At 43.8% G+C, this 144,179-nt stretch overlaps 1 long non-coding RNA gene across 1 annotated transcript; it reads right to left on the bottom strand.

The window, feature by feature from the left end:
* Positions 1–40,924: 40,924 nt before the first annotated feature.
* Positions 40,925–114,788, bottom strand: LOC120408726. The gene is made up of 3 exons (XR_005600915.1): positions 114,733–114,788; positions 110,576–110,637; positions 40,925–41,152 (listed from the first exon to the last, which is right to left on the bottom strand). It is a non-coding gene; the product is annotated as an uncharacterized LOC120408726 (long non-coding RNA).
* Positions 114,789–144,179: the final 29,391 nt, after the last annotated feature.

A 144,179-nucleotide genomic window follows, 5' to 3' on the forward strand; every position in this document is an offset into this window, starting at 1 on the left:
TATTAAAAAAAATACTTATTCTGGAATATTTAGTTTAAAAATCTTTTAGTAGAAACCATTAAGGGGTCTAAGGAAGTGACAGGAGTGAAGCTGGCAACAGCATACAGGGGCCCTCTCACAAGTCCAGCATATGGGGTATGGCAGGGGTAGGAGGGGTGGGTGCTGCGGATCACCTATAAATCATAGTGCTATAAGGATTCTGGGTGAAGCAACTGCTCATAGGCGGCCTGAGACAGCCACTGTACCTTAAAGCAGCCCCTTAAGTTAATACAGGAGCTGTGTCAGCCTCTAGAGCAGCCTAGACTCAGGAGGGAAAAAAGGGTGGTGTGCCATGACCTTGGAACTCACCCACCTACAGAGCCTGCCGTAGGAGAACGACATCATGTGCAGTTATTGATAATTTAGTTCCTGGGACCATGGAAAAGAGCCACAAGATATAGTATTAGCTGTGAGTGAAAACTAGCACCAAAATTAATCTTACCACCATAGCAGGTGTAGAGACACCTTAGCTCCCAGCTCCTGGGAGGAGAGCTCCAGGCTGGGCCCCTTACACTCATAACACAGAATCACACCCTTAGCCTTTTCATCAACAACACTATTACAAAGCATGTACCCAGACACAGACCTTGATAGGTCTGTCCTAGACTTAATGCTCCCTCACGAAGTATTAAAAAACCCCTCATTTTTAATGGTCTGTAACAGCTCTCCATGACACTTCTGATTCACTTCTAAGCTGCATTCAGTTTTGCATAAGACATAATTAAACCTGCATTAAAAATTTTGCCCCCTCATTCCCCCATCAATATGCAATCGAGGTTTAGGCACATATGGAAATAGAATAAGTGACATATTTAAACTTACACAGGCCCTTCCCAGCATCAAATAGTGTTATGGATTAGGCTCAATGTGAAAAATACAGTGACAAAATGCATTCTTTTAATCATCAAGTTTAAAAAGCCAAAAATCAAGCTGCACCCCAGCACCAAACATACACTGCCACACCCAGCCCCAGGGAAGGAGGGTTATTTTTTTACAAAAAAGGTTAACCAAACAACCAGAATGCAGTCTTAAGTCAGTACCTGACACCCAAGCTTCAGGGCCATCCCGCCGAGGGATCTCTGACACGCCAGCTCCTGCGAACTTCCTAGCCTCAGCCAGCTCTGCTCCTCCACGGGGTTGCTTCCCTGAGCACTTCCTGCTCAAAGGACTCACCACAGGAGTTAGCTCCCCTCCTGTGTAGCCTTTACTTCCCAGGGCTCAGCTTGTCTCAGTCCTTCCTCCCTCTCAGCTGCCTACGAGCAGTAGGTCACAGACCCAGGTGTAGCCCAGCCCTCTCTAATTACCTCAATTAGGCTCACCTGCTTTAGTCCAAGGGCACTGGGCTCAGTCTATCCACAGAGACCAGCTACCCTGTGACACCAAGTTACAAAAAAGAACTGTTCTGTCATATAAAGAAGAGACATAAGTTTATACTTCACCATAGTATCTGAGTACCTCAGGCAATCTTTAATGTATTTATTCTCACTGTACATGAAGTCTATGGTGGACCCAGGTCACCTGAGTCCCAGGCTAACACCCTGACCACTTGGCTACCCTTCCTTTCTAAATGTGCTTATGTTTAAGGTTTAGTAGGGGCTCTATATTCATGCCAGAGATGCTCCCCAGGCTCATATCCCATTGATGCTCTGGGTAGGCTGCTGCAGTCTCAGAGGCAAACCTCTGTCCCAAAGGCTATGTTCTCTTTCAGAAGCCCAAGCCACCCCATTTCCAAGGATGGAATCTTTGACTCCCCGCTCCAGTCAGGCTTCTTGTTGTGGCTTTTGGGGAAGGCAGGGGCAGTAACCGGCAGAGACACAGAACTCCTCTGGCCCCGAGGAGGGAGAGGAGAGCTCCTTTGGCCCCAGGGCTGCAGCAGGAGCTCACAGCAACTCTGGCCCTGGGGCAAAGGGGGTATCTGCCCCCCTGAGTTTCATACCAGTTGCAGTGCACTCCACCAACAAGGCAGATCTCTTTGCTGCAGCGCAGGGCAGCCATATCCCCTCCTCCTGGCATTCTCTGGAGCTCACCCACCCCGACCCCCTTCTCTGCCTTCACCAGTTAGCAGCTGAGATTATACAGTTAACCAGTAGTAGTGTGGCAGTCACCAGAGCCTGTGGAGGTCGGGGAGGCCAGGAAGGGATCGGCTGAGGGCGGAGGGAGCCAGGGCTGCCCAGAGGATTCAGTGGGCCTGGGGAAAAGCGGGGGTTTGTACTCACCCGGCGGCGGTCCGGGTCTTTGGCGGCATTTCGGTGGCAGGGGAGCCTTCGGCAGCACTGAAGGGCCCCCCACCGCCGAAATGCTGCCCAAGACCCGGACCGCCACCAGGCCAGGGCTCGCGGGGCATTTTGGCAGCAGGGGGCCCTTCGGTCGCTCCGCATCTTTGGCAGCACTGAAGGGCCCCCCGCCGCTGAAGACCCAGACTGCACCGGGCAAGGGCTCACAGGGCCTGGGGAAAATTGCCCCACTTGTCTCCCCCTCTGGGCAGCCCTGGAGGGAGCACAGGATACCCTGTGGCAGGGATGGGTAGAAGTGGGGAGCACAGTGTCCCCAGGGAGGCCATAGGGGGATAACGAGCTCCTCTGGCCCCGGAGCTGCAGGGGAAGCACAGAATGTGTCCCTCCAAAAGGGATCAATTTTTTATTCCTGTGCACTCCCCTAAGGGAAGGCATTGAACATGGCAATGGGGGGTTGTTCTTCAGCCTTTGGCCTGGAATAACTAGTGCAAGGAGTTCTAAGGCCTGGGCAATGAAGAGATTGTTTCCCTCCACCCTCCTAACTGAGCCACTCAGGTTGTATACAGGATTCAGAATTTGGGGCAAAATCCTAGCCCTATTGACTTCAAGGTAAGGAGGATTTCACACTTGGGGAACGTGATTGTGGTGAGGGGTAAACTTCTGGTTCCACTGAAGTCAAAGGAAGTTTTGCCATTGACCTAATGCAGCGGTTCTCAAACTGTAGGTGGGGACCCCAAAGTGGGTCGCAACCCTGTTTTAATGGGGTTGCCAGGGCTGGCTTGGACTTTCTGGGGCCTGGGGCCAAAACCTGAGCCCCAACACTGGGGCCAAAGCTGAAGCCTGAGGGCTCCAGCCCTGGATGGAGGGCTCAGGTTACAGGCCCCTGCCTGGGGCTGCACCCTTGGGCTTCAGCTTTGGCCCTCCCACCAGGGGTGGTGGAGATCGAGCTTTGGTTATGCCCCTGTCCCCACCCAGTCCCTCCTCCTGGGGTCATGAAATATATTTTGTTGTCAGAAAGGGGTTGTGGTGCAATGAAGTTTGAGAACCCCTGACCTAATGGAACCAAGATTTGACCAGTCACCTCTAATAGAGAAAAGGGTGACTGATCCAGTACAATATCCTTGGCAAACACTTCAAGTACCAATAACAGTGCTAGATGTGTTGTACAAAATGATGGCGTCCAATGCACATGGTAAAGAACCAAGTATTTCTTTTGGAGAAAGGTTTGAAAAATGTTCAGATCCTTAAATTAACCTAAAAATAAAGATGTTAACTCAATTATCAAAAAAATATATTGCAACAATTAAAAACCAGTTCTGCTTGCAATAATATTCTCCTTTAAAATGTACTTAGACCATCACTGTGAGAATGATTGAAATACATTTTGTTTTAATTATGTGGAGAATATTTTTCCCAAGGTTTAAACAAAATCTACAAAAAATTAAACCACTAAGTAATTTTTTTTCAAATTAAGATAATTAAAGGACATAATGGCTACGTTTATTATGTCTATGTTTCAAAGTTTTCATATTAATTTTCAGAGGGGTAGCCGTGTTAGTCTGGTTCTGTAGAAGCAGCAAAGAATCCTGTGGCACCTTATAGACTAACAGACGTTTTGCAGCATGAGCTTTCGTGGGTGAATACCCACTTCTTCGGATGCTTGTATTCACCCACGAAAGCTCATGCTGCAAAACGTCTGTTAGTCTATAAGGTGCCACAGGATTCTTTGCTACTTTCATATTAATTTTGTGCAAGATACTTAAAGATGAGGAATTAAGTCTCAAACACACAAATGATTTTAAAAGTCTTTAATGATGACCCCTTTATCACTGTTCTACTGTCCTTGTAGCAGTTGAGCAGTTTCATACACTGTATTCTTTTTTCATTTTAAAAGGGATAATCTATCCTCATTCTCACTAGTTTCTTCTGTTCACTGAAATTTAGAAAGTCTGGGCCTGATTCTCAGTTTCACTAATGCCCCCTTTAAACTACGCTGAGGGCAGATCCTAAGCTGGCGTCCATTGAAGTCAGTGGAGTCATGACAATTTACAGCAGTTGAGGATCTGCCCCTACCAATGTAAAGGTTTGACCATGCCATCCCTTTCTTTGCATCCCTGCATTGTCTCCCCTTTCTCTATCGAACGTAAACTATTTGTCTTTGTTTTCAAGACTTTCACAGACTATCCCCACCCATCATTAACTATCAAGATGATTTCCACCTCTGATTGGCCCATGCCAGCCACCATCACTCACTTGTTAAATTTTCAAACAAGCACCTTTGTGCTTTCACTCATGCTGCCCTGACATGTGGGCAGAGCTCCCTATTATCCACAGAACTAACTGATCCCCCTTCAAATCCCTCCTTACAAATCTACCTTGATGTGATGCCTACAAAAAAAACAAACCCAACTGATAATGTGTTAGGCCACTGGTGGGCTGAGAGCAAACACACACAGTCTACTAAGGACCATTGCACCAGCCAGAGTGACCATGGTTGATAGCACCGCACCAGGCATCATGTAGTGAAGTTCCCAGACCTGTATCAATCCTGCAAATCCATGAATCTCTGGAGCAGCCCTGAAGTGGCGCCAGGTAGGGTCAAGGCATGCACCCTTTCACTTGTCAATGGAGAGTTTGAAAGACCAGTATTCTGGGGTATTTTTGTCCATTGTAGTAACATGGTCATGAAGCACACAATGAGATGTTCAATTGCATAATGTAGGCAGCATCTTGGAGACATTGGAAGTTGAGGCTGAAATTCTCTGACTTCATTACTAGAAAGTCAGTGTTGTCAGTGTAGTCTTGGTCAGTGAATACTTCTTGAGCAAACTTGATTCCAACATGTGGAACAGCAAGTCCTAATATCCAGTTGATAGCTCAACAGGGCAAGACGACATTCCTACTGCACAACTGAAGTTGTACAGAAATGCGGTAAAAGCCATGAATCTACATGTACTCTTGTATTGATGTGAAGATTGTGCACCCGTGGATGACACTAAGCTGGGGGGAGGGGTAGACATGCTGGAAGGTAGAGATAGGGTCCAGAGTGACCTAGACAAATTGGAGGATTGGGCCAAAAGGAATCTGATGAGGTTCAACAAGGACAAGTGCAGAGGGGAGAGGAGCAAGGGTGCAGTGTGCTCGGGGGAGGGGGCAGAACTGGGCAGGAAAGAGGAGGGGTAGGGGCAGGGCCTTGGGGGAAGGGGTGCAGTGCGGGGGGGCTGGGCAAAGCTGGGGGGACCACCCCCCCAGCAGATAGAAGCTTGGCCCCTATGTAGGGTGACCAGACATCCCGATTTTATCGGGATTGTCCCGATATTTGCTTGTTTGTCCCGCGTCCCGACCAATGTTAGGTCGAGACACTGGACAAACAAGCAAAGGCTCCGGAGCCCAGAAGGGCTCGTGCTCTCCCCCGCCCCTGCTTCCCCCATTGGATCCCTCCCCAAATCCCCTCCCCCTCACTGCCCCATTGGCTCCCCCCCAAATCCCCGCCTCTTGCCAAGCACACCATGCCCAGGAGACACAGGGGAGCGCAGGGCCGGGGCGAGTGTGAGTCCGGCCTGGCCCCGAGCAGGCAGGACTCAGGCGCGGTACCTGGAGGGAGAGTAGGGGGCGGCCCGCGGGGCCAGGTGGCGGCTGTTCTCCTCCCCTGGGCAGCGGGACTCAGGAGCAGCTGCTGCTGCAGCTCCCCCTGCCGCGGGGGGAGGAAGCGGCCAAGCACTTGGCGCTCGGCGGCAGCGGCTTTGGCGCCCGGGCCCGAACCCCCCGAGCCCGGGCCTGCTGCGGGGACCCAGCAGCGCGCACTGCGCCCAGCCCCTGGCCAGTCACATCCGGGCTGGCTGCCCAGTTGGTGCAATGCCGCAGCGGAGACATCGGCAGCCCAGCCCCGTTCATTCCCCTGCGGGACCCGAGCGGGATGGGGGGGCTGGGGCCTGCTGCCCCCACTCCGGGGCCGCCTGCGGAATTGCACCAGCTGGGCAGCCAGCCCAGACGCGACTGGCCAGGGGCTGGGCACGCGCAGCATGCGCGCTGGATCCCCGCAGCAGGCCTGGGGGGGGTTGTGGGCGCCAGAGCCGCAGCCGCCGAGCTTGGCCAGCGGCCGCCTCATCCCCCCACAGCAGGGGGAGCTGCAGCAGCGGCTGCTCCCGAGTCCCGCTGCTCAGGTGAGGAGAACAGCTGCTGCCTGGCCCCGCAGGCCACCCCCTACTCTCCCTCCAGGTACCGCGACCGAGTCCTGCCTGCTCGGGGCCAGGCCGGACTCACACTCACCCCAGACCCGCTTTCCCCTGAGTCTCTCAGGCCTCCCTCCAGCGCTTGCGAAGGGAGGAGGAATCGGGGGTGGGGGATTATTTTTTTGCTCTGCCGCCATTTTTTTCCCCTCTGCCCCACATCCCCGTATTTGACCTGGGTGATCTGGTCACCCTACCCCTATGTCCCAGGCCCCTCACCTTCCTAGGAATGGCCCTGCTTATACCACTCCAGATCTCCATGTCATCCGAGAGGGTGCCAAGGTTACGTATGTGGTCCCTCGACAGCCCGTGTATATTTCATGGCTTCAGCAGGATCTTCATAAAGACATTGGACATTGTGCTGTTGGTGGATGTTTAGCTTGCAAAGAGTTGGAAGGTACAATCAGAGGTGATGGCCAACTAGTCTATGGTCTGAATCTGCTGTGTGACAACCTGTGACAACCCAATGAGATTCAACGATGGGGTCATTTCTGACAAGGAGATGGTCAATTTCCTTCAGGGAACCTCCGCTGCTTGGAATCCAGGTCCAGGGATGGTTGTTAAGGCACCTAAACCAGGATCCCATAAGAAACAAGCCCTCGGTGGCCCACAGTGATGGACGGAGACCACTGCTGATATTGTCTCACTGTTTCATTATATTACCCAAAGGCTCTGTCTTTATCCATGTGTTGTCATTTGTTTTATATTTAGATTGCAATATCTTTGAGGTAGGGACAGTCTCTCTGTTCTGTGTTTGTACAAGGCATAGCACAATGGGATCCTGGTCCATGATTGAGGCTCCTAGATGCTACCACAACACAAAGAAGAATAAAATAATACAGAGGCCTGAGGGTAAATGAGAATCAGACTCTGAATTTGGAGCAAAGAGGGAAATGCTTGTTTTTGAGCAATATTCTTTCCAGAATTTGCCTCCCTGTGTTGCCATAAGGACACAAACAACGTTAGCCTACTTTCTGTTTTTATACGCATGCCACTCATTGGTGTGGCTCTGTGAAATCATGGGAAAACTGGCCAAATCAACATAAAGCAAAGTACAGTTCTTCTGGTTCAGAAGTCAGTTTAACCAAACATGGCTTTGCCTTCTATGGGACAGCAATATACTCTGGATCAGACAGCAGCAGTCATGGTGTAACTCATGGAATGCCCTTTTCATATCCTGAAACCCTTTGGGATTGTCAGTGCTCTCCCAGGAGTTTCACAAAGTTAAGTTACCGTAATTTCTTTGCTTCTTCAGGTCCATCTACACTCCAATCAAAGACGCACGGCCTGGCCACCGCTGCACTGGGTCAGCGGGCTCAGGCTAGGGCCGTAAAATTGCAGTGCAGACGTTCGGGCTTAGGTAGGAGCCCAGGCTCTGAGACCCCACGAGCAGGAGGGTTTCAGAGCCTAGGCTCCAGCCCAAGCCCGAACATCTGCCCTGCACTTTTATAGCCCGACAGCCTGAGCCCCACAAGCCTGAGTCCGCTGAGCTGGGCTCTGGACCTCAGTTCTGTGGGGTTTTTAAATCACAGAGTAGACGTACCCTTACTGGCGTTTGAAGATACTGTTGATTCTGAGATATTTTTTACCCTGAACAGAAGAGCACATTACACATGATTGTAACCTCTGTGCGGCTGGAACTGTCTTTTTGTTCTGTGTTCGTACAACGTCTGGAACAATGGGTCCTGGTCCGTGTGAGTGGGATTCCCAGGCAGTATGGTAATACAAATAATATATTTAATAATAACTATTACACACACTAAAAGACGGGGGTGGCCGAGATACAACCAAGTCCAGTATTTAATTTTAAAAAGCTTTCTATAAAATTGGACAAAAACATTTTCCTGGGTAGAGTAGCATTAATGATGTTTATGTTTATATAAAATATTACATCAACAGATTCTCAACACTCTTACAAGCTGTGGGTGGAGCAGGGCATGGAGGAGGGTACAAAGCCCATTTAAGTTCTGCAAAAAGGTTGTGGAAGGAGGGAACAGATGAGTGCAGGGTACCATCTTCAACCTGCTATACAAATCTATATAGATATACCGGGGTGATCCAGGCTGGCTCCAAATAGGCTGGTGGGGAAAATGGATTGGGGAAGGTGAGCAAAGGGCCACAGATTTTAATGCCTACTAACTACAGAAAAGCCTGTTGCATTTCTGTGTGTAACGATGGGATGGCGAGAGGATTCTATTCCCCCATTTCCAGTTAATTCTGAGTGGGCAGTGTGGAGGACAGAAATGCAGCCACCTCCAGGCGGTAGAGTGACAACCATTGGATAGCAGCGTGCAGCAGAGTAGATGCAGGAATTACGTTTCCATATTTTATTTAGTTCAGTGTTTATGACTGCTGTCCATAGCACTTCCCTTTCACTCCTTTGAGGTTTGCAAGCTTTGTAAATCACACTGCAATCCCTATGAAAGCAATGCTCTGCTCATTTATGGACTTTAATAAAAGTGTCCCTTTGACTTTAGCACACATGCTTAAATGTGTGAATTTCATCTGTAATAGTCTGCCATTTTACTGCAGATAGCCAGAAGCAAATCACTAAAGACAGATACTTGTCTTTCTTCCAAGGAATCAATATCTTAAAGCCAAGAACCACCAGCTATAGGGATTATATATAAAATCAGTTTAAAACAGCTAAATTACCTTATTGATTTCTTGGTGGTGAACAGTGTTCACCATTGTCATTCTATTTAGCTTGTTTTAACCTTTTTTATTACTACTTTATGAGCTATTTTCTAACTTCTTTGGCTTGCAAGTTTACACTGTACATTAAGCTGCTTCTATGATACCTAGGTCCCCGCTGTCATTTTCACACACCTGATGTTGTCACTTAATTTGTACAATTGCCCATATATACATGTCACTTGTGTGTATGTCACTTCAAATTAATATTCCTGTGAGTAAATCTTGGTTACATGTATCTAGATCTCATCTTAGGTCAGTTTGTTTTAAGTAACATTGTAAGCAACATCTCTGTTGAAAGTCCAAGCACCCAACAAACTTGGTTCTGGTACCCTGCCACTATGCTGTAGGAGTCACATTGGAAATCATGAAAAAATCAGGTGCAAGGCAGAGCAGAGTCATTGCTGTAGTGCGGGAAGACTCGAGATTTATGGCTCATGACATTATCCTAAAAATCCATCTATAATGGTGAGGAAATGTCATGTTTGCATCACAAGCAGGAAAATTAGCCCTGAAAATTATGCTATGAGAAAAGTAAGTATGACAAGTTTATTCATCATTAGTATGTGAAAACAGATTGTCTGAAGGACAGAGAAAGAAAACAGAGTGAAGGATAAGATTGGGGAGGACACATGGAATTACAATACTAGAGTGGGAAATGCACTTTTAATCTTTCCCTAGGTCCAAATCTTTGAACCAGATTATGGTATAAATTGGTTTAGCTCAATTGGCTTCCACAGATAGTCTACTGGGCTGTTGTCAATTACATAACACTGGGCCATTAGTAGTAAAAAATAACGTTAGAAACGTGGCTGAAGAAAAATGGGCATACTGGAAGTGATCATGGAAAGACAAACCCATGTCCATGGGTCTAGATTAGACAGTATGGATTGAAAGAATGTAAATGTTAATTTCTTTCAAATTATACCCAGAATTGGAGATAGTCAAGCATTTCGGCCATTTCTAAATAAAATTCTGATTGTCATTTGTGTGACCTTTCTTTTTTGTTTTGTTTTGCCAACATTTGTGCCAGGAACATTTTGTTCGGGTGAATGTTCAGGGAAAGTCAGTTTCAGGACTGGAACCAACAGTCATTTCAACGTGAGATGAAGTTAATGTTGTGATTAAATAAAAGTTGGTTTAAGTGAGAGCAGAAGTAGCTTATAATGTTTAGGTTATCCAAACAAGCAACAGAAACAATGCCATGTGACTTAAGTAAACAATCACACAGCTTGAATATTGAAGACCCAGAAGAATATTCTCAGAGCAATTTCTGAGCAATCCATAGGCTGAAATGTGTTTTGTTTGAACATGAACACATTCATACAAGTATCTTTTTCATCACTCCTGATTAGTTGCATCTTCTTTAACCGTATTATATACCTTTGATTCAAATATACCACTTATTTTGTTGTTTTTCCTGCCAGTGCATTACTGGAATTTTTTAAATAGAAATTGCAATCTTTTTGCAGAGAATTTGCAAATAGAGAAAAAAGGGTTATTCTTTCAGAACAAATTTCCAGTGTGATTAAATCAATCAGATCTAGTTGTGGCTGGTTAATAAACACAGTATTTTGTATACTCTCCCTTTCCCCAACATGTTCTATAGTGTTGCTAGTCCAATGTCACGGCAACCTAGTGATAGATGATGTGGAAAAGCTGGAGTACTCAATGCTTTTTTTGCCTCAGTCTTCATAGACAAGGTCAGCTCCCACACTGCTGTCCTGGGCAACACAGAATGGGGAGCACTATTTAAGGACTATTTAGAAAAGCTGGACATGCACAAGCCCATGGGTCCAGATCTAATGCAGCCGAAGGGTGCTGAGTGAATTGGCTGATGTGATTGCAGAGCCATTGGCCATTATCTCTGAAAACTCGTGGTGATCAGGGGATGTCTCGGACGATTGGAAAAAGGCAAATATAGTGCCCATCTTTTAAAAAGGGATGAAGGAGAACCCGGGGAGCTACAGACTGGTCAGCCTCACCTCAGTCCCTGGAAAAATCCATGGAGCAGGTCCTCAAGGAAACCATTTTGAAGCACTTGGAGGAGAGGAAGGTAATCAGGAATAGTCAACATGGATTCACCAAGGGCAAGTCACACCTGACCAACCTAATTGCCTTCTATGATGAGATAACTGGCTCTGTGGATATGGGGAAAGTGGTGAATGTGATAAATCTTGACTTTAGCAAAGCTTTTTATATGGTCTCCCACAGTATTCTTGCCAGCAAGTTAAAAAAGTATAGATTGGATGAATGGACTATAAAGTGGATAGAAATCTGGTTAGATTGTTGGGCTCATTGGGTAGTGATCAATGGCTCATTGTCTAGTTGGCAGCTGGTATCAAGCGGAGTGTCCCAGGGGTCAGTCCTGGGGCTGGTTTTGTTCAACATCTTTATTAATGATCTGGATGATGGGATGGACTGCACCCTCAGCAAGCTCGCCAATGACAGTAAGCTTGGGGGAGAGGTAGATATGCTGGAGGGTAGGGATAGGGTCCAGAGTGACCTAGAGTAATTGGAGGATTGTGCCAAAAGAATCTGATGAGGTTCAACAAGAAGAAATGCAGAGTTCTGCACTTAGGACAGAAGAATCCCATGCACTGCTACAGGCTGGGGACCGACTAGCTAAGCAGCAGTTCTGCAGAAAAGGACCTGGGGATTACAGTGGATGAGAAGCTGGATATGAGTCAGCAGTGTGCCCTAGTTGCCAAGAAGGCAAACGGCATATTGGGTTGTATTAGTAGGAGCATTGCCAGCCAACAGAGGGAAGTGATTATTCGGCAGTGGTGAGGCCACATCTCAAGTACTGCGTCTAATTTTGGGGCCCCCACTACAGAAAAGATGTGGACAAATTGGAGAGAGTCCAGCAGAGGCTGGGGCACATGACTTATGAAGGGCCATAATCCATTTAATGTGTTCTGCTAAGAACTTTTCATATAGGCCTAGAGTCCACAGCTTGGTCTGGGGCTAGCTAACAAAGAACAATACATGGCTAATAGAAAGCTGGGGTAGAGAGACAACCTTGTGTGTTTCAAGTCGATGAGCGGAGTCAGCAGAACTCCAGATGGTGGGCCGTAATTGGGTGTCCTTATTGCGAGTTACAGACACACGAAGCGCTGAAAAGGACATCAAAGTTAACTCCCTGGTGCAGAAAGAAGATAGTGATACAATACCCCTCAGATGCCAGACAGAGTTCAGGGAGAGGCCTAAGATGATTGACATGAGTTATGACACCCTCCCCTCACAGATGTATGCCAATCCCAGTTCACAGAAATGCAAGGGTAAAACTATAAACAATTGTTCTTGTTAAATACTAATCATTGCTTTTTTGCTTTAAATCTCCAGGAATGTACCTGTTGGTCAATCGGGAGAGCTGCTACCTCATTCTCCTGGACCCCAAAATTAGGATTTAACCTATATACTTTAATAGGAATAGTTTGAGGGTACTTACCTGTGTATTAGCAATATGTTAATCTGAGCTATGGGCAGAGCCATCATGTAATCTTTTAAGCCATTGGCTTATTGTGCTTATCTTGTCTTGCTGCTAGAACCTATTCAGGGGCTTGGGATCTCCCACCCTGTCACTTCTCTCTGCCCAATGAGCACCCTATATAATCTATTGTAATCAATTGACTGCAGTGTCTCTGAGCCTAATAAGCAAAGCGACACTCCACCAGGGCTGTGCGTAATAAAACTTTGTGCTTGACTCTACATGGTGTCCATTTCTATTCCTTCAATTTATGAGGAGAGGCTGAGGGAACTGGGCTTGTTTAGTTTACAGAAGAGATGGATGAGGGTGGGATTTACTAGCAACCTTCAGCTACCTGAAGGGGGGTTCCAAAGAGGATGGAGCTCGGCTGTTCTCAGTGGTGGTAGATGACAGAACAAGGAACAATGGTCTCAAGTTGCAGAGGGGGACGTCTAGGTTGGATATTAGGAAACACTATTTCACTAGGGTTCCCTAGGGAGGTGGTGGAATCTCCATCCTTAGAGGTTTTTAAGGCCCGGCTTGACAAAGCCCTGGCTGGGATGATTTAGTTGGGTTTGGTCCTGCTTTGAGCAGGGGATTGGACTAGATACCTCCTGAGGTCTCTTCCAACCCTGATATTCTATGATTCTATGATCAGATACACAAGACAGAGAGGGGAAGCAGCTTGCTGAACATGCCACAGCAGATCAGTTGTAGATCCAGGATTAAAAAAAGAGGTCTCCCCATGCCCAGTACCCTATCCACTAGACCAGTGGTTCTCAAACTATGAGACAGGCCTCCCAAAGGAGGCACAGGAATGTGTCAAAGGAGGTGCAACTTTAATTTTTCCCCCTGAAAAAGGGATTGTGGGGGTAGAGCCTGGGCAGAAGGACTCTAGCTGTGAGCCCTGGGTGGCTGTGGCTTCTGCAGAAGGACCATGCACAACTGGGAGGTGGGGATAAAGAGGACAGCTGGATCCCAGCCACCATGGGGCTGACAGCCTGCTGCCTGGGATCTCCCCACACAATCCCTCACCTGGAGGTGCTGGAGCTCTGGTTGTCAGTCCCGGGATGGCAGCAGCAGCAGCGCAGAAGTAAGGGTGGCAATAGAGCTCCAAGTCTGCTGTGAAAAGTGATGACAAATAGCATTTTTCACATTGCCACCGTTACTTCTGTGCTGCTGCTGGCATGGAGTGGTCTTCAGAGCTGGACGCAGCATATGCATTTTTTTGGGGACATATGTAAACAACTACAGACACAAAGAAGGGGAGCACTAGACTGTGCTGCCTCTCCATGCAGATCCTGTTGCCTTGATATTGCAAATGGGTCCACCCACATGCATGTCATTGCAAGACAGGGCAGTATAATGGCCCACATACAAACTAATAGCCAAAACCAAACCCTACCCAAGGTTTTTTTTTAAGGAATACACCTGTGATCTATAAACACAGAGGAAGCAGCCTCCCACACTCTCCATGCCAACTGCTGGCCTGTTTCCATGTGAACTCTCTTCCCATTCCCCTTGTGCCAGCCTCCCACCAGAAAATGACCCACAAGTTGATCTTATAAGCAGCCCTAGTTACTCTCATCTACAGTGGATACTGTACAGCAGAGGATGTCAAGAGAGCCTTTCAATAAAACTCTTCACATGTGTCAGCACAAGATTCACACACAAGTTGTCCAACATTTTAAACAGCACTCAGAATAATGGACCTGATCTGAAGCCCACTGAAACCAATAGTAAGTCTCTCTTTCAATTCAGGGCTTCAGATCAGACACCATGTGCCAGTAAAGCTGGTGTACTCATCCACCCAGAATGTGTTAGCATAAGACATGCAAATCCAGAGCTATGCAACACAGACCTCCGTGCTGGGCGGCTGCCATTCAGAAGTTTACAGCAATTTCTTTTTCTATGAATAACCATAATTGCTTTTTAGAATATAGAGGCCCCAGATGACATTTTCTTAACCATTCCATTAAAAAAAGGGTGGAGGGCTTTTGTATAAACAAACAAAAGCCTTCCAAAAGGTTATGACAGGAAGCTCTGTTAATTATAGTTATTTCAAAGACACAAGATTGGCTAAAATCCCTTAAAAGGCTTTTAATGGCCATCTCATTTTAATGCCTGACATTTGCATACAATCTAAATGGCAAAAGGTCTAATTTTTCATTGCTCAAATGATGCCTTAAGAGGCAGTCTTCCCCTGCCTCAAATTATAGACAAGTTATTTTAAACCTCAAGTTACACAATGTTTTGAATGGTACATTAACAAATCACATTGCACCAGAATAAATGAAGTGTCTGTCTGCCCATTTCTGATCAAAGAATCTACCTTATATATTATCAGTAGCTAAAACGATAATCTCTCACATGCATACATAGCTATAAACATATTTCTATGTCTAAATAGACATACTCCACTGTAACAGGGTTGCCATTTACTGAGTGTCCTCTCCTGGCCAGGAATGCTTTGGCAGTGTCCTGCTAACAAATCTCCTCCCCTCTTCAGGGCTCTCCCCTTTAACACACACCAAATAAGTAGTCCCACAGTGTCTTCTCCTCAGGCTTAAATCTCCAGGCCCTTGTGGGTAGACTTTCATTCCTTTTTCAGTTTCCCAAAACAGCAAACCAAAACTGAAGAGCAACTTTCAATTACCCTGCTCGTCTTGAATTCTGTCCTCTAAGGTGTTTCTTCCACAGCACACTGCCAGGCCTCTTGCCGTTTCAGCAACACTCACAACCCCGCCTTGCATTACAACCTCTCTCTCTGTCTGTCTATCTGTCTGTCTGTCTGCAGCTTCATCCTCATTGCTGCTTCCTGCTGTTCTTACAGTTGATTGAACCACCTGATCCAATCCAGGTCTGCTTTCTCCAGCCCTTAAAGGCAAGCTACCCTGTTACACCTGTATATGGGAAGGAAGTATCTGTGATAATTTGCAGAGTCACAAGATCATTTGCAGAATCGTGATAATTATCACTTACCCTCTCCCACTTGACATGCTAGTTTTGACTGCTGGCCTCTTCTGGATAGCCGCCCATTGTATGAACTGAGGATAGATAGATATTCATTTCAATAGACATCCAGTAGCACATAATAGCAAATTTGTCTTGTTTAACAATCTCTTAAATTGCTAAGATTTGTGTCTTAATGACTTGATTCTGCACCACTGAAGTTAATGAACGAAGTTAATCAGATCCAATTCCCACTATTATCTAAGTCAATGACAAAACTCTCATTGGTTGCAAAGTGAGCAGAACTGGGCCATTCCTTAATCCTCGGGCAATTGCGTATATCTGCAATTTTATTTCATCTCAGGAATACCACTGGATTGTGACTTTCCTAGTTAAAAATAAGGGTGAAAAGGTACCAGCATAATCGATTAGCAGGAAGCTGTTTGGTTGTCAGGCACATCAATTGTAACGTGCTGTCGGAAGAGCAAGTAGTACCAGTAGCTCTAAAAGGATCAAAAATGTTGGCATTCATTCCCAGTTTTACTCAAATATCGAGCAATGAGAAGGTGAATTTTTGGCAATCTGAAAGTGCTTTTAAGAGGGAGAAAAAAATCATCATGCTTAGTCAATAATTCTAAAAATGAGTTTTAAAAGTGTCTTTTTTGGAAAGAGAAATAATTGACATTGGCAAATGGAAATGAGATATTGTGGAAGATTAAATTGTGGAATCTATGACTGATCTCTTCTGTCTCATTTGTAAGGCAGAACTGACAGAGAAATACTGCAAGTGCTTTTCTTTTGTGAAGGAATGGAAATTTTCTGCATTGACAGTGAGCAAGAGTATTAGTTTGCATTTATCAATTTGAAGGCAACTCTTTTTTTAAGTAACAAGAAAACATTTAAATGTGACAGGAAAGGAAAGGTTACTGCACAAACAATCTCCCATTGCGAAGGTAAAAGGATCATTTGTGTTTCAATTATTTCTTTTGGGTAGAGATACATGACTCTTTAGAGGGGGAAGGATAACTCAGTGGTTTGAGCATTGGCCTGCTAAACCCAGGGTTCTGAGTTCAGTCCTTGAGAGAGGGAACTGGGGTAAAAATCCATCTGGAGATTGGTCCTGCTTTGAGTAAGGGGTTGGACTAGATGACCTCCTGAGATCCCTTCTAACCCAATATTCTATGAGTGCTACAATGCCTTTTTCTTCTCCAATGTGACCAGAAACTAAGAGACAACTCAGACCTTGCTAACTGTATTCTGAAACATTGTGACTAGTGTATTACCCATCAAAGACTACATCAGGTCAAAGATGCTGGAGAGAATCAAGAAAGGGTAAAATGGTTTCCATAGATAAATAATAAATATGGTACTGTCTTTTTATAAGGCTCTTTGTTCCATAAGTACAAGGTGCATCAGCCCCTAAATTAATTTGATTTGATTAATGTAAGCATCTGGAAATCCCTCTTCTACATGCGAAACAGCTAGGAGACACTTGCAAGACTTGGATGCTGGAAATAAGAGAGGATTACTTACCCTGTACAGTAACTGAGGTTCTTCAAGATGGTTGTCCCTGTGGGTGCTCCACTGTAGGTTTCTTGGCACCCTGCGCTTCGAATCAGAGATTTGTAGTAGCAATGTCTGGTTGGCCAACTCTCCCCCAGCTCCTTCTCTACCCCAGAAGGCCAAATGAAAACTCTGAAGTAGAGGGGAAGAAGGAGGGTAGTGGAGCACCCACAGGGACACACATCTCAAAGACCCTCCGTTACTGTACAGGGTAAGTAACCCTCTCTTCTTCTTCAAGGAGTGTCCCTGTGGGTGCTCCACTTTAGCTGACTATGGAGCAGTGCCGCTTAGTGGACTGGAGGGGCTTCAGAGTTGGACTGGTAGCAGTGGGTAGCACCCAATAGCCTGAACTGAGCATCTGCTGCTGATTGCTGTTTGAGAGCATAGCATAGTAAAGGTATGGGCTGATGCCTAAGTAGCTGCTTTGCAAATGATAGAGATGATATTGAGAAAAGCCATGGATGTAGATAATGCTCTGGTGGAATGTGTGTGAACACCTGGTGGAGCTGGCAGCTGGCTGTTTTGGTAACACGTGTGAATGCAGTCAGATATCCATTTGGACAGTCTCTGTTTCGAGATAGTTTGGCACTTGGAGCGTTCAGTTGTAGAAACAAATAATCAGGATGATTTTCTATATGTTTTTGTTCTTTCTAGGTAGAAAGCTAGCACCCTGTGGACATCTAGCATGTGAAGGGAGACCTCCCTGTTGTTGGTATGCGGCTTCGGGAAAAATACAGGTAGGTAAATGGGTTCATTGAGGTGGAAAGGTGAGACAACCTTGGGTATAAACTTAGGGTGTGGCTGTAGGACTTCCTTGTCCTTAAAGATGGTGATATCAGGTGGGTGTGCCATCAGGGCACCCTTCTCACTGAAGTAATGGCAACAAGAAAGGTGACTTTCATCAACAAATGTAGCAAAGAGCATGTTGCGAGTGGTTTGAATGGTTTGCACATGAGGCTATGGAGAACAAAGTTGAGATCCCACATGGGGGTAGGCTCCCGTAATGTGGGACAGGTGTTCTGGATGCATTTTGACAGCAGGTGAGCGAAGAGGGTGACTCCGTCCACCTTGACGTGGAAGGAGGTGATGGCAGATAGATGCACCCAGAGAGCTGCTGGAGAGCCCCAGTTTCGTCAGTGAGAGCATGTAGTCGAGTACTCTAGGTAATGGGGCCAGTTGGGGGATGATCTCTTCGTCCTGGCACCACACACAAGAGCGTTTCCACTTGTGTGCGTATGTCTTTCGAGTACTCCGTCTGAGGCTGTGTAGTGGGGCAGTTACCCCGCTCCTAGGGGGAAAGGTTAAAGGCTGATTGGGGAGGCAGCCCCAGCTGTGGTCACACCAATCAGGCCACAGCTGGCCCTGATATAAGGACTAAGGAAAGAGCTGGGAGAGTCTCACTCCAGCCTTGGAGTGGGAAGGACCTAGCTGCCTGCAGGAGCACAAGGTACCTGAAGCAGAGCAGGGCTGGGGAAGGGCAGGCAGAGCTGAGGAGCTCTGGCCTGGTGAGTCCCCAGGCTGAGGCCTTGCTGAAGGCCAAAGGAGGTACTGGGGCTGCAGGGAGACAGCTAGGCCAAGAAAGGCAGCAGTGATGAGTGATGAGTGGCCATTAAAGACGGCAGTCTGCCCCAGAGAAAGGGGGATAGATGACGACTGGCTGTAGCCACTGAGGCAAGGTGGGCTTAGCGGGTTGGGGGGTCCCCTGGAAGGGGAGACCCAGAGTGTGGAGATGCTGCGGTGGGCAGAACCCCAAGAGAAAGGGACACAGGGCCTGAGGCAGGAGAGACACCGGCCAGCAGGAGTCACTCAGAGTGCTGGAATTGAGTTAATTCCCGGACAACCAGCAGGAGGCGCAGCACCCATGAGTGCTCGATCTGCTATAGGCTGTTTAATAGTATGTCCTTAACTTCCTGCAAACAGTCCTGTTCAGTTCCCAATAACCAGATCCTCAGATGGAGCACTACAATGCTGGGATGGCGAACACGCCCCGCATCCTGTGTGAACAGGTGAGGTACCAAGGGAAGGGTTCGAGCTGGTTCCACTGCCATCTGCCTGAGGTACGGGAACCGCGTCTCTCTGGGCCATGTGGGTGTGATGAGTATGACCCTGAATCTGTCCTGTTTGATCTTGTTGAGGACACATCCCAGTAGTGGAATGGGAGGAAATGCATACATTAGTAGAGCTTCCCATCTCACAAGGAGGGCATCGCCGAGGGAGCAGTGCCCTCGGCCAGCTCTGGAGTAATATTGCAGGCACTAGGTATTTTGGGCCATAGCGAATACATCTACCACGGGGAACCCACATAGTTTGAATATGTTTGTGAGGGCCCTGCTATCTATCTCCCACTCATGTGTTTGCGAGAAATCCCTGCTTAGTTGATCTGCAGTAGCATTCTGGCAGCCTGGTAAATAGGTTGCTGAAATGTCTATGTTGTTGTCAATACACCATGTCCAGAAGTGGACTGCCTCTACACATGGATGGTAAGAGCGAGCTTCCCCTTGCTAGTTTATATAAAATATGCATGCTATGTTGTCTGTAAGGATCCTGATGGCTTTATTCTGGATCAGGGGAAGGAAGAGTTGGTATGCGTTTCATTTATGTGTAGTTGGGACTCCTCCAGGGACCAGCGGCCCTGGATAGTGTTGTAGTGCAAATGAGCTCCCCAACCAAGAAGGGAGGCATCCGCTGTTATTGTTATAGTGGTAGATTTTTGTTGAAATGGAACACCCCAGGAATCGTCGGAAGGTTGCGTCCACCATGTGAGGGTGTCCTTTACCCTGCGGGGCATCATCAGACATCTGTGAAATTTGTAGCCAAGCTTGTAGGAGCCTCATGTGGACTCTGGCATATTTTACGACAAAGGCCGTCATGGACATGTGCCCTATGAGCTGCAGGCATGTCCTGGTATGGGTCTCCACCCTCCCATTTTTTTTCTGAGTAAGAAAGTAATGGGAATAAAACCCTCTCCCCCGTGTTGAGCAGGTACGGGCTCTATGGCTCCAAGGTGCAGGAGTTTGGTCACTTCCTGTTGTAACAGGTAGTCGTGAGAGGTGTCCCTGAAGAGAGTCAGGGAAGGATGGTGGATAGGTGGTATGGAAATAAATGGGATGGAGTAACTCTTCTGGATAGTTTCGAGAACCCATCTGTCCATGGTGATGCTAGTCCAGACTGGATAATATGCTGACAGACGCTTCCCAAATGGTGTTAAAGTGGATTTCAGGTACAGAATTAGAGAGTAAAGAAGTCTTGGGCCCTCAACCACACATTCAAAACAATTGCCTGAAGGTGGAAGGTTGAGACATGGAAGGCTGGTCTTGATTCTGCCTCTGTCCTGTCTGCCTCTGTTTGCGGCATTGGGTGTCGTGTCTCTGGGGCTGGGAGTATGGTGCAGCCCAGAATTTTTGGTTGTAAAACCTGCCTTGCTTTTTCTGGTTTCCAGGGACATAGATGCCGAGAGTCTTTAAGGTGGCCTGGGAGTCCTTTAAAGTATGCAAGGACACGTCGATGGATTCTGCAAACAGTTTCTGACCCTCAAAGGGTAGGTCTTCAGTCGTAGCCTGCCCCTCCCTCGGGAATCCCGTTAGGTGGAGCCAGGATGCCCAACACATGATCACAGAGGTTGCGATAGAGCATGCTGCTATGTCTGTGGAATCAAGGGAGCTTTGGAGGGCTGTCCTTGTGATGAGAAAGCCTTCAGAAATGTTGGACTTAAATGCTTCTCTCTTGTCCTCTGGAAGGTGTTGAATAAAGGATGACACTGTAGAAAACAGATTGTGTGTATGTTTTGCGAGCAGTGCAGAGTAATTTGCGATGCAGAATTGCAAGGTGGTGAAAGAATAGGCTTTGTACCCAAAGAGGTCTAGCCTCTTCCAGTCCTTGTCGTAAAGTGTGGCTCTAGACTGTTGCTGTTTGCTCCTCTGATTTACTGCCTCTACCACCAGTGAGTTAGGTGTGGGATGAGTGAATGAAAATTCAGCCCCCTTTGCTAATATTTTTTGTCCAACCTTTTGCAGGAAGGAGGGGCATGGCTGGTGTCTGCAAGATGGTTTGTGCAGGCTCCATTATGACAGCATTAATAGGCAGTGCTATTTTCATCCATGGGGGACACCTGGAGAACGTCAGTGAGCTTATGTTAGGTCTCAGGCAGCTCAGACAAGGAGATGTCGAGGGAGTCTGTTACCCTCTTAAAAAGATCCTGAAAGAACTTAGTCATCCCCCAAAGTGGGGGATGGTAGCAGGATTGTTTCATCTGGAGATGAAGATGAAATGTGTGTAGGTGGCAGTGTCTCCTTCAGGTGCATCCTCCTGCTCTTCAGTCTCCTCATCCTGAGCCTCGGAAGGTGCTGGCTCCGTTGGTGAGGGAGAGTGGGGTGTTCTGGAGCCCGGTGGGTTAGGTGGTTTAATGTTCTGGGCTCTATAAATGGCCCAGTATGGGTCTCAGTATGGCCAGTTGGGTGGAAGGGCCATAGGAGGTGACTGCCAGGATTGGGCGTGCAAGGCTCGCGTGTCTACCAGTGGCTGGTTATGGGAGGGTCCAGCTTTAGGAGAGGAGTGGTGAGGGGTGTACAGCCCTGGGTCATCCTCCTCCTCATCATCATCACTGGAGAGAGGTGGCGCTGAAGCCCCTGGACTGACGATCTGGCTTGGTCCAGGCCTCGCTGCGGTACCGTCGGTACCGAATAGTAGAAAATAACACCAAGCAGCACTACAGACCATTAGCTTTGCAAACCAAGTCACACCACGGTACGTTTGATGTGATATACCTACAGTTAAGCGATCCCTTAAATGAAGCCTGGTGGTGGTAATAGAGCAATAAGAGAATAAAGTGGTGGCTGTTTTATTGCTTTGAAAATGTGCATTGGGGGAAGTGAGACTTGACTCTGATCATTTAATATCAGGATAATTTGTTCAGTAGAATTCTCAGGTGGAGGCCCCCTCACTCCTATACAGAGAGTCCTGTTTCTTGGTAATTACTCTAGTTGTTTGAAGCACAGATTCAATGAAAGCTTTGCCCTTCAGTCCCAAACTCTTGCAAGGAATTACACAATCAGTCTCCCCTCTCTTTAAACTGTTCCTGTAACACAGCAGTTATTAAAACCAGAGATTAACCTGAGTTGTTGGAAAAAAGCTTCAGGACCCGCAGCTGTTTCATGCTAGCCTCCCAACATAAGGGGGAAGTATTTCTTTTGCAATCTGTTTTCCTACTATCAGTTCCCCTCCTCTGTGGTAACAAATTCAAGCAGAGTTAAATGACATTTTCCATATGATAATTTCCAAGCAAAGGGAAAGTTTTAATAGTTATGAGAGAATTTTTCATCTCTGGGACTCAGAATGTGTAGTATCTGATATGAAGGAACAGTGCAGATTTGCATCTACGCTGCCAGGCTGTCTTCAAAGAATAGACACAAATGGTATCCCTATAAATGAACAAATTCACAAAAAGTCATGTCTAAAACAGCCGCTTTGGTGCCCTCATTAACTTAGCACTATCAACATCCAAACTTTGATCTCTGGACACTTCTCTCTGTCTTCCATTCTTCCTGCGTTTAACATTGATAATATTTTAGGGCAAGTAAGTATGACCAAACACTTTTATGGTGGGAATTTCTGAAGCATTCGATGTGTAGCATCAGGCTCAGGTTTCTCGGGGGTCAGGTGTGGTGGCTGCAGCGGTGCTCAAGAACCAAAGCTGAGGTACCCAGGGTTGAAGCTGGACATAGGGTCGGCACCAGACCAAAGGTAGCACTGAAACCAGGCTCCAGGCACAGGCTATGGCTCAGAACCAGGCTCAGAGCCCATAGCCGAACCAAATCAGGATCATAGTCAGAGTCTGGGTGCAAGGCTGAAGCCGGGTTGGAGCCAGCCCAAGGGTATGGGGGGAGGCAGTCAAGAGGCAGGTGCAGGGCTGGAGCAGGTCAGGAACATGGATGGAGTGAAGTCAGAATAAGGGAATGGTCAAGGTTCCCTGGGACAAGGTTCTGGCAAGACTGGGGCAAGAACAAAGGGGCATGACTGAGGGCCTGCTGGAAGACTAGCGAGTCTGCAAAACTGCAAGGCCGCAGAAGAGCTCCTAGTCCAGTAGGTGCTGTTGCACAGACTAACTCATGGCTGTAGTGATGAGTGAAATACCTGTGCCCGGGAGATCATCTGACGTGGGCCCTACCCAAGGATGGGTCGCTCCAGCATGCCTGAGAGATGAATCACTATAGGGCTATGCTGAAGGGCCATCATTGTAACTGAGTGAGCAGTGCTGGTCCAACTGTGGGTTTGCCTCATATGTAGACATTAGAGAGTCACAGTTTTAAACATTCACAATTAACAGCAGACCCTGTTGGCCTGATTCTGCATCTGATGACCCCCTCCACCTTCCCACAACTCTTAGTGGCAGAAGAGGAAGAGATGCTCTGTGGGATAGCTGCCCAGAGTGCACCGCTCCGAATACAGCTGCAAGTGCCGCAAGTGTGAACACGCTACTGCGCAGGCAGCTGACAGTGTGGACAGTATGAACACACAACAGCGGTTTCCCTTCAGCGCTCGCTAAGCAGTGCTGTAGCTGCCGGCACTGTAACTCTGCCAGTGTAGACATACCTTTCGTCACGTGAATACAAAGTTGATTTGTATGAACAATTCATGGGATTTTTAACAGCCCCACAATTCGGTCTGACTCTGCTGAAATAGAAGTCCCAGCCCCCATTAACTTCAATGGGAACCGAAAACAATGCTTAACACTTCTAACAATCCCACCCAGACAATTTATGTAATTGGCTCTGATGGGTAATAATGTTAACAAAGTTAATGCAAATTAAAAAATATGACTGGATCTTCTTTACATTCCTAAGCATGTTTCATTAGTAATGACAACCCAATTTTATCTAACTGAGTATGTGAATGGGTATCGATCTGAGAATGGTATGTGTTTGGATGGAATTTACTTAAGTTAATAAACCAGTCTACAGATTAGTAACCAGTGACAGTAGGCATAATTAACAAAGCGGTGATGTAGAGAAATAAGAACATATGTTAAATTAATGTCTATTCACCTTTTAATCTTGAATACACTGGTGGTAGATTATGTTATATATACACACATTAATCACTGATCAGTAAGGGGCTGCTCAGGCAGGTGAAATGATGATCTGGGGAGGCATCTTCCTCTAATGTTTTTTATTTTATTTTATATTTTCTTTATTTCATGCACCTACACGACTGGGGCCAGAGTGTGAACATTTATGCACATGCTAAACTCTGCACACGTGAGAAGGCCATTTTGATTTCAATAGCACTACAGACCTGCCTAGAATTATGCAAGTACTTAAGTATTTTTCTCACTCACCCCACCCCCAAGATTTATACATGTAATTAACTTTCCACACATGAGTTTGTATTTAACGGGATCATTTGCATGAGTAAAGGTAAGTGCACATACAATTTTTATAAAATCAGAGTTTTACATTTAAATCCAGGAGGATTATATTCTCTCTCTCTCTCTCTCACACACACACACACACACACACACACACACACACACACACACACACACACACCAGTATAGAAATATTGTATGTGCCTTTTCAATCTCTAATAGACATTAAAAACAGATGCTATATATACTTTAAATTATCATAATCCACTTTTGTTCCTGCCTCCCCCCCCACCCCCGCATGTTAATAGTTTTATACCCAGATATTCATTTGGATTTTCTAATACAGAATTATGCATACTCAAATTTGGCAACATGCAACTGCTCATATATATCTACAAAGTCAAGTTTTGCATGAGAAGTCCTGATTTATCCACCCCCAGAGCATGTGCAAGACAATAAATTGCAAATATACACATTTGAAAACCTGACTTGCTTTAAAAAAAATAGTAGAATGTCACTTTCTTATAATCAGGTAGGCAGTTATATATATTAAGGAAAAGACTGTAGTGTTATAGCATGCACATATATGCATGTTATAGATTAGGCTGAATTCCAAACTGCAGTCTCATTCCTTTAATTTTTTTTATGTCTCATACGAGTTCTTTTGGGGCTGTAATTGTACATGTTGTAAAGCTCAAAAATACCTAGTCAGTCTGCATTAATTAGTCTAAAGCTGTTAAATACAACCTTACATAACAGCTGAAAGTGTCCAGAAAAGTTGTTTCGATATCATAATCCATTCTAATGTGACTGAGCGTTGTGTGACAGGACTCCTAAAAAAGTGAGAATGAAAGTGACAGTTTATCTGAAGCTTAACCCAGTTCTTTCATACAAATATCAGCTCAGTCCAATGACTAGGCACCTTTCATTCACTCATTCTTGAAGCTTCAATGCACCTAGCGGAATGTATGACACATGGGGGAAATCTTGATGAGAAAACAATTATAATTCAAGCTGTACTGTCATCTTTGGCAGAACTGCCAATTCTTGAGAAAAATGGCCCCACTAGGTTTGTGAATTTTTAAATCATGAGCTACCTGCTGCTTATCTAGGGAGCTCTCAAATCTGAGAGCTCCACTGGGCTCATAAGAAGAAGAAGAAGAAAACTTTTAAAAATCATTCATCTGGCTTGACAGAAAATTAAACTTTTTGTAAAGATAGAGCTGCTGGGGGGGGGGGAAGCAACATTCACATAGCAAGGGTTTTGTTTTCTCAAATATGTATCTAGCTTTTCTTGTAACAGGCCTTTAAAAAAAAAAAAGAGGTGATCCAGGAAACAAGACAAGCAAAAGGCTCCGAGTTGTGTGGATCTGAGAGATGAGACTCAGTCACTTAAGGCTAAAATATAAAGAAAGGCTTTCGCACGTTCCACTCTTTGGTGGAAACAGCAAAGCGGGGAAGGTGGCTTGCTTTTGAGTTTCTGTGCAAAGGCTACAGGATATAGCAACCCATACATAGGACAGGAGTAGACCTGCGTGCTGGTGCGAAAGCGTCCGATTCTCTCCCGCTTCTGGAAAATTTCAACTACAATGAAAAATAAATTGTTTTTGCTGAATTTTTTTTCAGTTGAAAATTTCAGCTGTAATTAATATGGCTGTTCCATTCTGTAGTAAGCAGACATAATAAGATACGCAGTAGCGCACCAGGTGTACCAGGACTCGGAGGCAAGTGCTGAAGGTGCTTCAGCTGCTAGATCCTATAGGTGCTAGTATAAGCACTCAGACACACAGCTAAAGTGACTCGATATTTTACTTGGACTAGGGAAAGTTTGCAGTTACCTTTAGGACCATGTCTGAACCAGTTAAACGTCAAGACAAAAGTATAGTGGTGCTTTGCTTGGCTCCTGGGGGCGGTCCAGTCGAGTGTTAAGGAAGCCTCAGGCCCAGCACCTGGAGTGCCCTCTCCAGCCCAGTCCTCCGTTAAATACAGGTAGGTCACTTGGAGGTCTCCTGGCCAGGATCAGTTCATGGTGTGTCTCACACAGGAGGCATCACTGCATGGTCCCATGCTGCTGTGTCGGCACTTCCTGTGCAGCACCTGGTAGCAGGCTACTTTAAATGCAGCAGTAACAAGGCCAAGACACCCCTCCCCCAAGCACTCCCTCCCTACCACAAAAACAGACCCTGTATATAGTCATCCTTTACAAGGACAGTAGTGCCTTCTTTTAAGTCCAACACCCATTCCAAGCACACTGATCACTTCTCAGGCTAGTCCCCAGTGTCCAGGGCACTTTGTCTACAATAACCTTCTTCAGGCTCCTGTTTCTTTAAGATTCTGAGCTAGCCATTGGCTCCATGTCTACCCTCTTCCCCCACCCACATGCTCTCCTGTGCTCAGCCCTCTGATTGCAGGGCCCTGTTCAGTCTCTGATGCTTCCCCACAAGTTCTGCACAGACCTGAATCTCTGCTTGCAACACCTGCCAATCACAGCCTGCTCCAAACATGGGTCTCCTCCTCCTGCTGCAGCCTACTCAGCTTCTCACTTTGCCTTCTGGTCCCTCAGCTGTGGGTCCGCTTCCCTGTTCTGCCTCCAGTCCACTATGTGGCCACTGCCTTCCTCCAGAGCAAATAAATCTACTGCCCAGGCAAGGGTATTTCCATGGAGTTTCTGCCCCCTTTCCTTATTGGCCAGGGAAGTGGGGATAGATACACCTGAGTGTCCACTGTGGGGGATCATAGGGTACCAAGTTTTCATTTCTTTGAAAACCCAGTTTTCTGTCCAAAAAAAAAGGGTTTTGATGGAAAACAGCTATAATCACCTCTCCACATACAAGCCTTCAATTCTTCTCCCCCTAGAGACACACCTCCCACCCATCTCATGTCACTGTTTTGTTTGTTTGTTTTTGCATGGGGGGTAAGAGGAGAGACGTTCCCCAGTGAGATATCCAGGAGGGATGAAATTTCCCATCCCCTTTTATCTGTTAGTATAGTCTCTCACATATGTCCTGTGTTCTGTAATAACATCTACACACTGTAATATACCTGAGCAAATCTCACATTTTTCTTATTAATCAGTGTAGACAGTGTAATACGTAGTACAGCTATGAAAAGAATACGTTGGGTCATAACTCTTAAGATGACTTGACCTAAATGATACAGCTCATATTTTAGATTTAATGGTTCATATTAATTATTTGTCTTGAAAGATTTAACTGCCTTTAGCCACCTTCAATAGAGATAAAATTATCACAGAATTGAGATGAAGATCTTCAGAGCACCTATTTGAAAACATCAGTGAGCCTGCTCTGCAGCATTTTACTAAGTGATTACTTGCATTGCCTAATTTATAGAAAAGTAAGTCCGCACTGAAAAGCAGATGTTGAAACTGAGCTGAAAGAGACATTGTCAGGTCAAACTTATCCCAAAGAGCCAGTTTTGCAATGTTAAGAGTTTATATACATAGAAAAATGTTCCTATAATCTGTTTAAAATTCCAGTGTAGTTTTTGAAAAGAAAAATATATTTCCCTACAATTCCTTTCAATCCAAGCAACTGTAAACCAAAGTAAAACCAATATGTTTTGTCCAAGCAGCAATCGAAAAAGTAAACAAAGAATTGAATTAATTAGGGTCTACATTTTGAAAAGTGACTGTTGATGTGTTTTCTCAATATGGGATACAGAAAAGGAGCTTAGTTTTTAGAGAATGGTGAGCTCCCGCCCTCTGAAAACCTTTTTAAGGGTCTCAAGTTGGACACCTAAAAATTGAAGCGCTCCAATTCAAGTCATTTTTGAAAACTTAGGCCAAGATGTTTAAAATTACCTTAGTTTAAATGTTGAATACAGACATTTTTATGTATGTGTTTTAACAGCTTGTTGCTGCCAGACTTCCAGAAGAGCTTATCCTGAACTTAGGCACTTAAACAGAATGGGCAGATTTTTCCCAAGTACTCACTTTGGAGCTCCTGGGTGCTGATCACCTCTGAAAATCAGGCTCCTTCACTCAGCTGTTTAAGCAGAAGAGAAACACTTTAGAAATACCGTCCGCTCATTTGGGTGTCTAAACAGGAGGGGCTGGATGCTGATGGGTTTTTTTCTTCATGTGTTTGTTTGTTTTTTTAAATCTGCCCTTGATTTTTAACTTGACATGGATCACTGAATATTATGTGTAAACGAATTATGAAAAAAATCCAGATAGTCAGGCCCCATGGCCTCTGACTGAGGTGTTTGCCTTCTTATCAATATAAATATTTAAAACACTGCTGATGTTGTCTCAGATGAAAGTGAAGCAGAGGAGGGAGGTAGGAGGAACAGGAAACAGCTCTTCTAGTCACTCCATCAAGATCAGAGTAGCTAGAGTTAGCAAGGCAGTGCCAGAAACACAGGCACCCGTTGTTTTCCTGGATTTCAGTCTGCAGCCATCATAATGATTTATTGCATATAGATTAAATACATAAACATGCAAAATAAACATAATATTTGCCCTCAAGTGAGCCACAGTGAATATAAATTTACTTCAGTGTTTGTCATCTAGTTATTTATAAGGCAAGGAAAGAGAACATGAATCCCACAAAAAGGACTTTTGTTTTCATTCTAGTAACACGATCACTTTATTGATTGTTTAAGATGAGCTATAAATATTTAAAATATCTGTGGTTCTACAGTTTCACTTTGAGGCCTTAAATCTCAGTGATCTTAAACCTACTGTTTTTCGTAGGTAAGGACAACTGCCGTTTTTTAAATTTTCACCCTAATCAGGGATATCTGTGAAATGATGTTTAACGTAAGAGTTCTTGGAGATTTTTACTCGGCCTTTACCTTCACATACTAAAGCTACTAGTACATTGAGATTTACAAAGAAGTGTACTGCATTCCAACACAAATATCCTCAAAGGAATGCATTTCTGGTAACTGCACAAAGTGTAAGGTTGGCGCACTAGGAAATTCTACAGGAGGATCTCCTATATGAATAGCTGCCATTGCCAATGCAAAAAAAACCCAACAACATTTATTTGGAAATTTTCATCAGAAATTCATGGAACTCTCTTACAAAACCTAAAGTTCACAGTAATAAGATTAACCACTTAAATGTATAGGTCCCAAAATCGTAGTCAGATTTGGCCTTCAGTGTAATTATTCCATGCTAACAAATAATCCCAGCAAACGTTTACATCTGGCCACCTGTCTAAATACCTCTAAAAAACAAAACTTTGCACAGCAAGTAAAGCAAAAAAAAAAAAAAAAAAAAGCCATCTCGAGACAGCCCACAGATTGTCATGAGAGTCATGAATTCCCTTGAATCAATCCACAAGTATATCATCTGCCTGGAAAATGAAGTCACAGTCATCTTTACCATCTTCAACACCAGCTCAACGATGACCATGAGAAACCCAGCCTCGGTCCCCGACAGCCAGTGGGGGAACAGATACACCAACATTAAATTTAACCATTCTCCCATTCTGAGATTGCAAAAGACTAACTCAATGAGATCTGATTCTGGAGCAGATGATTTCCTGCATCTGAGTTTCACTGGAAAAAAAACAACAACCCATATTCCTCCTCCTTGCTACCCTCTCTATTTGTGCTCTATCAATCACCATCTTGAGAAGATATGGAACTAATATTAGGATTCTTAAATAAAACAAGGAGAGCAAAGATAATACAGCAGATGGAAACACGCTACCACAGCACAGAACTACATAAATATATTGAAATATTTCTTTATTATGAGAGATGGGTCTGTAATATAAAACTGATCGCTAATAATTCATACACAACACTGATGCAGGAGGGCAGATCACTTAATATAATTAAGTGAAATGTAGTTCACATAGATTTCTTGACTTTTCAATAATTCATAACATTGATTTCTTGAAACTTCATTCGGCTATATTTTGGCATTCCCTTGTAATGTGCCTAATCTTGCACTCCTTATTCAGGGAAACTTCCACTGGGTCCAATGACTATTCTACCTGGGTTATAAATCCAGGATCAGGCCTAACAGTTGTATTATGTAAATACACTTTCAGTCCCAAAAGATTTCTTTTTTCAATCATGAGGTGTAATTCAACACTAAAATATTAACATGTTCACCTTGATATTTCCAAAAACAGAACTGACAACTGTTTCATTTACTGCATTCTGGGAAGTAACGTGAAAGGACTCCGTGGCTGTAAAATTAAACTAGCTAATTATTAGGAGAACTATTTACATTCCAGCCTTGTGCACACAGGACTCACTTCCTGGTGCCTCCTCCAAATTCTTCCCTCCTGTAACCTGTGCTATTCCCTGGAAGTTTCATGAAGGTTGCCACAGCAAGCTAATCTGGAAAGCTGAGGTTCTCTCTGAGCAGAGAATGAGGTTTTCAAAAATAACTGGTGTTCTTGTGTGCCTTAATTTTGGTGTCTCCAACTTGAGACTCCCTAAAGGGGTCTGATTTTCAGAGGATGGATGCTCAAGACACACTGAAAATGAGGCCCCACTATGATGCCTCAAGTTGGGTAACCAAAAAACGAGGCACTCAAAATCACTAGTCACTTTTGAAAAATTTGGCCATAATTATTTATCTCTCTCTCTCTCTCTCACACACACACACACACTTTCATTCCAAAGCACTTCACGAACTATACACGTACAGGACAATTGAAACATAGCTACCTTGGGGCTTCTAAAAGGAAACTTTGCAGAGCCGGCACTAGGCATAAGCAGACTAAGCAATTGCTTAGGGCTCCAAACAGCTCAAGGGTGGTCCCCATTTGCTTGTTATTATTATTTTTGTAAGAACTGGCCTGTTTTAGTATTGTGTGGGGAGGGGGAAATATTCCTGCTGAGAACCTCAATGGGCTAATACTTCTATTGGAAACGTGGAACTATTTGTGTTGTAATTTTAGTACATTATAATTTAAAGTGTCAGAGACTGAGTTCTTTCTCTCTTTCCCCTCCTGAAATAAACTATGGGATATGGATGACTATTAACTGTGGGACAGATTCTGCTCTTAGTTATATTGCTGAACATTTCAAGTAACACTTTCTGGTATTTGAAATTTTTCACTGAACTGGAAAACCTTTTTCTACCCATCTGTTGCATGGAGTGCCATTGAAGCCAATGGACCAGCTTTCAAGACTGGTACTTACATTTCTATTTTAAGGTCCTGATCCTGCAAACACTTATGCATGTTTTTAAGCAGATGAGTAGACATATTGATTCTGTTGGGACTACTTGGGAGCTTAAGATTAAGCATATACATAAGTGCCTGCAGGGGCAGGGCCTAAATTCTTCCCTCTTCTCCTTCAGTGTTGTTCTTCTAACTCAATCTTTAGGTGTTCTCACGAAGCAGCGGTAGCTAAACACCAAGTTCCAGACCCAACCATCAGTGTGATGGACTGAACTATACTCTGCCAGCTGTGAACACTTGCATTCAAACACTGAGCCCTTAACAGCATTTGGCCTAAATCTTTTATTTATGATTGTAACGAGGCGTTCGCTTGCCCTCGCAACAAATCAGCCAGAGACCCTTTCTGAGTGCAATCACCAGGGCTTTTTAGTTTCAGTGTCAGCTCCCACCACCTTCTATTTACAGTCTGCTCCAAACCAGGCACCTGGGGGACAGCTGGGTCTCCAGCCAGCAGGGATGCACAACCTTTGGCTCCTCCCTCTCCTTTCTCCCGCCCACACCCTTCCTGCCTGCCTGCCTTAGAGAGTCCCCTGGCTAATAAGGCCCACAGGTGCTTCTCTTCTAGCAATTAGGCATGGCATATTCAGCCAGCCCCAATTAATGCTTCTTAATTGGAGCTGGGCTAACAGGGGCCTGGCTTGAGACCTCCTGGCCAGCACCCTGTTATACGCCTTCCCCCTTAAGAACCGCAAGGTCCAGCGGACCTCAGCCCCTCCGCTGGCCCAGGGGGCTCCTCCAGGGAAGTTCCCCGCTCTTGGCCAGGTGATCCCTGGCATCCTCTGCTGGGGTTTTCTCCATCCCCTGCCGGCAAAATGTACACTGCTCAGGGAGTGGCTGCCCCCACAGTTCTGCTTCTGCCTGCAGGTCATCACACCAGTCGCACCCTGGCAGACGTTCCATCCCCTGTTCCCCCTTTACTTTTGGTAGGGGGTCAGGATCCATCCTACCATCCTGCGGGGCCCTCTGTGCCTCAGTATCTCCCACACCACTCAGTGGGTTCTATTTCCCCCCCATGGGGATCAGTGTTGTGGGGTGCTCCAATTGCCCCCTCTCCCCTTCCAAGGGGCTCAGGCTGGCCGGCTCCTCCATATACCCTTCCCGTGGGTCTGCTTGCTCTGGGCTCTGTTGTCTAGAGTTCTCTTCTTTGTTATTTCTGGGACTTTTCTCATCTTCCCCACTTGGGATTCTCGGTTTAGGGATATCTGCCCCCTCCTTCGGGGCACCCCTCCGCTTCTTTCTAGGTAGTGGGCCCCAGTCCCTACCTACCACCACCAGATATGGTAGCCCCTCTAGCACCCCAACCCATTTGAAGTGGCCCCTCACTTCAAGGGGCACCTGGCCCACCGGGCAGGACCTCTTGTCCCCATGGATACATTTGAGAGCCATCCTTGCCCCCGCGATCAGCCAGTGAGGCTTCACCAGCTCCCTCTGTACGAGCGAACAGGCTGATGCAGTATCTATCAGGCCTGTTTGGGGGTTCCTCACAATCCTCACTGGGATGGTGGACAGCTTTTACCCCCCTTTTTTAGCCTCCAACTTGAGTCCAGCCACAAAAATCAGCACACCAAAAAAAATACAAGACTTACTTATTGGATGGGAGAAACTATCCAGGGAAGCAGTGACTAAAAAAAAGACTTGGTCAAGGTGAATAATCAGCTGAACTTGAGCTCCCAGTGCAATGTTGGAGCCAGACAGACTAATGCCATCCTTGGATATACAAAGAGGACTATAGATTAGTACGATACTATCTCTGCATATGGCACTAGCGCGACTGTTACTGAAATACTGTGTTCAAGTTCTGGTGGTCCACAAATCAAGAAGGATTTTGAAAAAAAACTGGACAGGGTTCAGAGAAGAGCCACAAGAATTATTAAAGGATTGGAGAACATGCCTTATAGTGAAACACTCAAGGAACGCTCTCTATCCAGTTTACCAAAGAAAAGGTGAAGGGGTCACTTGGTCACAGTCAGTAAGTATGTATGTGGGGAGGGAACAAATTTGATCGAGGGATCTTCAATCTAGCAGACAAAAGGTATAAATCCAATGGCTGGTAGTTGAAACTAGACAAATTCAGTTGTGTAGCCTTATTTCTAAACAGTCAGGGTAATTAATCATTGGAACAATTCACCACAATTTGTGGTGGAATCTCCATCACTGGCAAGTTTTAAATCAAGATTAGATGGGGTTTTGTTCCTGAAAGCTCTGCTTTATTTTAAACAGGAATAATTCAGGGAATTCTGATGGCCTGTGTGATGCAGGAGGACAGACTAGATAACAATGGTCCCTTTTTGCTTTATAATATATGAATCTATAATCTATGAAAAATGCAGGGTGTAGTGCTAATCCCATATCTGGGATTGCTGAATTGGTCTTGAAGACTTTGGTGCAACTGAGCAGAAGCAAGGATCTTTCAGCCTCCGGCACAAGAAGTGACCCTTTGGATACAGATATTTATCGATCTTTTGTTTGTATTATGGTAGCACTCTATAGCAGCTGGCAGTGTCCCCTCGTACTAAGCACCCTACAAACCCAAATGGAAGATTCCATTGACTTCAATGGATATTGTATCAGCCCTAATTCTATCCTACTCTCGTCTAGTTTATACAAGTTTGTGTACTGCCCTTATCACCATAGCATCTGAGCACCAACCAGCCATGCATTGAGTGACATGACTAATATCTGTCCCACGTTTTTCCATCTCTCTCTTGTCCTCTCCACAAGGAGGAGTGTGTGTGCGCAAAAAAAGGGGGTTGTTTGGGTGGGGCTTGGACTTGTTTTGGTGTACATTTAGCATACATAAAGGCAGGTTGTAGAACTACTCCCTGAATTTGGAATGGAAGATGGGGAGGTTTATGAGATGGTCCTTACTTCCTGTGGGAGTTTGTTCCACTGTCTCAGAACAGCCCCCAAGAAAGCTCTGCCTCCTACACAACTGAGTGTTACGAGGAGGAAGAAGATAGACGTGTGTGTGGCGAGGTGTTCTGCAACTGTGAGGCCTATTTCTGATCCTCCCTCAACTCACGGCTCTGGGCAGAGTTCCTCTGAGCTGTGTCCACTGGCTCACTGGAGGAGCAGTGGGTGCTGTCCAGGGTTCTCTGCTCCGTATTCCCCTCTGGATCCCTGATTTTATGTCTGTGTCCCTCACTCCCATTCCTGTTTTCATTTTTTTTGTCCCCCAATCTTATTTGACAGTGGGTTCTATGGCTCATCTGCTTGGGCTGAGGGGAAGGGCCATTAGATGTGAGCAGGCTTCTGGCTGCCCATCCCCAGTACTTCACTAGGTACAAAGACTCCAGCAGAGCGTATAAAAAAACCAAACAGAATGAGTGTCGCCCTTTGTCTTCAACTAACACACTGCATAGTTAAACTATATACTTTTAAATGCTCAGGATTTCTAACTATAATATCCCTTGGCACAGATGCGAACATGGCAGCAACTTAAGTAAAAAAAAATGAACAATTTATGTTTATTATAATGGTCCAAAGTCTTAGCAATCCTCCTCTAAACAGACAACAAATAATGCCTCTTCCACATAAAAATACTCTTCTAATGCTCTTTTATATGTACTTGTCAATATCTAGCTGAAAGAAAGTACCGGAGATTAAAATAGGGTTTATTAATGGAAACTGATTGTTGCCTTCACTATGGTGAGGCTACTGCCTTGCCAGACTGTGGCTGAAAGCCTGCAAAGGGGTGAATAATTTGTGAGTAGTCCTAGTGAACCCAGTTACTTCCATGTAAGTGTTTGCTGGAGCAGGATGTAGGTGTGAGAAGACTCAGATGAGCGACAAGTATCAGTCTGTTTTGAGGGATATAGTTGGGTCACATTTCAGGCCTCATGCAGGTTTACACACTTAAGAAGGGCTGAGAAAAGAAGGCTACAGCAGTAAAACATGTCAAGAATGTTAACTATGGCACTGGCAGAGAGTGGCACTAAATACATTTTCAGTACATTCTACTGGATTATGTGTTAATACATAAAAATTCTCTTAAAACCAAACTTTAAACAAGGAAAGTGGCAGGGAATATGTTCTGTTGGGGTGGCTTTTAAACACTCACATTAATTACATTTGCTTAATAGTATTTCGAGTACCCTGAGATGACCTGACAAAAGAAATAACCCTTCTTTTACTTTCAAAAATTCAGTTCAAATATGTCAGAACCAAGGGATTGACTCTTCATCAGATTATCTTTAGGGGGGGAAATGGAAGTTATATGGATGACAAAGTTCCACAGATTACAACTCAAATAGAGGGTGGTGCATTATCAAGGATTGCCATTATTTATAGCCTAAGGTACTGGCAAATGCCCAGTTCTTAGTTGATTTGTACACAGAGTGGCTGCTAGTGGAGGTAGGGGTACCCTTCAAAGAGTGTCCCAAAAAGGAATGGATATTTGATCATTTTCTGATGCCCTGGTAGACCATAGCCTCTGTGCAGACTTCTTCAATTGGGCTTCTTGGGTCCACTCCTCCAGGCAGCCTTAAACATGAGGGTCCTCATTTTACCTATCAGTTTTCAGGCTGGGTTTTTAAAAGTTGCTTTGAGGATGGAGTATCCAAATCTCTAAGTGACAAAGCCTCAGCCTCAAAGCTTGGTGAGCGAGAAGAATCTGAGCAAAGTACAGAAATCCAACCCCTCTCAACCTTGGTTGGAGAAACAATGCCCCAATTCTGCAACATAGTTTGTCTCCAGGGTCTCTCATGGACATCAGCGGGGCTTTGCATGGATCCAAGCTCCACCTGAATGGAAGAGCTTCCAGAATCAGGGCCTAATTGTGCAATATCTCATGCCCAAACATTATATCAGGATATTCCACATTTGCCATATGAAAGCTGACAAAAAATGAACCCTATGAAGGCCTACTGAGGAACCCAGCAACGAGTTCACAAGAAGCAACAGGCCTGCACTCCAATTCCAAACAACTGGGCATTATTAATGTATTTATTACATGCTACCAAATGTTCTTATAGCTGAAAAGGATGACTGAAAGTAAAGGAAAGTCTGTAAAGACTTTAGGCAAGGACAATCTACACAAGAGAGACAGATCAGATTCACTGGAAAACTAAGAGAAAGATGTTAACTTACAACACAGACTATCTTCAGCTGGTGTTAACTGGAAGAGCTCTATTGAAGTCAGTGGAGTAAAACCAATTGAGGATCCGGTCCTATTGTTTTTAAATTACCTCCAGTTGCCCTCCTTTGCTTAAGACAATCATGCAGCTCAAAAGAAAAGCTATAGGGGGAAAATATCACTGTTTCTAGAAGCAAAAGGAATTCCCAATGCCCTGGGTGAGATGATGGTTGTCAAGGATAATTCCATTCTATCTCCACTATTTGTGGTGGGTTGATGTTTTGACCAGTGGATCCAACAAATTGACTCATTACTAAAGGCCTGCCTTAAAGGTGAAAGTTTGCAGTTATACTGATACTTTCTAATGTGGACACACTTCCTCCAGAATAACGGCTGGGTTTGTCTGAGTTAGGGGCTTTTGGTTTGTTTGTTTGGTTTAGCTTAATCCTCTTTGCAAGCAACATAAACTATACTGCAAAAAGCACTCACATCAGAATAAAGGGTCTCTTATACCAGTGGAATTATATTGGTTTCGTTTCACATCTTAGATTATACTGTAAAAAAGTCTTTCCATTTGAGACAAGCTCAAAGTCCCTTTCCATGCATTATTTGTTCATACTGTCCCCTAAAATATCAGTAACTGAAAATTCTGGTTAAAACCACACTACTTGTTTATGACTTAATTCTGATCTCATCCCATCTTCAAAACAGTGTAACTTCACTGACTGATTTCAATAGAATTCCTCCCAGTTTAGGCTCCAACCCAGGAAATCACTGAAGTCCATTCTTAGTCAAAATAGCACTTATGCATATGCTCAACTTTAAGCATATGCTCAAGTCCCATCAAGTTCAATGAAAGAATCCATCACAAACTGAAGTACTTTCCTGATACTGGCATCAGATCAGGATGAGGTCCTGAGCAAGGACCTGAGCAAGGATTTGGCCCATACTGCAGACATGTAGCCAAAAAGCAACACAAAATTCTTTCCTAGCAGCTCACTGCAGCAACAAGGAGTTCACCCAAAAAAACTTCTGAAGCTGCACTGTGAAACTTTCCCACCACAAGGATATATGAGCTGCCCTTTGCACATGCTCAAAAAGTGGCAGGTAGCCACCAGCAGCATCCTCAGAGATCATGACCGTTACATAGTGAAAACTTTCCATGACAGCAATGCACATATCTGTTGGGCTACTTTGCTTGTCCATGTTTAAGATCAGGTCTAAATGTTAATGTATTTTATATAGTTTTGTATTTGCATTTCAATTATATTTTTCATTACATTATGACAAATAGCTGTCAAGGTTCATAATAATGTAACCTCATTTGCATATTTGATCTCATATCCTGCTTTAACAATAAAGACAATGTCTAATATATTGGAATGCACTGCATATCTCATGGGGGTGCTGGGTAGTGTCAATTCACCTACTTTGCTTGTAAATATGCTAATACTCACTTTCAAAAGAACTATACCCCCACCTTAAACCCTGACTCTGCAAAATGTTCCATACTAGCAGACCACTACATCTATGAAGAGACCCACCAATTTTAAGGGGGAGCCATATGAGCTAGGGTGACCAGACAGCAAGTGTGAAAAATCAGGACCGGGGGGGAGGGCAGGAGGGGTAACAGGTGTCTATATAAGGTGCCAGCTGCAGTGCATGCAGACCCTGCATTTTTGTACAGCTTCTAGTGCTTTGGGGCCCTAATTTCAGTTGAGGCCTCTAAGATGCTGTTTTGATCTCTCTCGCTAATAAGGTGTCAGAGATATGGCATCTCCTGATCCAATCGCCACTGGCAGTTTTTTCCATTGCCTTCATTCTTAATGGAATAGGATAGCCTCATGTACTCTGAGATGCACTCTAGTTTATGATGCACTGGTAATTAAGAACAATAAAGTCAGAAGATTATTCATATTACAGACAAAACGAAAATGTAATAAAATGTTTGCATTTTAAAGCAGAGAAAAAGCCATTTTTGAAAGGATGCCACATACCTGAAAAGCAGCATGCATCAAAATACCTCCCTAAAGTATGGTGGTCTTCCACACTTCTGAAATAAATAGCAATACTTAGAAATAAATAGTGTGCCAGTCCACTTATATACATACAAAACCCCCTTAAAAGTTTATGGGCTACTTCGTTAGTGAGATATGTTCTATCATGTTTATTGCAAATATTTGTTAGGTGAGGAGAAATAAACTCATTTTTATTCTTAATGTGCAAAATTTTGTTTTTGCTTCTTTTAAAGTGTTATCCAAGAGCTTCTTTCACCCTTAAGGGTTTTGGTGATGAATCTCAACTCCAGTTCTAATGATTGCTCTATATTTTCATTAGTAACAAAAACTATCTGCGTGAGGGGGGGACTGTGTTAATGAGTTTCTGTACTTCTAGCACATTAGCGCTCCATTGAGTTGCCATTAACAAATGCAACTATTTTTGGTTTCATATTTATCAATAGCGATCATCATTACTTCATTACAGTTCTGGGCTTTCCCCCCCCCCATTTGTGTGTTTTATAGATTTGTAAGTGGCCTATTCAAAGGAGTTGGTATTAGAAAGAGCCCTGTTAGCATTGTCATTGTCTACATACTTAGGATTAGTATATACCCTGTCCTGCGGGTGTGTTCTGGAAGGAGAAAGTGAAGAGAAGAGTTTAGAGGATGGATGAGTGTTGCAGGGAGTTGAAGAGAAATGGAATCCTCTCTCCTCCCCGGGCTGAGAGAAAAGTTGCGACATACCTGTGGCATCAGGCCATGACCACAGTCATCTACTTTTCATGAACATAGGGCCTGATCCAAAGCCCTTTGCGAGGAAGACAGAAGAAAGCAACAAATAGAGACAGGTACAAGTATTGAAAGGAAAAGCAGCTTAATACTGCAGTTTATTTCATGAACTGTACATTAACAGCACATGCACATATGCTGTGTAGGTCTTCCACTGTGTTGCCTTGCTTTGACAGCCTCGCATTTACACTTAGATTAATTTATTAACAAATACTTCTCTCTCATGTAATTTATAGGATTTTCTTAACATACTCAGTATTTTTATGTACTTGAGTGGTCCAATATTCAGGTTTAAAAAAAAAAAACCCAATAAAAACCCAATAATGGATTTTGTAAAATTGGGCATTTTTCAGCAAAAACTGAAAACGAAGGGCCCTTGTGTCTGTTATTACTTGAAACCATAGGGCTAAATCATCAATGCTGGTCCAATGCCCATTTAAATCAACAGGAGACTTTCCATCTGCTCCAAAATGCATTGGATGAGGCCCAATAGACACAAACTGTTTGCTGGGATCACCGAGCTATTTGCAGCTCCCTGGCCCTGAGGCTGATTCTGTGCTGCCCACATCCCCAGTGTAATTTAGGCTTCTCTGAACTACATCCATTTGTAACAACTCTGTAGGGCCAGAGGAAGCCCAAAGGGGGCTTTGCATCAGTCAGTATCTGCCCCATTCCTTTTAAATAATGAAATGCTTCTTAGTAGCTCCTTATTGGGTACAGGTTGTGGGAACACCAGACAACACATAAGGAGAATCTGTTCAAGGAAGTCAGACTGCATGGCTATTAGAACAACTTGCAGACAGTAGTAGTGCTTTCTACCTGCTGACCCTTCCTTCCCACAACCTCATCCTTACTTGGTACTTGAGACCAGTGGTTGGATCTTCATCCCAACCTATAGAGATATAGGGATAGCCACCATGAAGCTCAGCTCCAGCCTGTGCAGAATCCCCCTTCATGTCTTCTATGTTCCCCAATGTGCTTGTGCTGCAGTGACCCCATTGTATTTACCTTACCACTATGGAGGGACTGCTTGGCTTTTGCCCTATGTGACTTATGAATTTTTCTTATGTATTTCCATGGCCATGGATGGCTTATCAGCAGTGGGGGTTTAATCCTGGTACATCTGGATCTAAACACAAGAGTCTTTACTGCATGAGCTAAGAGATCCATCTCCGCTAGCCAACTGTAAAAACAGGCTCATCAAGTCTATCTGTCTTACTTAAAAAAAGAAGTCATAATTTGAATTGTAAATTTCACTCTTCCCCACCAAAATAAATTAAATAAATAATAATAATAATAATAATGTTAGCTGCAACCAGAAAGGGAGATGAAAGATCCATATATACTAATAAAATAAAAAAAGCAATAGAGGAAATGTAAGTCAAAAGTAGGTAGGAACTCAGATTCAGATCTTCAGCTGGTGTAAACCATCACAGCTCCATTGAAGTGTTCTTTTGATTTACAGTAGATGATCACATAGTCCCACTAGTGAAATTCAGATCCAGATGTGTTCTTTGAGTTTGAACACCCCTTCAGTTCAGTGGTGTTTGAATCCAGGAGTTTTGTTCCTTCCAGTCCTATAAAAAGAAGGGACCATAATTATTTCTTCATAATCTCAGAGATTGTTAAGGTGACTAACATTTTGAATTAATATAACAACATCATGATTCAGTCATCTGACAATTTAGGAAGCAAGCCCTGACTCATTTTCAAGTTGGCAAAGCACTGATGAATCAGCAATACAGTCATTCTTCAGAATTACCTCTTACAACCATTAAGTGAAATTCCATCTGCTTTTCTGGTTATGAATGTATCTCTTATTCCACGCACATGTGTCAAATTGCACTGTAGATTAAAAAAATTAAAAATATAATGCTGCTGCCTATGAAGAAATAAACCTTTTAGGGTAGATTAGATCCATAAATTCCCTAGCTCACATGGCAAAGAAGCATATGGCAAACTTGCCATACTTTGTTCTGCACCTCTGCCTCAAACACTAATCCAATCTTAAACAAAAGAGAATAAAAATAAATTGATAGCAGGGAAGAGAAGAAACTTCAACCAATTCGGCATTAAAAATGAATCACTTGTGGCTTTAAACAAACACTGAACCATTAAATTTCTCTTAGAATTTTAAACCCTGCAGTCTGCTCACTCTTGTCCTGCTCACTCTTGTCCCCTAGAGTCAGCTCCAAGAAATAAATACTGAGTTTTTTTACGATTCTGATCCAAAACCTATTGCAGTCAACAGGAGTTGGTTCAATTCAACTACATCTCATTGGCATGACTAAAAAGTAGAGTTGACATAAAGATGGCAATGCTGTTTCACGGCAGCTTTCCAGATTTTGAAAGTTGTTGTCACTCTGCATTGGAACAAACCCAAAATCTGTTGGTTGTTCTGGAAGAACACAGAATTACACCAAAATGCTTGTTCTCACTTTGGGAAAAGATGTTGAAATGTCTGAGAGAAAGAGAGATTAGGACACTGGCTGGGGATGTGGAAGACCCAGGTTTAAATCTTTACTCTTCTGCATGATTCAGAGCAGATTTTCATCCCAGAACACTCAGATTCAGATAGAGGAGGGACTTGAACCTGGCTCCCTCAGACCAATACCCTAACCACTAGGCTAGAGAGTTGCTCTCTTGTTGAAGCCATTTAAAAAAAAGTTCATTGAAATAAAAACATTTCAGTTTCAATTAATTTTGTGTCATGACTCAGCTTAATCTCCTGTCTAACCATGAGATTTCAATTTCTCTAACCTCCTGGTTCGGCCTGAATCAACTTCAGATCTAAGTTATGAGTTTGTCCTTTTCTTGCCAGAAAGACCTCTGTAGTAGCTGTCATTCTATATTACCTCAGTTTTTGGTCATTCCCCCGCACTCTGTTTTTCATGTTGTAAGTCTGAATTGATGTCCTTTTCCAAAAGGGAAATGTACATATATGGGGGAGAGGGTTGTTTGGAGGTTTTTAAATATTTTCTCCATTACTTTATTGCTCATAAATGGAGTTGGGTTATTTACCCTCCGAAAGAAAAGACACTTTATTCTCATATCATCCTTGTGCAGAGGCTACATTAATATTCTCTGTATAACTCAGTATATTTGTATAATCAATGCTGGACAGACAGTCCTTGAGACTGAAATCTTCTGCTTAGCTATAAAACTGGTAGAGCATATGCACCCGCAGTGCAACCCTCTACCAGGCATTGGACAGCCCTTGGCCTGGAAAGAACAAGGTTAAAGTAGCTCACTGTCCATTCCCATTCACTTGTTAGCCTCTCCACTGAGACTGCCAGCAAAGGTGTCAACTGGACTTTCAAAAGTCAGTAAAATCCCCAAATTTGAAAATACTACAACTTTGGGACTGCATACATGAGACTTGTCACCATGTATTTTTCAAGCCACCTACTGCTTTGACCATTTATAAGGGATGGTTCCAGATCAAATCTTTGGGCATGTACACTCCTGACTTTAGAAGCATTTGAAATCTACCTGCCACACAAGCCAGTTTTTACTTTGTTACTGGATCCTACCCTCCGTTCTGTTTGAATTATATACTGATCTGAGAATTACCTCGCTAGAACAATGAGATTCGATTTTCTTTTTATTTCCCCAAACACAGACATCCCTATTCTTCAGTTAGGTATTATGGGTAGTATAATTCAATAGGCATTATTTGCTGAATTACCACCAGAGGTCATCCAAATCATCGTTGACCTGATTTTCAAAAGGTGCTGAACAACCACAGTGACATCAATGGGAGCAGCTAAATGCTCAAGTTTCCTGCCACTTCCTCACATTTTCTGTCTGTTTTCCAGCTGGCAACAGTGGGAAAACAGTTGGAAAGGATAAGGAAGTAGTTCCCCAACCCCGCATACTATCTTGTTTTCCCACTTTTTGCCAATTTGAAAACAGGAACAAAGTATGAAAAGTGTCCCTTCCCGCCTCCACTTTCTCAAATTGTGATGGTTTTTGAACTGGAAAAAAGGGTGCATTACTTTACATACACAAATACTCTGAGAGGAAGTGAGAGAGAAAGAAAGAGCATGCACTCATTCACACTTATTTTAAAAGTGAAAGTGTTACCAAAGTCAATGGGAATTAGGCACCTAATCTGCTTAGGTAGTTTTGAAAATACCAGTAAAGTGCCTATCTGCATCTGTCGGTGCCTACATACCTTTCAAACTCTGGACCTAAAAGAATAAGTTCACAATGCTCAATATATATTGACTGACACACAGTCCAGTGTTAAAAAGATACATCCAGATGAGTAAAAGTTCTTGTTCTCTAGCAGATGCAGCAAGGTCAAGCTGATCTGTACACAGGTACCTGAGAAACCCATGAAGACCAATTTTGATGACTAAACAAAAACTGAGTGCAGATTTCAAGCAGCTGTTGCAAGCTCCTGGGAGACTACAGCAGTGGTTTTCAAACTGCGGGTCACGACCCAGTACAGGGTCACGGAATGTAGTCCCTACCTGTTCTGACACCGTGCTGCACCCCGGAAGCAGCCAGCAGCAAGTCTGGCTCTTAGGCGGGGAGGCCACAGCGCTCTGTGCGCTGCCCCCTTGCATGCCTCCACCTAGGAGCTGGACCTGCTGCTGACTACGTCCGGGCGCAGCACGGTCCGCAGTGCCAGGAGATGCCTTAGCACCTCCGCTGTGCTGCTGACCAGGAGCCGCCCAAGGTAAGCCCCGGGCCCCAACCCTGTGCCCCAATCCCATGCCCCAATCCTGAACCCCCCCAAACTTGGTGCCCCTTCCTGCCCCACATCCCCAGCCCCAACCCAGAGCCTCCACCCCCAGACCAGAGCCCTGACCCCACTCCTTCATCCCAACCCCCCGCCCCAGCCCAGAGAACCCTCCCACATCCTGAACCCCTCATTCCTGGCCCCACCCTGCAGAGCCTCACCCTTGCACCCCAACCCTCTGCCCCTCCCACACTCCTCATCCCCAGCTCCGTTGGGTTGTGAGCATCAACAATTTTCTTCAACGGGGTCTCCAGAAAAAAAATTTGAAAACCACTGGACTACAGTACTTTCAAGCTAGTTAGAACTGAAGGAGCCATTATGCCTCTAAACTCAGATGCTATTTCTGTACACTTCAACAGAGGGCCACAGCTCTAAGCCCTCATACCAAATTGGTTTTGGGCTCACGTAGTGCTCCATAACATGCTGAAAGTATTCAATTGGGCATTTTATCTGTGCAAGTATGAGGCATCGTTTCTGAAAAGGTAGCCCATAAAAGACCCAGAACAGAAATACAAACCATAGGCTTAATAGGTTTACTCACAGAAATATCTAAATTACTGTACTCTTCACATTCTCCACCAATGGGATATTAGAATAATAATTAAACCAAACAGTTACATTGTCTGGTATTATCACCTCTGAGATTCCAGAGTGAACCTTCCCATCTGCTCCTTCAAGCTGCAGGCAGCCATTCTATTATGGATGCAATGGTAGGATCCTGTTGGCAATAGGCAACTAAAGCATTTATTATGCTGGCCCAGGGTATAATGACATGAGTGTTTATTACTGAATTGGATAAAGCCTTTCCAGGATTAGCTATTAGCTATATTTTCTGTTCTTAGCCTTTGCTTTCAGTTCATCAAGAAGGAGAACATTGGCGCAGAATAAGAAGATTCCACATGACGCTAGGTTTCTCACAATTCTCACAGTCAGTATGCATTAGCCGGACAAAGTCATTCATAATAGTTTGATTGCTAAGGGACGATTTGCATTAACTATAGATGGCAGCAGTTTCCAAAAAGGTATAAAACGTGATGAAATTAATGGTGTGCACATGTGAAAACAGCATGCTCAATGAAATTCATTGTGTGCAATGAAACATACATAAATAACTGCTCAGCTACACTTGAAGTGAGGTAAGATGTACTAATTGTGCTTTATGCACAAACACAATGTGCCGGTATTTAAATTAAATTTTGCCTGGGGTCTCAGGTTTACAGTAATCCTAGATTAAAATATATTGTGCGATGAAATGGCAACTCAGACTCAATAATAAATATGGTGTAAAACCAGCAATCTTTAAAGGTAAGGAAATGAGAAAACAATAGATCCCTCTTAAGAGCTTATATGATTCTCTTCAAACACTGACTGAGCTTTAAATTTTCTGTATAAGGATCACTGCTGGGTTAAACATTTCACCATTGCATTGCTACTTCAGTCCAACAAAAACACAAGCCCCTTCACTGCTGATGATCAGCCTTTTCTTTACACACTTGGATCAACCAGAATCTCCCACCTTAAAGGCTTCGCATTCTCCTTCAACACTTCTAAATAGAACTTAAACTGCTTCATGAAACTTAACTTGCAGACAGCTTCATTTTCTGCAAATAAAGTTGAGCAAATGGAACTTTATTAAATCCTGTGCTCTGATCTCTCCATGTGGCTGTGTTGCTTCCAGTCTAACTCTCCACGTACCCTGTTTATCTGGAGTCCCCTTAATAACAGTTCTTCCAGAGTGTGGGCCCCCTGACCCTGCTTCCATTCATCATGATACATCTTCCATATTTCCAAATATTTTAACAGCAAAAACATAACTGATGCCAAGACCCCCTCCCTGTGTCCCTTTTGACAGAGGTTGCTAGCACATAGCTGAGTTGGATTCATCTTTACTGTCAGAAACAGTGATGGGGATGGTTAGGTCTAGTGGTCAAAGACATATGTCACTGCCAGAATCAGGACTCCAAAGCAGGATTGGAATAGAGGCCAAAGTAGGACTAGGAACAGGACTGGAACAAGAGCAAGGCTGGAGAAGGCTAAGGCTTGGGAGTCTGTTCAAGCCCTGGAATGACATTGAGCAGGCTGAGATGCTGTCCCTCCTGTGAGGCTTATACACCTGCTCTGAGAGTCACCAGACCAGCTCCTGAGTTGTGGATTGGCTGGAGCCTAGCACGGGAGTGACTCAACACTGCATGTGGCCCAATCAGACTCTAGCTCAGGGAAGACTCATCTTACATTTACTGCAGACTCAGCTGGTTACGAAATCTTGTATATAGTATAGTCTATACAAGTGACAATATCAGGAGTGACCTGATTCCAAGTCCAGCAAGCTCTCTCTGCAGAGTCTCCTCCCTCTCTGTGGGGTTGGCTTCAGGATGGTTCTCTGTCTCTCTGGTCTGTGATGATCTCCATCTCTCTGTAGACTCTCTTTGATGTTGTGTCTGCTGGTTCGTAAGTGCCTCGTGTTCCTTTGGATCACTTGTCCCTTGTACAACCTGGATGTCACTTCACCCCTCACGACTCATTCAGTCCTTCTGACTACAACAGGTCTCCCCTCATTTGGTAGCAGGGTTTCAGTCCTTTGTCCCATCACTACATATGGTGAACTATTTTGACACTGCTGTGAGCCAAAAATGAGAACAAAAGATCTGCACCAGAAGAAACAGCTTTGTGTAACCGTCTCTTAGCAGTTTTCACAGTTGATTCCACTTTATCCTTTTGCTGTGGAGGAAGGGTGGTCAAACTCCCATGTGTGGGCAAATTCCTTGACTTCAAGGCAAACTGGCATCTGTCCGTTGTCTGTGAATGGAGTGTGTGGAATACCATCTCTTACAAAGTGGGCCCTCATTTTGACAATCACTGACTTGCTTCTTTATCAGGCAAGGTATCAAATCCCCAAAATTCAAACAGTAGTCCACTAATCAAGTACTGCTTTTCCTTGCAGGTAAATAAGTCCACTCCCATCTTTTTTCCCAATGGTCAGGTGGGCAGCTCATGTGGTAACAGTCTTTCTGCTGGCGATTATCACATATCTGACAGGTGTCACACCCTTCCGTCACGAAGGGGAGTTATATATTCATATATAACCAATATATATATATATATATTCATATATAACCCAGCCACTAAACACACCTTTGAGCCCATCTAAGGCATGTGTTCAGGTGCGAGGCATATATTCTTTGCATGACACTCTTCTATAATGAGGCCAGGACATCTGCACACTCAGCTCATCTTTAATTTGCAAATATAGTTTTGCTCCTATCAGTGCCGGCAAGCTTTTGTTTTCTGGCCACCCTGCTAGTATCACTCTGGACTGCCTGTTTTTGGATGTCCTTTTCTCTAACTGCAATTTTCCGTCATGGTCTTGTTCAGTTTCTGTATCATTGCTCTCTTCACCTCTAATGAGGAATCATATGCAATTATTTTCACCCCAGACAGTCCTTGCGGCACTTGGTTGTCTTCACTATAATACCTCTACTGCTGAGCTGATGCCCAATAGCATGCGTAGGCATCACTAGTGACCCAATGGTGTGGCAAAGTTTGTCAGCATGCTGGGCTCTTTATCCAGTTTTCTGGGCCTAAACCGGTTCTTCCCATTGCAGAGTGTAAAGATTCTGATTTTGGAAAGTTCTGGCAAGATGTCATCAACTGTGAGCAGTGAAAAGAAGCATTTTTAGTGCCCAGTTCAGTGACTGAGTCTATATGGCTGTGTTTATTTTTCCTGATGGTTTCTTTACCACCACTAGGCTGCTTACCCCAGGCTGTACTGGCCTCTCTAGGTGCTACAGTACCCCTGCTCTGCAGGCTTCTGAGCTTCTTGCCTACTGGATTAAGCAGTATTTTTCTCCGTGGTAGCTACACAGGTTCCATTGTGGAGTCCACTTCCAGTCTCAGCTTTCCTTCAAGGTACCCATTGCCTGTGAAAACGTCACCCTAAGCTTTTTAAATTGCCTCTGTTGTCCATAGGAATTCCCTTTTGCTTCTTGCACTGTAGCTATACAATTCTGATACTGCCACCTGATCAGATCCATGGCTTGTATGGCTGTATCCCTCAAAAGGGGTCTGTGGTACCATCTGCATTATTAGATTGGACCTGCTCTTTGTAATGGATGTGTTTGAATCCAATTCACCACAAAGAATCACATTGCAGGAGGCCTTACCATCCACCTCAAGTTGCACAGAGCATTTCCCTATTAACGTTGTTGTACGCAAGGAGGTTGGTGTTATCTCTCATTACCTTTCCTGTCCCCATAGCCTGAACTTGATATGGGCTTGGACTCCAGGAGAATGACATCACCTCTGTCGGATGTGCCATCCCCCTCTTGTACAAGTCAGACTGAATCTTTGAGACATTCTTCTGCTCTTGCAGACATTGATGACATAGTTTAACTTGCCACATTCCTTGCAATGCTGTCTTCATGCAGGACACTTCTCCTTTACTTGCTCATGCTGTCTCCCACAGTAAGTGCCTCTCATTATGGGGTATGGAAACCTGGCCACCAGCTCTCCTTTACTGTTGTCTACGTGCATGTTCTTCTTGGGGGCGTTGCGCCTTCTGAAGAGAAAGGATGAAAGCCCTAGTTTTCTGCTGCACACCCCATGTCTAAGCAGCTGTCTAATGTGAGATCACCTTCCTAGTGCAGCTGCTTCCACAGGCAGCGATCCCAAGTGCCACAGAGTATCAGGGCCGGCCCACAACATTTTGGCGCCTGAGGCAAGGAGCTCAAATGACGCCCCCATGCTCCCTCACTTGTGCCAAAACCTTGAAAGGTCTCAATTCTGCCTTCTTCCTGTTCTACTCCTCTCATGGCACTGCTCTGCTACCTACCCCAATAAAGGAGAACTAACAACTGAAAATGCCTTGTTCAAAAATTTTAAGTAACATTTAACTTTCAAACGCCTGAACAGCAAATGTAACTTTTCTTGTCTGCATAGTAAACACTGGCATTTTTATCTGTTTGAATAATCAGAGTGGTGCTTTCTGTGCCTTCTTGATTGCAAAGATTTGAACTGCTTCCTGCTGAAGGTCCACAGTCTGGGCCAGCTCATGCTCTACTGAGCTGGTTGCAAGGCCGACTAGCCTCTCCTGTGTCATTGTGGAGTGTAGGTGTGTTTTTATTAACTTCAGCTTGGAGAAGCTGCGTTCTCCACTGGCAACTGTTACAAGAAGTGTTAGAAGTATGCGCAGTGCAACAAAAGCATTTGGAAAGAGGGTGGTCATCTTATTTGTGCACACATATTCCAAAACAGCCTTTGGAGTTGATCCTGCTGAAATGTATCTTGAAAAGGCTTTCAGTTCATCACCTAAATCACTTGCATCAATATCGTGCATGTCATCATGTGTCAACACAGTCTCTAGTGCCCTGCATTGCTGGTGTAGGTCTTCTTCAGGTATAATGAGGAGTTTTGGAATATCATACGACATCCCATATATACTGCTGTGTTCCTTGAGCTGCATGAAATGTTCTTCAACTGACTGTATTGCACAATCTAGCGCCTGGTTAAAGAATTCAACTTTGAATTGTTGTTTGGGGTCTCTTATGGGATTATCCTGTGCCTTGTAATCAAAAGGTCGTCTTCTTCGGTGACTCTTGTAGTCTTGAATGGGTGGGAAAATAGCTTCAGTGTGAAGTTCCTCTGCCAACTTCTGTGCACTCTTGAGAATGTTTTGAAATCCCTCATCTGACTAGTAAGACTGTAGGTATGACTTTGCTTTGTCCAGTTGTTCCATTGCTCCAGATATATCAAGGTCAACACCTTGGAGTCTCTTGCTTACAATATTTATTTCAAACAGTATGTCATGCCACAACACTAAGCCACATAGAAATTTGAAGTGATGTATGTTTCTGGTGATTCCATTTCCCTCTGCCACTGTTCTCCCACAAACAGGTCCTGTCATAGCATTATCCTCCATAATTGCAACAATGGTATCATCTATCTTCCCAATTTGGTGTTTAATAGGCTTTATCGCCTCCACTCAACTTTCCCATTGTGTGGCACTCAGTGGTTTCAGTGTCAGAGAGGATGTTGCCAGGTGTTGCTTCACAATTTGCCATCGATGAGTTGATGCAGAGAAAAATACATAGATGCTCTGAATTACATTAAAAAATTCAGCAGCCCCACTAGAAGCTGATGCTGCATCACTGACCACCAAGTTCAATGAATGAGAACTGCATGGGACAAAAAAGGCTTGAGGGTTCAACTCTCGGATCTGTGTCTGCACTCCTCTGTTCTTTCCTCTCATGTTGGCACCATTATTGTAGCCCGGACTTCTCATGTCAGCTATCGCAATTCCTGTATCTTCCAGCTTTTTAAGAAGCACATTTGTCATACTAGCACCTGTAGTATCATCAATGTCAATAAATTCTAGAAAATGCTCTGACAGTCACCATTACAGGGACATTTTCACTAGGTTCTGTTGTTACAAAACACACCATTAAGGTCATTTGTTCCATATGGCTGATGTCAGGTGTGCAGTCCAGAATAACATCTTGCTGACTTCAGATCTGTTACAATCTTCTGTTTGATTTTTGTTGCCAGTAACTGTATGATCTCATTTTGAATTGTTTTTCCAAGTTATTGGTGTGTACACGTTTCTTGGATGGTGACTCTTCTTAGATGCTCCTGGAGTACAGCATCAAACTCAGCCATCAGCTCCACAATTTTAAGGAAGTTTCCATTGTTCAGCACAAACAGATGATCTGAAGTGCCACACAGTGCTAGGTTTTGGGTAGCAAGCATTCTCACAATGGCAACGAGCCTTTTTGAAACATTGTTCCAGTAAAGAGACTCTGATGCAATCTTCTCTTGATGCTGATCATCAATGGTGGCCTTTAACCTTAGTCTCATCTCAAGCTCTTTTCACCTATGGAATGCTCTCTGGTGATTTGTTGCCTTCTCATGGCATGCCAGATTTTTCCAATCCTTTGTTCCTGTAGAACTCTGTGTGGCTGGAACATTAGACTGGAGAAATTTGCAACAAAAATGGTATAAGAACATAAGAATGGCCATACTGGGTCAGACCAAAGGTCCATCCAGCCCAGTATCCTCTCTACCTAAAGTGGCCAATGCTAGGTGCCCCATAGGGAGTCAACCTAACAGGTAATGATCAAGTGATCTCTCTCCTGCCATCCATCACCACCCTCTGACAAACAGAGGCTAGGGACACCATTCCTTATCCATCCTGGCTAATAGCCATTAATGGACTTAACCTCCATGAATTTATCTAGTTCTCTTTTAAACCCTGTTATAGCCCTAGCCTTCACAACCTCCTCAGGCAAGGAATTCCACAGGTTGACTGTGCACTGTGTGAAGAAGAACTTCCTTTTATTTGTTTTAAACCTGCTGCCCATTAATTTCATTTGGTGGCCCCTAGTTCTTATATTATGGGAACAAGTAAATAACTTTTCCTTATTCACTTTCTCCACATCACTCATGATTTTATATACCTCTATCATATCCCCCCTTAGTCTCCTCTTTTCCAAGCTGAAAAGTCCTAGCCTCTTTAATCTCTCCTCATATGGAACCCGTTCCAAACCCCTAATCATTTTAGTTGCCCTTCTCTGAAGCTTTTCTAATGCCAGTGTATCTTTTTTGAGATGAGGAGGCCACATCTGTACGTAGTATTCAAGTTGTGGGCGTACCATGGATTTATATAAGGGCAATAAGATATTCTCCATCTTATTCTCTATCTTCTATCCCCAGTATGCAGCATTCTGGGTTTTTGAAAGCATAAGCCATGGCCTCTCCACTTTGTCACCACTGTGGATTTCATGCCAGTACTGTGTTGGATGGAAACTTCTATTTTCATTGCCTTTGGAGAACATGAAGTTTTTCACTTGCTGTGGCCCATGCAGTACAAGAAAGTCCCTCACGCTACTGCTCAAGTGGGTCCACAGTCCTGGATCATCTAGACTTAAGGAACTAAACAAATAAGCAGGCGGGTAGCAGGGCCTGAGTGAGGGAAGATATCAGCGTCTTAAGGGCCTAACTGGCTCCTACTACTTCAGTTGACTGCCTGTTCTCCTCAGGTGGGTTCAGGGAAGCAACAGGAAACAGGAAGCTCCCTGAGAATCTGGTGTTAATCAGTCCAGGCTTCTGGGGGTTCTAGAGACAGGGGCGGCTCTAGGCACCAGCAAAACAAGCTGGTGCCTTGGGCGGCCAAATCTAGGGGGCGGCAGGCTGCGCCGGCGGACCTGCCGCAGTCATGCCTGCGGGAGGTCCACCGGAGCCCCGGGATGACCGGACCTGCCGCAGGCATGACTGCGGAGGAGCGCTCGTCCCGCGGCTTGGCTGGACCGCCCGCAGGCATGACCGCGCAGCTGCGAGCCGCGGGATCCGCGAACCGTCCGCAGCCGCGGGGGGTCCAGCCGGGCCACGCGGGACCAGCGGACCCTCTGCAGTCATGCCCGCGGGAGGTCCGCTGCTCCCGCGGCTCCGGGGCGCCTCCCGCGCATGACTGCTTGGGGCGGCCAAAACTGTAGAGCCGCCCCTGTCTAGAGAGATAGAAAAGAGGCTCCTCCTCCTCTCTCTCCCTGCAGCTCCTGCTGCTTTCTGTTATTCCCTCTCACCTTTTCACCTGCCTGCCTGTTATGTCTCTTGTGCCCTCCTTCCTCCAGCACAGCACTCCACCATCTCTGTGCCTGTAGAGCAGAGAGAATACATATGCACCAGCAGCAGACACAATTTTCTACACGCTGGGTCCTAGTGGCGTCCCCCACAGTCTGGCACCTGAGGCGGCCATCTCATTTCGCCTCATGGTCAAGCCAGCCCCGCAGAGTATCCTGTCCCAAATTAGGGAGTCTGCCAAGACTCCAAAATTGCATGCAGCAGCCTGTGTGCTTAAGGTATTAACAAAGGCATCTATCCTCTCCCCTTTGGATTGGCATCTAGTGAAAAACCTGTGTCACTCCACAGTATCATTCTACTTTGGGGAGCAGTAGTATCCAGTTCTCCTAGGACTTCTGTGAAGCCTGAGGCAGTGGTGAGCTTCAGAGTGGTACATACTTCACTGCCTTGTTCCTCAATAAGATTAAATAAAAAGTTTTACTTTTCTGCTGTTATCCTCCTGCATGCCCTGGTAGGTCCATCATTGGACTAGGTTTGTATCTGCAAAATCCAGAGTACCCGGGGGCTTCAGACCAAGCTCCATGGCTCATGCTGCCAGCTACGGCACTGCAGACAGCTCACAGCTCAGACACACCATGTTCCATTGGCAACAAAGGAAGCTAAATGCGGGTTAAACTTAACAAATGAAACTTTATTAAACCCTGTGTACTGCGCTGACTATGCATCTGTGTTACTTCCAGCTGAACTCCCCACATTTCCTGGTGTCCCTGAGGAACTGTCCCTCTAGAAAACATGGGTCCTCTGACTCCAGTTCCATTATCTTGATATATGTTGTTGAAAAGCCAGACAATTCAATATAGCCTGTTGCCACTACTATATCCTTGTTGTAGAAAAACACAAAACTGAAACAAAACCATTGGCTACAAACACTAACAATCAATCTTTATAGCTGCATTGAGAACAATCGCTCTCAGACCACATTTCGCAGAAAGTACTGTCTCAGGTATTCATGGCTAAAATGTTGGCAGCTCATCACTAAACCCCTGAAATTTTCACAAGAATTGGGTGGTATTTGGACCTCAATGTTTAAAGTGTCAAACAATAATGAAGTTATTACAGACCATACTTACCAAGAAGGGTGAAAAGTGTTTTTAAAACATACTTGGGCACATTTCACTGACAAGAAGCATTTGATCAAACATCACTTTTGAAAGAAAGTCATTCAAATGACGTGGTACATTTCCAATCTGTGATAAACTCCAGTGTACCAGCACTTTATCCTAATAATCATCAAGAACAGAGGTAACACCACTGGGCTAGCAAACTTATCTGAGTCTGCACTTTGCTGGATAATGCTTATAAAGAAATAAACTGAATCTACTGATAGCATAGCACAGTGTGGGCGGGCAGTCTGGGAATATCCTCTTCTCCAGAACTATTTAAATACATGACACTTCGTGCCATCTGATGCACACCTCTTTTTATGAGCCTGGCAGGGACCATGCAGCACGGAGTCCATCAGAGGAAGATAAATCTCTGCAACAGTTTTGCAGTGGTATTTTAATAAGTCTCCTATGAACTTTGAGAACAACCTTTCAGTGTGTGTATCTTTGAACGTTGTAAAAACTATAAAACATCTATCAAAATCTGTGCTTTTAAACACATACATATCCTGTGGTTGGAGTTACTTTGAACATCACTTACAGAAACACTAGCCAGCTTCAGCCAATAGCCAGCCCCATCTAGAACTAGATTTAGAACAAACTTTACCAATTAAAAAACAAGGAGTCCGGTGGCACCTTAAAGACTAACAGATTTATTTGGGCATAAGCTTTCGAAATAAGCTTATGCCCAAATAAATCTGTTAGTCTTTAAGGTGCCACCAGACTCCTTGTTTTTGTGGATACAGACTAACACGCTGTCCCCTGATCCTTTACCAATTCAAGGTGCCTTATTCTATTTCACATACTAGACTCCCTCAATGTATGAACCTTAGAAGGTGTGTTCCTGGTGGCATTTATCATCAGCTTGGCCAAAACCCAACTATTTTACATTCCCTTGGAGGTGTCTGTAAAATACATGCCCACACAGAGACAAGCACCAAGATGAAGTACAATTTAAGATCTATTTTGAGTGTCTAAAGGGGGTATCAATGTTACAAAGACCTTGGGTTGGCTCTCTGCAGTAGGAGTGGATATTCCCCATTAGGTGTACTTCATTTACTAGGTAGTAAACCCATGGACGTAAACAAAGTAAGGTACTGTACTGCCATTAGAGTACAATGAAAGTAAGGGTGGGATAACTGATCACAGGCTGGAGTCAGGAAGTCCTGAATTATAATCTTAGTTCTGTCACTGGCTATTGCATGGCATTGGCCACGTCACTTCATCTTTTTGTCTCAGTGTCTATCTGTAGAATACGGTTAATACTGACCCACTATCACAGTGTGGGTAAATATAAATTAGCCGTGCTTTGATCATGTAAGGTGCCACGTAAGTGCCCAATACTATGCCATCATTATTATGCGACAATTTATTGCTCTCTCTACTGTTTGGATTTACAGTTCTTTGATAGGTAGCCTAATGCTACAATTAGACATTCAGTTCATGCCTCTGCTTTGTATTGTGTATAATCCTTTGTTACAATTGGAGCATTGGTGGTACCAATTTGTAGTGATTCATGGCATCATATTCTCCAGAAAGCCTTCCAAGCTGGTGAAATTAACATCCAGAAACCAGAACAGGCGATTAAATGTGTAGCGGTATGTGCCAATCATTGGGTTATGGTAACTGTTTTCTGTACAATTTTATTGGTTTAACTCAGCAAAAGGCTGTCTGGAAACACAAGGAGATGAATGGCTAAGATAGCCACCTGTCTGCAAACACTTAATGGGTCTTAAGGGACAATGGCAGGACTATTTGCTTTGATAATTTTGCATCCTGTCTAGTCATCCTAGAACACCGGTTTGGACCAGGACAGGAAAAGGCCCACAAACACCGAAGGCCAAAAGAGCTCTGGCAGGATGAAATGGGAATGTCTCCCAAGAGAAGAATAGTAGTTGTTTGCAGGGAATAGAGTGACCAGACAGCAATGTGAAAAATCGGGACAGGAGGTGGGGGGTAATGGGAGCCTATGTAAGAAAAAGCCCCCAAACTCAGGACTGTCTCTATAAAAGCGGGACATCTGGTCACCCTGGGGGGGGGGGGGGAATCAAATGGTGATACAAGGCCTCACTGTGATGTCTGAAGAAGCTAGGCCTGCCTACACAACCATCAGGGGATGGTAGGGATTTAGATAAGGACACATGTTTAAAATGTTGTAAAAGCATTTCTGCTATAAAAGCTTTGTCCCTGCTGCAAAACAAGCATCACTTTTCTTTAAGCAGGCAGGCTGGTTACTTTATATCACGGGTCAGACTCCCAAAGGGAAGAATTGCGGGTCTTTGAGCTCACTCGGACCTGCAGGTCAGCACAGTGGATACAAAGGGTAGGGTAGTGCAGGATCTGGGGCCTGAATGGGCAAATTGCAAAATTCCATCCTGGGACAGGTAACAGCATAAATTCTGACATATGAGGGGGTGCTCTCGGAGACCAGACAGAATTGTAGCTAATTCTGTCACTGACACTCAGACATTCTGTAGTTTCTCTCCTCGTTAAAAATGCTAATTCTTGGTTTCTTTGCTAGTTGTTGAAGTTGTTTCTCTCTCTTGATTTGGTTTTAGGGTCTGTGTTTTGTGCATATTCCCTTTACTGTTTCTGTCTTAAATCTCTTTCTCCTTTTGAAGGGGTCCAAATTTTTCCTAAAAACACTGAAGAGACACCATTTTTCTCTCTGGTTTATATCACAGCTCAGTGGTTTGAGCATTAGCTTGCTAAACCAAGGGTTAGAAGTTCAATTCTTGAGGGGGCTATCTGGGGCAAAAATCAGTACTTGGTCCTGCTAGTGAAGGCAGGGGACTGCACTCAATGACCTTTCAAGGTCCCTTCCAGTTCAATGAGATAGATAAAGGATATAATATATATGGAGCTATACCCATCTTCTAACCTAGGAGGTGTCATGGGGCACCTTTTTCCAGCCAATCAATGCAGCTTTTTAACACTGAGGCCCAAGGCTGCAAACCCTTTTTCTTGTGAGTAGCCCTTACACCCCATTGATTTCAGTGGGGCTATTCACATGCAAGATCAGTCCCATTGAGGTCACTGAATACCATTGGAGTATTTCACTCTTTGCAAAGCTGAATATGATGCCTCTACAGCTTCCTGGCCTAGGAAATGAGAGTCCAAATTGGAGTCTCTCAGAGAAGGGCAGAGAACAAGCCTGTGAACCCACCAGAGAACATAAATTGACTGAGGATATAAAAGAGAAATCAGAACATTCATGTTAACTATTGTCCAAGCTTATAGGATTCAGATTCAGACTTCCCAAAGGCTGGGAGTATAATAGTCCAATCCCTAAACTATAGCATTCCAAACCCATTAAAGCTGCACTGCTAAAAGCAGTTAAGGTTACCAAGTGACAATGGTGGACTTGCCCATTGTATCGGTTACCGATCCCAAAACTTAAAAGGGAAGGAAGAAAATTAATAATTAAGGGAATCATAGCCTCACACTGCCCACATATTAAATATATTTGGGGAAGTTCTCAAAAAGAACTAAAAGGATTTAGGAGCACAAGTTCCATTGATTGTCAATTTTTGAAATTTGAAAGTTAACCCAATACTCTTAGCAAGTATAAAAGTGCTTATTTTTTCCATGGACAGCCATGAAGTTCAGATCTGGATCAATTTGATTTTGTACAAACACTGCGGGCATTCAGAGAGAGGTCTTTGTTCAAGTCCATCAGTAAAACATGCCTCTTCTCTTATAGCTCAAGCTGGTTAGAAAACAGAGGTTGACTTCTCAGCAAAATATCACCCCCTGAAATATTTCAGCTGAAAACAAATGTTTTGGCGCAAAATGGTGTCTCATGTAAGTTATAGTTTGGGTGCTTTATGCCCTCACGTTCCTCCTCCTTGGCTCTCTGGCTTGAAGACATCTCCTGTAGTGAGAGGTATAGGGATTCTTCATACAAGTTCCTGGCTGTGGTGCACTATGGGAAATGAATAGGGCCAGACAGCCCTGGCCCATAGAGGAGAATAAGAAAGGAACAACCCTGACAATATATTAAAAAAACCTAATTTTCTGTAAAAATAATAAAATAAATTAATAATATAGTTGTGATGGAAAAATTTTGACCAGCTCAGCTTGTAGTACAAGTGAACGAACAGGTCCTTATAGCAATAGTAATATTGTAAATTGCCGTTGAGGAACATGGTGTAGAACCAGTTTACCTGAGATACTTTCATTGCCCTATGTTCAAATGAGACCGCAGAGCTGGAATTGCTGATTGCCTCAGAGAATGGGAGGAGGGTCTTGTCTATCGACAGCCCCCACCTTTGAGGAGCCCAAAGTTAGTGTGTACCATGATCCTTCTGTGGCATCCATATTGCTGAATCTTTCACATGCCTTCTCTTTGTTATGTTCTATTTGTTCACAGAGGCCAGATCCTCACAAGTATTTAGGTGCATAACTCCCACTGGATTTAGCTGCCTAAATACCCTGTGGGCTCTGAGGCCCAGATCCTCCAGACCTGGAAACCTCAAAGACTAAAGGCATATTCATTTAGGCCCAGACTGGGGAATGGAAGTAAGGGGCAACTAGCCAATCCTGGGCAGGAAGTAGATGTACTCGTAGCTTTCCTCCCCTTATCACACCCTGCCACCCCAACGGTACAGATTACTGTTCACATTGCTTCCCAGCGCTGTGCTATGTGCGTTCTGCCTCTCCAAGATTAGATTATTATTCGTTGTTATTGACACTACAGCACTGACCACTTAACTCTCCCCATTGCACTGAACATTTTAAAGATACTTCCCAGGAGAAAAGCAACAAATAGAGCTGTGTGAATCATCAGCTTTTTTGGTTTGCTGGCAATCCCAACAATTGTTCTTGGCATAAACAATTTAACAAAACCAAAGCAAATTCACAAAATGCTTCGGTGTCACCAAATCTGCGTTTTTCACCGAAAGAGTTGTGGCCGAAAATTTCAACCAGCTCTACTAACCAATGCAATTGTTTTTCTAGAGAAAATTAGCATGTGGCCACAAGCAGTAAGAATTGTCATTTCTCATCAAGCCCAGTTGCCACTGACATTCCTAGTGGGTCTTTATCTCTTGATTGCTCAGTAGCAAAAAATAAATCTTTTAATTCCCATATTATTTATGATGCCCATCAAATCCCTGCAGTTCAATAGTAACAAGTTACCTGGGATTTTATGTTTCTCATATTTCCAAGCCATTTTTATTGCTCACTTGTTAGAAACACGTTTTACTGAACAAGGCTGAAAGTAGATTTTATTTAATGTTAAAAAAATTAATTAACATTTCTATATACTTTTCTCTTCTTACTAAGCTGAGGGCAGCTACCCTCTTAAAAACTGGTTAATGATTCATCTTTCACATATCCAGTCTCTCAAACAAGTTAATTATAAATTAATCACCTAGACTCAAATTAATAGTTCAAAGAATCTTTTACGTCTGAAAATTTATTTTAAATACAAAGATAAATTAGGTAGAATTTTCTTATGATCACCTTGTAAAGGGAAGAAAGAAACTTTGCAGTAGATAAACAATAATAAATTATTCAAAGTCTCTAATTGGAGAAGAAAGCTAAATTTGTAGCTAGAGCTGAGTGGAGTTTTTATGCTGGAGGAGCACCAAACTATATGGAATTGATTTCAGGTTGATTACAAACTCAAAATTAATTACATGTTTGCCTAAAGAGTCACGAATATGGACAGATAAATAATTTCGCACTTAAATAAGATGAAACTCATTTTTGAGAATTTTACCTTGAGTTTTTGGGGGATTGTTCAAACTGAAGACATAACTTACAGATAGGATGGAATGAACCCAAATAAACCCACATATATTATTACCCTCAATTAGCTTTCTTTATTTAGAATCGAAGACTTAAGGGGCAGGGACAGCGGGGCCTGAATCTCACCTTTTTTTTTGTTTTTGTTTGTTTTTTAAGTGTTACTGTAATTCAAATAACATTGCCCTTTCTTCCAGCACATGCTAATCATTCTGACATCAGCATCACCCATGTGCCAAGTAGGAGCAGATGTCTGGGGCTTTGCAGGTTGGCTTCCCAACGGAGGAGAAATCAGTGACATGGAGACTGGATATATTTCAAGTGTAACTTGTTTCATTTACACATATAAAGGAGTCCTGCAACAGAGATGCAACAGCAGGGAGGATGATCTTTTCTGACAAGAATTTCAGCCCGACACTAGTGCCCAGTTCCCAGGGAACAACTGTGACTCAGTAATTGACTCTAAGGAGAGACCAAACCAAGGAGCAAGCTCCCCTGCTCTTTTCATAGATCCATCTCTCCAGAAGCTGTCTCTATCGGAAGCTTACATAACCAAAACACGACCACGGCATTTCCTCCCAGGACTGAACATTCAGGGTATGTCTACATTATGGGATTATTCCGATTTTACAGAAACCGTTTTTTTAAAACAGATTGTATAAAGTCGAGTGCATGCGGCCACACTAAGCACATTAATTCGGCGGTGTGCGTCCATGTACCGAGGCTAGCGTCAATTTCCGGAATGTTGCACTGTGGGTAGTTATCCTGTAGCTATCCCATAGTTCCCGCAGTCTCCCCCACCCATTGGAATTCTGGGTTGAGATCCCAGTGCCTGATGGTGCAAAAACAGTGTCGCGGGTGATTCTGGGTAAATGTCGTCACTCAATCCTTCCTCCGTGAAAGCAACAGCAGACAATCATTTTGCGCCCTTTTCCCCCTGGATTGCCCTGGCAGACGCCATAGCATGGCAACCATGGAGCCTGTTTTGCCTTTTGTCACTGTCACTGTATGTGTACTGGATGCTGCTGACAGAGGCGGTACTGCAGTGCTACACAGCAGCATTCATTTGCCTTTGCAAGGTAGCAGAGATGGTTACCATCCCTATTGCACTGTCTGCCATTGTAAATTGGCGATGAGATGATGGTTATCAGTCATTTTGCACCATTTGCAATTGGAAATTGGCGATGACGGTTATCAATCATTTTGTACCGTCTGCTGCTGTCATGGGTGCTCCTGGCTGGCCTCGCTGAGGTCGGCCGGGGGTGCATGGACAAAAATGGGAATGACTCCCTGGGTCATTCCCTTCTTTATGTTTTGTCTAAAAATAGAGTTAGTCCTGCCTAGAATATGGGGCAAGTGTACTAGAGACCCAGAGAGCACAGCTGCTCTGGGTCAGAGCCCCAGAGATCCCGCAGAAATTATGAGCTGCATGCCATTCTAGGGGGTGCCCCTGCAACAACCCACCTGTTGCTTCCCTCCTCCCCCACCTCTCCTGGGCTACTGTGGCAGTGTCCCCCCATTTGTGTGATGAAGTAATAAAGAATGCAAGAATAAGAAACACTGACTTTTTAGCAAGATAAAATGAGGGGGAGGCAGCCTCCAGCTGCTATGATAGTCCAGGCAGGACATTAAAGGGTGGAGGGGAGAGGAGCGCAGCCTCCCGCTGCTATGATAATCCAGAGAGTACAGAATCTTTTCTTTAGACATGAAACGGGGGGGGGGGGGCTGATGGAGCTCAGCCTCCAGTTGCTATGATGAGGACAGTTACCAAGCATTTTGTACCATCTGCCAGGAATGACAAGAAGTCATTCCCATTTTTACCCAGGCGCTCACCAAGGCCAGCCAGGAGCACTCACGGGATGATGAGGATGGTTTTCCACCATTTTGCACCATCTGCCATCAGGAAAGGAAGGGGAGGGGATGCTGCTGTTCAGCGCCGCGCCTACCAGCAGCATGCAGTAGACATACGGTGACATTGAAAAAAGGCGAGAAACGATTTTTCCCCCTTTTCTTTCACGGGGGGGGGGGTAAATTGACAAGATATATCCTGAACCACCCCGGACAATGTTTTTGACCCTTCAGGCATTGGGAGCTCAGCCAAGAATGCAAATGCTTCTTGGAGACTGCAGGGACTGTGGGATAGCTGGAGTCCTCAGTCCCCCCTCCCTCCCTCCATGAGCATCCATTTGATTCTTTGGCTTTCCGTTACGCTTGTCATGCAGCACTGTGCTGAGTCCCTGCTGTGGCCTCTGTCTATCATAGCCTGGAGATTTTTTTCAAATGCTTTGTCATTTCGTCTTCTGTAATGGAGCTCTGATAGAACAGATTTGTGTCCCCACACAGCGATCAGATCCAGTATCTCCCGTACAGTCCATGCTGGAGCTCTTTTTGGATTTGGGACTGCATCGCCACCCGTGCTGATCAGAGCTCCACACTGGGCAAACAGGAAATGAAATTCAAAAGTTCGCGGGGCTTTTCCTGTCTACCTGGCCAGTGCATCCAAGTTCAGATTGCTTTCCAGAGCGGTCACAATGGTGCACTGTGGGATACCGCCCGGAGGCCAATACCGTTGAATTGTGGCCACACTAACCCTAATCCGACATGGCAATACCGATTTCAGCGCTACTCCCATCGGAGGGGAGGAGTACAGAAATCGGTTTAAAGAGCACTTTATATCAATATAAAGGGCTTCGTTGTGTGGACGGGTGCAGGGTTAATTCAGTTTAATGCTGCTAAATTCGGTTTAAACGTGTAGTGTAGACCAGGCCTCACTCACACACTAAAGAAAAAGAATCTGGAAAACTGTGCAACAGCGACATCTAGTGACAACTGCCATAATATTGACAGACAATTATGGCCTGGGATTTAGAGAAAGCATGTAGTGGGAGAGAAAAGGGAACGACAAGCTCTAGTTCACAGGGCTGGTTTAACTGTTATGCAACCCTGTTAAATGTGGCCTGCACAAGCATGACACAATGGTTAAATGAATATGTATCAGGTATTAGAGGAATGCAATGCTTATCCATGATTAAGTTTGTATGTGTCACTGCTTGTAGTGGTGAAAATAAATATCTGCCACAGATGTGAAGGTTACATGGGTAACGTGCCAACACCTAGAGCACGAAAATAAATATCTTTCATTAAACGTTTATGTCACTGATAGGAGATGGATTAAATAGATATCCTTCAACGGGGTGATGGGAAAATTGGTATATATGAGGAAGCCTCTGCACAATGCCATCCATGCTTTAGACTGTCCGCTGAATTGTTTATACATCAGATAATGTCTGTGCAAGTGTAAATATTTATGTGATGTCTATTGGAAGACAAGTTTTATATATATTATTGTGTACAGGGGCCGGTTCATAAATATATCAGTGACTACATGACTTTCAGCCAGAGACAAGATATGGTACACTGGTATATGGTAAGATATGGTACACTGAATGTCTGTGGCTGATTTGAGGACATATACAATGTGTTCATTGTTATGGATGGGCACATTTGTTTTGCTTACTTGAAGAGTTAGATTCAGACTTAAGAACGTAAGAATTGGCCATACTTTGTTAGGCCAATGATCCATCAAGCCCAGCATCCTGGCTTCTGACAGTGACCAGCGCCAGATGTTTCAGAGGCAGACCATAACAGGGCAATTTATCAAGTATCCATCTCCCGTCATCCACTCCCTGCTTTGGGTAGTTAGGATACCTAGATCAAGGGGTTGCATCCCTGACCATCTTGACTAATAGATCTATCTTCCACGAACGTATCTAATTCTTTTTTGAACCTGTCTGTTACAGCTACCCCCCTATTCCATTTTGTTTCTTACAGCTGTCCCCCTACTCCATTTTGTTTTTGTTCTCCTCTTGTGGCTGCCCCTTAACCTGGCTGTTAAGTTGTTTACCAGGGCCTCTGCCCTTCTCAAAGTGAGAGCTCCTTAAGTTGTTTAACAAGAGCCATTGCCCTTCTCAAAGGGATGGCCACTTGTGCTGCGTTTTAAGAGGGACCACTGCCCTGTTCAAAGGGTTAGTCCTGTTATCACCTTGTTAAAACCTGGGCTTGGTGTAGGGTAGGCAATGTCCAGAGCTGCAAGACCTAAAGGCCAAATAGCTGAGCATATGAGTCATACCTGGGGGCTCAGAACTTGCCCAGACATGTTCTATGCCTACCTGCAGTGTTTTCCCTGCCTTCTCTCCTCCCTGTAAGAAGTTACTGGCGGGAAGCTGCCTGAGTTTGCCTTTATAACCAGACATTTTCTGATCATTGCTGCCTGGTCTAATCAGCCAGGGGTTCTGGGGGTCCCTTCTCCGCTCTCGTTTTATTTTTGAGCGTACCCCCATTTTTACCCCCCCACGAAGAACGAATTGCTGCCTGAGAGATCTCCTGATTATCAAGACCGTACCGAGCCTTCTGATGTTCTTGCTGCTTCTGCCTTTGCTGCTGCCTTGGGGACTGGTAAGAATCCCTCTGTGAAACTTTCTATACTTTTATTTTATTATTTTAGCTGCTGGCTCTGTCTCCCCAGCACACATACTCAAGCTAAACCTTGGTCTGTGTCTTAAAACCTCTCTTAAACTCTGCGGCACTTTGCCACTAAAAATAAGTTTGTGCCGCTGCTAAGCTCTGCTCCTGTGGGCTTTGCCTCGGGCTCACTGCTTTCAGCTGTATCCACTGCTGCAGCCACCATCCCTTAGCTTCCTTGGGGGCTGCCTTGGGAGCTGTATCCTGGGCACATACTACTCTGCCCTCTGTAACTTCCCCATAGCATAAGGTGCACCATAGGTTTTGTTTTTTTTAGTTTAATAAGTCATAGTTTGTTAAGATTGTAAAGTTTGTAAGTTTCACCTGCCTTGCTATAGTTCGTTGTTTTGTTGCTCCGTATAGCTGCTTGTTATAGTTTTGCTTAGAATTGTGATATTTGTTGTTTTGCCTAGTCATTGGTTAAGATAGATTTAAAAAGCCATTGCCAGGTTGTATTCTGAACCTGTTTTGTTACTTTGTATAAGCTGCTTGTCATTTTATATAAGTTTGATTAAGTTAGAGGATAGATAAGGTTTTTGCTGCTTGAATTCGTCTTCCTGCTGTCCTGATCTCTCCCTGAACTTTCCCGTGTCTGTTTTTCCCCGGCTCCAATCTCCCCCTCTGTGTACTTCTCCGTGTCTCCCGGTTGTAAACCCTTTGCTGCTTTTTCCCCCGCGTCTGCATCACCCTCCGAACTTCCAAAACCCCTTGCTGCTTCCCCCCCTCCCCACAACACTGCTCCGTTGTCCTTACCCCGCAGGGCTTCAGAGTCTCTCGCTGCTTGCAACTGCACCTCTCATCAGTTGCCACTAATCATTCACCGCCCCCCCCTTGTTTCTTGACCCAGCCTTTGGGTACACTCTTGCTATCACAGCCTCACAAATTAAGTCAGTAATTTTCTACATTGCATAATTTCACTTATCAAACCATATTGTATTATTGCACTGTGATTCACATTTTACTTGTAATTATAACACCCCATTGGTTGCCTCCACCTTTCTGATATACTTTGTATTTGCATTGATACTATTGTGTTACATTGTGTATAAGGCCACTAACCACTTAGTACATTCTATCTAAGATTGTTGACCATTCTATATAAAAGCTACCAGTTTATTTTGCATCTCCTTTTGGTATGTTTTACATTCCACACTGTATCTAGAGTTGTTCCTATATAAAGTTGAGTTGCTTATTAACTGTACTGTATCCCATTGTGCTAAACCCCACTTACTGTACCCCACTGTTAGAACTCCCTACAGTGTTCAGTAAGAAACCCCCCCACCATCATTGTCTATTGTAAACACCCTATACACCCCATCCCATTGTATTTCATTGTTAAATTCCCACCACTTCCTTTTTTCCTTTAATAAAGAAATTAACTGGCACCCCACCTGTGTGGTAATTGCTCCCCAAGAACCCATATACCTGCAGGCAGGGACAGAACCCAGTTAAAGTTTTGACCTTCACAATATCCACTGGCAAAGAGTTCCACAGGTTCAGTGTGTGTTGTATGAAGTAGTGCTTCCTTATGTTTATTTTCAAACTGATGCCTATTAATTTCTTTGACTCCTGGGACTTGTGTTACGTGAAGGGGTAAATAACACTTCCCTATTAACTGTCTCCATACCATTCATGATTTTATAGACCTCTATCATATCCTCCCTTATTCATCTCTTTCCATGCTGAATAGTTCCAGTCTTTTTAATCTCTCCTCACATGGAAGCTGGTCCATACCACTAATAATTTTTGTTGTCTTTCTCTGCGCCTCTTCCAATTCTGATATATCTATTTTTTGAGATGGGGTGACCAGACCAGCACACAGTATTCAAAGTGTGGTCATTTCTATAGTGGCATTATGATATTTTCTGTCTTCTTATCCATCACTCTCTTTCTGTTAGCCTTTTTTTTTCCGGGGGGGGGGGGGGGAACTGCCACTACACATTGATCAGATGTTTTCTGAAAACTATTTCCAATGACTCCAAGATCTCTTTCTTGAGTGGTAACAGCTAACTTAGAGCCCATCATTTTGTATGTGTAATTAGGATTATGTTTTTTCAATGTGTATTACATTGCACTTAAAACTGAATTTCATCTCCTTTTGTTGCCAAGTCACCCAGTCTTGTAAGACCCCTTTGCAACTCTTTTCAGTCTGCTTGTGGACTGAACATGAACGCCGCTTGGTTCACATACCCGTTTAGGAGACACTGCGAGAAAGGGGCCAAAGAGGAAAGGCACTGTAGAAAGAATGAAAACAGGTTGAGACCACAAAGCCCAGGATTCAGCTAAGGAACGAACTTCCAAATGGGACAAAGCTAATCCAGACACTTCAGAAAATGCTACAAAACCTCCCTTTTTGACCAAGCCTCTCCACTCTTACAAGAATGACTTTCACAACCTCATTGCCTCCATCTGCCTGCCCACATCCTCCCATGAAAAAGCCCAACATACTACAAAAGAATCTAATGAATCCCTACCTCAAGCAGAGTTTTTATACCCTCCAACAAATGCTCAGACTGCATAAAATCCATTAGAGACTTCCTACTGGTGATCAATGTAATGTGGAAGGCACTCGGACACAATGGTGATGGGCAACCATACATAAACTTTAAAATAGTTTAAGTGGATTATTCATTATGGCACCTGGTCAAGTACTCTCAGGAAGTTTGGTAGTACACCTCTACCCCTGTATAACGCAACCCGATATAACACAAATTCGGATATAACGCGGTAAATCAGTGCTCAGGAGGGGGGGCAAAAACACCCCAGGTTTTCTTTCTCGCTCTCTCACCTAAGACGACAAAGGAGTCAGCCCTTTGACTTTGGGGGGAGATTCTGACTGGAGAATTTGGTCAGCCATTTTGCTGGAGACCTGTGGTGAGGATTTCACCTTGAACCGAGTCTAGCTTGTTAATTTTTAGCTACTAGAAAGCATTTTACCTTGATTTCTCTTTTAACCACTTCTGATTTTAATACTGGATGCTTGAATCCACTTAATCCTATCTTCTTTTGTTTTTAATCTAAACTAATCCAGGGCTGTGTTTAAAGTGAACTGTTTGGTAACTCCAGTTAAAAGTAACAAACCTTTAAATATTGACCCTTTACAGGGTCAACAGACCTTAAATATCTGAACAATCCAGGAGAGTACTGGGCCATGTAGAACACATTTTTGGGAAAATCTGGGACTGGGAGTGGGATCATCCTGTAAGTAGAAGCCAAGGCTGCTGGAAGCCAGTGTGCGCCTGTAGCGTTGCTGACCAGCTGCTGGATTAGGGCAGTAGCTATAAATGAGGGTGTGACCCATATACTGTAAGCGGTTTGTGGGTGACCAAGATTGGGAGCTACAACACCAAAACATTATGAGGCACTCTAGGTTGCAGGCAGGTGGTGACACACCCCTCACGGTGTGGCTTGCCCCCTGGACTTTGAAAGCTACCTCCTCCTTCTCAGAGGCAAAATGGAAATAGGGAATAGAACAACAAAATAAGAGAAAAACGAGGGAGGGGCAGGAATGAATTTATGTTGACTTTGAAAAACATTTTCATTATGCATTTAAATATCCCTATTTTAAAACCAAATCCAGCCATTGTTTAGTTGGTAGAGGCACTTAAACATATAATGTGTTTTTTTATTAACTGCTAAATAACTTAGGTCAAAATAGGCATGATTTTCTATGAAATAATTAATACAGGCTCAAACCTTTTTGAATTCCCCAGCGGAAATCGAGATACAAGCTTTAGTAAGATAAATAACTAAATGAAACTACCAAAATTGGTGTGCATATCCACCACTTAAGTGCAGATCCAAATACTAGGTGCTTGAGCAGGTAAGTGTCAATTTAATATAAACTTCTGAAGTTGACATACTGCAGAAAAGAAAAATAAATAGATCACTAAAAGGAACTCTTCTTGAATATTTCTGATTTGAAGGTATCTTAAGCTAGGATAAAAATTAATACTAAGTGATTGTCCCTGACTGTCTCTTCCCAGGATTTTATTCCATATGGTTGGGATTTTCAAGAATGTTCTGGGTTGGTCTAATTCTGCTCACACTGATGTCAATGGGAGTTTCACCATCAACTTCAGCGGAAGCAGTCAGCCAATGCTCAGCACTTTTGAAACTCCCACCTTAAGGGCCCAATTCAAGCACCCTTCTCTCCCAGGGACTGCATTGAGTGAGGTGGGAGCTGAATTCCTTGTAGAAAGTGCTCCTCATTTTGCAGGCAAAAGGCTGGGGAAGATGGTAAAGGGAAGGGTGCCTGCCTCTTAGCCAAGGAAAATGAAAAGGGAAATAAATCCAAGTCATCTTTGACTGGCAGAGACCCCAAAACCAAGTATTTTCCTAAATAGAATAGAAAGCTAAGTGACTTTCCCCACTATCATGGAGCATATGTTGGAAGTGGTCTTCTGATGCAGACTTTGGAAGTATTTCCCATAGTTTGGAGGGGTTCGTGTCTGGGATTTTGGTTCAGGCCCAACAAAATAAACCATGTACCAAACAATGTGGAAAAACTGGAAAGAATTCACAGAAGGGATTTATAGGAATGAGTTGAGGCCAAAAATACATTATTTACAATGAGAGGCTTAAGGAGACTATTCATCTGGCTCATTGTAGAGAGGGTTAAGTGGTGATCTGATCACAGTCTATAAGTGCCTATACACTGGGAAAATATTTCTGATAGAAGCCTCTTTAATCTAGCAGATAAAGGCATAACAAGATGCAGGGGCTGGAAGATGAAGCTAGTAGGCACTGCTATAACAAATGATGAGTACGCTGAATGCAAATCAAATCATTAGGATGGAGCTGAAAGGGCCATAGTGAATTCTGACCAAAAACACTGAAGTGGCTTATCAGCAGTCTAGCTAAACTAATTTTCCCATGTTGTTGGCTGGGAAATAAGGCAGGGAACTCACAAGTGTTAATAATTTGTTTGGGAGATAACCTATAGTTCCCACAATGTGCAAACAACAATAGCCAGGAAAAAGAAATTTTGAAGCTTCAATTAATAATGATAATATCAGAGAGCTTTGAAGATTAGACTCTGCAGTACCTACAACAAAGGTTTACAGGAACAGAAGCTTAAAATGCACAAATACACAGCACAGCTAGTCGAAGGACATTTTCTCTGGGAATCCAAGTAGAAATGTCTGCCTCTCAGCACTTCATCAACAGATGGCCTTGCCACGTTTCCAGGAACAGACACTGAAAACAAGCACATTTTAGACACAGCAAGTCAACAGCCTAATGGTATGTGAGACCTTCTTAAAACATTTCCATAACAGACTTGGAAGTGTGGCTGTGATTAGGGCTTGGTGAAGATTGGGATTTAATGTGAATATACAAATTACAGTATTCAACATAAGCACAGAGGTGAGTCAAGGTTCAGCATAGACCTTGCTGTCAACAAACCACCATATGGTCTCTCACCTCTCCTGTTTGCTATTGATTTCCTTTGAGGACAAGTTCAATAGGTTACAACAGGCACTGCATGGCTCAACAGTACACTGGAAGATTTAGAGAGTTTGCTATCATAGCTCTTCTAAATGACAGCTCAACCAGCATGCAGGCAAAGACCAATAGATTATATAGCATCACGAGAGATAGGGCTAATCATCAGTTATGACAAAAAGAATCTTAAAGACCAAAACTATGAAACTTCAACTGAAGTGTGATTCCATCATAACATATGGATGTGAAAGCTGGAAATCCATCAAAGGCACAGCCATCTAAATGCCTTGGAAAGCAAGTGCCATAGAAAAATACTAGGTATTAATGGAAAGAATATATTAAAAATGCCAATATTCATTAAAGAGATGAACAACCCCTTATCTCTAAAAAGCTATCTAGAACAGAAGATGGAAATATTTAAGACTTGTGTTAAGAAGTTGGAGCATCTGCCATGGCAGGCATACCATTTGACTCTTAGAGGAACCAACCAACAGAATCAGTCTGCTGAACACTGCTCAGAGAGGGGACGGGGTGATGGGGGAAACCTATGGGACTTAACCAAAGACATGCAAACAGCAACCCAGCCAAAGCTTTGTTCACGCCTTAAGCGATATCTGGCAGAGCAGGAAAGACTCAGTGCAAACCACTCTAAGTAACTTCACAAGAAGAGATTTTCAAAAGGCATAAATGAGAATTAGGTGCCCAAATCCCAGTAACTTTCAAAAGTGAGTTTGGCCAGCATCTAACTGCCACCAATAATCCGCCCCTTTTAAATATCACTGCATTAGAGAGAGCAAACCATACCAAATAGTATCATAAATCAGAGGCATGAAATCTTATCTCTGAGTGGTAGGAATCCACCAATTCAGTTCACAGATATGGCCATCGCATTAGCAAATGATAGCAAATGACTGATTCAATCAACAATTATCTTACCTCTGCGCAGGCTGTTCTGGGGTTGCTGGATAGAGGGGATGCTTTAAGAAGAGCTATATTAAAATCTGTCATTGTTAAAGTTGAGCATATGATTCACATCAATATATTCTTCGATTAAATTTAGCCTCCTTTTTCTTTGTCTGCGAAATGCTGGCAGACAGATCATGATTTCCTTGGAGTTCGTCATTACTTCAAATTGTGTATAGTGACTAAGCTCAAACAATCCCTGGCTGCAGCATCCAGACACAATCATAATGCAAATAATAAAACTTTCCCTGCACACACTGGGAGTTACTGAAATATTGAAACACCTGATAATAGGTTTTACTCCAACCATTATTGAATGTAGGCAAATCACTTCGTAAAGCAATAAACTTCATTTCCTTATTAATGACAAGAGTTCACCATTTCAAGGAAGTTTGCTGAAAAAGATGAATTGTAGTGAAAGGCGAATGGTACTAAACTGCTAAATGGGAAGCATTTATCTGGCATTAGTATACATGACAGAAATTAGCACTGTTTCAAGAGTTTAGTAGCAGACAGCTTTATTATCATGCTCAGTACATAAAGCAGCAACTTCTGAAGGTTTATGCTTTCTTGTTGGAAAATAATTCTTAAATTATGACTATTTTAATTTTTACCTCTTAAGTGTTTTAAAAGAAGACACACAGTGAATGGGAGGCAAATATTTGGAAAGTGGTAATTGGTGAAAGTGACCTGGCAGGAGGAATGGTCATGGACAACTAATGGGAGAGGATCACATAGTGACCAAAGAGACACAATAAGTCCCAAACCTCCACCCCACCTGCCCCTTTCATAGATTCTGAGGCCAGAAGGGACCCCGGTGTTCACTTGGTGCAACCTCAGTTCATAGAACGTCCCCAAAATAATTCCTAGGCCATATCTTTTTAAAAAAATCCAATCTTGATTTAAAAATTGTCAGTGACAGAATCTGCACAATCCTTGGTAAATTGTTCCAATGGTTAGTTATTCCCATCCTCATAAATTTACACCATACATCCAGTCTAAATTTGTCTACCTTCAACTTACAGCCATTGTATCATATTAGACCTTTCTCTTCTAGACTGAAGAGCCCATTATTAAATACTTGTTTCCCATCTGGGTACATATAGACTAATAATGTCACCCCTTAACCACCTCTTTCTTAAGCTATATAGATTTCGCTCCTTGAGTCGATCATTGAGGTAGCTTAGAACCCTGAAGATGGTGGGAAAGCAACCAGTCATTGCTTCTAGGGGAGTGCAGCGACTGGGGTTTTGTCTGTCCTTTGTATGCGGGTGAAAGGCTCCTTTTATGCTATCTCCCCTATATACCCACAGGCTAGGCACAATCTAGTCTTTAACTATTAGGTGTGAACTACTACCCTCACTGAGATCAGTGGGAGTTTTTCCATTGACTTCAGTGGGGCCCAGATTTCATCCTACAGGTTTCTTCTGGCGAGAGAGGGAACGAAGCTCAAATACTATCCATAGCATCACCATTAGGGGACACACTTCACTTTCACAGACCCAATATAGAGTCATAGACTTTAAGGTCAGAAGGGACCATTATGATCATCTAGTCTGACCTCCCGCACAACACTGGCCGCAGAATCTCACCCACCCACTCCCACAACAAACCCCTAACCTATGTCTGAGCCATTGAAGTTCTCAAATCATGGTTTAAAGACTTGAAGGTGCAGAGAATCCACCAGCAAGTGATCCATGCCCCACGCTGCAGAGGAAGGTGAAAAGCCCCCCAGGGCCTCTGCCAATCTGCCCTGGAGGAAAATTCCTTCCCGAATATGGCGATCAGCATGGCAGTGCATCACCAAAGAATGCGAGAAACAGAGGTTATGGGGCTCAGTCAAGCTGACACTCAAAGACAATGCACAAGGAAGCAGCAGGTGCAATTCCTTATTGCTGCCAGTTTAATGCCTTGCTAACACTACCATCAAATCAAGCCAGATACTGTCACTATTTGTCACCTGGACATGCATAGCCTATAGTTTAGCATGCTCCAATTCACCTTGAATGAACAGAGATGAAGCAAAGTCATTTACAATGTGCTAGCAGCAGCTTGCCAGACAATTAGAATGCTTCAAAAAAAATGGACAGAACTCATTTCTATTCTTCCTCCACTGTTAAAAACGTAATTTAACTCCATGCTGCACTGTGAGTTTATCTGATTTTATTAAAAGGAAAAGAAACTCAACTTGTTTTCCATAAACAAAGCCTGGTGTCATTTTCTGGTGTCTCGCTTGTCTACTGTTGGTAAATTTAATGTCTTTGGAATTGGAGGGATGGAAGAAGCGGTGAGGATCAACAAGTCCAGCATATCTAGTCTTATCAAGTAAATAATTGCAGATGCCCTTGCGTTGATAAAATAGTCCTTAGGAAATAAAGCCAATTGTGAAACAAACTTGCTGTGACATTTAATTCAACTCTTTTTCAAGCAGCGGATGGCAGAACAAATACCCCGAGCCAATGTCATCTGCGAGGGCCGTTTCCTTCATATCGACTCCCCAAACTTACCTAGAAAGTTGAGCAAACTGCTTCCAGGGAGCTTCCTGTGTGGGAGTCAGACACTCACACCTGGGTTGGGGAAGAAGTCAGGGGTAATACACGTCACATCTCCACCCCCACACCAAGCCCGATCAGGAAAAACTTGGCCTCGGGTTGAATTAATTTTTCTGTGCTCACCCTGACCCCTCTTCACTGGGAGCTCCCGGCTCCTTTTTTACATAAGGTCATGAGCAATGTTTGCCTGAGAAAAACTCGTGCTGCCAGACCTAATGGAATTTACATCAATTCTCACCTTAAAAGCTAATTTCCTTTACAGTCTGCGTGCTCATGGACTCCATTACCGGTACAGCAGAGGCCAAACCAAAGGTCTGGATCCATACTCCCACACAGTTTGGGGGAGTTCAGAGTGGAATATGGACTTTCTAAATGGGCTCTACTTGTATAGAAGGACAGAATCCTACACTCACAGATCCAAATACTATGGAATTTAAGAATGAGTGAATCTGGCTCAAGCTTATCCCTACCTGACTGGTAATGAATCATTTTAGTGGCAACTAGGTACAAATATGACTTACTATAAATCCTGTTATTGTGGTTAAAAAAATAAAAAAGATCAGTGAATTTGTCCCTGTTTGTTTCTAGAGTGAGTGAGTGACTCTAGAAGGAGTTTATTTTTAGTTAAATGAAACTAGGATAGGTTCCATAAAACCTAAACTTTTCATTGGGGTCTGAGGAATTTCACTCAAATATAAATATTAGCATTTTCAATGAATAATTATTTTTCTTAAATTTCAAGTTCAATTAATGGAAACTTCACAGCTTGCCCATTGCTAAACATATCTAACGTGGGTGTGAAATGCATGCAGAGTGCTAACCAAGTTCTAGAGCGGTTCTATGGCAATTCTTTGAAGTGTTGATACACTACTGCTGAGCTGTTACCACTCCAGAAAGATCTTGGAATCTCTGTGATTAGTTCACTGAAGACTTCAGCTCATCATGCAGCAGCAGTCGTCAGAAAGGCTAACAATGTCAGGGACTCATAGGAGAGAGACAGAAAATATAATGCCACTATGTAAATCTATGGTGCACCCACACCTTGAATACTGAGTCCCGTTCTGGTTACCCCACTGTCCAGACATACCGAGCTCTAGACAGTTTCCTTTTCCTCACAGGCTCTGCTAGAGTCTGCAAAACATCTTGTGGATGTTTAACATATGAGTGACTGGGGAATGAAAAGGGATAGCCATTTTCTAGTTTCCCTAAGACGGCAAACAGTGCTATCTCTCTCCATAAACAAGTAAAACTTTTGGCTGGTGAAGTATACTTTGACTGATTAGAGCCTTTCCACCAGTGTGTTTTTAATAATTGAACTTAAGTCACTCTCGAAGGCCAGATTTTCTAGGCTGTGCACACATCACATGCCTTGCCTAGTTTGCAAGTGCAATTGCTACAACTCTGTGTGTGCAAAGGAGGGGACTTCATGTGCAAATGATATGCAGTTATTGTAACTAGTATGCAAATCAGGTAACTACATATTTTGTGCATGCAATTGCTATTGTATTGTTTTGAAAACTTGCCCCTCATTGTTAAAAACGAGAACGGCACAATAAACAAACAAGCTTTCTGGGCTTTATCCTTCTTCAGCATTAGCAAAAAGTGTGATTTCTGTACTTTGTTTCAAGGGGCTACTTAGCAATTCTACACATCAGCTCAGTCTTTGAAGCAACATAATAGGATGTGAATCATTCAATGTCTACATTATTTTTTAAAATAATACTTCCTTACAGTGGCAGAAGCTCAACTGGTATTTTGTTTTAGGGCTGGTGGATGCTTAGTCACCTATCAACACCGAAAATCTTGGATCACGTTTTCAAAAGTGGGAGAGAATCTAGTTTTAGAGCTGGTGAAGTGCAGTGAATAAAGAGGTTGGGGAGAAGTGAACACACTACAAAGTAGGTAGGATTGCAATGCAGCTCCTTCAGTCTGGAACAGTAGCTGTATCATCTCCACTCAGGTTGTGTGTTGTGTTGGAAGCTACTGGGCTGGAGGCTGCCTGACACATACACCCTGCTCACAACTTTTACTAGTGTTAAGGAGCTGTGACCTACTGAACGGATTCTGTTAATGTTATGGAATGAAACAGCATCTGTGACACATGCTTATTGTATCATGGGACGGTGTGAAAAACAGGAACACCTGTACCCAGGGAAGACTTTGAAACATTTAATTTCTAATCAGCAGCATTACTACACGCAGCTTATAAGTGGAATTACATGTTTAATACACTGTTCCTTGGTCACACTGCACAGAGTCCAACTGATAATCAGAAGAGACATAGATAACTACCTCTGGGCCAGCCAGGCCTCACTGAGAGTCCTAGTGTTTCAAATCCAACCGGGAAGTCAGGAGACATTCCCCTCTCTTCCCCCCAAAAAAGGGTTCCTGGAGAACTTGAGGGAGACCGTCACCATCACTGTGATTGACACCACACCCAGATGCAGCACTTGCACACAGGTCTGTTTGGAGCTAAAGTCAGCAATGGGAACTGGGGACAACACAAGAGCAGTGTGTTGTAACCATGGTGACTTGAAAGGAGCAGTCTCCTTCCTTGGGTCACCACCTACACAGCGAAGAGATACCTCCTAATTGTAACCTGGTGAAAGAAGAAGGGTCTTACACTGGGTCCACCTCTTCTGCCAGGACAGGTCAATAGCTGTAGGTGGGCTCCACTCATCCTTGCTAGCCATAGAGGAGCATATCAATTCTCTTTCTGCCACCAGCGCTCCCCCTTATAGTGCATCTGCTGCTAGCAAAGACAAATCTAAGAGAAAGTGTGAGGTGAGAGTGGGGAGTAGACAAAGTAGCAGCTACATGTTGTTGTTCCAGGTCTGTTCTGCCAATATTCCCTCATGGTTCCCTGGCAAACTAGCCCCTGTTTGGTCTTGGACCTTCAACGTTTGAATCAATGAAGGAGCCTCAACAGCCGTCACATAGCATGGAACCCAATCCATGGTCCTGCCTGAACTCACCTTGCCCACTACCTCTTCCACTTCACTTGCCAGCTCTGTTCTATCTCCTCTGTCACTCCACTGCCCACAAAAACCTTATTCAGAGCTGCTACACAACCCATCCAACCCACCCAACTACGCCATCCCTGCTTCTACAGTCCCTTTCCCATTTGTAAACGGAAGTCCGTGACAGCAGCGTTAGTACTGTATAGTACAAAGTCAGGCCATTTAAAACTATGGTCCCCACAGCAACGGAGATATGAACCCTTTGCCAAAATGGTATTTTCCATTACTATGCAGTGATTACAAATATACATATTAACACAAACTTACGCTGGCTGAGTTATAGGGGCTTTGGGCACCATATTTTGTTTTTAATTTCTTGACTTGTGTATGTACATTTTCAACTATAGTGTCACCTTAACATAGCGTTTGATTGCCCTTTGGGAGGTGGCGTGAATTGAGGTGGCATTTAATTGCATTGGGTTTTTTTTAAAAAGGACAAAGAAAAGGAATGAAATGAAATGAGCGTTAAGTGTAGGCTTATTGAGCTTGGAACATTTCTGGCAACTAATGGTTCACAGAGGAACTCTTACCTTGAACCTAATAGGCTTTCCTGAAGCAGAGTGAAACATGCTGTCTCTTCATTATTAGAATATTTCACAGTAAGTTGGCTGTAAGTTCATGGGTGAGATTCCTGGATTCTGATGCTCTTCAAAAGACTGCAGCACTGCCCCCTTCTGCACTAGGTTCCCTCCGTTGCCAAGAGCCTGGGAGCCATGGGGGAACCCATAGACCCATCAGCCAAGTCTCTTGTCCCCAGAGCACACAAGAGTGCAATTGCTGCTGTCCATTTGGGTATGGCTCCTGTCTGGTTCTTTTTCAGGCTATTTAACAGATGTTTAAGGAGTGCTGTACTTTTTAATTTAACACCAGTACCACGAGCAGCCAGTCAAGTTGTAATAGATAGCATCTCAGGCCCTCTCTCCACCCCCCTCTTTTCCTCCAGTCCAACCTCCCGAGTCCCTAAAAAATAACCAACCCACACCCTTCTTCCAGTCCCTTGACACCTTGTTCTCCAGCTCGGTTCCCAAGTCCCACCTACTGGGGTTTCCTGCTGTTAGGATGATTGTTCAGTTGTTAGGGCATCTCTGTCTTGGTGGATCCTCTGTTCATATGGGTCAGTTTCAGTCACTTCTTCCATGACTATTTATTCCCTCTAGACAGCAAGGAGATGCACACATACCACCTCCTGCACTGTTCCAGGAGCAGTGTTAACCTTTGCATCCAGTGTAGCAATGCAACATACAGAGGGAAACTGAGGCACACCTAGGATTCATAAAAAATTAGAAGATTCCTATTCTGTCACAAGTAATTGATTTATGAAGTAGGCTGGAGGACCACTTCCTCACATAGTTCTAAAATGTAAGATTTTAGGCAAGCATCATACATCAGCTTTTGAGGAGGTCATCTTTACCACTATAACTAAAGTCTTGCACAGAGTGCAACACTCTGACATTTTGTTAGGAATTAAGAATATTTTATCCTGGAATGTGTAATTACTAGTCCTTGTGATGAGTGAACCTCAGATGGTTCAGTGTGGTTGAGACTCCAAGAATCTAATAAATGATAGTCTCTACTTTATGCAGCATGTTTTCAAAGCACTAAAGAAACATTGAGCCACAAGGCTATTTCGTTTGAAGTCCATGAGAATTCAACCATTTGCAAAGTTCACATAAATCTGTGTGAGCCCAATGTGATGGGCAGTTCTCAGGGGACTGACTCTGAGGGTTTTGTAACACTTTTTGCTCAATAGATCCTTGACAACCTTTAGTCAAAGTCCTTAGAGGTGCTTCTGTGCCTGAGTTAGGTGTCTTGTTGCTAACCCTGCTAACCTTTATCAGTTTTGTTGCTCTCCTCTGGAGTCCCTCCAATTTTTCCACGTTTTTCTTAAAGTGGGGTGCCCAGATTTGGACACAATACTCCAGCAGAGGCCTCACCAGTGCTGAGTAGAGCAAGACAATTATGTTGCATGTGTTACAAACAACACCCAATGGTATTAGCCTTTTCTGGAACTGCATCGCATTTTTTACTCATTCAATTTGTATAACACCCAGATCCTTTTCAGTAGCATTATGTCTAGACAGTTATTCTCCAATTTGTAGTTATGCATTTGATGTTTTTCCTTCCCACTTTTAGTACTTTGCACTTGTTATTGAATTTCTTTTTAGATACCAATTCTCCAATTTGTCAAAGTCATTTTGAATTTAATCCTGTCCTCCGGTGTGCTTGCAGGTTCTCCCAGTTTGGCATCATCCACTCCATTATCCAAGTTATTAATGAAAATACTGAAAGGTACTGGACTCATGATTTGCTATCAAAGTGAGAGGAAATATCTGCTAGTCTCCACTATGTATGTCCTCCCAATTTGACAGCAAATCATTAGTAACTACTCTGCGTATGATCTTTCAACCAATTGTGCACCAACCTTATAGTAATTTCAGGTAGACAGTCTCACTGGCAAGTTAAGGAAATGTGGTCATGTGGGACTATGTCAGTAGCCTCACTAATATCAAAATATCACTACATTTACTGCTTTACCCTATCCACTAAGCCAGTAAACCTGTCACAGAAGGAAATTAGATTGATGTTGGCTATTCCTTATTACCGTATTATACTCTAGGTACTTACAAATTGATTGGTTAATAAGTTATTCTAGTATCTTTCCAAGTATCAAAGTCACGCTGACTGATCTATAATTCCCCAGGTCCTCTTTGTTCCCCCTTCCTAAGATAAATACCAGGTTTGCCCTTTTTCATTCCTCTGGAACCTCATCTGTCCTCCAGGAGTTCTCAAAGATAGTTGCTAATAGTTGAGAGATTGTGGAATTAGGTGAAACAAGTACCCTAGGATAAATTTCATTAGGCTTTGGTGACCTACACACATCTAACTTATTTAAGTATTCTTTAAACCTTTCCTTTCCTTATCTTGGCTAGTGTTCCTTCCCCCTTGTTGTTAATATGAATTGTGTTAAATATCTGGTCACCATTAACCTTTTTAGTGAAGACTGAAGCAAAACAGGCATTAAACACCTCAGCTGCCTTTTTACCAGTTATGAGCTCTCCTTTGCCACTGTAGTGGAGGGTCTACACTTTCCTTCATCTTTCTTGTGCTCCTAGTGTATATAAAAAACCTCTTATTGTTTTTTTTTATTCCTTGCTAGGCATAACTGATGTTGTGCCTTCTCTTCCCCTTCAAAATCCCATATAGTTCTGCACCACAGCCTACCTATTTGACCATATGTCGTCGTGTTCTCAGTCCCTACCCGCAAAACCCAACCCACTCTGCAGCACTAGAGATGCTGGACTCAGTATCTGGTTCTCTCACAAACATCTTGAGTCCTTTCCCCACACTAACTACTGTGTATGGAATGCACATGAATCGTTCTCCCTCAATGGGTAGTTATTCAATATTTCTTTTTATTCTCACTGTTCAATGTGTGATGCTAAGCCTTCTTTACTGCAAGCTATCTGAATGCTGCACTGAATACAGGATTCTTCCTTTCCTAAAAGGCTTTTCTAGGATACTCATGACCGTAATATTTGAGTGCTTCAGAGCCATTACTATACTTATCCTCATTCTGTGAGGGGAGGGAATGGTATTATGCCCATTTTACAGCTGGGAAATAGAGGCAAAGAGGCTTAGGCCAAAATTGTCAATTGTCTCCACTAATTTTGCATGCCCAGCTTGACTTGATTTGGCAGGTGTCTCAAAGCAGAAGATTTAAATTAACATCAAGTGCAGTTCCAAGTGCTCAGCACTTCTGCAAATCTGGCTGTGGGTGTCTCAAATGAGGGACTCACAAAACGAACCACACGCACTTAGTTGCTACCTGTAAAAACTTTTGTTTAAGCGACTCGCTCGCCATCAAATAGGAACTTTGCCACAGAATTAGGGATAGAATCCAATTCTCCAGGCCAGAAGTCAACCTCCTTAACTATGAGACTATCCTCTCTCTTCCTGCCCTGCCTCATTCACGGCACACCTTCCACCTTCTACAACAAGTGACGTAGAAAGTCTGACAGACATCAGCCTCATTCACTACACACCTTCATTCATTCTGTGTGCATCATACTTTCTATGGAAAATATAGGGTGTGTTTAACTATTTTGCCACAAAGGATGTGTCCTGGTCTGAACCCTCACTTGAAACTGGGGGGTTTCAAAGTGAGGACCAGCATGTCTTCCCCCCACCCCAAAATCCTAGGGTAGGTCTCCCCTTCGGCTGCCACCACCCGGTCAATTCCGTGGGCCGGGACACCCCTGTTCCCCCCTTGGGAACACAGATCAATTCACAGAGGAGGGACCTTCCCCCTCCCCTCTCTTCCCTCTCTCCAGCCTGCTCTGAAGAGATACCTGGATTCAAACGCCTTGAATCTCTACACACCGGGAAGCAGCCCACTTCCCCCTCCCCTTCCCCTGAATTTCCCCAAGGGAAGGAATTAACCAAGTCCAAAGAAAAGAAAAGAATTTATTAAGAGAACAAAAAGAAAATACAGAATCTCTATGAGCCCAAGCTGGACACTCATAGGGTATAACCTTATCAATCTCTGGAGAGAATTCCCCCTCCCCCCTTTCTCAGTCAAAGCAAAATCAGCAAACAGGAATAAAGCATTTCCTTTAGCAAACACACAATTGCAAATGTAGAAAACAAATCATAAGACTAATTCACCTTTCTAATTAATACTCACTATTAATTAGTAGAAACTACTCCAGGAGAACTTGGAGACATGACTGTCCCTCTTAGATTCAAAAAGAGTTCTCACAAAGAACACAGACAAAGGCTTCCCTCCACAGAGATTTGAAATTATCTCGTCTCTGAGTGGTCCTTTGGTCAGGTGGTCACCAGGTACTGCATGTTAACCCTTTACAGGTAAAACAGACTTTAACCCTTAGCTATCTGTTTATGACACGCCCCCCAAATCGCCAACAGTGGGAACTACTGGTGGTGATTTCCTCCTAGAACTGTAAAATAAACAGATAAACAAAACACATGCACTATTACATATACTACTAAGTATGTAAACAACAAGATATTTGACACTGAAGAACACTTTGTATGCATTTGAGCGGACATACTTGGCAACGTCCTTGCCCATTCTCCCAGTGGAAGGAATGTTTTTAACCAGTTTTTGCTTTGTTGACCCCAGAATGCCCACTGGGATGTCATGGCCCAAGCTTAAGAGCTTGTTCCAGTACTTAGTTGGAACTACCAACTGTCTTTGCGGATGCTGGCCTTCCTGGTGTCCACCAGAAAGAATGTCCTTATGTAAAAGTCCTGTTTTACAACAAACTGGGATGGATTAGACGAGCTGAGAGGCGGTGGGTTGCTCCGTGCCACCGACCAAGCTTTCTTAAGGCTGTCATTGGCTTCCTGCTCAGTCTGGAACTGTTTCCTTGAAGCTGGAGACACTAGTTCCTCCTTAGACTGTGGACTTGGGCTTGGTCCCTCTGGAAGCCATGTAGGTGATGAGGTTGTTTCCGTTGACTGTGAACTGCTCTCTGCTGGTGCACAAGGTGTCATTTCAGGCTCTGGCTGAGCCTCTAGAGTAGGGTTGTCTGCTGCTTCTGCCAGTTTTGGCCCGTTGTCGCCCTCCGGCAGCGGAGTTGCAAGCGCTGGCGTCAGTGCTGGCGCTGGTTCTGCCGCTGGTTGCTTTTCCAGTTCCGGTCCTGGGACTGGATGTACTATGGCTGCTGTAGTTGTTGGCATGAGATCCGGTTCCACCACCTCTGTCTGGGTCTCTGGTAACACAGACCGGGTTCTGGTGGATGGCTCAGGAACAGGGATGGGAGTGCCTGCTTGTTTGGCCTGGCCGCGGGTGACCACTCCCCCACTCTTGGCCAGCTGCACATGGTTGGCCAAGTCTTCCCCCAGTAGCATGGGGATGGAATAATTGTCATAGACAGCAAAAGTTCACTTTCCTGACCAGTCCTTGTACTGGTCTTCAGGGATGCTGTACCCATGGCAGGTCCTTTTAAAACTTTTCAAGAAGGCCTTAGTGTTCTCACCTGCCATGTAGGTGGGAAATTTCTTGGGATGGGGAACAGTGCCTTCTGGTGCTGGCCACACCCCTCTGCAGTCAGTGAATTTTATGTGTGGCTTGCTGGTGTTGCTTTTTGGTGCTGGCCACCCCCCTCTGCAGTCAGTGAACTGGTTTCCGAAGAGACTGAATAGAAAAAAAAACAAAACCTTTTCATTTGCAAATGTGTAGTTGCTGTTTGCTGATATACTGAGAAGACCAAAAAAAAACCAAACTGGTTTGTCCTGTTTCTAGCACTTGCTAAGTACCTCACAGTGGGGGTCCTTTCTAACAAGCCTCCTAGAAAAACTTGCACCGGTCAGGTGGTCACCAGGTACTGCATGTTAACCCTTTACAGGTAAAACAGACTTTAACCCTTAGCTACCTGTTTATGACAGGATGAATCAGGGTTATGTCAAATTTCAAGTCCCTGATCCCGGAGCATGGAGGTGCCAGAGATTCTTAGTGAGATAGTTGTTAAATTCTTACAAGATTTCCCTTCACTTCATTCTTGGTAATGGCTGAACTTGTTTGGTTGAACTTGTTTGGCTGAAACGTAACACCCACCTTCCATGTTGCTTTGTGAGTTATGAAACTAAGGCTGGACTTTATTTCCAGTATAGTAAAATGGATCAAAACCTTGACCGGACTCCTACTTTCCTACCAGATATTGCTCCCCTGAGCCAGATCTGAGGTGTTAAGGATGATTATTATTAGGAAATAATATAAATTAGGCTTGGCAAATTCAATTTTTATATTTTGATGTATAATATCAATATTTAAGCATTTTCTTTGATTACTGATTTAAGTTGCCAGTTGAGCACAATTATGGGTTTTAAGACATTTTAAAGTTAAATCTTTAAATTTTAAATTTAAATTTAAAAAGTTTCCTAGTTGCAGGAACTTATAGGCGCACAGAATTATTTAATGACAGTACCTGTAGAGACTGAAGTAGTTTTACAGCCATTAACACATTTTCAACATCACATCAAAATAAAAAGTAAATATCTTCAAACTCTAATAAAGGTCTCAAGCAGCATTTTTCTTACATTGCCTATCTGTAAAATTTCAATTATTGGTGGAAAATGTTTTCCCTCAGTGTGTGTGCATGACCTGAAATCAATGTTTAATAACAGTTACTGATAAATCTAATCCTTCCAGGTCTAAAGATAATGATCTGTCCCCTTTGCCCCCAGTTCTGCAATCTGTTTGAATGGGAGAGCATTCTGAGACAGCATCTATTCAAGTGGAGAAAAGGTAGCAAAATTAGGCCATTAAATATTATTTGGTGGATCAAGAAACTTTTGGTTTCCAATTTTTAGCATTTAAAAAGCAATAATTAGACCAGGATTGTAAAAATGAATATTTTCTATCTCTGTCTGTCATACAAAATATAATTTTAACTTGATTCGATTCATTTAACTGAAAAATTGATGCAATAAAGAAACTATGGTGGTTCATGGCTTGCTAAGTACTATCTAAAAATTTTGAGACAACACAACCACAAAATATATATATTTGAATGTTAATAGGTGAGCATTTGAATCCTGTCCATCAGTAAACCAAAAGAAACAATGGTTTTCAGTAAAATATTAACTTGTTGCTCAGCATAGCCTCTAGTTGAGCTGAGCTAGATGTTAAGAACATCTAAGGGTTAGCATCTACTAGAGAAGAAGTTTCTTTTTTTAATCCAGTGAGCCACTAAGAAAATCTATAGTAGTAACTTGGTAACTCTAGCAGTTTTATCAAGAGTCTTGTGATATTTATGGTGTTCTTTCCCTCCCCTAAAACCTCACTCCTGGAATTGAGACATTGCACGTGAATCTCAGCTTTTTTTATTTTTATCTTTGGAAAGAGGAATTGTCTAGCCTTCATTGCTGCAGAGCAAGGCCTGGAAAGTGTGACTGAGGGGCATCCTGAAATTCTCAGAAACCACCAGGCAAAGAACAGAACATTCATTACTTGATCCCACAAGTTCTTAGGGATTGACACATGAATTCTGAACACTTGGGACTGTACTGAATACCAGCAGGGACTCCTGATCTCACTTGTGAAATCCATACAGACAGACCGATGCTGCACTCCAAATTCCATGGGACTCCCTGAAGGAAGATCCGGTTGCAGGCTTAGTACCATAAGAATACACACATTGTAATTCAATTCATTTTCTGACTTCTCCACCTTACTGCCTAAGGACCACCCTGGAGATTTTGACTTGGGCTGTAGTGTTTTTACCAGCAACATTAGTGACCTTTTTTGGTAAAGCAATAGTTTGTCCAAGGTGCCAGATTGTACCAATAAATCTGAAAACTGAAAACAAGTGTTCAGCTTTAATTCAATACAAGTCAAAGGAGAGGCTGTTTCCAAAGTCTCCTATGATGACAGAACCATATCTACTGAGGGGAAACCCTCTGAGGGAACAGACTTCACGCTGGGATTTTGTTGATGTTTCTTGGATAACTGTAAAGCTGTTATATACAGAGCACAAGCTTCATGCTTGATAGCAGGGGGCAAATCCCAGGAGACTAGATCCTTTAGAAGAGCACTTTTATAATGAAAAAAAGTATAACTACCTCCTCTTAAAAGGGATGCTTTTCATATGTTATTTTTGAAGACAGCAGTAGTAGGAATAAGCGACCCAATGGTCAAGGCAGCAAATAAGTATCAGGCAGAAAAACAAGAAAAAATTAATGCAACTCTGCTGTGAGGCGAGACTACAGGGGCCCTGGGGTAAAATAAAAAATAGTAAGAAAAAACAAAACAAACAAACTAAAAACCCACCACACTCTGGCTCAAACCCCCATCCCAAGCATACTATGATTTTTGACTCTGGGAAATTCAGGTAAAATGTTCCTGGTCACCCTTGCAGGGCGGTCTCTCTTCCCCTGAATTTGCAAACACTTTGAGGACATGGAACATAACTATCTTTGGATCTGGGTAAAAGGGAAAATAGTAAAATAGAAAACCACACATGAAAACCCCTTTGTACACATACAAACGAGCATCCCAACTCAAGGCCTCAGGAATTTTGCCAACCCCACAGTTCCTAATAGTGGAGTGTCTGTCCTATCAAGCTCTAGAACTCTTAAACCCACCACAGACCCTCCCCACCTAAAAACACATTCACAATTCAGTTAGTTTCAGTGGTAGTCGAAGGCTGACTCTCCTCTGCCAGTCTGCTCCAGTCGAGAGAGAACTGCTCAGGTAGTACCTGCTTTGATGTTTGGCTATGAGGTCCAGTCTGTGATATCAGATTTGCTCCTGCCAGCCTGGAGGATAAGAGCACTGTAAAGTCATATGCCAGGTTGCTGCTGGTCTGGTCAGGCCTTGCTATAAAAAAGGCTATTCTGCTCCCTACCATGGCCACTCATCCAGCCTGGTCTAGTGCCTCAGATTCACTCCACACAGGGAGCCAAACTACCTGATGAAGCACCAAGATCAGAATGGGACCTTTGAACAAAGTCCCTGCTCCTTATTGAGCTTGGGCTATATTAGCAAAACCAAAATCTGCTACCCATAAAGTCAGGGGGAATACTCCCCCAGGGCACATCCTGCATAATTCCTATACCCTTTCATGAACACAGCAAAGATAAAATATCACATTTACACATCAAAAAAAGACAAATTTCCACCCAAAACAAAATGCAGGTGGAGTTATGGTAAATAATTAATGTAAAAGAAGCTAACCAGCCCTGGCTTTCCCTCATCTCTTTAATAGACAGAGCAAAGAGATGTACCCCTCTAGGTCTCTGGCCCGGAGGTTTACATTAAATTTATAAACAACCCTAGGACTTTAATATGTTTTTATTTATTATGTTATAACAAGACCAAGTCTTGAAATGAAGGATCGGTCTTTTGGGGATTCATTCAGTTATTCATTGAGCATTCCAATACTAGTGAATTAACCTTATTTGTATTATACTTGCTATAAACAAAGTAAGCAGATATTTTCAGTAAGAATGGCTTTTAGTGTGACTGAAGAGAAGAAAACAAGGAAGGTTACCATGACAGAGCACATTGTGTGTGCAAAAATCTGTGCGGAACACAAAATGGCTGCCCATCTGAGGTCAGCATGATCTGCAGAGATACAAAGATCCAGTATACTGAAACATAAGTAATAGTAGTATGGCTAAATACTCTACACCTTTTTCCTGCTTCTGAAGTTCTGCATTCCATCATGTGCTCAAAAGAGTATTAAAAAGTTTAGTTCTGGAATGAGATTTTCAGTCTGATAATAGTTGTCTATCATAACTTTTGTTGTTGGCAGGTTTTACTACATTATATATCACACATTCTCCATCATAGTCACACATGATTAAATATCCATATGGCTTAGCCTGTGGAGGAAGTAGTATTAGATTAAAACATACCATACCAGTCAATGGAAAAGAAAAGGACAGGAACACATCCCCATTTACTGAAAGCCCAATAGGTTTGTTGGTATCTCTCATTTACAGTTCACTGGAAGGGAGAAGTGAACTTGAGCCCTACCTATAGCAGGTATTTGAGGAAAGAACGGGTGTTTTAGTTTAAGATGCTCACTCCATTTCAGATATTTTTCAGGATAGAATTCAAAGGTCAGAGAGGTTAAAGAGGTAATAGTCTACTGGCCTCCATTCATTTTAGGTCTGTGCACTCTCTCTGAGACTTCTTGCACTTTGACTCCTAACAACATCTCTGACTCAAAATGCTTGGCTTCTCAAGGTGGTTGTTATAATGCAAGGTGACATGGATTCTGTTTGTTGTCCTTTTACAAACCGTTATTTTTTAAAAATAGCTCATTTGGATATGTTTAGCTTGAAGCTTTTTAATGGATGACAACTCTTCCTGTGCTAACACCACAGTATCTCCTAGAGCTTCATCCCTGCTCCTAAGTGGTCAATAGCTGGTGGACCATCAGATTCATTAACTGTGCCTGCATTCTCATCTAGCCTGGACCCCAATAGTTACTCTGCAGAGATGTATAGGAACCCTGATGGAGCTAGTCCTCCACATCATGCAAGGGTGTCACCCTTTTCCCCCATGCAGAGGATCCCCAAATCCACCCCCAAACACAGCAAGACTGCACTGGAGGAGCATTGCAGGCAAAGCCTACTAGCTATGGATTGACCAATAACTGCTTTCCAAATACTGTGCCACCTCTTAGCCTCACACAGAATACTTTTGTAATCCCATACAGTGTTTCCCTTTGACATGGATTATGTATGTCACAGCTTGTTGTTAATACTGAGAGATTTTCCTCACATCTCCAAGGTTTTGGCTGCTGTAGATTGGCCTGATTTTCATAGGACTTATGCAGCAGCGATGAAGAAAATACAACTATTTCCTCTTCCAAGAAGGTTGCTCTAAATGTAATAATTTCTAAACAGGCATTTCCATTATTCATAGTGGAACATGTTATGCTTACCAATTTATGGTGGCATGCCAGAGCAGGCACAGTCAGACAGAATCCCATCTGGTGTCTGAACTGTCTGCATCTTATTAATTACTGCAACTGAGTCTTAAGCAAAGACAGCACTAATATAATGAACCACAAGAGGCAGAAGCTCTGGCTCTTGAGTCCTGTAAAACAAGACCAGATAGAACAGTAGAAAGTGTACTATGGGGAGCAATTCTGCCCTGGCAGGGAGATAATCTACAGAGTCTTTAGCATTTCTAACTTCTGCAAAGCACAAACGGCCGCCTCTCTGGCCAAGTTAGTTGGATGTGCATCTGACTGTGACATAAATGGCCTGTATAATGCATTGGTGCGTAGCTTTTCCCAGCATGTTTAACTCTAGCCAATGACTGCTAGACAATGACTAATTGCAACTCCGATGCCATTAGCACAGTTGAGGAAGTTCTCCACTAATTCCATCAGTTCTCTTGTGTTGAGACAGTGCTATGGTGGCAAAGTTGTCTGTCCCGTTAGACAATTTATTCTCTCTTTTATAAGCATTCACACCCAAAATACATTTCTTTCTAACCCCAAATGCAAACTCATTGTTTATTTCTATCACAGTAGCGCCCAAAAGGACCAGTCAGGATCAGGACCCGATTGGAAGACAACACTTGCCCCAAAGCACCTATGATCCATTTTAAGGCAAGACCAAAAAAAAGTGTGTGAGAGTAAGATGCTGTTAGTGAGCCTGAGGGCAATGCTAACAGATCATAAGGTTAACAGTTTTCCAGTGGGAAGGGAAGACAGGGTATTGATTCACACAGCTGTTGACTCAGACTCATAGACTTAAGGTCAGAAGGGACCATTATGGTCACCTAGTCTGACCTCCTGCACAATGCAGGCCACAGAATCTCACCCACCCACTCCTGGAACAAACCCCTAACTTATGTCTGAGTTATTGAAGCACTCAAATCATAGTTTAAAGACCTCAAGGTGCAGAGAATCCTCCAGCAAGTGACCCGTGCCCCATGCTGCAGAGGAAGGCGAAAAACCTCCAGAGCCTCTGCCAATCTGCTCTGGAGGAAAATTCCTTCCCCACCCCAAATATGGCGATCAGTTAAACCCTGAGCATGTGGGGCAAGACTCACCAGCCAGCACCCAGGAAAGAATTCTCTGTAGTAACTCAGATCCCAACCTATTTAACATCCCATCACAGACCATTGGGCCTATTTACCTGCTAATAATCAAAGATCAATTTATTGCCAAAATTAGGCTATCCCATCATACCATCCCCTCCATAAACTTATCAAGCTTAGTCTTGAAGCCAGATATGTCTTTTGCCCCCACTACTCCCCTTTAACCAAAACGGCAGGTCTAACAATGAGAGTCAAGGTGTGTTTTGTACCCAAAAGATGGGTCAGTGATGGGGAAACATTGCCAAAGCTTACCATAGCAAGAGTCTGGGTAGAACACACCATATTTCTTTATTAAAATGAATGTGAAGACAAATGCAGTGATAAGTATGCATCTGAAGAAGTGGGTATTCACCCACGAAAGCTCATGCTGCAGAACGTCTGTTAGTCTATAAGGTGCCACAGGATTCTTTATTGCGTGATAAGTATGGACACCATCACAGCCGAGAAGTTTGCAGGGCTCATTTTAAATTCTAATACAGCTTTTGGCTAGTAGACTTTTGGATAAGGGAAGCAGAATGTTTATACCATCTGACTCACTACCGAGTGTCCTGGACTAGAATAACTGTCTCAATTTGCCGTACAGCAGATTGCCTACACCTTTAATGATGAAGTAACAACAGTTTACGTTGCTCTAGGCCTGCATAACTTCAAAGTCACAGCAGGACTAATTCCTCTCAAGTTAACGGGTCAGATTTTCAGCTGGTAGATGTTCATGTAGCATTGATCTCAGAGCTATGTTGATTTACACGGCGAGTCTGACCCATTACACCAGTGTAAAAATAGTGGAGGGGAGCCTCACTCTCTGTAGACATTTTATTTCACCTTATAAGAAGGATATATATATCCTGAAGGAGTGGCTAATCCTTTCTGATTAGAACAACCTTATATATGATGACTCTGTAACTTCTCATCATAAAGACCAGAGGGGTTTGGGTGATGATAGGGGCTGGGTTGCCTGTGGGGTCTCTATTTTGGCTTCTTGTTAACCAGTGTTGTGATACAGCAGCTCACTTCTGTTACTGGCTTGGTGAATTCTAATGTGAGAATAACTAGCAGTTTGGGGTGTGTCTGCCCTATTTTTAATCGGTCTGTCCTGAATTTGGCAGTCTCAGCTGTGACCCACACCAGACACAGTCACACAGGAGTCTCCCAATGAACTTAATAGGCAGCAGGTTTAAAAACAAAATCAGGAAGTACTTATTCACACAATGTGCAATCAGCCTATGGAATTCATTACCAGGGAATGTTGTGAAGGATAAAGTATAAGTAGATTAAAAAAGAATTAGACAAGTTCATGGGGAATTGGTCCATCAATGGCTATTAGCCAAGATGATCAGGGATGCAACCCCATGCTCTGAGTCTGGGCATCCCTAGTCCTCTGACTGCCAGATACTGTATCTGTATGATAGGGGATGGATCACTTGAGGTTTGCTCCATTCTGTTCATTCCCTTTGAAGTTTCAGGCACTGGCCACTGTAGGAAGAAAGGATACGGAGCTAGATAGACCATTTGTCTGATCTAATATGACAATTCTTATGCACCTTCAGTCCCCTGCATGGTCCTCAGTTCAGATTTCTATTGTTAGAGCGGTAGGAGGTTTACTTCCCTGCTTAACTGGGTGGATGTTCTGTTCTCAGTTGCCAAGTATCACATCCTAAACGTGAATATGGAGTCTCAATCAATACACGTGATAACATTAGGGGAAACTCATCCATTATTTTTTGGTATTATGATAACACCTAAACACCCTCATCTGACCACATGGTTCCATTGTGCTAGGAGCTGTACATACACATTAAGAGACAGTCTCTGTCCCAATAAGTTTACAGTGTGAATGGTTTGACATGCTGGGAATTCATTTGACTGGCACTGTAGCAACACCATGAAAACAAAGAATCCAACTGCAACACATGGATGACTTGAGAGACTTGGTATAAAAACCCAAATATAAATATTACAATGCACTTGTTTTACTTTTATATTTTTCATCAGATGTTTAGTGCTATAGGAAAAGCAGAATAGTTTCAGAGTGAGACTGAATCAATCTAGGCAATAATGAAATTTTTCTGCAGCAAATTAGACACTGGTAATTAATGCGTTTTTCTTAATGATGCCACAAGCCCCTGATTTCTTAAAATAATTGTAAATAGGACAAGAGTTATCCATAGTTCTCTAGCTTAAACTTGCAATGTAAGCCTCTGTGGTATGTTTCATGTAACTTGGACATTTCTAAATTAAATTAAGTTACCTGCATACAGAAGAAAGCCCAGATACGTTACTATGCATCTCCTAAAGGGGGGGGGGGTGAGAAAGGAGTCTTTTCCACATCCTGCATTATCCTCTCCTCAAAATACTGTCAGTATAAAATATTAATTAGTTTGATATATTTTTCCACATTCAATTATAATTTTAAATGAGTTGTGCACTGGAAATGTGGTGACTTGTCATTTACATAAGATGCCAGTCAAACTGACATCAAGTTTAACCTTGTATTGTCCTTGCAATGGAGTATACGATGCCAAACTCCAGGATGTCATGAGCTGACAAGCAACATGAGTCATTCACTTCTCAATAAAATATATTAGAAAACCACATGAAAAACTGAGTTCACTCGTATTGGAGCTGCCATTCTTGAACCTAAGATTTTAAAAAATTAAGAGATTCTATCTCAACTTCTTTCCTCTAGTGGACAAGGACTTTTGAAAGTAACAGTCTTTGTGAAATTGTTCCAAGTAGTTTTCAATTAGTTTTTAACAACTATCCGTAGGCCGTAACTAGCTATCAATTTTTAACATAGAAATCCTTGTTGTCAAAGGGGACTCTGGTTTTTAGAGTTAAAGGCACACTATCAAGCTGAGCGGTTTTAGATAGCTGCTGAAAGCGTGTCTGCTGAAATGAGTGCTTGCTAGGTGTTTCCCCCTTTAAAGGATTTTCTCTCGCTTTTTTCTAGCATGCCACCAGATCCCTTTCCTTTCAGCATATTATCACTCACCTTTGTTAACCGTAACTTTCAACAAAAAAAATTTTCACAATTTTTTTTTAAAGTGAAATTGAAAAAAAAAAAAACCTGCTTCAAGTTTTCATTTTCAAATATTTGTAGAATTCCCCACTCCAGGTAGCCCCCACCCACCAATTTCCTTCCATTCCCAGGAAAATGATGGGGAAAGGTGAACAAAATGGACAAGAAAGTCCAAAAAAATCAAAATAGAATAATAATTCATAAAAAATTTTTAATTAAAACAAAAAAAAGTGAAAAATCTCAAATAAGAACTATTTTGTTCCTACTTTTTGATGAAAACACAAGTTGACCAGTTCTATTCATTGTCTGGAGATAAAGTAAGCTCAGAAATTACAGGAGTTAAGAATTAGACAGGACAATGCAACAAATCACAGCTACTGCAAAAGTCACTTTAAATTTGGCAGAGCAGCACTACAGCTACTATAAAGGGCCAGGCCCCGATCCCGATGTTCCCAAATGGAGACATAAGGGAAAAAATCATATTAGAAAGGTCAGCCCTACATCATGGAGACACTAGGGATCAGAGACCCCAAAGTCTGGGGGGAGAGGGCTGTATGTTTTCTTACTGCAGCACAGTACAGCTTGAGAAGTATTGTTGTGGGCCTGGGAGGGGGTTGGTCTCTGTGTTATGATTTCTAGTGTCGTCGTGTTTTGTAAGTTTGCCTGTCAGGAAGACCTGATGCTGAAGCCCTTATTCACCTGGATAGTTCTTTTGACTTCAGTGAGGATACTCGTGTGAGTTAGGGCTTCAGGATTGGGCTCCAGGACCAGAATTGCTGAGTTGCTACACAGAGGTTCTCCTTTTGTTTGTCCAGAAACATCAGGGCTGGAAGATTGTGCTCAATGGACAGAGGAGTTTTGCAGACTCCTGAGGTTTGGATCATTTGGATAGGCATTCAAATTTGCATGTTTGTCTGAAAACCACTTTTTTGGGGGGTAGGGGGGTGATTCACCAATCAAATGAAGGTGTAGATCTATCAATAGAAATTGTTGCTTTTAGCAACATCATACTCAGGAGTAAGAATCAGAGAGGTAGCCGTGTTAGTCTGGTTCTGTAAAAGCAGCAAAGAATCCTGTGGCACCTTATAGACTAACAGACGTTTTGCAGCATGAGCTTTCGTGGGTGAATACCCACTTTCCTAAATAATTCCTACCATTTCTATTTTCTGAAAGCACAAACACACACAAACACGCTCACTTTCAAGGTACCTGTATGTCATGCTGTCTGGCATGGCTGACAACTGCAAGTGCCTACCTCAGACGGTCAGAAAATAAGGGCAGACACCTTAAACTCATGGTATCTCATCTATAATTAGATTTCACCAAGCCAGTAACAAATGTGAACTCCTGGATCACTACACCAGTCTTACCATGAAGTCACAGTCCCCTTAGACTCTCCAGTCTATCTTGCCACACAGGCAAACTGAGCTTTGTGATAAAAGGTTACTTCAACCTAAAAATCGCACCACATCAGGTTTCTCCCAGTCCCAAGAGACCAGTCACTTACCCCAGATCAGCTGGTATTCCAGATCTTATACTAAAGACAATTCTGGCAGCCAGATCTACAGTAAACTAAAGATTTATTAGCTAAGAAAAAAAATTAGTTGAGAAACAAAAGCAGGTAAAATATAACAGGTAAATCAGAGTTTGTAACTCCAAATGGTGGCAGTGATGTAATCACTGCCAATTTCCCAAAAGTCTTTCAGGAATTACATGCAGGGGCAGCTCTAGCCATTTTGCCGCCCCAAGCACGGCGGCACGCCACGGGGGGCGCTCTGCCGGTCGCCGGTCCCGCGGCTCCGGTGGACCTTCCGCAGAGCACCCCCCACGGCATGCCGCCCCAAGTACGCGCTTGGCGTGCTGGGGCCTGGAGCCGCCCCTGATTACATGAATAATTCTGGGGACCTCTGTCTTCTCGTTCAGTTTTTCCACCCTCTCAGAATCCAAACAGTCCAGAGATACAGAATCTTTCTTTGAGTCACTATTTACAGTATCTTCCCACAGAAAGCAAGCTGACCGTGTCTCTACAGACCTGGGCTTTTCCTTTGATGACAGAGCGTGAAGAATGCACGTAGACTTTTGACCTCTGACCATGTACATCATGGCCATTTGCTTTGAAATTAGCATTTTCTGTTAAAGTCCTTCATTAGCATTTTTCACAGGATTTCTTTGATGGCAAATACCCTTGTAACTAAATTACCCATGTAAATGTTTGCTATTACAATATGATAGGAACAGAAGTGAACCACCACAAGTAACCTTCCATTAGTTTTCATGACATTTAAACATCTGAATACACACAGTAATACATCTAGCCATTACTTTGATCTACACAAGTGAATTGACCTCAATATACTCTATCATGACCTGGTCAGCCAGCACTACACTGCATCTTGAAAAGCTTCTAATATGGTAACCAGTTTTGTACATGTGGGGAAAAAAGATCAGACTGGCAGATATATCAAGGCTTTACATCTGTGTTCAAGAGGCAGCTTTCTAATCTGAAATTAATAGCCTTAATCAAGCTATGCGTTTTGAACTAGTCTCCTATCTACCATTAGTATATATAACCCATTACTGCAATATCTGAGCAGCTCACAATTTTTAGTGTATTTAGCCTTGTAACACCTTTGTGAGGTAGGGAAGTGCTATTATCCCCTTAATAAGTACCAGTATGGTTACAGATGGGATACTGAGGCAGACACTTCCCGCGCCCCCCAGGGAAGAACACCAAGCGGAGCCAAGACAGCAGCAGCCAGCAGCCATGAGCCAAGCAGCAGAGGACACACCGAGGATGAGAGCATGCAGCAGCTGCGGTATGTACCTGGTCCTAGCAGGGGACCCTGACCAGTACTATATATGCATGAAGTGTCGCCTAATAGAGCTGTTGGAGGAAAAGATCCAGGGCCTAGAGCTGCAGGTAGAAACCCTGATAGAGAATAGACGGGGGTTTGAGAGGCTGATGGAGCAATGGCAAGCAGTAACTGAGGGGGAACGCCCAGGGGCACAGGGGGGAGCAGGGGCTGAGGCCAAGGAAGGGGGACCACCAGAGGAGGAAGATGGGCGGTGGAAGCATGTGACCGTGAGAAGCAGGCCAAGGAAAAGGAGAGCCAGTGAGGGGGAAATTGAGCTAAGGAACAGGTTTGAAGGTTTGGAGAATGAGGAAGGGGTACAGCAAGTGGTAACTGACGGTGAGAGGCCAAAGAAAAAGAGGCGAGCGGCCAGTCCCATAGATAAAGGGGAGGAGTCGATGGAAGTAGCACCAAGTTTGGGCCCAGGGAAGATACAGGATGGCTTAAGGGGAACCACAAGGGATGATAGGAATGGAAGGAGCTTGCGACCAGGGGGAACGGGGGATAGGTTAGAGGACCGTGCTGTCCCCAGGCGAAGGCAGGTCTACGTGATTGGGGATTCCATACTGCGAAGGTTGGACAGGCCTGTGACCAGGGCCGATCCGGAGAACAGAAGGGTGTGCTGTCTACCGGGTGCTAAAATACGGGATGTGGACCTGAGGTTGAAAAGGATCCTAAGAGGAGCGGGTAAGAACCCTTTGATCATCCTTCATGTGGGAACGAATGACACGGCTAGATTCTCGCTAGAGAGGATCAAGGGAGACTATGCCAGGTTGGGTAAGACGCTCAAGGAAATTGAGGCTCAGGTGATCTTCAGTGGGATTCTACCTGTCCCTAGGGAAGGGCGCCAAAGGGGTGAGAGGATCGTGATGGTTAATAGTTGGCTGAGGGAGTGGTGTTACAAGGAGGGCTTTGGGATGTATGGGCACTGGGAGGCTTTTGGGGACAGACAACTGTTCTCAAGGGATGGGCTCCACCTAAGTAGGGAAGGAAGTAGACTTCTAGGAGGGAGGCTGGCTCATCTGATTAAAAGAGCTTTAAACTAGACACTGGGGGGAGACGGTCGGGAGAGGTCCTGGTGCTCTCCACGCCAAATTTTCACATTGGGAGTGAGGACAACAAGATAACAGATATAGCCAGAGGGGGGCAGTTAAGTGTAAGGAAGAGTGGGGGGACAGATTCTAGATCTACAAGTCATACTGGAAGTACTGTGCCCCTACCGAGTTGGGTAAAAGAGTGAGAGGAGCCCAACGGGAAAATTAGGATGTTTGTTCACCAATGCGAGAAGCTTAGGTAACAAAATGGAGGAACTGGAGCTCCTGGTCCGGGAATTGAAACCGGATATCGTAGGAATAACAGAAACATGGTGGAACGGTAGCCATGACTGGAGTACAGGTATGGAAGGGTATGTGCTGTTTAGGAAAGACCGATGCAAAGGTAAAGGTGGGGGAGTAGCACTGTATATCAATAATGAGGTAAAATGTAATGAGATAACTAGCGCTGCAATGGACAATACGGAGTCTGTTTGGGCAATGGTCACATTGGGGAAGAAAACTACCAGAGCCTCATCCAGGATAGTGATTGGGGTGTGCTATAGACCGCCGGGATCTAGATTAGATATTGATAGGAGCTCTTTAATGTTTTTAAGGAGGTAAACACTAATAGGAACTGCTTGATCATGGGGGACTTTAACTTCCCGGATATAGATTGGGAAACAAATGCTAGTAATAATAATAGGGCTCAGCTTTTCCTAGACGTGATAGCTAATGAATTCCTTCATCAAGTGGTTGCTGAACCGACGAGGGGATGCCATTTTAGATTTGATTTTGGTGAGTAACGAGGACCTTGTTGAGGACATTGTTGTAGGGGACAACCTTGGCTCGAGTGATCATGAGCTAATTCGTTTCCAAATAAATGGGAGGATAATCAATAGTGCATCTGAGACTAGGGTGTATGATTTCAAAAGGGCTAATTTTACTAAATTAAGGCGACTAGTTAGGGAAGTGGACTGGGCTGACATATTTAGGGATCTAAGGGCAGATGACGCCTGGGGTTACTTCAAGTTGAAGTTGCAGGAGTTGTCAGAGGCATGTATCCCGAGAAGGGGGAAACGGCTCGTAGGTAGCAGTTTTAGACCGAGCTGGATGAGCAAGCGTCTTAGAGGGGTCATTAAGAAAAAGCAGAAAGCGTACCAGGAGTGGAAAATGGGAGGGATCAGCAAGGAAACCTACCTTATTGAGGTCAGAGGGTGCAGGGAAGCTGTGAGAAAGGCAAAGCGACGAGTGGAGATGGATCTAGCGAAGGGGATTAAAACCAATAGCAAACGGTTTTTTAGCCATATAAATAGGAAGAAAACCAAGAAAGAAGAAGTGGGACCTCTTAAAACTTTAAATGGAGTGGAGATTAGGGATAATCTTGGAATGGCACAATATCTGAACGAATATTTTGCCTCTGTCTTTAATGAGGCTAATGAAGGGCTAAGGAATAGTGATAGAGGGACCGATGGGAATGAAGATATGGGGGTAGACATTACGGTAGCTGAGGTAGAAGCCAAACTGGAACAGCTTAACGGAAGTAAATCGGGGGGCCCGGATAATCTTCATCCTAGAATATTAAGGGAATTGGCGAGGGATATTGCTAGCCCGTTAGCGATAATCTTTAATAAATCCCTAAATTCGGGGATTGTACCGACTGACTGGAGATTAGCTAATGTAGTTCCTATATTCAAGAAGGGGAAAAAAAGTGACCCGGGGAATTATAGGCCTGTTAGTCTAACATCTGTAGTATGCAAAGTCATGGAAAAAATCTTAAAAGAGAGAATGGTTCCGGAGCATGAGGCCGATGGCAACTGGGATAGATTACAGCATGGATTTACGAAAGGTAGATCGTGCCAAACCAACTTGATCTCCTTCTTTGAGAGAGTAACAGATTTTTTAGACAAGGGAAATGCGGTGGATCTCATATATCTGGATTTCAGTAAGGCGTTTGATACGGTACCGCATGAAGAATTACTGGTTAAATTGGAAAAGATGGAGATCGAAGTGAAAATCCAGAGGTGGATAAGGAGCTGGTTAAAGGGGAGACTGCAGAGGGTAGTATTGAAGGGGGAACTGTCCGGTTGGAGGGGGGTTACCAGTGGAGTTCCTCAAGGCTCGGTTTTGGGTCCGATTTTATTCAATCTATTTATTGCTGACCTGGGAACCAAGAGTAGGAGTGGGCTGATAAAGTTTGCGGATGACACCAAGTTGGGGGGTATTGTCAATTCGGAAGAGGATCGGGATATTCTCCAGGGAGATTTGGATGACCTTGTAAACTGGAGTATTAGTAACAGGATGAAATTCAATAGTGAGAAGTGTAAGGTTATGCATTTAGGGATGTCTAACAAGAACTTTAGTTATAAGCTGGGGACGCACCAGTTGGAAGTAACGGAGGAGGAGAAGGACCTAGGAGTCCTGGTTGATCGCAAGATGACTATGAGTAGGCAATGTGATGTGGCCGTTAAAAAAGCTAATGCGGTCTTGGGTTGCATTAGGCGAGGTATTTCTAGTAAGGATAAGGAGGTTCTAGTCCCGTTATATAAGGCGCTGGTGAGACCTCATTTGGAGTATTGTGTGCAGTTTTGGTCTCCCATGTTTAAGAAGGATGAATTCAAACTAGAACAGGTACAAAGAAGGGCCACTAGAATGATCCGAGGAATGGAAGGCCTTTCGTATGAAAGGAGACTTGAGGAGCTCGGTTTGTTTTCCTTAACCAAAAGAAGGATGAGAGGAGATATGATTACACTCTTTAAATATATCAGAGGGATAAATACCAGGGAAGGAGAAGAATTATTTCAGCTCAGTGCTAATGTGGACACGAGGACGAACGGATATAAACTGTCAGTCAGGAAATTCAGGCTTGAAATTAGACGAAGGTTTCTAACCATCAGGGGAGTGCAATACTGGAACAGTCTACCGAGGGAAACAGTGGGGGCGAAGGACCTCCACGACTTTAAGATTAAACTAGATAAGTTTATGGAGGGGATGGTATGATAGGATAACGGGCTTAGTCAATAGGTCAATTATGTGCCTGGTATGATGTAACCTTTTCCAGAGGGTTTGGCTGGAGAGTCTTGCCCGCATGCTCGGGGTTCAGCTGACCGCCATATTTGGGGTCGGGAAGGAATTTTCCTCCAGGGAAGATTGGCTATGGCCCTGGAGGTTTTTCGCCTTCCTCCGAAGCATGGGGCAGGGTTCACTTGCTAAGGAGTGGGTGGATCGGCTTATGTGGCCTGCATCTTGCAGGAGGTCAGACTAGATGATCATAATGGTCCCTTCTGATCTTGAATTCTATGATTCTATGATTCTAGTATATATAACCCATTACTGCAATATCTGAGCAGCTCACAATTTTTAGTGTATTTAGCCTTGTAACACCTTTGTGAGGTAGGGAAGTGCTATTATCCCCTTAATAAGTACCAGTATGGTTACAGATGGGATACTGAGGCAGACACTAAGGCTGTCTATGCTGTGATAAAAAAAAAAAAACTGTGGCATGGCCGCGAATGTTCTGAGTCAGCTGACTCAGGATCATGGGAATATAAAATTGCAGTGCTGACATTCAGGCTCAGGCTGGAGCCCAGGCACTGAGACCGTGCAAGGGAGGAGGTGCCAACCTGAGCTCGAACATCTACACTGCTATTCTTAGCCCTGCACACAGAGCCACAGGAGCCCGAGTCAGTGACCCAGACTCGGGCTCAGAATCACGGGTTTATCGCAGTGTAAACATACCCTAAGTCTGTGGTGGAGCGGGGAATTAAACTCTAGTTTCCCAAATCGCACACTAGCTGGACTATCCTTCCTTTCCAGCTAAGCCTCACTGTTGTACTCCTGACGTTAGGTGTTTGGAACTAGCCATCCAGAGTCGTCTACTACACCATCACCAGAAAGATGGACACATTCTTGTGTCCTTAAAGACACCAGAGATCGTACAGCCACCCTGCTCCTTTGTAACAAGGCAGTTATACATACTTGTACAAAATAGGTGTAACACTACACTTGATGTAGTAACATTTCACACCCAGTTTTCACTGATGTGACTACATCTCTGAGCTTTTGCTTCAGTGTTTTGAATTTACCTTGCCATTTTGACAAGAAATTCTGCATTTCTTTGTCTGCTTTATAGGGCCATATCCTGCATTCCTGATGCAGGGAAACTCCATCTGATGGCAGCATCAGGCCTCTGATAAGTGTCCCAAAACTCTAAGATACGATAATATTTTACATGCTTTCATGTTTCTTTCACCAGCTTTCTTACTGGTTTAGGAGTCTGTTCATTTAACAGCATAAGTGTCAGTTTTACTAGTTCTTATACCCTGGACTTCTTACACCCAGTCTCGTCTTATCTTCCTTCCAAATGCTTGGACGGTCTTTTCTCAAAACATGTACATTTTTTGACATGAAGATTAACCACCTTTGTAACTTAACAACACTGTTCCATAGTAGTTATTTTTTGAACAACAATTAATGATAGCCATTTCATAAACTATCACAACAGAAAGACGGATTGGCTGGCAAAGGTTCCCTTCCTGATTGAATTAGGCATAGCCCCAAAGTTCTTATTTGTATTGCAATGGCATTGAGAAGTCTGAACTGAGACCAGAGGCCCTAGTAGGGTGACCAGATGTCCCAATTTTTATAGGGACTGTCCCGATTTTTCAGTCTCTCTTATTACCCCCCCACCCCATCCTGATTTTTCACATTTTCACTCTGTAGGTATGGCACTTGGGGCTAGGGTAACCTGAGGGCGAGTCTTTACCCAAAATTTAAATAGACAATGGTTGGGAGAACCATTTTACAGGTGGGGAATGGAGTCACAGAGACTAAGACTGGTCTACATTATGGTGGGGGGGGGGGAAATCGATCTAAGTATGTCAACTTCAGCTACGTTATTCACGTAGCTGAAGTTGACGTACTTAGATCGACTCACCGTGGTATCTTCACTGCGGTGCGTTGACTGCTGATGCTCCCCCGTTGACTCCGCCTGCGCCTCTCATGCTGGTGGAGTATAGGAGGAGTCGACGGGAGAGCACTTGGCAGTCGATTTATCGTGTCTAGACTAGACGTGATCAATCGACCCCCACTGGATGGATCGCTGCCCGCCAATCTGGCAGGTAGTATAGACATACCCTAAGTGTTGTCCTGAGTCCTTGTGTGACCTTGGAGACATCAGGTTCAACTTCTGGGTCACCCAAGCTCATTCAAAAAATCCATGGGAAAGTTACTTTGGTTTGTAATCCCGATTGGGGCCTCTGGGAACTAGTGTGATAGAAGTATTGAATTTTGTAATTAAGCTTTACCACAGTACAAACATCTATTCAGCTTATTAGCCACATTTCCTTCCAGCAAAGCTTGGAGCTTTTAGTCTTATTCCCTCATGAAGTATGCAGATGCCATACTAGTAAAATCACATGAAACATTTTTCAGGTCAGCTCAGACTATGATCATTTAAATTGCTACAGCAAGATTTCTGGGGGCCGGGGAAGGTGAGAAAATGAGTGAGATTTTTAGTGTCTCATTAAAACACTTTGCAGAGCCCTACAATAAAAAAAAAGTGGAGGTGCTTTAAAAAAGAAATTGATCCCAACAGTGAGTCTCACTCCAATCGAGAAGCTTGGCAGGTTTCAATTGCAAATGGGCAATGGCATAATTTGTATATCTGTTAACCAGTAAACATAATATTTTTGTCTTTCCTTGGTTTGTGCTTTTTTTTTGTGCTCAGTCTAACAGCAGAAAACTGGACCCTTTCGATTTTTCACATTACAACAGTTTGCTGTTTCTTAGAAATTCTTTTATCAGGGGGAACACCTACACAGGATAAAGCATGAATTGCAGAGATGCTATCAGAAGAGCATTCTTCACACTCTGTACTGAATAATAGTGACTGCTTGGAGCAAAGTGGGAAAAGAACATTTCATTCTTTTATTTTCTTTAGATTTTTTTTTTTAAACCACAGGCTTAATTCAGAGACCATAAGAAGAAAATAGAGGAAGAAATTGATTTCTTCCTTGTTAATGCAGTTCAGATGATCAGCATAATCACACATCTACAAGTTGACATAATATAAATCAGTTTAGAAAGGATTTGCCTCGAGAGTGCTTGATGCAAGAGTCCACTGCAGCTTTTCCTAAAAACCCCTTATGGTTTGCAAAGAAAGCGAATATACATCAGTAGTGAAAGGCACATATCAGCAGGTAAGTATGCCCAGTGGTCTGTGATGGAATGTTAGATGGGGTGGGATACGAGTTACTACAGAGAATTCTTTCCTGGGTGCTGGCGGGTGAGTCTTGCCCACATGCTCAGGGTTTAGCTGATCGCCATATCTGGGGTCGGGAAGGAATTTTCCTCCAGGGCAGATTGGCAGAGGCCCTGGAGGTTTTTCGCCTTCCTCTGCAGCATGGGGCACGGGTCACTTGCTGGAGGATTCTCTGCAGCTTGAGGTCTTCAAACCACGATTTGAGGACTTAAGTAACTCAGACATAGGTTAGGGGTTTGTTACAGGAGTGGGTGGGTGAGATTCTGTGGCCTGCATTGTGCAGGAGGTCAGACTAGATGATCATAATGGTCCCTTCTGACCTTAAAGTCTATGAGTCTATATCAAGACTCCATAGAATAAAACCTAGCTCTGATACAGTGCTTTTCACAGTAGATCTCCAAGAACTTTACATAGGAAATCAGTAACATTCTACCAATTTCACAGCAGGGGGAACTAATGTACAGGGAGGGGAAGCAACTTGCCCAAGATCTCCCAACATGTCAATGGCAGATCTGGGAATAGTACACACCGCCTCTCCCTAAGCCCTCTGTAGATCATATTATTATTATTATAGCATTACTACCAAGAGGCCCTAATCAAGATTGCAGCCCCACTATGCAAAACATCTCCCTGCTCTCGAGATCTTACCATATAAACAGAGAAGACAGGGAAAACAGATGAAGTGACTTGCCCAAGGTCACATGGCACATCAGTGGTGACACAAGGACCCAGGTCTTTAGGTTTCCAGGCCAGTGCCCTACCCGTTAGATCGCACAGTGTCAGTAATCTCAACGTGACAAAAGCATGGATGATCCTAGCAGGGTCCACAGCCAAGAGAGCAACTCACCATACCTGTCAAATACAGATGGAAAGAAGTGGCCTTGGCTAGAGTCAAAGGCAGTCGAGTATCCATTAACTCCCTGCTTGTCCACCTGAATGAGAAACAATGGGCCACTCACTCCAGGGGTCAGGTATAAGCTTTGCCTTTTCCTTCAGTTCCCTGGCCTGCCAACATTGCCTTATCCTGCCTGAGCATAGGTTATCTAACCCCAGCTCCAAACACTGGGCACGGTACTCAGTACGGTACAGCTCAGTCAGAGAAGAGGGAGAGGCAGAACTGGGCATCACTAGCATACAGAAAGAACAGTGACCCAGTCCACTGCACGGATCTTCTGCCTCCACAAAACCTTAGCTGTGCACTTGACATATAAGGAATAAAGGTCATAATTGGCCTAATAACAGAAGTGGTCGGTTTCTTTACAGTCATACAGAAAGTTGAAACAGGTACAATTCTACACTCAAGAGATTGAGACTTGGATGTCCTCATCTGAGTCACTCACAATAAATATATTCAAACCCATCTATTTAGTTTTACCCTGTTATTGCACAGAATCAGAAGTGATCCAGCCTCATGAAAGATGCATTAAAATAACCATGGCCAACTTTATATAGACAATGCATGTCAATGTGACCCATACAAAAAAAATTTCAAAGAGAGAGAAGTCACTACAGAAAAATATATGCATGATGTTGGCTTGCAGTGACAGACGTCATGTTTCTCTGCATGTTGCAAAGGGCAAATCCTCCAGTGCGGCCATGTAAAATGGGAGAGCTACCCTAGAAAGAAAAATATTTGCAGCAAGTCACGTTTTACTATATCAACAGGTGTGAAAGAAACAAACAAACCAGGAACAATTAATTTACAAAGATTATTTATTTTGTAGCAGACAAATGGCGGTAGATCCCAAGCACAGGCCGTGAGAGACTGTAACTCCCACCCCCCAAAACAAATCACCTTTGAATACATGGCCATGCAGCCAGCCCCTTTTTCACTGAAACACAGATGCTAAGAGAAACTGTTAGTCAATGGTCAAGTTTCAGAATTGCCACCAGCTCAGCAGTACTTCAGGCATCTATAAAAGATAACCATATTGTGCACATAAGCTGAACACAGGTTCTCTGCAAAGGTCTAATTAATTTTCACCAAAGATGGGCAGAAAATACCTTCTCATTAATATAATGGCACATTTTAAAGGGGTATGGATAGGTCCAGTTAATTTCTACTTCTCCAATAAAAGTATTTCTTTTGGGTACAAAATTAGGCCCTGCTCTCCAAGGCCTATCGACTTATGTTTAAAGGACTGCAAGGGTCTATGGCAGTGGAGGTCCACAGAATAGAAGGAGACAATAAGTGAGTGGCAGGTGTTGGAGAGAGGGGGAGGAAAAAAACCCAACCACCTAGGATCTAATCTGAAGCTTGCTACGTCAAAGGGTGCCGTCTTATTGACTTCATTGGACTTTGGATCAGGTCCTTAGAACTAGCTTCGCTACAGAGACCCCACATGAGCGGGATCGCATAGTGTCAGGCGTTAGGCAAACACAGTAAGAGGCAGCCCCTGCTCCCAAAGAGCTTACAATCTAAACCAACTAGACAGAAGACAGGGCAGGAAATAGGCACAGAGGGAAAAAAACGGTTACTCACCTCTTGTAACTGTTCTTCGAGATGTGTTGCACACGTCCATTCTAATTAGCTGCGTGCGCGCCGCATGCGCAGTCGTCAGAAAGTTTTTCCCCTCGCAGTGCCCACCAGCCGTCTATGGGGGGCGGTCTGGAGACAGAAGTGCCCGCAACAGCCTCATCTGGGGAGGACGACAAGGAGGCTGACAAGGGAATAGGGTCCTCCTGCTCATCAGGAACCTCCTGTCCTGTCTTGCTGGCTGGACCAGACAGACCAGGGTCCTGCTCAGTAACTGGAGTTGGAGTTGGTTCTGTGGGGGGGGGGGCACAGTGCCTCCTCAGCACCCCTAGGGGTGGGGCAACTGGTGGAAGCCTCCGGCAACTGCAGGTCAGAGCTGGCTGATCGGGAGCCTTTAGACTGGGCGCCCTGTGCTTGGTGGTTCGCCCACGGGGTCAAAAATGGCCACTGCGCTGTTCCCTGCCACTGCACAGGCCACGGCCCTGCCACCACCTCAGAGCATCCATGGCCCAACCGGTGCCGACCCTGCTTTGAGTATCTAGATCCTGCCTCCGAGTCCAAAGACTGGGATCGGTACCGCGAAGGCCAGGGTGGTGCCAGGTGGAGCTGATCTAGTGAGCGGCACTACACTGGGGAGCGGTGTCTTGACACCAGAAAATGGTGCTGAGAGGCTGGAGTGAGGTGCCATGATCTGGACCTGCACGGGGTCACTGAGCAGCACTGGGACCGGTGCCAGGAATGGGACCTGCTGTGTGACAGGGACTGATGCGTGGATCGGCGTCGGAAGCGGGAATGCTGGCACAGCTTGGACCGGTGCCGCGGGTCTATCAGCGGTGCTGAGGGCCAGAGCATCGCCAGTTTGCCTTGAGATGGTGCCACTCAAGGGCACAAAGGGTGGGTGACCTCAGCGTTGTCATGGTGATGAGGTCGCTCGTGGCCTCAAAGGTGTCTGGGGTCGATGGCAGTTCCACCTCCTCGATGACATTAAAAAGGTTGTAGAGCAATTTTTAAACTAGGAGATGGGGGAAAGCCGACTGCTGCAGAGGAGCATGTGGATCGGGGACAGTCTGATGATAGAGAATCTCCAGGTTATAGTCAGGAGCAGAGGAATGAGAAGTATAATGTAAGGGCCGGATCAGATGATAAACAGTCACATAAAAAAGAATCTGGCACATCAGAAAAAGGCAGGCTAATAAACAGGGACAAGTTTTTAAAGTGCTTGTACACAAATGCCAGAAGTCTAAATAATAAGATGGGTGAACTAGAGAGCCTTGTGATAAAGGAGGATATAGATATAATAGGCATCACAGAAACCTGGTGGACTGAGAGCAATCAATGGGACACAATCATTCCGGGGTACAAAATATATCGGAAGGACAGAACAGGCCGTGCAGGGGGAGGAGTGGCACTATATGTTAAAGAAAGTGTAGATTCAAATGAAGTAAAAATCTTAAGCGAATCCACAGGTTCCATAGAGTCTCTATGGATAGAAATTTCATGCCCTAGTAAAAATATAACAGTAGGGATCTATCATGAACCACCAGACCAGAACAGTAATAGTGATGATGAAATGCTAAGGGAAATTAGAGAGGCTATCAAAATTAAGAACCCAATAATAGTGGGGGATTTCAATTATCCCCATATTGACTGGGAACATTTCACTTCAGGACGAAATGCAGAAATAAAATTTCTCGATACTTTAAATGACTGCTTCATGGAGCAGCTGGTACGGGAACCCACAAGGAGAGAGGCGACTCGAGATTTAATCCTGAGTGGAGCGCAGGAGCTGGTCCAAGGGGTAACTATAGCAGGACCGATTGGAAATAGTGACCATAATACAATAGCATTCAACATCCCTGTGGCGGGAAGAACATCTCAACTGTCCAACACTGTGGCCTTTAATTTCAAAAGGGGGAACTATACAAAAATGAGGGGGTTAGTTAGACAAAAGTTAAAAGGTACAGTGACTAAAGTGAAATCCCTGCAAGTTGCGTGGGCCCTTTTTAAAGACAACATAATAGAGGCCCAACTTCAATGTATACCCCAAATTAAGAAAAACAGTAAAAGAACTAAAAAAGAGCCACCGTGGCTTAACAACCATGTAAAAGAAGCAGTGAGAGATAAAAAGACTTCCTTTAAAAAGTGGAAGTCAAATCCTAGTGAGGCAAATAGAAAGGAGCACAAACACTGCCAACTTAAGTGCAAGAGTGTAATAAGAAAAGCCAAAGAGGAGTTTGAAGAACGGCTAGCCAAAAACTCCAAAGGTAATAACAAAATGTTTTTTTAGTACATCAGAAGCAGGAAGCCTGCTAAACAACCAGTGGGGCCCCTTGACGATGAAAATACAAAAGGAGCGCTTAAAGATGATAAAGTCATTGCGGAGAAACTAAATGGATTCTTTGCTTCAGTCTTCACGGCTGAGGATGTTAGGGAGATTCCCAAACCTGAGCTGGCTTTTGTAGGTGACAAATCTGAGGAACTGTCACAGATTGAAGTATCACTAGAGGAGGTTTTGGAATTAATTGATAAACTCAACATTAGCAAGTCACCGGGACCAGATGGCATTCACCCAAGAGTTCTGAAAGAACTCAAATGTGAAGTTGCGGAACTATTAACTAAGGTTTGTAACCTGTCCTTTAAATCGGCTTCGGTACCCAATGACTGGAAGTTAGCTAATGTAACGTCAATATTTAAAAAGGGCTCTAGGGGTGATCCTGGCAATTACAGACCAGTAAGTCTAACGTCGGTACCGGGCAAATTAGTTGAAACAATAGTAAAGAATAAAATTGTCAGACACATAGAAAAACATAAACTCTTGAGCAATAGTCAACATGGTTTCTGTAAAGGGAAATCGTGTATTACTAATCTATTAGAGTTCTTTGAAGGGGTCAACAAACATGTGGACAAGGGGGATCCGGTGGACATAGTGTACTTAGATTTCCAGAAAGCCTTTGACAAGGTCCCTCACCAAAGGCTCTTACGTAAATTAAGCTGTCATGGGATAAAAGGAAAGGTCCTTTCATGGATTGAGCACTGGTTAAAGGACAGGGAACAAAGGGTAGGAATTAATGGTAAATTCTCAGAATGGAGAGGGGTAACTAGTGGTGTTCCCCAAGGGTCAGTCCTAGGACCAATCCTATTCAATTTATTCATAAATGATCTGGAGAAAGGGGTAAACAGTGAGGTGGCAAAGTTTGCAGATGATACTAAATTGCTCAAGATAGTTAAGACCAAAGCAGATTGTGAAGAACTTCAAAAAGATCTCACAAAACTAAGTGATTGGGAACCAAATGGCAAATGAAATTTAATGTGGATAAATGTAAAGTAATGCACATTGGAAAAAATAACCCCAACTATACATACAACATGATGGGGGCTAATTTAGCTACAACGAGTCAGGAAAAAGATCTTGGAGTTATCGTGGATAGTTCTCTGAAGATGTCCACACAGTGTGCAGAGGCGGTCAAAAAAGCAAACAGGATATTAGGAATCATTAAAAAGGGGATAGAGAATAAGACTGAGAATATATTATTGCCCTTATATAAATCCATGGTACGCCCACATCTCGAATACTGTGTACAGATGTGGTCTCCTCACCTCAAAAAAGATATTCTAGCACTAGAAAAGGTTCAGAAAAGAGCAACTAAAATGATTAGGGGTTTAGAGAGGGTCCCATACAAGGAAAGATTAAAGAGGCTAGGACTCTTCAGTTTGGAAAAGAGAAGACTAAGGGGGGACATGATAGAGGTATATAAAATCATGAGTGATGTTGAGAAAGTGGATAAGGAAAAGTTATTTACTTATTCCCATAATACAATAACTAGGGGTCACCAAATGAAATTAATAGGCAGCAGGTTTAAAACAAATAAAAGGAAGTTCTTCTTCACGCAGCGCACAGTCAACTTGTGGAAGTCCTTACCTGAGGAGGTTGTGAAGGCTAGGACTATAACAATGTTTAAAAGGGGACTGGACAAATTCATGGTGGCTAAGTCCATAAATGGCTATTAGCCAGGATGGGTAAGAATGGTGTCCCTAGCCTCTGTTCGTCAGAGGATGGAGATGGATGGCAGGAGAGAGATCACTTGATCATTGCCTGTTAGGTTCACTCCCTCGGGGGCACCTGGCATTGGCCACTGTCGGTAGACAGATACTGGGCTGGATGGACCTTTGGTCTGACCCGGTACAGCCTTTCTTATGTTCTTATGTTCTTATGACCTGGGCCAGGGAGTCCAATGGCACTGGACTTGACAGTCCCCCTTGCGGGGACTAAGCTGATGGTGCCATCACCGCAGACTTCAGCACTGGATGCTCCTCACAGGGATGTGCCCCCATTGGCTGGCTTCTTGGTTCCAGTGCCACTTCTGTGCTGGCAAGTGGGAGCGGTGCCGAGTCGATCCCACCAGTTCCGCGGCCGGGGAGCGGCGGTGCTGTGGGTGTCTGCCAGAGTCCTTCTGTAGTGCCCCTTCCACCACTGTCACTGGGGCACTATGCACCGATGAACTCGGCACCGGGTCTAGCTGCATCAGCAGAAGCTGAGGTCTGAATGCTGCCTCCATAAGGAGCTGCTTGAGGTGAAACTCTGGCTCCTTTTTGGTTCTGGGGCGAAACCCCTTACAAATCCTGCGCCGATCGGCTTGGTGAGCATCCCCAGACACTTCAGACAAGCCTCGTGGGGGTCGCCCGTTGGCCTGGACTTGCTGCAGGACTTGCAGGCTTGAAGCCCTGGGATTTGGGCATGAAAGCCCTCCCAAGAGGAAAGGGGACGGGATGGAGGGTAAACCCCCCAGCCCATCTGCTAACTACTAACAAATGAAAACTAACTAATACGTATAGAGAACAAACGAAGAAAGCTAGGGGAATGTGATAGAACTTGCTAAGCAAGATGCCACAGTTCCAACGATCATCACTGGCGATAAGAAGGAAGTGAGAAGGTGCCGGGTCAGCAGAATCATATAATTGAGCACCATGAAGGCACCACTCAAGGGGGCTCCACAGCCGACCTGACAGGTGCTGCTAGGGGAAAAAAACTTTCCAACGACTGTGCACGTGGCGCGCACACACACCTAATTGGAACTGATATAAGCAATCACTCGAAGAAGCAGCAAAGTGACTTGCCCAAGGTCAAACAGTAGGTCTGTGACAGAGCCAGGAATATTACCCAGACTTTCCAATTCCCAGACCACTATCTTGTCCGCTAGACCATGCTTCCAAAGCAGATGTTCCAAGAGGTTGGGGGTGAGAGTGGAAGAGAGGGTGAAGGGATGTGAAAGTGTGACAAATATTCAAATCAAAATTCAATTTTAAATTCAGATAGACCTTTTCATAGGCAGCTCTTACCCTCCCCTCCAGAGTCGGTGCAAGGATGTTTCGCGCCCTGGGTGAAACTCCCACCTTGCGCCCCCCCCCCAGCCCTGCGGCAGCTCCCCACCCCCCCTCCGCCCTGAAGCACCCCCCCCCATAACATCTCCCCCCCTGCCCTGAGGCGCCCCCCCCCGCTGCAGCTCCTCCCACCCCGGGGTGCCGTGCAGCACCTTCCCACCCCAGCTCACCTCTGCTCCGCCTCCTCCCCGAGCATGCTGCCCCCACTCTAATTCTCCTCCCAGGCTTGCAGCGCCAAACAGCTGATTGGCACTGCAAGCCTGGGAGGCGGGAGAAGTGGAGCAGCGACCACGTGCTCAGGGAGGAATGCTGTAAAAAAAAAAATTGGGGGCACCGCATTTTGGCGCCTCCAAATCTTGGCACCCTAGGCAACCTCCTAGTTCGCCTTAATGGTAGCACTGGCCCTGCTCCCCTCTCCACTTCCACGATTTCATCTATGCAACATACTGCACTCATTTTCTGTTCTCATTCAAATTCACTTGCACTTAGGACAGGTTTTTAAGTAAGTTTACTACTGAAGATGATAAACTTCCATTTGATGTATGTTAGTTAAATGTGTGTAACAGAGAGGGTAAAAGCAACTTTCACACTGAAAAGTCATCTTATTTGGCTAAGGAAAGAAAGTTGATGCTATTTTTGTGGTATAGCATTTCCTTTACCTGGTAGATCCACCATTATGTCTGTCTCTTCCATTAGCTTCAGTGTATTCCAGGATTGTGGACTACAAAGAGTTATGCAAACGTGAATGGTCCAAGAATTCCTAACTTGTATTACATTTGTGCAAGAAATTAATGCTATTTACATTAGCTAATACAGTTAATAAAGGCTAGAGACTCTTCTCTTTCAAGACATGTACTTCTAGCAGTGTCAGTTCAAGAAAGGTATCCTACTGGTACAGTGTTTTCCATTTTCAGAAGCATCTGGTAGTTGCCACTACCCAGAGACTAAGTGACCAAATGGACCATTGGTCTGCTGATGCAATAAGGTCTGAAGTCAGATAAATGCAGGAGGGGCAAAGCACACATTTTCTGGGGATGATGCCAACTCAGTATTACTTGTTTGGCACAACCTTGAGGTTTTGCTTTCTGACATAAGGATTTTTAAAAAACCCTGGAATCCAGTGAATAATTATATTAAAATAAATGGGTAATCATTGGTATTTTATACACAATCTAGAACAATTTCAGATACATTCATTTGTTACATACATATCATTTCCCATTTTCCCCACCCCACTTTCTCTGTGTGTGTGTGACAGAGTCACAAACAATAGAGACCCTTTACACTTGAGATAAGACCCAACAAAATGTTTGCTTGACGTATAAGCATAGTACTGGATTATTGAGCTGCTAGGACATTTTCATTGCACTGCCACCTTAGAAAAGCAATGCTGAGTGCAGGGCAAATCTCCTCCTCCTGATGGATCATGTTCAGAGCTCTATAGCCTGAAGACAAAACTAGCTCAGTAAACCAAATGCACTGATGCTTTCCAGAAGGAAAAGCGTAGTAGACTAAATAAGAATCAGGCAAAATGAAACAAACACCAGGAGTCAGTCAAAGCCATTAAAATACTTTCCACGTTTTCCCCAGAAAACCATCAATTGATCCCTTCAAGCTAGCCTAGAACATGACCCTCAGTGAACAATTCAGTAAATCTTGGCCAAGGTTCAAGTTTATTATTATTAATTTGTATTGTACATAGGGACCCCACTTATACACAGAAAAATATGATCATTGCAAGCGTTTTTAGGGCAAACAAAAAGACACACAGGTTGTCACTACTTCCTGGTGGCCAAGGTGATCCATTTACTCCATAACATGGCAGCAGAGGGGAGGACAGGAAGCCACAGAAGGAATAGTTCTTAAGAGCAGTGCCTCTGTTTTTATTTCACCACCCCAGACACCCTTTTACTTTCAGACCCATTCCCCATAACAGTTTTGTATAGGGAAAGTCTTTAAAGGGAGGGAAGCCTCAGCCTGTACCGAAACTTCATACCTCCTTTTCCAAGGCATTACTTCTCCTCACATAGTATCTTTAAAGAGTTCCCCTCTCTATAGCAGTTTACTCCAGCATACCTTCAGCAGCATACATGCTCTTTTGAGGTTGCCACTGGAACTGTTTAATGTAGATTCATTCTCATACGTAGTAGGTTTTATGAATAGACACTTGGAGCCAGCTGGACTGAAGCCTAGTTCTAATCCATGGGGTACTCAAACTCCCTACAGCTGCTTCTTGTTAGGTTTATTGGATTTTCCCTGCCTTTTCCCCTCCAGTAGAAGTGTATTCACGTGTGAGTAAAACAGATAGATAGTGGTGGGAGCACAAGGTCATAGTGAGACACAAATAAGTGTGATAATAAAGAGCGATCACAGCACACCATCTGCCTAGCAAAATATGTAATGAAACCCAAAGACAGACAAGCTGTGTGGGCTTTCAAACAACGCCAGCTTTATACGCATGCAGTTGTACTGTTCCAGGGGTCTTGCACCAAATGCACATATCCCTCGTGCCAGCCACATACATCCCTGATTCACTGTGACCCAGATCCACAAAGGGACTTGGGCACTGCAAAACTGAGCATTGTGTGCAACTTTTAGGCACCATGAAAAAAAAAATCACAGGAATCACTTTGCTCTACAAAGCAAGTTAACAGTGTAGGGTCCCTATACAATGAATGGAGAGAAATTGGCACCTTAGACCGTGATCCACAAAAGCCAGCCCACTAGGTGAGAGCCGCCTAAGCCAAACAAAAAGCAACCTAACCATTTCACTGAGGGACAAAGAAGAGCACCTCACCCATTCTGCAACCTCTAGAATCCATCCAGAGACTATTGGGAAGAATCGTTGAGCCAGATCCCTCAGCTGGTGTAAATAGGTGTCATTCCTTTGAAGTTAGTGGGGATACACTAAAGAATTTGGCCCCATTATATATAAAGCTGCAATATAAGGAAACAATCACACACCATATCCATGATCTAGTACTTTGTTGGATCTACAATTGCACTGAGATGTGGCCCTCACACTCACATAAGAGGGAAAGGAAATCAAACACAGCATAAGAGATAAAACACCTCCAGAACGTCTCCAGAATTGAGACTCTGGGAAGCCAGATGCAACTAGATGGCTAAACCTAGAGTATACACCCCTAGTGACATGAAATAATCAACCCATCTATATTGCCTGTCAAGTAGTAAGTACTATAAGTAGTGACAGTAACTAGAGCTTTTACAGTGAGCCAAATCCCATGTATTTTTCTCCTCTCTTGTCTCCGACAAGATTTTCCATGGGTGGTTCTTATTTCTGCATTTATGTTTAGCATTTTAAAAGGTCTGATCCAGGGATGTGCGGAGTACTTGCAGCTCCCACCAATTGCCATGGGAGCTGCAGCTGCTTGGAACATCAAGACCACATATTAAAAAGGAGCAAGGTGCTATTGAAGTCTTTTCAGTGAGTATGATGATCAGGCTAGTATTTCTGAATGCAGGGAATCAGGGAGGCAGATATTGCTCCCTTATTCTCAAGGTACCATAGCCCTAAATGCAAGTTAGGCCAGTCGAAGTGAACTGATATAGCGGAGGAGATATCTAACCATCCCTTCCCTCCTTCCTTTCCAGAACATGCTCCCCGTAACACAGGAGCTGGCATAAGAGCCTCTGATTTTACCCCAGTGGAATATTCCCTTCTACCAGGAGGGTACACAAATTATAGCCAATCTACTGTATATTAGATAGGACTATATGAAACCTGACTTTCAATTTACAACAATAATAATGGACACCCCTCCAATGCCATGGCACTATTTTGGTACAAGTTTAAATTCACACTGTGAAATAGTAGCATATGATCTATTCAAATAGATGTCCCCAGCAATATACATTACCTATGGAAAATCAACCATAATCACAGGATCCCTGAAACAAACCCCTTATTGTAACTCCTGTAAAACACCTCTAACAGAGGTCACACATTGAGGAGTAGACACGTTACCCAGAGCATGTTGCTTACTTAAAGCTTGGTTGCACATTCATCTATTGTTTTCAAGCCAATAACACATGCTCCTGCAACATGTCAGGCTAACCATAGCCATGAAACCATGCATAAGTTCAAGTTTAGGTTATCTAGATCTCTTACGCCCAAGGTGAATGGAGATAATAATGTTTCCAGAAAGACTCCAGTGATCTTTTAATGAGGATTGTCCTGTTATGTAGAATAATTAGATCACAGTCCTTAGGAAAAGTCATATTTGCATAAAAGTCTGATTAAAACCAGTAAATCTCCTCTAAATGCTAAATCTGATATTTCTAAGTGCAGTACAGTTTTGTGTTTTACATTGGTGACCTCCATAATTAGCTCATCTGCCTTTCAGCCCTCCTGATTTTAGTTAGGAGACATTCATTCCAGGAAGTTAATACTGCATAGAGCGTGTCTTCTTATAGAGGTGCCTGTAGGGAAACAGCCTGGAGGAGGAAACCTACAAGAATCAACGCACAGAGTTCCCCCTGAAATCATATCTTCCCTCAGCCTTCGTTTGGTTAGGCTAAACACGACATAGCCTATATAGACTACCTGGTTTAAAGAGCCTGTGACAGTGCTCTGTATTTTTTTCTGGCTAGTTTAAAGCCAACCATATCCTGGACACAACTCCCCACAAAACAGCACCTTCTTCTAGTGCCAGTCCTAGGACCCAGGGCTTGGGAGCTCCCCATAAGCAGTGCCCTGCCAGTACCAACTGGGTGCTCACAGAATGAATCTTTACCCACTATCTTTGTGTGCTGAGCACAGGGTTAATTGGGAAGCCCGGTGTGGCCATCGTACCTGTTTGTATCAGTGTTTAACCAGATGGATCAAGTGCTTCAGTCTAGCAGAGAGCTCGGTTATCCTTGTTGTCAGGGCCAACTCAACTGCTCAGAATATTATAGAGCAGTGTTACTGTGACATCAGAGTTAACTCTACCAGAGACCGAGATTCGAAGGCCCAAGAGTACTGTTATGACCATCTCCTCTAACCATCTGCCTAGCATGTGTGATAGGATTTCACCCAGTTAATTTGCATGCTGCTATTACATGGGCTGGAGTGAGAGGAACTGCACATGTGTCAAGCGTTCTCATTGGTAGATGACTGCATCGTCTGTATACAGACTAACAGTGCCCCAAATCAGCTCCAGGTCCCTGGGTGTGTAGCTATAGGTTAGAGCTGGGCAAAACTGATTTTTTGGGTCACTGGTAGTTCTGGAAAATTAAAAAAAATCAGATATATTGGTTTGAGTCAAGCCAAAAATGTCAGTGGCTCAACAAATTCTGTTTTCAGTCAAAATCATTGGTAGCAAGAGAGAAAACGATTCTGTAGCATGGTGGTTAGGGGCACTCGCTTAGGAGGAGGGAGACTCAAATACCTGCCCCATATTTGACAGGAGGGAGATCTGAAGCACAGATTTGCCACATTCCACATGAGTGCTCTAAGCAATAAGCTAACAGTTATAAGGGGACCCTAGCCACCACTCCTCTTCCTTTGGCCATTTGGTGAATGGTGCCAATTTGTGTCAAGTTCATGAATAGTTTCTAGAAAACTAAAATGATAGTTTTTGACAAACTATTCATGCAGATCTTCAGAGCTGCAATCCAGACCTCTGCCACTTGAGCTGATGTAGCAGCTGGTAGCACTTGAATTAGCCTGTTATCCTCTTTGTCAGTGGTTTCCAAACTTGTTTTGCCACTTGTGCAGGGAAAGCCCCTGGCGGGCCGGGCCGGTTTGTGTACCTGCCTTGTCCGCAGGTCTGGCCAATTGCAGCTCCCACTGGCCACGGTTCGCCGCTCGAGGCCAATGGGAGCTGTGGGAAGCAGCAGCCAGTACGTCCCTCGGCCTGAGCCACTTCCAGCAGCTCCTATTGGCCCAGAGCAGCGAACTGCGGCCAGTGGGAGCCACGATTGGCCGAACCTGCGGACGCAACAGGTAAACAAACTGGCCCGGCCTGCCAGGGGCTTTCCCTGCACAAGCGGTGGAACAAGTTTGGGAACCACTGCTCTATGTGGACCAGCTACTAGAGTGGGGGGAAATAGACACACACATTGTCAGTGGGTTTTGTAGATATTTTCTGACAGCAGAGGAATGTAGAGAGTCAGGACTCCTGGGTTCAATTCCAGGTTCTTTATGGCATTGTGTAGACCCTTCTTCAGCCTCCACAGCCTATCTGGAGCTAGTTGTCCGCACTGTGTTGCTAGAGAAATGATGCCTCTGAGACTCTCTACCTCTATGGGAGGAGTCTTTACACTCAGTGGGTCTGAGGAAAGGGAGACAGAACAGAGATGCATCCTACCTCTCACCCCATGCACAGGTATCGGGGGTAACCGTGTTAGTCTGTATCCACAAAAACAACAAGGAGCCCAGTGGCACCTTAAAGATGCCCAAATAAATCTGTTAGTCTTTAAGGTGCCACTGGGCTCCTTGTTGTTCCCATGCTCAGGGGAATTCATGTGAATGAGCTCTTCTGTACGAGCATCACAGAGAGGAAACTGTCAGGCTCATGTTATTTATGGGCTATTTATTATATGGAACCCGTGTCTGAACTCTTCTAGGTATTTTCGTTGGTTAGTTTAAAAGCCAGACAACTACATCCCAGACACAGCTTCCAAAGAGGATCCACTACTATGGTCTGATGAGCCAATACTCCCTTTTCAGTTGAGCAACTGGAAGGGAATCATACTTACGTTCGCCTGAGAATAGTGTTCTGTGCAAAATTTTCTCACTTGGGTACTTCAGGGCAACTTTGGTAGCACTGGTAAAAGATAGAGACGGAGGGCTTTGATAGAGACTTTGAACCTGCATTATTTAAATTCAATCATAGACTCAGGACTGGAAGGAACCTCGAGAGGTCACCTAGTCCAGTCCCCTGCACTCATGGCAGGACTCTAAGAAATAAATATTCTACTTTGCTGGCCAACCAAAATACATAAGGTTAGAAATGATCCCCATCTTTTACTGACAGATTAATGAGAACCACCAAAACAAAGGAAAGGAATGTCAAATTACCATTCAGACACCATGCAGGGAAAAGGTCAGCACAATGAAAGCATGCTACTAAAATTCACAGAACAGGCAAGACATTACAATTATGATTTTTCCTTTTCTTTAACAAGACTTTAATGAGAACTAAAAGTGCCAGTGAAATTTATCATTGGGAGAGAGATTTAGCAGGCACAAATATATCCCATACTTATTACACTTAATGCCCTTTTGTCAGAAATGGAGTTTTATCATCAATAGTATGCCGAAATTAAGGAATAAACAGAAGCACTGTTCCTGCTAAAAGGAATAAGTCAGCTCTTAGTGGTTAGTGGAGGTGGTGAAAACACAACACGGTATTTTTAAGCTCCCCTTCAAACAAGTGATGTGTTTTAATAAAACATGTACATTGATTGTCCAATTATCCTGTTCCCATCTTGACTCCTAGAGAGTCAGAACCCATTATTCACTTCCCAGCTCTGAAGGGGGGTAAGAGAGATTCAACATTTTAAACTTGAAAACAGAGCTCGGCAAGATGGTCATGGAGCGCCTGGTGGACCACTGTTCCGCACCTTGTATATTCATATTAACGCAGGATGACTATACATTATGTATCAAAATGTTACCAACTCACAGTATTAATTTTTTCTTCTTAACCCTATATTCTGCACTCATATAAAAGACCACACAACAGGCAAGGCAATAGTGAATTGGACTGTTGAGTTAGAATGACGAACGGTCGTTTTGCATGGTGTATGCACAACTTGTCAGGGTAGTAGGAAATAATTTACATTGTATTTTTCCACCAACCTTTTTAGCAGTCCAAGTAGAAGAGAGGCCAAGAACTGGCCTGTCTGTAGAGACTGGACTGCCCCTGCAGATTTTGTTGAAGCCCCTCCAGGAAAAAATGGTACGTGGAAATTTCAGCTCAGGTCTCTAATGCACATGGTGCAGCATGTAGTTATGAATCAGTGGTGTACGTCACTGACCTTTCATCAAAGCTAGGTATGAATTTCTTGCTTCTAATGGAACATCTGTGAACTAGTAGGCTAGCACAAGTTTGTGGACACAGAGTGTAGTTCGGTCTCCATGCCCATCCAACTCTTGAGCTCATATCACAAAGAAAGATGTCAGCTAGTTGCCAGATGTGATACATGTCACATAATAGCCAAAGGGAACACACCAAGTTATTTCAGAAAAGCCACTGATCAGCATAGGATATTTACAACTTCTTGTAAATGTCCCATAGCCAAGTGGTCAGGGCACTCACTAAAGAGATGGCAGATCCCTAGTCAAATCCCTTCTCTCCCTTAGGTGGGGGGGAAATTGAACTGGGGGTTGCCACATTCCTGACGAGCACCCTAACCACTAAGCTAAAAGTTGAGGGAGATCCTCCTGGTCCCAAACCCTGACCCCTCCAGGCTTCTTGCCTAACACCAGGCAAGGGTTCACAGCTGAGAATCCCTAGCAAAGATGGGCATTTCTCTCCAGCCCAGACTTAGATTTTGAACTCCCCTGAAAGTGGGAGTTGGACACATCCCATCTCTTCAGCTTCCCCTATTGGCTAGTTTAAGAAGGGAGCCACCTTGCATGCTGGCTTTTGTGAATCTCTTTCTTAGATGCCAGGCTTCCTCCATTTATTGTATAGGAAGCGTGAGAACCTAACTCAGGCTTTGTGAATCCCACTGATTTGTCTTAGTGACTAAAAGTTAGGCATTTTGTTGCTGAGCAGCACAACACTGAATTTCCTTTGTAACTCTAGCCTTCACTGTACTACAGGGGTCGGCAACCTACGGCAGGTGGTTTTGATGGCACGCGGGGCAGGCTGAGCCACTCAGCCCACCGCCACTCTGGGGTTCCGGCTGCTGGCCCCTTGCCAGCTGGGGTCCCCGCTGCAGCCCCACTCACCTTGCTTCCAGCGCAGGCCCCCTGCCAGACAGGGTCCAGGCTTCTGGCCCTGCTCAGCCCTACCAGTCGCCAGCTCCACTCACCTCAGCTGCCGATCTGGGGTTCCAGCCGCTGACCTGCTGCCAGCCAGTTATCAACTGATCACTCAGAAGCCTGTGTGTAGCTTAAAGTATCTAAATATGTGCCAACAGACATTGGAAAACTCAGCAAGGAAAAGCAAGGGCAAGGATCACACCAAACTAATAAGATCTGCATTTTAATTTAATTTTAAATAAGCTTCTGAAACATTTTGAAAACCTTGTTTACTTTACATATAACAGTAGTTTGGTTATAGATTATAGACTTATAGAGAGATCTTCTAAAAAATGTTAAAATGTATTACTGGCACGCGAAGCCTTAAATTAGAGTGTAAATGTAAGCAGAGTCAGGATGAGCTCTACCCTGACATCTGGTGGTGAATTATGGGGAGTGTGGAAAGGAATTTCAGGTATTTGCACTGGCACACCCACCTCACATAGCATACGGCAGCCTGGGATGGTTATTTTGACAGCTCTGGGATCCCCAATTTCTTTGTTATTGGGGCAGGAGGAATAAAGTGTTGTCACCCTGATTATGTGAATGAGGAACTATAAGACTGCCTTATGACAGAGATGTCTCAACATCAATTAAGTAGCACTTGCTAGACAAGGGACATGGGTGCCAAAACTCCATGAATGGAGAGAGGTTGGGGACTGGTGTGTGTATCTGATGGTATGGGCCTGGAACACCAATTGCACTTCCTCCTCTCTCCACTGTTGAAGAGCAGAGCTAATTTTGATTCTATTAGGAGTCCATCTAGATGCTGCTGAGCTGAATTCACGTTGGGCCAATGGTGCACCAGCACCTGGGCTCCCCTACTACAAGCTGAAATCACTAAAAGAGCTAAGCTTGCTGAGCTGAGATCACTGAGTGCTGTGTTAACTAGTGGGGGAGCCTGAAGATCTATTGCTAAGTGGCTGGCAGAGCGGAGCAGTTTGTAGCATGTTGGAGCAGCCCACGGAACAGTGAACGGAGTGGAGTGGTTTGCAGGGACAGCTGGAGGAGCAGCACAGCTGGTGGAGTGGAGCTGGTCGTGGTGAAGGCTGCAGCAGAACTCCATGGAGAGGCAGAGCAGCTGGCCCTGGCCCACGTAAGGTGCCCCTTAACACCCTGTGTGTGCCCCCCCACCATTTCCACCCATGCTGGGGGCGGTAAAACTCTGCAGATACACTTTTGAACTCTGGGGTGGAACTGACCCGAGACTTTTGGGTTGTTGGACTTTGGGGTGATTGGACTTAAGACCCTAAGGGGGAAAGGACAGTGCCAAAGGGGAAGACCCTAAGGGGGAAAGGATAGTGCCAAAGGGGAAGACCCTAAGGACAGTGCCAAAGGGGAAGTCCCCTTTGGCACTGTCCTTTTCCCCTTAGGGTCTTAAGTCCAAAGACTTGGAGGTGGGTTTTTTGCTTATGGTTTGTGTTATAATCCTGTTTGTGGTGTTTCTCCAACGTGATGCCGCATTGTTTCCCTCCTTTATTAAAAGGATTTTGCTACACTCAGACTCTGTGCTTGCGAGTGGGGAAGTATTGCCTCCTAGAGGTGCCCGAGGGGGTGGTATGTAATTGTCCCAGGGCTCGAGCCAGTTTGGGTGGGGGCTCGAGCCGGTTTTCCATTGTGTTATTGAAACGGAACCCCTGGATACTGAACCCGGCCCTTGTTGCTGCCAACTCAGAGGGGCAGAAGGGTTACATATACATGAAGACTTGGCACACCACTGCTGAAAGGTTGCCGACCCCTGCTGTACTAGATAGTAGCACTTTTATTAGGAACAGATGTACATTGAAACCCCAGACATGGAGCAACTCCAGCTGTTGAGAAGTTTGGCTGCCTGTCCCCAGTAGCATGATATTTACTAGATCACATCAATTAAGTGCACACATTACAGCATAACATTTTAAAATAATTGCAGCTAGACAGCAGAGATTGTCATTCAAATACACATACAAACCCAGGGAGTTCCCTAGCATGACTTACTTGCAAGTCAGCCATTTCATTTAATTTGTCATTCAAACATTTGTTCAGTGAAGAACCAAGGGTGCCAATTAGGGGGAGCAGGGGAGGGCAGAAGGCCCCCCCCCCACACACACACCCCAAGTTTCATACAGGAGGTGCAAGCTCCCAAGTGGAGCTCTTATCTATAGCACAGCATTAGTGTGAAATGCAAGTTCTGCAGTGGAGAGGTGCCCCCGGGGCATGGAGTCAGTATTTTGTTTAGGGTGATTAAGATAAGAAGGGCTGGTGATTAAATTAAGGAAATGGAAGTTTAGCCTGTAAAAGAGGAATCCCTCTGTGGAGGGGGGAGGGGTGTTTTAGAGAGAACATGGGGCAGGGTGGGGGCAGTGTCTCAGAGAAAGATACAGCAAAGCACTGAGCCCAGGTTACATTCTGAAAAGGGGGAGGTTTGGGGGCATTGGTGAAAAGAAGGGGTCAAACCCAGGGAAGGGCTAGCAGTGTATAGAGAAGTTCCCACTCTACTTGTGGTAGTTATGTGGCCCCATCACCACATTATCTGAGGCAGCTCCTCACAATGTCTAACCTATTTCTCCACCCAGCCCCTCCATGAGGTAGAGCAGTGCGGTTATCCCCATTGTACAGATGGGGCACTGAGGCACGCACAGACTAAGGGTCAGATTTTCAAAGGCACTTAGAAGGTTGGTGCTTTGTAAACCCCACTAGATATATAGCTGTATCTTTGAGTGCCTAAAAACCTTTGAAATTCTGTTCTTAAAGCACTGGCCTGGGGTCACACAGGAAGTCCATGGGGGAGTAGAACCCAGGCCTTTCAGGGCTAGTCCCCTCTCCAGCAGGCCAGCCATTCTCTCTATTGCATGCTGCCCCCCCCCCCTGAAAAAAAACACCACACAACAACAACACTCTGATAGATGGGACCAAAACCAAGGCAGCCAGTTCTCTGAGACTCCAGCAAATGGTCCCAGGATGGATGTCATGGTTGACAGCATGAAAAGCAGCACACAGGTCAGGAAGGATGGAGAATGAGAGTCAGATGAGAGATCACTTAACTCCCAAGGGGTGGCAGGTTCTGCCTCAGGCTGGGTTGTACAGCAATGGCTGCTGCGCAATTTTACATTGTAACTGAAAACCATTTTGTTTAGTCATTTTTTGTTCTGTGTTTGAGAAAAGGAAGGAACGAGAAAGTGTCATATATGTGTTTATGCCTCAAATTCTTAGGGTTTCAGCTGTATTGAGGCCAATTCCAGAGCAAAGAACAGCAACTGCATCCAGAGTCCATAAAGTCGATGATTATTGTCATGATTTGTATTATTCACCATCTGTGTGCTTAGCACTGTTCAGAATATGCCAGAAAATCCAGTCCCTGAGCCAATGCATACAGGATGCGTAGTGCTAGATAAGATGGCTCAGATATTTAAATATGAAGTGTACAGTTAGTTACTGACCACATGTTATCACACAGTCACTGTGATGTTTATATCTATGAGTGGAGGCACTGATGGCAATAAAGGTTTAGTTGATTAAGGACTAGAAAATTTGACCCTCCTACTTTCTTTCTAAAGGAAGAGCTGCCCAGAGCTTCTTGGGCCTGTTTATTTTCCTTTCCTGCCTGCAGTGGCCCGGATATACCTCAGAAATCTCAGTTTTTCCCCTCAACTTTAAAAATATAGAATTTTCTTGGTGTTTGGCTTTAAATATTCTCCTGTGAGAACTGCAAATCTTGAGGTGAGGGATAGCTCAGTGGTTTGAGTATTGGCCTACTAAACCCAGGTTTGTGAGTTCAATCCTTGAAGAGGCCATTTAGGGATATAGGGCAAAAATCTGTTGGATGATTTAATTGGGGATTGGTTCTGCTTTGAGCAGGGGGTTGGACTAGATGATCTCCTGAGGTCCCTTCCAACCCTGATGTTATATGATTCTCACTGTAGTGTTGTGTTTAAGAGCCTTCTGGAAAGTAACTGGCCTTTAAACAGAGATAAAAGCAGTGTTACCAACTTCAAGGATTTTGTCATGAGTCTCATGATAACTCTTTTCCTTAAAGCCCCAGCTCCTGGAGGCAAGTGGATATGTGATGATTTCAGCCTTCATTGTTAAAGAAAGATGAAGTTTCTAGTCCTCGTGGCTGTGGTGAAAGCTCCAAAATATGACCCCAGTGCACCCTAATGACTCAAAAAGCAGAAGGCAAATCTGTTACATAATCTCATGATTTTAAAGCCACTCATGATTTTTGGAGAGCCTGATTCATGATTTTTGAACATTTGGGATTGGCAATACTGTGAAAATGACTTGAAAGTGTCAGTTTCACTCCTGTTTGTTAGTTTCTAGTCTATTATTTGTAGCGAGGCAACACCTCTAGACCCCAGGCAGGTGCAGTATAAGCTCACAAGGTCTTGCCCTAGAAGGATGTTTCCAAAGTTAAATGATCTATTCCCAGTTTGGTGAACTGCAAAAAAAAGTGATAGACAGTAATCTAGATTTTTCTACAATTGTTTCAGTTGTCCAAGAGTTAGTAACAAAGGATATACATTAAAATTTTAAAACCTAACCAGTGTTCCTTAAGTGACTTAACACAAGATATGAGAACATGATAGTATTAGAGCTGAGTGGGTCTAATTTTTTAAATTGTGTTTTTTTAATATAGGAATTAGATACAGTGCTGCTATCATCTAATTTCTAAATTATCTGCAAAAAAAACCCTAGAGTTTTCAGGTTCCTAAGTAGCCCTTGGAACCACTGTTAAAGTTGCCCCCTCTCCAAAATTTGAAATGGTGTCCCTGTGACGAATCCATTGAGATGTTAAAATTCTGCCAGGGGGAGTCTTGTTGAATGAGCAGAAACACACAGTTGTTCCTACACACCCTATAAATATTTAAATTTATTCATCCACTGTAACTGAAAAGCTAGAGTTACTGACACGCAGGTGAGCTCAAGAAATGTGCTGACATTCTATTGCATGGTAACCATGGTAACTAGTGGTACCATGTCCTACTGCCAACCTCTTATGCTTACTTACCTCTACTCTTACTGAACTTCCTTCTGAGTGATCCTGTGTCAGTGACTTCAAGTCCCTGAGACTGTTTGGGCTTTTCCCCTTTCTCCCCGCAGATATTCTAGGCTGTTCAAGTTCTAAATGCAGATGAAAGAAAGCAAGCAAACTATTCCAGAGCGGACAGGTACGCACCAGCAAAGCAGGGTAGGATATTTAAAGCAAAGTTAGAAAGGGTTCTGTGCAACTGAAGGCCACTTTCCCTATATAAGAAATATGTTTATTTCTCCATTTATTATTTTTCCAGTATAATCACTAAACCAGTCTTTGAACGGGACAAGTCTGCTGTTAGACAGTACTCCTCAAACTGTTCAACTACCTTTGTCCTGAAGCAGGGATAAACCTAGAGTAGCTAGAGATCTCTCTAACACCAGAGCTCATAGGTGTGAGACTATGCCAACTCTGAGAGAGAGAGAGAGAAACAGAAACAACATTCTACATCGGGGTAGGTAACCTATGGCACGCGTGCCAAAGGCGGCACACGAGCTGATTTTCAGTGGCACTCACAGTGCCCAGGTCCTGGCGGCTCTTCGTTTTAGTTTAATTTTAAATGAAGCTTCGTAAACATTTTAAAAACCTTATTTACTTACTATAATATATAACTAAACTATTGTTGTATGTACTTCTAGAAAGAGCCCTTCTAAAAATGTTACAATGTATTACTGGCATGTGAAACCTTAAATTAGAGTGAACAAATGAAGACTCGACACAGCACTTCTGAAAGGCTGCCGACCCCTGTTCTAGATGGAAGTAAGGGAGAGGCAGCTGCCAAGTACATAACGACAACTTTAAGGTTGCAGCAGCTTACAACTGAAGCCATAGAGATCCAGCCCCAGACAGGAGGCAGCCTTGCACTAGCAAGAGAAAGGAAGGACCAGGCAATTCCCAGGGACGGTGCTGGCATGCATCACAGACTGTCATTATAGCACAGTGGGCTCTTTGTTATTTGCTGAATCTCAAAGCATCACTGAGAAAGTTTTTTGCTGTATTTGGGTAAACAGTCATCTCCTTTAATGGAATGTCTCAGCTCCCTAAAACTCACCCACCTGTTGCTGCCCATATTAGCGTCTGAGAGCTGGTGAAGGTGTAATCTGCATTCTCTCGTTACGCAGAGTAGATTTCCCTGAGGTATTGTTTCCCCATTAAATTCTCTCTTACACACAAAGGGGAAAATCTGGCCCACAGCATCTGGTTTTGCTCCCAAGGGTGGCAGCGCCTCTTCTCACACCTAACATCCATCTTCAGAAGTATTTACAGAACGCTTAAAGCCAAGTTGAATGGAAATGGAAGAGAGGCCCTGGCAGGGCTTCTTCATCCTTCAATGTTCTAGCTTGCCTCTGCTTAGAAGTGACTGCAGAGACTCCTTAACCCCTGCAAACCTCCCAAATACCAGAGCCATGAAGAGACATCCTGTTTTGGAGCTATTTATCCTTGGATAGGACAGGGAGTTCTGCCCACTTAGCTACTAGATCATTACCAAAGGCAGCATCCCTAGGTCAATAGATGGCTTTCAGGCCCTTGGAAAGGACACGTCGGAAAACACGGAACACACTCAGCGAGTCCCCCAATGTCTCAGAAAGCACAGATTCCTCCCCTCCTGGCTGAAGAAATTTCTAAAGGGGCCTCAAGTCTTTTACTGACTGACAGGAGCTCACCAGGGAATGTGGTGGTGCAGTTTGGGTCAAAGATACCCCTTCTCCCCTCCAAAAATGGTTATAGACACGGGGAGCAGCAGACAGGTTGAAAGAAGCTCCATCTTTGACTGCCATGGGTATAGAAAGCAATTCGAGGGTCCCTGTCCCAGTGAGTCCTGTCTGGGGACTTTACCATTCCCAGCCTGCCACAGGTATGATTTAACCCCCACACACAGGTTGTTAATTTTTGCTCCTGGGGAGTGTGCATTGCAGGCCCCCCTCTGTGAGGGATTCATTTCCTTCAGGCATCAGATATGACCTCCAGCTCAAGAACTTAAGTTGACACTGTAGCAGCTCACATTTTTTTAGCTCCCGCGCTCCCCAGTTCACTCCCTGGTTTGTCACTGAAGAAGGGAGCCATTAAATTACATTCATTCACAATATGCACTTGTTTCTCCGGTGTCACTTAATAGCACATGCCGGGCCAAATCCTGAGGAGTGCTGAGACACTTCAAACAGCTCCCACTTTGCTGCAGTGGGATCTGCAGGGATTCAGCACCTCACAGGATCCTTCTCTCCAAGAGTTTTCTCTGTACCTCCTTATACTTCATTTCCTTTTGTGTACCAATTCTTGTGTACCAATTTTTCATGGTCTGTTGCACCTGGACTGAACTTTCCTAACACAAAAAGAGTGCTCTCTCTCCTGTCAATGAGGTCATGCCCAGTGTCGCATTCATTTCTGATGGGTCTAGGAAATAGAAGTATACAGAAAACAGTTTCTTCCTGTACAATGGTATTCAACATTTGATTGGATTTCTGAGTAATTTTACAAAGAGAGAGAGAGTATACCTTATCTAATTAGCAGGGAAGCCATTGAGGAACTTGCAGCTGACTCATTTCTTCTATTGGACTGATTGTTTTAATGATGTTTGAGTTCATTTAAACCAGTGGTTCTCAACCTCTTTACCATTGTGACCCACATCCAATACTACCTATATGGCCCTGAGGAGGTCACATGGGCCGCAGCTCTGTGCTGATTGGGCCACAAGCGGCCTGTGGGTCACAGGTTGAGATCCACTCATTTAAACACTATCCTTTCCAGCTTGACTGACAGACATCACAAGTAATAACTGATCCCCAGCCAAAGAATGAACTCTAGTTGAAGGCAAGAATGAAGCCCAAGCGATAAGCGTTGGTAGCACCAGTGTTAGAGCAATCGAGTGACAGTTGCAATGATCCAGATGTAGCCAAAAGGACACGAGTGGTGTGAAGAAGCACAGGAAAAAAATGGAATTCTGGAACTGAGCTACCACCAGCTAAAGAGAGTGGGGTGAACCCAAAAGAAAGCAAAATAGAGCTAGAAGGAGGTTGGTATGGCTGAGGGAAAGAAAGAACTAAGATAGTTGGAGGAAGGTGAAAGCTCAAAGTCTAGAGTGGAAAGCAGATGAGACTGAAGAGAGACTGGATATAAAGAACCAGGAAGATAATGGAGTAGACAAACCAGCTTTAGACTTATGGTGGGGGAAAGGAAAGAAGAAATGTATGGATTGTAGATGGATGCAGACCTGGCACAAAAGGCAGAGACTTGTGTGACAAGACCCCACAAAGTGCAACCAGGAACTGCTGTGCCCCCTAAACTCTCCAGCCTGGGCTGTCTCTCACAATGTTTTGCTAGTAACAAGCAGCAAACCCCTCCAGGTGCTGTTATCACTCAGCCACCAGCATGCAGAGACACCCAAGTTGCATGAATTCTCTCCAAGCCACTCATGAACTGTACAGAGACACAAGCAATTCCCCCCAGCCCCTTAGCCTTGCACCTCAGAAATGTGCCATCTTACACTGCTCAAGACCTTCTCTTGAAGAAGGCAAGCTCATTAATTAATTCACCACTTTGGGATAAGCTAGCACAGTGCAGTTGAAGTAAAGGAGAGGCATTAATTTACACTAGATTGGCCTGAATCAATGGCCAGAATCCAAATTGCCTTGAATTTGTGGCTAGGGTGGATGGATGATGAGAAGACCTGAAACACCACTCCTCAAATTTGGGCTTAACGTCAGTCTAGGTCCGGACTTAAATGTTGTTACTTAGATCTCTGTTAAATGTGAGCAATTGACTTTTTCCAGGTAATGGTGAAAAACAACAGGCAAGTTATGTGGGCAACATTCTCTGAACACATTTGTTCGGTTAAGTTCATTCCACCTACTCATAATAAGTTAGATAAATTTAAAGTATACATAACATTTGTTAAGTGTTAGAGACTGTTTTCTTCATGGAACAGTACTATCTTTTTGTTAACTTATGTCTCTAGACTAAAAATATTCTAGGCTCACAAATACTCATAAATCCAGTGCACTGTATCCCTCACCATCCTGAGGCACATAGTATATTCTCATAATCTTGCAGAGTGACTCCCAGTCCTATTGTTGTATGTCAGTAAACCTAACCCCCTCCCTACTTTAAATATATTTCTCTTCATGCAAGACACACAGAACTTAATTTATACTTTCAGGATTCTTTCCGCTGAGAGTGTCATTTTTTGGGCCCATATTTCACACAGACTGTTTCAGCTCCTGCATTTTACCACCTGCACTATTTATCTTCTCACTGTCTTGTCTTTCAGCAAACCTACTATTGTTTTGTCGACCCTTTCTGTTCAGCCAAATAATACATGTGTTGTAGACTATTGACACTTTTACTGTGACCTATTCCAGTTTCCACTTCCTCCCATGATAGTTTTTACGAAAAGGTTTCAGAGTGGAAGCCGTGTTAGTCTGTATCAGCAAAAAAGAACAGGAGTACTTGTGGCACCTTAGAGTCTAAAATTTATTTGAGCATAAACTTTCGTGGGTTACAGCCCACTTCATCAGATGGACAGAATGGAACATACAGTAAGAAGATATTTATACATACAGAGAACATGAAAAGGTGGAAGTACCCATACCAACTGTAAGAGGCTAATTAAGAGAAGCTATTAGCAGGGGAACAAAAACGTGGGTGTATGCTTATGGCAGTGTCCTATACTAGAATACGAAAAAGAATCAGTAAGGTTCTATAGTTACTGTTGATATGGTGACCATATGTCCCATTTTGGCTGGGACAGTTCAATTTTTTTAAGCCCTCTTCTGGCCATCCCGACCTTTTTTTTTGGCAAAAGTGGCCATTTGTTCTATTTGCTCTTGCCAGTTGATCGGAGTGGAGATGCCAATCCTGCACAAGGGGGAGGCAGGGCCCTGGCAGGGGAGGGGAAGAGGGACGGTTCCAGCATCCGGGAGGCAGGCAGGGTTTGAGCGACCAGCAACAATGTCGAGCGGGAGGGAAGGAGACTCAGGTGAGCAGCTGGGGCCAACCCCCCGGGGTGTCTTGTTTTCCCTTCGGGAAATATGGTCACCTTAGCTATTGACCACCTGCAGAATTTAACAGAGCCTGCTTTCCTTCCCACGGCTATTTTTTAAATCATCATCATGTAACATTTAATATACAATTTTATTGTTATAAAAAACAACAAGTAGTCCTGTGGCACCTTAGAGACTAACAAATTTATTTCGGCATAAACTCTTGTGGATTAAAACCCACTTCATCTGATGCGTGGAGTGGAAAATACAGAGACAGGTATAAATACACAGCACATGAGAAGATGGGAGCTGCTTTACCAAGTGGGGGCGGGTCAGAGCTAACAAGCCAATTCAATTAAGGTGGAAGTGGGTTATTCTCAACAGTTGACAAGAAGGGGTGAATACCAAGGGAGGAAAAAAATCACTTTTGTAGTGCTAATGAGGCCAATGTAATCAAGGTGGCCCATTTCAAACAGTAGACAAGAAGGTGAGAGTATCAGCAGGGGGAAATTAGTTTTTGTAGTGACCCATTTTGTAGTGGATAGCTGTTTTTGCTGATACAGATTAACACAGCTACCGCTCTGAAAACTGTTTAAGACCCTGATCCAAAGCACAGCATTTAAACACGTGTAATGTTAACGTGTCAGCCAATGGCACTCACATGATTAAATGTACACACCAGACTAGCTCCACTCACTAACATATTTCAAGTTATACATTTGCTTAAGTGTTTTGCAGATTTTGGACCTAAATGAGGGGAGAATTTGGCCCAGTGTTCTCACCGCGGAGCACATGCCAGCTTTCTACCCAAAATGGCTGTATTATTTTTTAATTTTCTCCAATCCCAGCATCCAACTCAAAAAAAAAAAGGGGGAGGAGTCCAATTTTTTAAGGTTAATTTCTTCCATGCTTAAGAAACTCAATACCATATTTCAGGAGCAAAGCACATCTTATAGTTTCTATATCACACACATCTAGCCTCTGAAAAACAGGGATTTATGATAAACAGGTTAACTATGACCTAGTGGCCTCTGATATGATCATCATATCTAGGACTAATACAGGAGTTCTCAGAGTTTTGTACTGGTGACCCTTTTCACACAGAAAGCCTCTGAGTGCAACCCCCCATTATACATTAAAAACACATATATTTAACACCATTATAAATGCTGGAGGCAAAGCGGAGTTTGGGGTGGAAGCTGACAGCTCGCGACCGCGACCCCCCCCCCCATGTAATAACCTTGCGACGCTGAGGGGGTCTCAACCCCCAGTTTGAGAACCCCTGGACTAATAGTACCTTTACTGCCAAGATTTCGTAAGTGGCTAGTGATTTGGGGTAACTCTGTTCTAGGGAGCCCATCTTGGAGGGGGATTTATTTCAGAAAGTTCCAAGCACCAACCCTCTGGGAAAAAAAGTCAGACCCTTCTAGTTTGTCTCTAGTTGGTCGCCCAAAAATACCTGTTGCTTTTGACAATATTGACCCCCATCTTGTATACGCAGCAATGCCAGTAGGGCAGTACGGTCTGGCGTGCTGTACCAGCTAGATATTTATAGCTGCTACAGCGTGCCGGAAAGACACAGGAGGAACAGAACATGGGGCTGCTGGACGACCCCATATCGGCAACTCCTTTGGCATAGCGGTACGGCTCACACAGGGTCTCCTCCGTAGCAGCCCTGTGAGAGGACTGGAGGCGATACAGCCACACCGGAGGAGCTGCCAGCATGGGGCCACCCGGCGTTTCATGACAATCGACTCTGGGTGAAAGGCATTAATGAATTAATGATTTATGTTTAAGTAATGTCAGCGTTATTACACGGATACTGAGAAAGGCCTATTAAGTGAACGAGAAAAACAAGGTACTATAAGGGGATTTGAACAATGATATATCTGACGGTTTTTTTTTTTACTTGGAGCCTGATACGAAACCAGACATCCTTTCGTTGTTGACATAGGATTTCAAGAGACCAGTCTCAAAGGCTGAACAAACACTGAACAATCTTGAAAGTCTCATGAACGTACAGCTTGACTTCAGTTTTGTTTGTTCAAATGTGTATAGACTGTAGAAGGTAATTTGAATCAAGTCTCAAAGCTGCAAGTGACACTTCTCCGCTAGCTCAAAATAAACAATTTCAGATAGACACCATCTATGTTGCTATAAGACATTAATGACTTGGCTAATTAACAAATAGGCCAAATCCTGGATGGGATCATGCCATGAAATACTGTAGACTATAAAATCAATCGTAGTCCTGATTCTACAGCTCGTGAAATGGAATATTTGGATGAAAAAGAGGCTTTGGGCCTGATTCTCATTTACACCATGGCCTCTCTAGGACAGCTGGGAAAGATTTTCTGCTGGAACAGTTTTCATTTGGAGTCAATACAGTTCACGACTCTTGATCCTAATTCAGTACACTTCTCTTCCTTCTCCCCCCACCCCCCAAAAATAATAAAAAATATTCTGTTTTCCAGCAAACTCTCCGTTCTGCACCACTCTACCAGCATAACATACACATACTTCAAGGCCTATTTACAGTGTCCGAGAGAGGGCTGTGGATTTTCTTGCCCTTTAATCTCATAAATCAGAACCACCCTCCATCCTAAACTGCCCGTATCTCTCTACTGACAGTCATTTAGAGAGCTGTGTTACCATATATGTTTCCTTCCAAGTATGAGAGAACTCAGAGTTACATTTGCAATAGTTTGTCAAGTCTGAAGTTTGTTTTTATATATTCCAAGACAGACCACAACGCTGCTCTCGGGGTGAGGTGCGATGGCTGAAAGCATGATGTAGATTTCTGCTGAACAAAAATGTCAAAGAAAGGCCTCTAAGATCTTTTGCCAAAAAGAATGTCCTAAAGTTTTTTCTAAATGTCAAAAAAGGTAAAAAAAACCTTTAGCATTCTGTACCTTGGGGGAGCACCCTGTAGCCCCCATATTTCTCATTTATATACGATTGTGATCTCGCATGTAAAGCAGGTGTGTGCGGTATCAGGGGAAAGGTTATGATCTGCTGGAAGTCATTTTTCTATCCATAGAGGTGGATCAATGCATATGAAATAAGAATTGTGTTGTATGGTGTTCACTAAAATATGCTGCGGGTTTGTGAAGCTCCCAGATACTAGCTCTAGAGAGACAAAGACAAGGGAAATAACTAACACCCAGGTGGGTGCTGCTGAACAGACATTACCAGCCACTGTCCAGCAAGGAAGCTGCAATGCAATGACTCACCTGCATGAGGCCACACCAGGGAAATTGCTCAACCTTGCCTGGGGACTCAGCAATGCCCAGGAGACATCCCTGGACTTGTGTTCTCCAAGCACATGTGACTGAGGGTATAAAACAGAACACAGGGCGTCATGATTGGTCTTTCTCCTGCCTTGACCTATGCTGCAAGCAACAAGGACACTGAGAAGACTTAAGACTCGAACAGAGGAGACTGGCCCAGGTTTTAAGGGCAAAATCTGTCTACTATGAACTGCAATATCCAATGGGATGAGAAAACCTGCTTAATCTAGATGTTGCCCAGTCTAATAGGGTTGAGAGTTCAGACTGTGGGCTTAGATTTAATTTTCTGTTGGTAACTAACTCTGACTTCTTGCCTATCACTTATAATCACTTAAAATCCATCTTTTGTAGTCCATACATTTGTTTTACTGTTTATCTTTACCAGTAAGATTGTATGAAGTGTACAGCAAAACTGCTCAGGTTTGCAAAGGCTGGTTTATATCCACTTTCCGTTGATGAAGTGGTGAACCAATTAATAAATTTGCACTGCCTATCTTGAGTAGCGCAAGACAGTATATTCCTGGGGTGCAGTACTGGGAACTCGGGGCAGGGGGGAGAATGTGGCCGGTGCCTTTCTCTGTGTGATTCATGAGTGGCTCTGGGAGCATTCATGCAATCTAGGTGGTGTGGGGCTCCATACATAGTTGTACTGAGTGATAACAGCACCACAGGTGCCGACTTCTACTCGTGCCAATGGGTACTCGACCCCGCTTTGCCCCGCCCCCATTCCAACTCCTTCCCCAAATCCCCACCCCAGCCCCGCCTCTTCCTCACCTCCCACCCTGAGCACGCCATGTTCCTGCTCCCTCCCCCCTCCCTGCTGGAATTTGCTACATTGCCAAACAGCTGTTTAGGGGCAGCACGCACTGGAAGGTAGGTGGAGAAGCAGGGATGCAGAGTTCTCAGGGGAGGAGGTGGAGGCGAGAGAGAGAGTGGACCTTGGCTGCAGAGCACCCACTAAGTTTTCTCTGTGGGTGCTCCAGCCCTGGAGCACCCCCAGAGTCTGCGCCTAGGATAGCACCTGGAGAGGCTTACTGCTTATCACTAGTAAGGCATTGTGAAAGACAGCCCAGGCTGGAGAGAGTTTAGTCTGATGGTCCCAGGCTGCACCCCAGGAATCCTGTCACAGAAATTATTAATTGTAGATATAGATTTTGTATAAAGGATAACACCACAAATATAGAACAAAAGGACAGAAGAAATATTAAAGATAATATGGATTCTCATAGGAAAAGAAAACTAAAGATAAGCTTAGATATAAACTTTAGTCAGACACATGCACTAGATTGCCTGAACTGGACAGACAGTTATATCTGGCTTATATTACCAACTCATTATCATTAAGCCTTTTGTAACATGATGTGTACTAGGTATCAAAATCTAAACCAGCCAAAAAAGATATTTTCCAAAATGGCTGAAGAAACTTGAACTTGCAAGTCCCTTTAAAATTAATAGGAGTCAGGCATCCAGACCCTCTACACAGCTTGGAAAGTCTCAAGCTAAAGAAAATAGTATCTTATATGTGCTTCCATAGGTAGCCATTGAGAGCTAAAAGCTGCTCACTTTCTTCAGGCTCTTAGTTTCAAAGACTTAGCAGTACTGTTTGTCTGACTAAGGGGAACAGGATTTAGTCTAAATCATGTTACTCTAGTATTCAGAGATGCGTCCAACTTACTTTCACAAGCAGATCCTGATCCACTACTGAACTTCTCCAAAGATCGGGGTTATTTGGACCCTGGGTTTTGGATTAACCCAATAGAGAGTAAGGAAGCAAGGGCTGGAGTCACAGAGAGACTTAGGCTCCTAACTGCCACAACAAAGTTCATCTGTTAATCTGGTCTCAATTTAAGAAGACCAGAACCGAAGTTCTCTCATAGGTGTGTTCAGATGCAGGCCTGGGAATCAGGAGACCATGGCTGTATTCTCAGATCTACTAGTGACCTGCTGTGTGACATTGGGCAAGTCCCCTCACTTTTTTCCCGTATCCTGCTCTTTGAGTATTTATAGCCAAACCCCTTTATTCATTCTAAAGGCTCTCTGGGACAGAGTGTTTCTCACTATGCCCTAATACAAAGCCTAGTGCAGTCAGGACCCATTTTTAGTAAGGTCCTCTGGAAGTATTCGACAACAAAGTGATAATTCAAGCCTACTTTCAGTTCTAACCAAAAAGGTAAAAGTGACCCTGGACTCATGCTCAGCTTCACCAGGGGATGATTTATAGTTGTACATCCAAGCCACGAGACACTAACATTTCTCAGACCTGTCATGCAATAGCTATTGTTCCAATCAACTACCATTTTCCAGTTTGGAGTCATTTTGAACACAATTCAGATCAGACTCCTGGGTGTGTGAATCAAAGAGTGGAAATGTTTGCATAAACTAAAACTAATGAGTTTTAAATAGTTATACTATGCATGCTAGACTTAAAGCATATTAAACTAAGTTTAGAGAGGAGACTTAAGTTCTGATGCCCACTTAAATAAAAGGACCAAAAAAGTTACTGCTATGAAATACATCCATATTTGAACTGCTGTTGCTCAGAAAGCCAGACATTCCCTCAAAGACCCATGCGACTTCCCCCTTGTATGCCAGATACATTTTAGCCAACTCTACTTTAAATGGCAAGTGTTTTCCTATAGGTGGGTGGAACACCATTGCTGTTGCCCATGGCAGACAGTGGAGTCTGGAGTAACTTAGCCTGGCAGGCTGTTGGAGCCTTTGGGAAGGTTAAAAAGAGGCAGATAATCGCACCAGGAGTAGCTATACAGAGATTGAAGCAAGTGGAAAATACAAGACAAGTTGAACATGCTGCTCAGGATTTCCTGGTCATGAATGTTAAGGACCTGATTTTCACCACTCAGATAAGCGCAAAAAAAACCCACAAAAACTCCAGGTGTGTGCACTTATGCACCAACTTTGTGCTTGATGTTAGAGATGCTGTGCATGGAAATAGGAATTTGAAAATAGTCTTCAAGATGCCCGACTGGCTATTGATGCACACCCATTTCTAGTATTTGTATGTTCTTGAGGTAACAGCATAGCTAAGTTAGGGGAAAAATGCATGCAGTTCACTTATCTCCAGTTGTGTGTCTGACTTTACGACAACTGAAGACATTTATTTCTTGCTCATCAGTGACTTTATTTTCTTAATGAGAGCTGAAAGCTGACGACTAATGCTGGAACATCAGCCCAGTGGACTGAACCTCTCCACATTCAGGCACAAGAGAAGTACACGTTTCCCAGTTCATTCCCTGAAGTGCCTCACTTCTGAAGTGGTAGGGCAACTCTGGAAACAGAGTTTCCCCTACGCATTCTGTCCTTGAGCCCCATACCCACAAGCATGACATTTGTGGCGAGGCTTTTTGGCAGCTGGAAACAGTGTGGATGGTCCCAAGTCTTTCAGCAATGATCTAGTCCGACTTGTGGACCAGTTTTCTGTGAACACCAGCTACAGACACTGGCCATTCTGCAAAAGCTGCCAGACCACCCATCTAAGTATTTATATCACCCATCTCTACAGTAGTCAAGGTCCAACTCTGCAGAAGTATTAGATACCAAATTCATAGAAATGAGAACCCTGGGAGATTGACACTGAAATACATTAAGGATCTGGACCCAAGAGCTTTGCATTCTGATGAATCAAGCTTCTAGTCAACCCTGTGATACTGTGAAGTATTACTCCATGTTTGCAGGCAACTGAGGCACAGAGATGAAGCAACACAAGAAGGTAGCAGCTGATTGTGGAACTGCATCTTCCATCTCTTACCACAGTGCCTTAACTGTAGGGGCCTCCAGCAGGCAAGGAGCTCATTAGTTTTGTTGTGCCTATCTAGGCAGTTAAGTACCAAAACATGGAAAGATCAAAGGATGAAGGAGAAAATGAAAGGATTAAAGGCTATGGATCTTTAAAGAATGTACAGATGAAGTCATCAGTGAATGAGGATACGGGTGAGCATATCTTAACGGAAATGTCACGTCATCCTTAACCGCAGCAGCAAAACTGCAGAAGTTAAACCACAATTCATTATTGAAAATGCAGCCTGAACCCAAGTGACCAGTTCTGTATTGTAATTACTGGCTGCATATCCTTAAGGATTAGCTGCTAGATTTGTTCCCTCTTTTAAGATTAGGAGCTTTTAAACACTGCCATGTTGACACCAACAAACATAAGGCAGCTTTAACAATTGCTGAAGCACCAAGCAACCTTGCAGCTTATGCCTGTGTTCACGTTTCTCTGGAGAAGTTTTTGATGTATGGATGTATCATCACAGGCAGCAAGCTAATAGGATGTTCTGAGAGGGTAACAGAGACATCTAGTGGCAGGTCTGAGCTGTGGTACCTCAGATGAAAGTGGTTTATTGTTCCAGAACCATTGTTACTTTTAAACACAGAGACCTGTTATTACAGAGCGGCGCTTGACACACATTAGGGCTATTTTGTCTTATTTGAAAATCAACCTCATGACTTTCTGAAACACTGCTGAATTCAACAACACAGCAGCAGAGATAGCGATAATTATTTTTAAATGTCTCTTTTACAATTTCTGCTGCTATCCCTTGTATTCACATGATTTTCAGTGACCAGGCACCTCATGCTGCACAGTGTAATTGTTATAATGATGTTTATTATTAAATGTACATTTCACATGTCCTAGACATGACAGCATGGTTTTGGTGTCACCTCACATGCCAAAAAAATGACACTGCCACAGCTGTCCAAGTATCCTCTTGGCTGTTAAAAAGCGCTCAGTTGCCAAGTACAGTAATAATTGCAGTAACTACCACCAAAATTAAGTTACACCCTCCACACACCTACAGTGCCTCTCTGATAATAACGAAGCAGAATACAGATGTTTTTGCCTCTGCTAACCACATTCTCAATATACAAACTGTGCTAGGAGAGAAAGGGTTAACTTCTTTAAAAAAGATTGCTTTTAAAGATTTTAGTTCTTCTGAACATTTTAGCTCTCAGAGTACCATTTAACTACAAAAAATACTATTATTCATTTAAGGAGACCTGGGACATACTCGCAGCTCTGCCACGGACCTGCTGGTGACTTGGGAAAGCCATGTCCTCTTTCTGTGCCTCATTTTCCACCATCTATAAAATGGGGATAATGATATTGACCTCCATTGAGATCTACTGATGAAAAGCACTGAGTAAGAGCTAGCACTGAATCATCACTATGCTCTTATTCAGCTCAAGTAAGTTACCGCACAGGTAATCTCCATGAAATGAATGGAAACACAAGGAGCAAGGTATTCCTCACTATGAGCAAGGATGAAAAAAATATTGCTCTTTATTTAGGTAAAATAAGCTCATCCACACACACACCCCCAAAACCCCAAACCATATCCCTCCTCTAATGAAAAGCTGATGGTTACGAAGCTGTAGTGATAAGGCTTTGAACCCAGTTCTCCAGTGCTCTGCACCTTAAGTAGCTTATTTGGCAGAATCTTACAGCCACACCACACTGGTCTGAGCGATTACACAAACGTTCCAGGCAATGGTACATCAAGCATTTGGGGATTCGTCAGATGCAAGGTACCTCAATAGAGAAACTAAATTAAAAGTATTGTTATTCCATTATCCACTTCCTAACACCATCTGGGAATGGTTCTTCTGGCAACTAATGTAGTTATTTACAGTTGTGCTAAGTCGATGTAAAAATTTGCCAGATCACAGTGGTAATACTTTTATATCGGTTTTTACCTCGGTGACGCATACTGCAGCAGACACAAAGTAGAGGGGAAACAGAATGATTAGAGCTGGAAGTCATGAGTCTATTTAAGCAGCCTCTGTGGCCTACAGAGCATTATGGTATACTCATCCTCTTAAAAACGCATCAGTCTAACTCTGGCACCATTTATTGGAAATAATGCTGATCCCATTGAAATGGCAAATGGCTTCAAAGACTTCCCAATATGCAAGCAATGTACACAGCAGGCTGCCTCTTTCAGTCTTGATCCAAGTGCATCCACACCCTAGGTGAACTTTTGCCCAGGAAACAAGCACACATACATCATGCGGCAATCCCATTGCTAAGGAGCATCACCAGAATGTTTCAAGAGTGGAGAAGAGCAAAGCAGATATGAACGCTTAATTGGTTGACATAGAAACAGCGACATGAAAGAAAGATGATCTGAAAATATGAAGGAGGTAGATGGAACTGTTCCGTGTTTTCTGGGAGGAATCAGTAGCTCAAAATATTTGATTGTTTTTTAAATCATTGATTAATATTTTATCTGCCAGTTCACTGTTGTTTTGTAAAGCACAAAAAAAAATAATAAACAAACAACCAGAAAACTCAATAAGTTGAAAGAACAAGTGAACATATTTGGGCCAGAAAAACCAGACAAAACAAAATATGACCAAAAACAAAACCAGGAGGAAGAAGGAAGGTGATCATGTCTCATGGCTTGACAAATGGATGAAAGTCCTGTATGAAGCCCCGAGGAGAGCTATAAAGCACTGTTCAGAGCTTTTGTTATCCTACTGCAAGACTTATAAAAAATATTGCAAGTCCCAACTCCTGGAGTCATGCTATTATCTGAGAATCTCAACTTCAATTTTTTTTTAAAAAGTTTCTCACCCTCATTGGCTCAGCAAAATGCTTGAAAATATATATCCTAAAGGTTCAACAACACAAAACATAGTTTTGAGGGGGTTGGGTTTTTGTTTTGTTTTTTGAAGTCTCCTTTTAAAACTACTCATTTTTATGGAGCTGCCTCATGGTTATTGAAGACTTGGGGTTGGTTACACTTTGAAATTAGGGTTTCCCTGCCTTTAGCTGGGTAAGAGCAGGCAATCTGAGGGTTTGAGAGAAGGGGCTAAGCAGCAGGGAAAAGGCTCCAGGGAAGACATTGGTAGTCCAGTGACCTAAAATGCACAGAATTTCACATTGTCTGGAATATCAGGCACCAGAAAGCAGAGTCTCCTGCAACATTTCCAGTCCGGGTCCCAGTGAGGAATCAGAAGTATCAAAAACATAAACATTTCAGACCTTAAAGATGTTTAGATGTCTGATATTAGAAATTGAGGGTATAGAGCATGTTCAGTTATTTTTTACAATGAAATTTGCACATTTCTATTTAAAAGATAGAGACAAGTGGCGTATTTCAGCCTAGTACTAGTGTCTTACAGGTCCTAGGGTATTTTGGTGAGCTGTATTTGTTTCAACAGCAGAATGATGAAATGGGTCAATGATTAATAAAAATTGTTCGGCATTTGATCAGAATTTGCCTCAGTTTTGTTTTGGAAAAATACTGGTAGAGTAATTCCTCAAGTATTATGCCTCTCAGGGGAGAGGACTGGAAAGCTACAATTTTGTAAACAAGACTCCTTGAAACGTAGCGGGTTCCAGGGGAAGCAGCACGTGGTTGTTTATGACCAGGAACCAGGTGTAAAGAGTAAATCATGACTGGGGCCAGATTTTCAGCAAATCAATATGTTGACCAAACACCGGGTATAGAACTCCTGTTTTCGTTGGGAAAACTTTTAAAGAAGTATGGGTATAATACACATACCACACACACATTAAGTGCCAGGTTACAATCGATTCCGAATCTTGCTGCAGTGACCAGAGAACACCACATTCCACTCATTTAGGAATTTCTACATTTACTGCATGACCTAGTCACTGCTAATGTTCAGAGGGGGCCTGATCCTGCACCCATTCAAAGCTCTGATTGACCTAAACGATGCAGGATGAGACATCAAGCAACACCACCAGAAAATTCAGAATGTGATTTGATGTGCCACATCCTGTTAGACGGCTACTAGAGTCACCCATTCATGCACTCCAATTCCAGTCCAACCGATAGTGCCAATATCTGTATTCAGGTTAATATTTAAAATGTTTGTAATAACCTGTTAGTAGTGTGGGTATCAAGGCCACAGTTCAGTGACTCCAATAGGACTTACGTATGAGCTTGAGCGCTTTGCTGATCACTGCCCAACTCCCCTGCTGATGCACACAAATATTTCAATACCAGCACGAATTAAAGTGACAGACGGACTCTAGTTACAGCTCATGCCATGGTCCTCCTTAATTCCTGCTTCGCTTTAGGATGTTTAGCCCCCATGTGTTATATATTCCTATTAATACATAAAAACACCCCCCACCCCCACCACCCCACCTGCTCTTACAGTGTTTTTCCATCAGTAGATCTCAAACCCTTTCATAAAGGGGGTTAGTGTCATCATGCCCATTTTTCAGATGGGACAACAGAGAGACGAAAAGACTTACCCATAGACGGATAGAAAGCTGGCTAGATTGTTGGGTTCAATGGGTAGTGATCAATGGCTCCATGTCTAGTTGGCAGCTGGTATCAAGCGGCGTGCCCCAGGGGTTGGTCCTGTTCAACGTCTTTATTAGTGATCTGGATGATGGGATGGACTGCACCCTCAGCAAGTTCGCAGATGACACTAAGATGATGGGGAAGGTAGATGCACTGGAGGGTAGGGATAGAGTCCTGAGTGACCTAGACAAATTGGTGGATTGGGCCAAAAGAAATAGGATAAGGTTTAACAAGGACAAGAGCAGAGTCCTGCACTTAGGACAGAAGAATCCCATGCACCGCTACAGGCTGGGGACCGACTGGCTAAGCAGCAGTTCTACAGAAAAGGACCTGGGGATTACAGTGGATGAGAAGCTGAATATGAGTAAGCAGTGTGCCCTTGTTGCCAAGAAGGCTAACAGCATATTGGGCTGTATTCAGGACCGGCTTTAGGCACCAGCAAAGAAAGCACATGCTTGTGGCAGCACAATTCTAGGGGCGGCATTACAGCTTTTTTTTTTTTTTTGCTTGGACAGTTGCACTCTCAGAGCTTGGGGTGGCAAAAAGCCTAGAGCCGGCCATGGCTGCATTAGTAGGAGCACTGCCAGCAGATGGAAGGAAGTGATTATTCCCTTCTATTTGGCACTGGTGAGTCCACATCTGGAGTACTGCATGCAGTTTTGGGCCCCCCATTACAGAAAGTATCAGAGGGGTAGCCGTGTTAGTCTGGTTCTGTAGAAGCAGCAAAGAATCCTGTGGCACCTTATAGACTAATAGATGTTTTGCAGCATGAGCTTTCGTGGGTGAATACCACTTCTTCGGATGCAAGCAGTGGAAATTTCCAGGGGCAGGTGTGTATATATAAGCAAGCAAGAAGCAAGCTAGAGATAATGAGGTTAGATCAATCAGGGAGGATGGGGCCCTGTTCCAGCAGCTGAGGTGTGAAAACCAAGGGAGGAGAAACTGGTTCTGTAATTGGCAAGCCATTCACAGTCTTTGTTTAGTCCTAAACTGATGGTGTTAAATTTGCAGATGAACTGGAGCTCAGCAGTTTCTCTTTGGAGTCTGGTCCTAAAGTTTTTTTGCTGTAGGATGGCCACCTTAAAATCTGCTATTGTGTGGCCAGGGAGGTTGAAGTGTTCTCCTACAGGTTTTTGTATATTGCCATTCCTAATGTCTGATTTGTGTCCATTTATCCTTTTCCTTAGAGACTGTCCAGTTTGGCCGATGTACATAGCAGAGGGGCATTGCTGGCATATGATGGCATATATTACATTGGTGGACGTGCAGGTGAATGAACCGGTGATGGTGTGGCTGATCTGGTTAGGTCCTGTGAATGGCTTGCCAATTACAGAACCAGTTTCTCCTCCCTTGGTTTTCACACCTCAGCTGCTGGAACAGGGCCCCATCCTCCCTGATTGATCTAACCTCGTTATCTCTAGCTTGCTTCTTGATTATTAGGGAGCTGGGGCACATGGCTTATGAGGAGAGACTGAAGGAACTGGGCTTGTTTAGTCTGCAGAAGAGAAGAGTGAGGGGGGATTTGATAGCAGCCTTCAACTACCTGAAGGGTGTGTCATTGCAGTTTATATGGGTTTAGAAAAATATGCCAATGAGTGAATATAATGTAACTGGAATATGCTTCATGTAAGGTATTATTACAAATCTTATAATCTGAGTGTGATCACCCTATTTGTATAAATGTACCACTATTGTATCTGAAACTAGAAATATGAAACATAACTCTGAGGGCCTACTGTAATTATGCAAAATGTAGGCCATTAATGGTGGTTTGGAATCTTGACTCCCATTAACCAGGACAATTGTCTGCAGATGGCTGTGTTTTACCTATAAGTCTTCCTGTATACCTGTGTGCTGGCAAGTGGGTAATGAACTCTTGCAGTGACATGTGATCATGTCACCTGAACTGGAATCCATCTTTAACCTGGTATCTTTTCATTGAGAAGGAGCGAGTGGGAACCCAGAGAGGGACAAAAGGATTCCCACCTTATGCAAAAGATATATAAAGGGGTGGAACAGAACAAAGAGGGAGAGGAGCCATCATGAAGAATCCCCCTAGCTACCACCTGAGCTGGAACAAGAGCTGTACCAGGGGAAAAAATTGTGCTCAGGCCTGGAAGGTGTCCAGTCTGAGGAAAAAACTTACTGAAGCATCTCTGAGGGTGAGATTATCTGGATTCAGTTTGATTAGCCATAGATTTGTGCATTTTATTTTATTTCACTTGGTGACTTACTTTGTTCTGTCTGTTACTACTTGGAACCACTTAAATCCTACTTTCTGTATTTAATAAAATCACTTTTTATTTATTTAACTCAGAGTATGTATTAATACCTGGGGGAGCAAACAGCTGTGCATCTCTCTTTATCAGTGTTATAGAGGGTGAACAATTCATGAGTTTAACCTGCATAAACTTTATACAGGGTAAAATGGATTTATTTGGGTTAAGACCCCATTGGGAGTTGGGCATCTGAGTGTTAAAGACAGGAACACTTCTGTCAGCTGCTTTCAGGTAAACCTGCAGATTTTGGGCAAGTAATTCAGACTTTGGGTCTGTGTTGGAGCAGACAGGCATGTCTGGCTCAGCAAGACAGGGTGCTGGGGTCTCGAGCTGGCAGGGTAGAAGTAGTCTGGGCACATCAGGTGGCAGCTCCAGGATGGGGGAGGGCAGTTCTGTGATCCAACCCATCACAGTGAGGGAACTGGGCTTGTTTAGTCTGCAGAAGAGAAGAGGGGGGAATTTGATAGCAGCCTTCAACTACCTGAAGGGGGAGTTCCACAGAGGATGGAGCTTGGCTGTTCTCAGGGGTGGCAGATGACAGAACAAGGAGGAATGGTCTCAAGTTGCAGAGGGGGAGGTTTAGGTTGGATATTAGGAAAAACTATTTCACTAGGAGGGTGGTGAAGCACTGGAATGGGTTACCTAGAGAGGTGGTGGAATCTCCTTCTTTAGAGGTTTTTAAGGTCAGGCTTGACAAAGGCCTGGCTGGGATGATTTAGTTGGGGATTGGTCCTGCTTTGAGCAGGGGTTGGACTAGATGACCTCCTGAGGTCTCTTCCAAACCAATCTTCTATGATACCCAAGCCAGCAAGCCAGTGGCAGAAATAGGAATATAACAGATCCCCTGAGTCCCAGTCAATCCATTAGGTCACACCACCTCTCCAAGAACACTAGCCACCAGGATTTCCCCACCCCATTCAAAACAAGCTGCTTTTCAGTGGGGAAGCACTTTTTAAACATTGACAAAGTCACCTTAAGTTTCTCTTTGTCAGGATGCCTAGAAAACAGGCAACTGGTGTGATGAGACCACGTGCTGACTAGTATTACTTCACTGTTCCCTTGTTCTCAATCCACCTGCTGTCTGTTTTCTTATGTACAGATTGTAAGATTTTGGGGACAGGAACTATTTGTGTTCTGTTCATACAGCACCTAACACAATTGGGTCCTAGTCTGTGACTCGTGCTTCTAGGTACTACTGCCATACAAATACTATGCTTAGACTTGAGAACACAGCATTTAATTACCCAAAACAATGGAACAGCTCCGCTAAGAGACTATTTTAAGTCTACCCCATAGAAAACTGAAATAGTGCCCAATGAACTGTATTTTGGAGTATCAGAGAACTGAGATCCCTGTTTGCTCTGGGAGAATATTTAAAAAGTTACAAGGAGTGTTCCTTATTAAGGAAGACACTGCACTTTGATATG

Source organism: Mauremys reevesii, linkage group 6 (assembly GCF_016161935.1).
Source record: "Mauremys reevesii isolate NIE-2019 linkage group 6, ASM1616193v1, whole genome shotgun sequence".
NCBI lineage: Eukaryota > Metazoa > Chordata > Testudines > Geoemydidae > Mauremys > Mauremys reevesii.